Source organism: Miscanthus floridulus, chromosome 1 (genome assembly GCF_019320115.1).
Source record: "Miscanthus floridulus cultivar M001 chromosome 1, ASM1932011v1, whole genome shotgun sequence".
Classification (NCBI taxonomy): domain Eukaryota; kingdom Viridiplantae; phylum Streptophyta; class Magnoliopsida; order Poales; family Poaceae; genus Miscanthus; species Miscanthus floridulus.
Genome location: NC_089580.1, coordinates 112,937,080 through 113,049,799, shown reverse-complemented (window position 1 = coordinate 113,049,799; position 112,720 = coordinate 112,937,080). Strand labels below are relative to the sequence as shown.

At 43.0% G+C, this 112,720-nt stretch overlaps 1 protein-coding gene across 1 annotated transcript; it reads left to right on the top strand.

Moving 5' to 3' along the window:
- The first annotated feature begins 4,925 nt into the window (after positions 1 to 4,925).
- LOC136461596 (protein gar2-like) lies at positions 4,926 to 99,843 on the top strand. The gene is made up of 3 exons (XM_066460881.1): positions 4,926 to 5,430; positions 6,013 to 6,192; positions 99,716 to 99,843. Exons 1-3 carry the CDS (start codon positions 4,926 to 4,928, stop codon positions 99,841 to 99,843), a joined length of 813 nt encoding a protein of 270 aa, XP_066316978.1.
- Positions 99,844 to 112,720: the final 12,877 nt, after the last annotated feature.

Below are 112,720 nucleotides of genomic sequence, written 5' to 3'. Positions count from 1 at the left end.
CTTTGTTAATTTGGTAGCGAATGGAAATAGAAGGTGAGTTTAGGCGAATCACATCAGAGGAAAGCTCTGATTCTTCTAGCCATTCATTGCTTATAATGGACACTAGCTCTTTCGTAGTCGTTTTAAGGAAAGCTTCCTCAGAAGGGTCAAGAGTTTCTTCATGGAGTGATGATTTCCTAGGCTTCTAGGGTCTCCTCATCGTATGATAATTTGAGGTATTTCCATATTTAGCAAAAAGTTAATCCTTGAATTTGATCATAAAATCCAAAATTAGAGTTTCCTCCTTTTCCGGTTGTTCGGGATTTGGGATAGCTGAAGTTTGTAATGGGTTGTACAGAGATTCTGGTTCAACTATCTAGGATTCCTCTTCTAGTGGCTTCTCCTCTACTTCTTCAGGGCTGTTCTCTAAGATTTTAGTAAGAATGCTTCTCCCCAAGTTGGTAGAGACATAAAAGAATGAGCCTCCTGATGCTGTGTCAAGGAACTTGAGGTTTCCCTATTAAGACCCATATAAAAGTGTTGAAGAAGAATAAGGTCTTGAATGGCAAGGTCAGGGCTAGTATTAATGGGAGCATTAAAGCGATCCCATGCCATGCTTAGAGATTCTTTTTCTTCTTGTTTAAAAGATAGAATCTCGTTACAAAGGCTGACTACTCTAGAGATGGGAAAGAAATGCAAGCAAAAGCTAGAGAACAAAGCTTTCCAATCTCCTTGTCTACTTCCTATGGTTTGCTTATACCAATGTTTACCTTTTCTCGTCAAAGAGAACGGAAAAAGCTTCCATTGTAAGGTTTCATCTGACATGCCTATAATGTGCAAGCATGCATAGGTCTACTCAAACATATTTAGGTGGAAGTAAGGGTTCTCATCATCTTTGCCCGAAAAAGATTGATCCCAGACCATGTTGATTAAACATGGTCGCAGCTCATAGCCAGGTGTTAGGATAGGCTTTGAAGATTGTGGTGGCTCTAGGTGTGCGCTCGTAGGTGCAGTGTATTGATGGATAGGAGTGGATTCCAAATCCATAGTGAAAAGATTAAAAAGATAAAAGATAAAAGAATAATGATATAAGGTTATGCTAGGTTTGAAATTAACTCAGTAGTTGTTTCCCTAGCAACGGCGCTGTTGATGGTCGTTCACATCAATCACAAACCATTAATATAACCTGTGTATATACATAATTCCATCACCAAACATAGGTCTAGGGGTTTAAACTAATAAATTCCTTGAGTTTTGGTGAATCTATGTTTTCAGTAGGGTTTATCTAGAAAACCATCAAGGTGGATCTATTCGTCAAAGTAAATCGCACTTAACTATGGTGTAAACAACTCTAGAAGGTTCTAGAGGACACCACACCAAAGAAGACCGTGAGAGGCTTCCAGGTGGGGCCTACAGGCCAGCCGGCCTACTAGGTCCACCGGTCAGCCTCTCCTTCGTATGACGGTTCTCCACCACCTTAAAGATCGCATCTATGCCATTTATTCATGCCGGTTTGATCCGAGGGTCCAGAATTAATGCTACCCCCATATATATGGCCCTGTAACCCTATCACTGAGACCATCCTAATAAACCTAATTCATATCTCTCATTCAGATCAACACACACTAGGAGGATTAGGTCTAGAGCTCTCTAATGTAGTAGATTAGTAGCTCGGGAGTTAGGGTCAAGTTGGGCTTTTGCTCAGGTTCTGGATCCAGTCTCGAAGGCTCGGTAAAGCCATTGTATCTTCACTTATTTATCTTATGAGACTTTGTTATCATTATATCATTCTTATCTACATGGTTGTACTTACTTTGAATATGAATCTTGCTTAGTTAAGCTTATCTTTACTTTTGTGTGCGGGTTCATAGAGCGCTTAGCCTGCTATAGTTTATCGTTTGGGCTAAGTAGCCGAGCCTTGTGTAAGCATGGTGCTTATACGATGTTCTTCCTATGAGCACACCCTGTTCTCTAGTTATGTGGTAGCAGTGGGTGGTGGCAATCCCGTCTATCCTTTGTAGTCCACGCCGAATTGAACATGTTCTTAAATTGTATGACTGTAGTCACGTCAGTAGAGTTACCTATTCTGGATGCTTTACCATCTAAACAGCATCCCGAAGCGTACAAGAGTAGAGTTAGTTTTAGCTATAGTTGGATATATATATATATATATATATATATATATATATATATATATATATATATATATACTTTGACCATGTAATAAGAATAGCTTAGAAATCTACCTCAACCTTTGTTCTCCTAAGTTGACTAGTTTACATTATCTTAGTGATCTATCCCCTGAGTGTCTTTATATATAAATTTCTATCATTACATTTACCCCTTGCTCTAGCTATGATGGTATGTCGACTAATAGATATTCCTTTATTACATAATAAGTCTTTACTCCATTGTTTCCCTGTGGTAAAATATAAATAACAATACCTAGAATACTCCTGGTAAAATGCTACAACGGTATTCTGTGCGCTTGCAGAATCCTTTATATTCTATTTGCGTTAATAAATACCAACAAGCATTTTTGGCGCCATTATCGGGAAAACAATTGGCGTAAAGATTTAGATCATTAACATACTGAAAGCATCTTGCCCCTAGTTGGGTTTTGGTGATTAATGACGACACAAGATTACTTTGACTAACGTGTGTTTTGCAGAGGCAATTTGAGTTAGGTCATGGTAATGATGATTGATTGGGCAATTATGGTTTTCATGCCCTTGTCGATGAAAATTGTTTTGGTTTTCAAAGGATGGATGACAAGGTTAAGGACGGACTAGTTCTAAGTGTCGTTTGGCGTTGGAGAAACACTTAGAGTAGTTTAAGACTTTGTTTTTTTCCCTTTGGCCATAATATTACAGGGATATGAACTAGTAGCTTGACCTAGGTGAGTCTAATGGATTCCCTTTGTTTTTCCCTTTGGCTGTAATTTTTGGGCTTAGGGATAGCCCAAAAATTAGTTGGAGTCAACTTGATTCCCAAAGTTTTTTGAATTAGAAGTGAATGGAATTAAGACAAAGTGACCGGACACTGGTCCTTACGGGACCAGATGCGTAAGGTCAGTTGCTTGGCGCACATAGTAGGAACAGAGGAGCGACTGGATGCTGGCTCCTGGCTAGGACCGGATGCGCATGTGATGACCAACTATAGCAGCAGCGCTTCACTATTGACTAAGGACTGGACACAGTAAGGTAAGTGACCAGACTCACGGTTGACAGGGTCCGGTCAACATTAGAAAGGCACCAGAGAGCCTTTTTGGTGATCTGACATGTCAGGTCAGGGTGGATCAAACTCTACGCAGAGAGCGGTCACTCCAACAGCCTCTGTCTATGCTGGCTAGTCCAATACTAACCGGAAGCATCTAGTCACCCTGACAGGCACGTTCGGTCAGCTCATAGAGTGGCTATTTTGTTTCAAACGGCTAGTTGGGTTGGTGGGGGTTATTTATACTTCTCCAACTCATCCAACTCAACTCTCTTACCCATTTGTTTAGCTGAGAAACACCTTTGGAGTGCAAGAGCCTAGTGGGGTGATTGAAATTTGAGAATCCAAGATTAAGGACCTCATTAGTGCATAAGAAGTAGCAAGTGTGCATCCACCTTTCTCATTGGGCTTGTCATGGTCAAGTGAGAGTTTGTGCTTATTACTCTTGGTGATCACCATCACCTAGACGTCTCGGTGGTGATTGGAAGCATGGTGATCATTCGGTGAAGCTTGTGGATGACCCAAGTCGTCTTGTGAGTGGTTGTGAGCGATTCACCATGATTGAGCATCAAAGAATCAGCCTGTAGAGAGCACTTGACCCTTGCGTGGATCAAGGGGGAGCCACACTCTTGTGCGGGTGCTCCAACGAGGACTAGTGGGGAGTGGCAACTCTCTGATACCTCAGAAAAACATCGCCGTGTTACTCTCCCTCTCTTTACTTTGAGCATTTACATTTGACCAATTCAATTCATGTCTTTACATTTTTAGAATTGCCATGCTAGAGTAGGATTGGAACCTAGGGTGCAAAACTTTTGTGTGGTAGAACAATAGAAACACTTCTAGGCACAAGGGGGTGAAATGGGCTAAGTGTAGGGCTCGATTATTGCAAAAAAAATTAGAATTAGCCCAATTCACCCCCCTCTTGGGCATCTTGATCCTTCCAATTGGTATTGGAGCCTCGTGCTCCTTAAATTAGGCTTAACCACCTAGAGCAAGATGTCCCACGGGGATGGACCCCCTCCCATCTTTGAGGGATATGATTTTCCTTATTGGAAAATTCACATGGAGGTGTACCTAGAGGCTTTAGATGTTGGAGTGCTTAGAGCCACCTCACAAGGCTTCCCAAAACCTAAGGATCCCACCAACCCTCAAGGTCATGAGGTTCACTACGTGAAGTGGAATGCAAAGACTAGAAACACCCATTTTAGAGGCCTTTGCAAGGATGTCTTTAATCGTGTGCGGAACCACAAAGACACCCATTCACTATGGTCGGACATTTGTGCGCTCCATGAGGGAACCAAGAGTGAGCATGAGGAACGCTATCACCTTGTGATGAAGAAGCTTAATTCATTTGAAATGCTTCCTAGTGAAAGTGCTTATGAAATGTATTATTGCTTGAATGTTCTTATAGAGGAGGTCAATGGGCTTGGGCTCACTCAAATGCAACCATCCAATGTTGTGAGAAAGATCTTGAGTGTCCTCCCCATTGGCAAGTATGGGCATATTATGACCGTGCTTCATCAAGGTGATCTTCCACTACTATGCCAACTCAAATATTTGCAAAGATCAATGCACATGAGATGTACATGCACATCACTCCACAAGATGGCTCTTCTTCCACCAAGAAGAATGATTTGGCATTCAAGGCTAGCCAAGAAAAGAGGGGCAAAGCAAAAGTTGATCATGATAGCTCAAGTGGTGACGAGATTGATGATTCAAACCTTGCTCTCATGGTGAGAAAAATTGCCAAGATGCTCAAGAAGCTAAACAAGAATAGTGTCAAGTTTGATGGCAAGAAGAAGAAATTCTTCACTAGTAGTAGAAGGAAGCCCATCTCTAAAATGGATTGCTACAATTATGGAGATCTTAGTCATCATCAATGCCACAAACCCAAGAAGGACAAGTACAAGAAAGATGACCCAAGTGATGATGATGATGAGAAGAAGAAGAACAAGCCATACAAGAAGAAGGAATTTTATAATAAGAAGAAGAATGGCAAGGCTTATATTGTTGGTGGTTGGCTCATGGACATTGAATCATCAAGTGGCTCATCCGATGATGAAAGTGAAAATGAGAAGGAGAAGGTGGCCACTCTTGTGATTGGCTCTTCACTATCTCCACCGACACCATTGCCATCATCCTCTACACACCTATGCCTCATGGCCAAGGGTGAACAAAAGGTACAAAATGATGATGATAGTAGTGGTGATGACAATGCTAGTGATGATGAGAATGGTAGTAATAGTGATGAAGGATTTGAATCACCTTCTTATGACGATCTTATCAAATTGCTAAGCCAATACACTAAAATCATTAGAAAGACAAGTGCTAAAAATGAGAAGCTAGAACTTGAGAATGACTCACTCTTATCAAAGTATGACATAGCCGAAAAAGCTAGTGATGAGCTTAGAGAAGAGAATAAAATTGTGTCATCCAAACTCAAGGAGCTCAAAACCTCTAAAAGGGTGCTTAGAGAAAAACATGATAAACTTGAGGGGATACACAATGAGCTCACTACTAGTTACAACTTGCTAAAAGAAGAGTACACCAATCTCAAGATTAATCATGACAATCTTGTTCTTTCTCATGAGTTATTGTCGAATGAACCGCATGATGCTACTAACAATGTTGTTAAGATTGATATAGCCACATCATGTGATGACTTGATTGTTGAGAGCATTGAGCAAGGTTCTAGTAGCAAAGGCAAGAAAGTGGTTGAGTCTGACAACTATGGTGATTATGTCAAGCTCAAGAATGAGAATGAAAAGCTCAAGAAGGATCTTGAAAAGCTATCAACCACCAACACAATTGTGATAGAGAATCTTGACATTGATCATGATATGGCTCTTGAGAATGAGATGCTTAGAGAAGAGAACAAGAGACTTAAGATGGAGAAGAATAATGATGAACTTAGAGAAGAGAACAAGAAACTCAAGTTGGAGAAGGAACATCTCAAGATCGGTTTAAGCAAGTTCACAAGAGGCCAATATCTTCAAAGTGAGCTACTAATGAACATCGTGATGAAAATGGATAGAAGTTGTATTGGATTCTTGTCAAATCAAGAGAAGAAGGCTAAAGCTCAACATCAACAATACAAGTCAAAGCCGAAGCCAAATAGATGCTTTGAGTGTGGACAAGAAGGTCATTTTGCTCATGAGTGTGAAACTCCACAACTACAACCCTTGCCCAAGCATGCTAGACCCTTTGCTTTCAATGCTCACTACATGCTTAGAATGGATTCTAGAGGAAAGATGAAAGTCATGTTCTTAGGTCCACCAAACAAGAATAGGCTTAAGCAAATTTGGGTTGCTAAGTCACTAGTTGAGAAAGTCAAGGGCCCTCATCAAGTTTGGGTCCCTAAACAACAAGCTTGATCTCGTGTGTGTGTGTGTAGGTGAACTACAATACCGGTGAAAGTCATTGGGTTATTGATAGTGGTTGCACTCAACATATGACCAGTGATCCTCGTATGTTCACCTCACTAGATGAAGATGTGGATGGTCAAGAAAGAATTACATTTGGTGACAATTCAAAGGGCAAAGTACAAGGGTTGGGCAAGTTTCAATATCAAATGATCACTCAATATCAAATGTGCTATATGTTGCTTCATTGAGCTTCAACTTGCTATATGTTGGTCAATTGTGTGATCTTGGCTTTCAATGTTTGTTCACCGAGAAGGAAGTGGTTGTGTCAAAGAAAGATGATGATCAAGTTATATTCAAGGGCTTTAGATACAACAACCTATATCTAATGGATTTCACCTCTGAAGATGCAAACTTGAAGACATGCTTGTTCACCAAAACATCACTTGGGTGGCTTTGGCATAGAAGACTTGCACTTGTTGGGATGAGCTCACTCAAGAAGTTAATGAAGAATGAGTTGGTGAGAGATTTGAAGGATGCGAATTTTGAGAAGGACAAGCTTTGTAGTGTATGTCAAGCCGGCAAGCAAGTTGCAAACACTCATCCAACCAAAGCTTACATGTCAACAACAAGAGTGCTAGAGCTTCTCCATATGGATCTATTTGGACTAACAACTTACAAGAGTTTGGGAGGCAACCTCTATTGTCTTGTGATAGTTGATGACTACTCTAGATACACTTGGGTGTTCTTCCTTCATGACAAGACTGAAGTTGCGGCATGTTTCAAGAAGTTTCCCAAGAGAGCACAAAATGAATTTGAAGTGAAGCTCAAGAAGATAAAAAGTGACAATGGGAAAGAATTTGACAACACAAACATTGAAGCATATTGTGATGAAGTTGGGATCAAGCATGAGGTCTCCGCAACCTACACTCCTCAACAAAATGGTGTAGTAGAGAGAAAGAACCAGACATTAATCACTCTTGCAAGAACAATGCTTGATGAGTACAACACACCTCAATATATATGGGCGGAAGCTATCAACACCGCATGCTATGCATCCAACCGCCTATTTCTTCAAAAGTTTCTTGGCAAGACCCCTTATGAGTTGCTCAATGGGAAGAAGCTGGATGTCTCATTCTTCTAGGTGTTTGGTTGCAAATGCTACATCTATAGGAAGTGGCAACACCTAGGGAAGTTCCAAAGATGTTGTGATATTGGTTTTCCTATTGGTTACTCATTGAAGTCCAAAGCATATAGAGTATTCAACCATGCCAACATCTTGGTAGAATAAACATATGATGTTGAGTTTGATGAATCTAACGGCTCCCAAGGAGCACATGAGAATCTTGATGATGTAGGTGATGAACCATTGACGGAGGCCATGAAGAACATTCTGGTTGGAGACATCAAGCCTAAAGATGATGAAGATGAAGTACATGTGATTGATCCACCCTCTTCATCAAATGTGCCACAAGATTATGACAAAGATGGGAGAGTAGAAAATGAAGACACTCATGTCTCCCATGATCAAATGGTGGTGCAGGCAGAAGAGGTTGATGCTCCACAACCTCCTCCTCAAGTGGTTGATAGAAGAAATTCACCTCTACTTCAAGCACATCCTCAAGATCTCATCATAGGGAGTCCTTCAAAGGGTGTAATGACTCGCTCTCAAAAACTTGCTTTATTTGTTGAACATCACTCGTTTGTTTCTTGCATTCAACCTAAGAATGTAGAAGAAGCTCTTCAAGATCTAGATTGGATAAATGCCATGCATGAAGAATTGAACAACTTCACCTACAATGAAGTTTGGACACTTGAAGAGCAACCACAAGATGCAAGAGTCATAGGAACAAAGTGGGTGTTCTACAACAAGCAAGATGATCAAGGCATTGTTGTGAGGAACAAGGCAAGGCTAGTTGCAAAAGGATTCTCTCAAGTTGAAGGGTTGGATTTTGGAAAGACCTTTGCACCGGTTGCAAGACTTGAAGCTGTCACACCCAATTTTAAGGATAAAATGGAGTGCAAAATCTTATGTGCACCTAGAGATCAGTCACACACATAAGCCGACAAATTATAAATGGTATCATCACAATTGTTTATTACATCACAAATATTAAGACAGAGTCTTCACATAGATATAGCAAAAGTATAACGAAAAGATCTCTCGCGGAAGCTCCATTTCATAGGGACGTTGACTGGTTGACCACAAGTCTAGAAGTCCTCAGGAAAATCATCATACCCATAGCCATCTGTTACCCATCTAGGATTTTTATCCAAATAAAGAAAATAAATAGGCATAAGTACATGTCGTACTCAACAAGTGTAACATAGGGTTCATGAGGCTCAAAAGGCTTGACACAGGTTTAGCAGCATTCAGCTTTTAGTTGTCATAATTTTAGCTTAAGAGTAGCAACAAGTTGTTTCAATTCCCAAAGCAAAACACATGATCAATGTAAACATGAATAATGAATAGCATAAATAGATATTACTTACTATTCATCCATTTCGTAAATGTTCTAAGGCCGCTCGTGACCGTGAGCACGGCTGATATACCTGTTTTACACTCTATAGAGGTTATACACTTTCACTGTGAGTCATGATACCCATATGCCTAGGTTTATAACTCCCAAAACACTTCCAAGGTGAGCAGGCAGGGGTCACTATGAAGCCTTTCAAAGGTACGTCTAACAAGTTAGGGCCATTAGATTCACTCGGCAAACAGATAGCCCCCCTTCCCGATGGCACAATGACGCGCAGCCTATACTCAAGGGGACAGAGGCCGCACTATACCTGATTTGTCAAGCCATTCTTACGCCAATAAAGGTAACCACTAACAAGCTAGAAAAGTTCCTCATACTGAGCTAAAGCCAGAGCCATGTAGCCCTCACAGCTGTACTGTAAGTCCCAGATGATCACTTACAGATAAGTCCTTAGGGAGAGGAATCTGAAGCATTTAGAAAGTAGCTAAACACTCTAGCCCCTGTTTCCAAGTTGCTAAAAAGTCATATTTTAATGTTTATTGCATATACCATTAGTCAAGTTACAAGATCATGGTTTAATTGAGCACTAGCAGAGCTACCCAACACATATCATGTAGGTGACAAGGTACGAGTTCAATACTAGGGGTGCCCTATCAAGGTGACACATGCAACATGAATTTAATGAATTAACATGAATAGGAAACAAGGATGATCCCATGTTATACTTGCCTTGAGCACAATACTCCTGCTGATCCTGCTCTTCAAAGTAATACCCATGATCTCCCACGAATTGCTCACCGTCTATACTCGATAATCACAGCAACATACAAGCATCCAGGAGCAATCATGCATTGCAAACAAAAGCTATAGATTAGAATAGTACTCCAACAGCATAAAATCAAGATGAAAAGTTTGGAAAATGAATCTACGTCTCGCAATGAACACACGGAAGCGAAGATCACAAAAATCGAAGCTAAAACAAGGAAGTTATGAATAAAACAAGATTTCCTATAGTAAAATAATAGATTAAATCTAACCTCGAATTTTAAAAGTTGAAAACCTACTTAATAGTAGTATGAACATGTAGATTATGAAATTACAAACCTAACGCAACTTGAACAGATCAAATCGGAGTTAAAACGGAGATTTTATGGCTAAAACAAATCTAGTGGCAAAATTGTAAATAACTAAAAACGTATTTTCAATCTAACTGAACAAAAATACGCTTTTACAAAAAGAAAACAGAATTAGGAAACACGCTTTGGACTACGAGTTAAGTCACAAATAAATGTAAGGGTGTTTTTGAAAAACTGGCAGCGAAGGGGTATCTTCGGTCTTGGGCCATTGGATTAGATTTGAACGGCTGGGATTCATCCGGGCGAAAGAGAGAGGAAGCCTGGCCAGAACAGGACCTCCGGTGGGGTAACGGCGGCGGCGCCATGGATGGCTCGCCAGAGCTTTTAGTTTTTGGTCTACGATGCTCGGTTCGACGAAAGAAGAAGTCTGGGAGGGAGAGGAGGGAGTGGGGAACTCATTGGACCCAAGAGCAATGAGCGGGAAGCAACGCCGACGACACGACGTTCGACGAACGGTGGCTCTCACAGCGGCGCTAAGGCGAGGCACGGCTGTGGGCTTACGTGGGCGAAGACCTTGCCGTGAGATGAGGTAGAGAGGCGGCGCGGCTTGGGCTGCTATTTAAGGGCGCGGGGGGGGGGGGGGGCTTGGGTAGCACGGCAACGATGCTCTCGTAGCCAGCGCAGAATCGGATGGCGACAACGAGATGTGTCCGGCTTGGACACGATGCAAGGAAGAAGATGGAGCACCTAACTGGTGGGCCAGGACAGTCAGTGAGCAGAGAGGACACACGGGCACGGTGTCTGGTTGGGCCGAGAGCACGTTGATGGGCCTTGCGGAGCGGGCGCAGGCATGGCCGCAAGCGAGGCAGGCCGACATGCTAGGTTCGGCCTGAGCGGGGGGAAACCAAATGGCTAGCTAGGCCGATGGAGAAATAAGGCCACGCGGGAAAAGAAAGGCAGGCCGACTGGACCGAAAGGAGAGGGAGGAAGATAAATCCATTTTTCCTTTTTCTATTTTTCCAAAGCAAATTCAAAATGCAGATTCAAATTGATTTAGAATCCGACTTCAAACCAAGCAATACAAAATGATATGCAGTGGCATGAATGCACATGCATGATTGTGAACCTACATTTGATTTTAATTTAATCAAATTTATTATTTTCCCTAACTCAAATTCCCACAAAATGCATAATTACTCATTTTCTCCTATTTCAAAAATATGCAAATTTTAGGGTGTTACAATTCTACCCCGCTTAAAAGGAATCTCGTCCTCAAGATTCGGACAATGCTTACTCAAATAATTGTGGGTACATTTTCCTTAAATCCTCTTCTCTTTCCTAAGTAGCCTCATCTTCTGCATACCAATTCCACTAAACCTTACACATCTTTATAACTCGGCTCCTTGTAACTCTTTTTGCCGTCTCCAAAATCCTTACCGGGAACTCCTCATATGTGAGATCTTCTTTAACTGTAAGCTCTTCTAACGGTATCTGCTCCTCGGGTACAAGCAAACACTTCTTTAGTTGAGACACATGGAACACATCATGTACACCTAATAAACTCTCAGGCAATTTCAACTGATAAGCTACTTCACCATGTCTCTCTAAAATCTTGAAAGGCCCAATATACCTTGGTGCTAACTTTCCCTTCATGTTAAATCTTCTCACACTTCTCATAGGTGACACTTTTAGGTAAACATATTCACCTACTTTGAAAACCAATTCTCTTCTCCTAGTGTCTGCATAACTCTTCTATCAAGACTGAGCCACTCTCAAGTTATCTCTGATCATCCTTACTTGCTCTTCTGCATCTCTTAAAACATCTGGTCCGAACACTTGAGTTTCTCCCGTTTGATTCCAAAACAACGGGGTTCTACACTTTCGTCCATACAAAGCTTTGAAAGGTGCCATATTGAGACTCTTCTGATAACTGTTGTTATATGAGAACTCTGCATAAGACAAACTCTTTTCCCAACTTGCACCATACTGTAATGCACAAGCTCTCAACATATCCTCCAAAATTTGATTAATCCTTTCAGTTTGTCCATCCGTCTATGGATGATATGTTGTGCTAAAATTCAACTTGGTTCCCAACGAACTATGTACTTGCTGCCAAAAATGAGATGTAAATTGAGTACCTCGATCAGACACAACTTTCTTGGGAACTCCATGTAGACACACTCCTCTCCATATATAATGCAGCCAATTGGGGACCAGTATAGGTAGTCTTGACCAGTAAGAAGTGAGCAACTTTAGTTAACTAATCCACTATCACCCATATTGAATCATAACCTCTCTGAGTGTGTGGTAACCCAACAATAAAATCTATACCAACTTCTTCCCACTTCCACTCAGGTATCTTCATTGGTTGCAGCAATCCTATAGGTCTTTGATGTCTAGCTTTGACTCTTTGACATGTATAACATAAAGCAACCTATTCATCAACATCTCTCTTTAGTCCGTACCACCAATACTTTTCCTTCAAATCCAAATACATCTTGGTACTTCCAGGATGAATAGAATAAGCAGACTCATGTGCCTCATGAAGAATTGCCTCTCGTATAGCCTTATCCTGTGGCCCACATAGTCTTTTCCCAAACCACAGAGTTCCATTATCATCCATATGGAAACCTGGTGCCTTACCAATCACTATGTTCTCCGCTATGTCTTTCAACTTTGCATCCTATAACTGACCCTTATGTATTTTTTGCTCCAGTTTAGGCTCCAACACCAACTCCACTGAATTAATGACAAAGCCCAAATTTAGTCGCTTGAATTCAGCACACAACTCACTTGACATCGATGTCACTTGCACCTCATTGGCATAACTCTTCCTGCTAAGAGCATCAGCAACAACATTCGCCTTCCCAGGATGATAGTGTACCTCCAGATCATAATCTTTGATCAACTCTAACCATCGGCGCTATCTCATATTCAGATCCGTCTGAGTGAAAATGTACTTTAGACTCTTGTAATCAGTATAAATGTCACTCTAATGTCCGATAAGATAGTGCCTCCATATCTTCAGAGTATGAACCACTGCTGCTAACTCCAAGTCATGAGTAGGATAATTTAACTCATGCTTTCTCAACTGTCGGGAAGCATAAGCCACTACTCTGCCTTCTTGCATAAGAGCACATCCAAGACATTGACGAGATGCATCACAATAGATAGAAAAGCTCTTGTTCAAATCAGGCAAAACCAACACAGGAGCTATAGTCAACCTCTTCTTAAACTCTTCAAAGTTAGCCTGGCACTTCTCGGACTAGACAAACTTGGTTTTTTTCTCCAACAAAGCTATCATAGGCTTGGCAAGTTTAGAGAAAACTTCTATGAACCTTCTATAGTATCCAGCTAATCCTAAGAAACTTTAAATCTCTCCCACATCTGTTGGTGGTTTCCAATTCAATACATCCTTCACCTTGCTTCGATCTACTATGATTCCACCATTAGAGACAACATGGCCTAGGAAAGAAACTTCCTTCAACCAAAATTCACACTTGCTTCTCTTAGCATACAACTTGTGTTCTCTGAGCTTCTGCAAGACCAACCTTAGATGTTCAGCATGCTCTTCTTTTGTTTTGGAGAATACCAATATATCATCGATGAATACCACCACAAACTTATCCAGAAACTCCATGAACACCTTACTCATCAAGTACATAAAGTAGGCAGGTGCATTGGTCAAACCAAATGACATAACAATGTACTCGTACAAACCATACCTCATAGTAAAAGCTATCTTGGGTATGTCAGTTCCACGAATCTTCAACTGATGATAGCTAGAACGAAGATCAATCTTAGAGAAAACACAAGCACCTCTCAATTGATCAAACAAATCATCAATTCTAGGCAACGGATACTTGTTGTTGATAGTAACCTCATTGAGTGACCGATAATCAACACACATCCTCTGAGTCCCATCCTTCTTGTCAACAAATATAACCGGTGCTCCCCAAGGTGACGGACTAGGATGAATGAAACATTTCTCCTATAACTCCTTTATTTGTTTCTTAAGTTCCTCTAGTTCATTAACCCCCATTCTATAGGACGCTTAGCTATAGGTGCAGTTCTAGGTAATCATTCAATAATAAACTCAATGTCATGGTCAGGTAGCATACCTAGCAAGTCATCGGGGAACACATCCGAAAATTCATCAACCACTGGGTCCTCCTCGTTGCCGCTATCATCAAGCTGGTTCACTGTGGCTATCGGCTATGCTTGTACTACCACATCAACACTGATTCTCTCCTTATTCGGTGTAGTCACAACAACTACATTCTCCTTACACAGAATCACTGCTTGTTGTTGCATCATCCAATCCATACCTAGAATCACATCAATGACAGATGTTCTCAACACCATGGGGCTCACTTTGAACTCTACCCCCTTAAGGATAGACTAGTCAAAAGACAACGGTAGGAGACTTGCAAACTACCTCCTGGTGAGTTTACCAATATGGGATTTTGCATGGCACATAAAGGTATACTATTGTTTTTGACAAATGCTAGTGATATGAATGAATGTGAAGCTCCAAAATTGAAGAGAATAGTGGCAGGAGTTGAGTTGACATCGAACGTACCGAGCATGACTTCTAGTTCTGCAAGTGCTGTCTCTGTAGACACATGATTCACCTTTCCTGTGTTGGGTGCTGGCTTCTGATAACTATTCTTCCTTTGGGTGTTTTGCTGGTTAGGCTTCTTAGGGCAATTATAAGATAGGTGACCCTCTTTACCACAGCGGACACACTTGTTGGGAGTGCTAGGGGCACTAGTCTTCATAGGAGTATTGTTGGGTGTTCCCTATCGTGGTGTCTGCTAACCACTCTGCTGCTGGGGACATTGGTTGCCATTATGCTGCTGATATGGTGGACGTTGCTGGTTCTAGTTGCGATTCCATTGATTGGGTGGTCCCTGGTACCTCTGCTGGAAACCTTACTGAGGATTAGTACGTGGACGAGTATTGCTTCCAGAGGCCTGTCCCTGAAGCCTCCTCTTCTTGGCCTCCATCTCTTTGCACTTATTATCAATAACAATTGCGCGATTCACCAGTATCTAGAAATTGGGGTATGTATTGGACATAAGCTAGAGTTGCAGACCATCATACAAACCCTTGAAAAAATGGCATTGCTTATCAGCATCATCAGCCACCTCCTTCGCGGCGTAACGTGACAACGAAGCAAACTTGTCATGATACTCAACCACAGATATACATCCCTGTTTTAAAGCCCTGAATTCCTCCTGCTTGAGCTCTATCAATCCTTTAGGTATATGGTAGGATCTAAAATTCTCTCTGAATTATTGCCAGGTGATAGGAGGAGCATTGGTGGGACGTCCATACTCGAATGCCTCCCACTAGTCTTGTGCTTCTACCTGAAGTTGTCCTGACGCATACAACATCTTTTGCTGGTCATCGCACTGCGCTATATTGAGTTGCTTTTCCACTACATGAAGCCCATCATCTGCTTCCAATGGATCAGTGGCATGAGAAAACACCAGGGGACGGCCCTTCAAGAATTCACCGCGCTTGTCACGCGGTGCTCCACCAACCGGATGATTCTGCTGATTCTGCACCAGAGCTTGCATAATCTGTGTCTGTACTGCCAGAAGCTGCTCAATAGTAGGTGGCGGCGGTGGTGGTTGATGTGGGGGAACACCTCCATGACCTTGGCCTCTTCCTCTTCTAGACATCTGACATCCCACACAAATATCCAAAATTTAGAGACTTCCTAATTATAGACACTTATAGAGATATAGATTATGTTCTAAAAATTTTCTGGACAAGTTCCAACATTAGTAGCTCGGTAAAACAGTCATATATCGAGTTCCAGATATCCAAAAAAGGTGTACTTAATACGGTTGGAAAGATTAAGAAATTATCTATAACTTTTATTCAGACCACATTCCTAGATTCTATCGTTAGGTTACTCAAAAACAGGATACAACCGAAACTATTTCCAAATTCCAGACTGCTCAAAAACTTTATCTTGAAACAGCAATATCTCACAAACCAAATCGGATATAGAGGTGATTCCAGAGGCATTGGAAAGATACTTAAGTATAGTTATTCCCATAAAAATTTCATAATTTTTGGTTTAGTAGATTTTAATTGGCTTTGAGATAAGGGCAGACTGCTCCGAAAAACAGATTCCGAGAGAACAAGATGTACCAAACCCAACTATTTATTTATTGACTCAAACTTTAATATTCTTAACTATGGAAATTGCGGACATGCCCTCAAAGTTCCAGCACTCATTACAAAGATCCAACTCACACATAAACATAATAACAAATCAACTAGGCACACCATTGTTCACACCACACTTCCAGACTCAACTTGACCCGTGCTACTAACGTTTTTATCACATAAGGGACTCTAAACTCCAATGGTGATGAACTCTGGGTAGCTTCTCATAGATCTTGGGCATCTTGAGCTGGGTCCTAAACTCATCAAGCTGCCTTGCAACCCGTTTGCGAGCCTTCTTTTCCTTTTCCAATTCTTCCTTAAGGACATCATTCTTCTAGAGTATCTCCCTAGCAAAACGGACCATCACCTTTGTAGTCGTATCAAGACCTTGAGGCTCCATCATCTCCCATCCTTCTTTTTTAGGCTCACAACGAGGAAGGAACCTGAATGGATCTTCCTTCATTTTCTCAAATCATTGGGCACAGTATACCATACAAGCTTCATAGTCTGCATCCTCCATACTTTCCTCCATAGTGGCACGACTCACCAGGTGAGTGTGACTGGTTTCCATCCTATGAGCCTTCCTAGCTTCATCCCAACTAGTGACAAACAAGTCTGTCTTCCAATATGTAGCTTCATGAGGGTGCCGGTACACGGTGCAATGATATTGGACATAGGGACACAAGTTGGGGTAGTAGCATACAAGCACTATCATGAGCAGGGAATGGAAGTAGGACATGTCATCCCCATGCTTCAAATAGAACTCCTTGGTCCACCCCACACCTAGGGGATGATTTCCTTTAGTGAAGCATGGTCCTTTATAGCTAATGGGGGCGGTCTTGTTGGAACGAGGCATCTATAGAATTAGATTTAGTTAGAATAGAAGCAAAATTTTCATAACAGAGTGAGGCAAAAGAAGCATAAAACTTTAGCAAATAACAAGGGTGAGATGGAAAGCATGAAATGAGTAAAGCAAAAGAAGCTAAAACAACCATTGCTAACTAGGCTTGCGTCCTACAGTCAACACAGCTCTAATACCAATCTCTCACACCCAATTTTAAGGATAAAACGGAGTGCAAAATCTTATGTGCGCCCAGAGATCAGTCACACACATAAGTCAACAAATTATAAATGACATCATCACATGTGTTTATTACATCATGAATATTAAGACAGAGTCTTCACATAGATATAGCGGAAGTATAACGAAAAGATCTCTCATGAAAGCTCCATTTCATAGGGACGTCGACTAGTTGACCACAAGTCTAGAAGTCCTCTGGAAAATCATCATACCCATAGCCATCTATTACCCATCCAGGATTTTTATCCAAATAATGAAAATAAACAAGCATAAGTACATGTCATACTCAACAAGTGTAACATGGGGTTCATGAGGCTCAAAAGGCTTGACACAGGTTTAGCATCATTCAGCTTTTAGTTGTCACAATTTTAGCTTAAGAGTAGCAACAAGTTGTTTCAATTCCCAATGCAAAACACATGATCAATGTAAACATGAATAATGAATAGCATAAATAGATATTAGTTAGTGTCCATCTATTTCGTAAATGTTCCAAGGCCGCTCGTGACCATGAGCATGACATAAATACTAGTTTTACACTCTATAGAGGTTGTACACTTTCACTGTGAGTCGTGATACCCATATGCCTGGGTTTATAACTCCCAAAACACTTCTAAGGTGAGCAGGCAGGGGTCACTATGAAGCCTTTCAAAGGTTCGTCTAACAAGTTAGGGCCATTAGATTCACTCGGCAAACAGATATAGAGCCCCCTTCCCGATGGCACAATGACGTGCAGCCTATACTCAAGGGGACGAGGCCATACTATACCCGATTTGTCAAGCCATTCTTACACCAATAAAGGTAACCACTAACAACCTAGAAAAGTTCCTCATACTGAGCTAAAGCTAGAGCCATGTAGCCCTCATAGCTGTACTATAAGTCCCGGATGATCACTTACAAATAAGTCCTTAGGGAGAGGAATCTGAAGCATTTAGAAAGTAGCTAAACACTCTAGCCCCCTGTTTCCAAGTTGCTAAAAAGTCATATTTTAATGTTTATTGCATATACCATTAGTCAAGTTACAAGATCATGGTTTAATTGAGCACTAGCAGAGCTACCCAATGCATATTCTGTAGGCGACAAGGTATGAGTACAATACTAGGGGTGCCCTATCAAGGTGACACATGCAACATGAATTTAATGAATTAATGTGAATAGGAAACAAGGATGATCCCATGCTATACTTGCCTTGAGCACAATACTCTTGATGATCCTACTCGTCAAAGTAATACCCTTGATCTCCCATGAATTGCTCACCATCTATACTCGATAATCACAGCAACATGCAAGCATCCAAGAGCAATCATGCATTGCAAACAAAAGCTACAGATTAGAATAGTACTCCAACAGCATAAAATCAAAATGAAAAGTTTCGAAAATGAATCTACGTCTCGCTATGAACACATAGAAGCGAAGATCACAAAAATCGTAGCTAAAACGAAGTTATGAATTAAACAAGATTTCCTATAGTAAAATAATAGATTAAATCTAACCTCGAACTTTAAAAGTTGAAAACCTACTTAACAGTAGTATGAACATGTAGATTACAAAATTATGAACCTAACGCAACTTGAACGGATCAAATTGGAGTTAAAACAGAGATTTTATGGCTAAAACAAATCTAGTGGCAAAACTGTAAATAACTAAAAACGTATTTTCAATCTAACCGAACAAAAATACGCTTTCAGAAAAAGAAAATGGAATAAGGAAACATGCTTTGGACTACGGGTTAAGTCATAGATAATTGTAAGGGTGTTTTGAAAAAATGGCAGCGAAATGGTTTTTTTGGTCTTGGGCCATTGGATTAGATCTGAACGGCTAGGATTCATCCGGGCGAAAGAGAGAGGGAGCCTGGCCGGAATTGGACCTCCGACAGGGTAACGGCGTCAGCACCATGGATGGCTCATCGGAGCTTTTGGTTTTTGGTCTACAAGGTAGAGAGGCAGCGTGGCTCGAGCTGCTATTTAAGGGCACGGGGGGGCTTGGGCGGCACGACAATGATGCTCTCGTAGCCAGCGTGGAATCGGATGGCGATGACGGGATGTGTCTGGCTTGGACACGATGCAAGGAAGGAGACAGAGCGCCTGACTGGTGGGCCAAGATGGTTAGTGGCCGAAGAGGACACACAGGCGTGGTGTCTGGTTGGGCCAGGAGCGCGTTGATGGGCCTTGCGGAGTGGGCACGGGAACGGCCACGAGTGAGGCAAGCCAACATGCTAGGTTCGGCCCGAGCGGGAGAAAACCAAATGGCCAGCTGGGCCGATGGAGAAACAAGGCTACGTGGGAAAAGAAAGGCAGGCCGACTAGGCCGAAAGGAGGAGGAAGAGAAATCCATTTTTCCGTTTTCTAATTTTCCAAAGCAAATTCAAAATGGAAATTCAAATCGATTTAGAATCTGACTTCAAACCAAGCAATAAAAAATGATATGCAATGGCATGAATGCACATACATGATTGTGAACCTACATTTGATTTTAATTTAATCAAATTTATTATTTTTCCATAACTCAAATTCCCACAAAATGCATAATTAATCATTTTCTCCTATTTCAAAAATATGCAAATTTTAGGGTGTTACAGAAGCCATTCATATCCTCCTTGCATATGCATCACATCATGAAATGAAATTATATTAAATGGATGTTAAAAGTGCATTTTAAATGGCTTAATAAATGAACAAGTCTATGTTGATCAACCTCTCAGGTTTGAAGACCCTAGATATCCTAATCATGTTTATAGGTTGTCAAGGCATTATATGGGCGAAAGCAAGCCCCAAGAGCTTGGTATGAGCGTCTTTGAGATTTCCTCATTGAGAAGGCCTTCACCATTGGGAAGGTCGACACCATACTATTCACCAAGAAGCTTGATGGAGAGATCTTCATTTGTCAAGTTTATGTTGATGATATCATATTTGGCTCAACAAATGAAGACTATTGCAACGAGTTTGGTGAATTGATGTCGAAGGAGTTCGAGATGTCTATGATTGAAGAGCTTACATTCTTTCTTGGTTTTCAAATCAAGCAAATGAGAGAAGGGATTTTCATCTCTCAAGAAAAGTATACCAAGGATCTTCTCTAGAGGTTCAAAATGGATGAATGTAAGAAAATCAAGACACCAATGCCATCTAATGGACATCTCGACCTAGATGAGGGAGGTAAATCGATTGATCAAACTCTCTACCATTTTATGATTGGTAGCTTGTTATATTTGACCGCATCTAGGCCCGACATCATGTTTAGTGTGTGTATGTGTGCTAGATTTCAAGCTAGTCCTAAGGAAGCTCACTTAGTTGCCATTAAAAGAATCCTTAGGTACTTTAAGCACACACCAAACATTGGCCTTTGGTATCCCAAAGGAGCTAGATTCCAACTAGTTGACTATTCCGATTCGGATTATGCCGATTGAAAAATTGATAGAAAAAGCACATCCGGAGGGTGCCACTTGCTTGGTAGATCACTAGTGTCTTGGACCTCTAAGAAGCAAAATAATGTGGCTTTGTCCACCGCTGAGGCGGAGTACATTGCCACGGGTGCTTATTGTGCACAAATTCTTTACATGAAGCAAACTCTTCTAGACTATGGTGTAGTTCTAGAAAAGGTATCTCTTTTGTGTGACAATGAGAGCGCGGTAAAACTTGCTAATAACTCGGTTCAACACTCTCGCACCAAGCACATAGATATCCGTCATCACTTTCTTTGAGATCATGTTGCTAAAAATGATATATCACTAGAAGGTGTAAGGACCGAGGATCAATTGGTGGATATCTTGACAAACCGTTAGATGAGGCTACCTTTTGTCGGTTGAGGAATGAGCTCAATGTGCTTGACCTAAGTAACTTCACCAAAAAATGAGCTTGTGTTGTCCTTTGCATTGCATTGTAATATAGAACATGTTTAATTTTTAGTAATGCACTTAGGGCTTGTCTAACATGGTTAAGATAACTGCCGCAAAGTGTGTGAAAAAGCTTAACCTTGGATCAAACTTGACAAGCAACTAGATTTACTTTTCTTGTATTGCATTGCATATGCATGTGTGTTGCTTTGTTGGTTCTTTTCATTTAAGTTTTGAGCACCCGATGTGTTTGTCCACAAATAGGGAGAGCATTTGAACCTCCTAATGGTTGAAATCCCTATTGTGTGGCCACATGGTGCTCCTCGCTCCTTTTTATCGCTTATTTTCATAAAAAAGATACATAGCCTAAGGCAAAATATTTTAAAAATTTTGAGGGTTTGAGAGAGGTCTCTCATATCAGTTCCAATTGGTGGTTATTTGTGTCTTATTTTGAATTGGAACTTGATTGGGAGAAAGTGTCACGAAGGAAGAAGGAGGATATAGTGCTAGAAGAGGACTGGATGTAGCACTTGACTTAGGACTGAACACTCCATCTGCAGCATCAGGTTAGTGCTCTATGGATCTGATGCATGAATAGTGACCACGCCACGTCCGGTGTTAAGTCTATGCAACGTTCGATCATTACATGGTGTTTTAGAGAAGAAGACCGAACTCCAGGCCACATCCGATCATCATAAAATGGATGCATCAGGTCATGTTAGGAGCCTTTATGGTGCTCTCTATATGTGACCTGACTCTGAGGATGCAGCATTAGGTCATCTCCATGTGTGCATCTGGTCATAATAGTGGAAGCGCAATTGCTTTCAAAATTTGGCTGACACATGGGGTTCACACTTCCCTTTTCGGCAATCTCCTATGCTCACTCTCTTACTATCAAGTGGGGCCATGCTATCTCCCTTTCCTAAATAAGAACCACCACTATCTCTCTCTCCCACGCGCCGTCGCCCGTACCGCTCACGCAACCCTAGCTATTGCGCTCGCCAATCTAGCCACCGCACACCGTCACTAGCTCTGGTCGCCTCATCAGCATGCCTACGCGCTGCATTGCCACCACAGCCGCCTGTTCACCCTGTGCTCATGCCACCCTCATGCCCACATTTTGCCATGCCCCTACTCACTGCGACAAGGGCAGTCGCCACCACCACCAGGATCCACTACCATCGTCGGTCGCGCCATCTCCATACTCGACCACGGTAACTCAGTGCTTGTGTTCTTGGTGTCTAGAGCTCTATGTCTGGTGTTTCCTTGGTCTGTTGCCAATTCTTTCAGGCTGAGCACTCTGCCTGCCCCCTAAGTGCTTGATAGAATGCTTTACCAGTCTAGCACATGTTCCTGATTCTTTCCTCGGCTACTTTCACTTGTAGATCCCTTGCTGTGATTGTGTGGTGCCCTGATCTGCACAGTTCTCACCTTTTCATAGGTCCTGACTATGATCCAAGGTAGCAATCCATCTCCTCTTCTTCTCAACTAGTTGCTTGCTTCTTCTAAGGACCATCGCTCCTCTGGAATATAATGTTGCTTATGTATACTTCCTATTCTATCTTGTGCAGCGAGTTTGGGGGCAGCAAGTCAGTGCTTGGTCAGTATTTTAGTGGCAGATAGACTTGGGGCTAAGCCCGCAAGTATGGATTGAGTCCAAGCCTCAGTGAGTGTCAGCTGACAGTGATTCTCAGTGCTGAGTGGCAGTTGTTTTTCAGTGGATCTCTTAGATGATGGACAGTTGATTGTTTGTGGTAGTGGTTCTCTAAGTCAAGGGGAGTATTTGATTGATTCCTTGATCAGTGTCATTTGATCTCTTGCAGTGGTAGTATGGCTCAGTGCAAGAATGTTGGGGGTAGTCCTAGCTATGACAAGAAGCGTCCTCCTTGTCTAACAGCAAAAGAGAAGGACAAGGGGCTAAAGAAAGTGATTGCAAAGAAAAATGGAAGAGAGATGACATAGAGGCAGAGAGGGCAGCAGGAGTGGTAGTGGCAGCTGAGCATGCTGAGAGAGGTGGCAGAGGCAGTGGTGTTCATATTAGCGTTCGGTTGTCACCAACTCAAAGGGCCACAGTGGAGGAGTTTGAGACTTGGCGTGGTAGTCCACGTGGTACTATCATGCTTGGAGGTTAGCGTGTGTCTCTAGAGGATGCACCAGAGGGTACTCACATGGAGGAGATTGAGACCTAGGAGGAGACTGAGCAGCCCCAAGAGGGGGCAGAGTAGTAGTAGGAGTAGCCACTACAATGCTCTGGTCGTGTCCATACTCAGGTGACACCTATGTTAGAAACACAAAGGCGTGGTTCTCAGCCACCTCCTAGACCACGAGGTCTGCCACCAGTGGAGGCTATAGTGGCAGCTAGAGGAGAGCAAGTTCGTCCCCACATTACTTTCTTGCCTAACCTGGTAGACTTCTTGGGGTGGACTAATAGGTATGTTGCTAGTTGAGTCAGAGAGTTCTACGCCTCCTTGTGGATCAACCCCAATCATAGGTACATTCACTTTGCTTTTTGAGGATGTGACCGCAGGTTATACAGCAACAGGGTCAGAGAGATACTAAGGATTCTAGAGTCAGCCACTAGGATTCACTAGATTTGCTATGGATAGACTCAGCCACCGAGACATCCTCATGGTGGAGCAGTGCCACCCATAGACTTAGTTAGAGCTTGATTTCAAGAGCTATTCAGAGAGGGTTCAAGGCACACTCTAGGTGCCCTTACACCTACATCTCGCCTCCTAGACTACGTCATGAGGAGGACCTTGCTCCCGAGGGGTGGCTACCATGAGGGTTTGACTCGTATTTAGCTTTGGTTAGTCCACCACCTGATCTCTTAGACATCGTTTGATATTTGGGACTTGATACTTTCAGAGATGGAGGACACTCTTGTAGAGGGCTTCAAGGGCCACCATCAACTGCCATATGCCCATTTGATCTACTTTCTCATACTATAAGCCTGTTCACATAGACCTCTAGAGGTTGTGCCTGAGTTGACTGGTACTACTACTGAGTCCCCCGAGTACGACATGCGCCAGGTAATGGGTTCTAGTACTGGGAGTAGGACACCGAGACAGAGACGTCGCTAGAGGCCAAAGGTGCCAAAGATAGAGGGTGAGCAGGATGAGCCCATTAGGGCCCTTGCAAAGTCAAAGCTTATAGACTTAGAGGCACATTAGGATGACGAGGATGGGGATGACCTATCTGATAGCTTTGATGAGGACTACCATCCTATTCCACGGATGCCCCCATGGTGTCGGGAATCGATAGTAGGGATACCCAAAGCAAGGAAGTTAGCATCCATGCTGACTTCCCTAGATGAAGTAAGACGTATTAAAAGGTCTTGTCCGACCCCTTGGGTGTGGGCTCTATCTTGCTCGACCCTAAGGACGTGGTTTCTGTCTCGCCCGACCTCTTGGTCATGTGGGTCTCACCCAAGGCCACGACCTTTGTCTTGCCCGACCCCTTGGGTTCGTGCTCCATCTCACGCAACCCCAAGGATGTGGTTTCTGTCTTGCCCGACCCTTGGGTTTGTGCTTTGTCTCCCTTGACCCCAAGGTCGTAGGCTCTGTCTCGCCTAACCCCGAGGCTATGGGCTCCCTCTCACCTGATACCTTGGGTTCATGCTCTATCTCACCTGACCCCTTGGGTTCATGATCTGTCTCACCCAACCCCATGGCCACAAGCTCCGTCTCACCCAACGGGAACCAATACCGCTGCCAACCACTCTAGGTCCAAGCATATGGGCCTGGGTCAAAACTCTAACACCTAGGAAGAGACTAGCATGACTCGATGTAACCCATGGCCATGACGGGCCATACCTAAGGATTCACATCATGAACAACATCGGGCATGCCAGTGCTCTTCTGCCTAATCCTCGTACGAACACTAACAGGCATGTCAGTTCACCACGATGTCTGTCGAGACAGAATGGAACGCCATGACCGGTAGATGATGCATGCACATGGTGCTAGTGATGAATAGGGCCACAACATGGAGCCATCCCTTTTGACATCTTTAGGATTGGAGGCCCCCCATGAAGGAGAAGGACCCGACAATCCTGGGAGCCTTCTTCTCTCTCTCGTTCTTCTCCTTTCCTTCGTGTAACCTATGCTTTCCCTTTGCCTATAAAAGGGGAAGCAGAATTCCCCATGAAGGGGGATCTAGATCCACACAAGACCAAACCACAAGATAAAAACACAAGAGCACGACACGAGCAGATGGCTGAGTAGCGATCGAGCTCTCAGCACCCATTCACTCCTTTCACCAGAGACTTGGGATCCTTTCCCTCTCTCGCCTGTTTGTAACCCCTACTGCAAACCAAGTGCCTGTAACATGAGCAACAACAAACTAGATGTAGGGATGTTCTGACCAAACTAGTATAAACCCTTGTGTCCTCTAAGCACACCATCCGAGCCAGACGCGCAAATACAAATTTACTAATCGGTGGTCTAAAAACACCGACAGTTGGCGCACCAGGTAGAGGCTTTTTGCGCGTCTCAACATCCACATCAGGCCTCGGATGGCTAGTCATGGCGTCAGCTGGGTCTCAGGCACGCACGTGTGCTTTGGGAACCTAGACTTCATCATCATGATGGAGGGAGGATTGCTGTAGGCTCCCGTCGTCGTCCAGCCGCTTCACTCCGCCGGCGTCGACACGATCGCTGAGGCACTTGAGGAGCTATGGCTTCATGCACTGAAGGCCCACACACCTAGGAGGGACTAGCTCCTTAGCTTCGATTATAGGAGGCTAGAGCGCTAGCTCGGTGCCTTCCTAGGACCCCGACCGTCCTAGGAGGACCTACGCTGCCTCACCTTCTCGTTCTCCAACATCATGACCTAGCTTGCTAGAGGAGAGCCACTCTCCTCTAAATGCCTCATCCGGAGTACCCCAATAGCGCTCCCATTTGGTCTGTGCAACATCGCAGAAACTATTGGCCACCTCATGGCGTAGCGCACGCCCCCATCCCCCATGGACGACAAGTTCATGGGGATGACTGAATATGTCATGGAATCTTTCCATGACCTCCTCATGGGAGAATTAGAGTCACCCTCCAACTCTAACTCTAGCAGGGGGAGCCGTCACCCCTCTCATGAATGTTTCATGGTAGGTACTCCCAAGGGATACATCGAAAGCATCCATGAGGGAGAGGCTACCCCAACGAACAGCTTCGACAATGAGGTCAAGGGGGATGCAGTGGCACCACCTCACCTGTGGGTAGAGTAGCTGAAGGCCTGACACTAAGAGCTCGAGGAAGCACAACTCTAGCTCAAGCAGGAATGCACGGAGCTCGAGCGAGAGATCAAGCGCCATGGAGATGGTGGATGTGCATGCACCGTGGCCCACAATGTGAACTAGAGAATCATCAAGGATGATGAAGCCCTCCCACACTTCACCCATGCAAGCTAGAACATCACTGCTATGGTGGCCTTGCTTTGGGGGTTTTCAGGGCCTATGACACCCGAGGATCATTGGGCCCATCACAAGATTTGCACATGACTCGAGCGTGCGGTGACACAACAGGCCAAGAGCTCACTGTCTCAATGATGCAAGCTCAACGCCAGCCAACACGTGCCCTCAAAGCAACCCAATAGGGACGTGTCAGTCCACTAGGCGCGGCAAGGTGGTAGGCCACGGGCCGCGGTCCTAGTACCTAAGCGTCTCGGCCTCCACCATGATGCGTGCAACACCCATGATGCCCACAGGCATACCCATGGTGATGCAAGGGAGGAAGCTAGCAATGGCTACCACCCTCATCATGGCGGATGCTACGATAGTGGCAAGGACCGAAGCCTGAGCCCTGACTTGCTAGGACCTCAGGCCTTTGGCCGTCGCATCCTCAACGCCGTCTTTCCACCGTGGTACTGACCGCCGACCAACATCCCAAAATACTCTAGGGAAATGAACCTCAGACTATGGCTCAAGGATTATCAGCTTGCTTGACAAGTGATGGAGTGGAGAATGATGATTTCATTATCAGCAACCTTCCATTGTTCCTAGCTGATTCGGTGTGAACGTGGTTGGAACACCATCTGCCCAACCAAATCAAAAGTTGGGCGAACCTATGGGAAACTTCTAGGGCACATACATGCATCCTAGGAACCCATGGGATCTCAAAAACTGCTGATAGAAGTCTGGGGAAACTCTTCATGGGTACATCCGGTGCTTCTCCCGGTAGTGCAAAAACTGCCCAACATCACCGACGCCGACATCATAGGAGCTTTCCTATCTAGGACCACCTGCAAGTCCCTAGTTCACAAGCTGGGACATTAGGGCCCACGAACCACCAAGGAGCTCCTCGACATCCTCACCAGCCATGCCTCAGGCAAATAGGCGGTCGGGGCAATTTTTGATCGCCTCAAAGGCAAGGCAAAGTGGGATGAGGATGCCAGCAAAGGCGCCACCAACCGTCCCAATAAGAAGAAGAACAAGCAGCAGCATGAGGGCTCACTCATGGCCACCACCAACTGCAAGGGGGGTCGAAAGTGTACTGAGGGTACCCTAGACCACTTCGAGAAGCTACTCAAAGGGCCATGCCTAAACCATGCTTTCCCTGTCAAGCACCTATAAAAGGACTATGTCCTCATGAAGCTATTCCTGTCCGGAGGCTCCAATAAGGGGGAGCATAGGAAGGAGCCCAAGCTAGCCATAGACAATACTGAGGGGAAGGATGGTAGATTTTAGGCACTGGATGGCTACCTCATGATCTTTGGAGGGTCGATGGCCTATGACTCTAGGTGTCGCTAGAAGCTTACGCGCCGTGAGGTCTATATGGCTGAGCTAGCCATGCCTTCCTTCCTTCGATGGTCTGAGTCCACCATAACCTTTGATCAGACTGATTACCTAGAAAGCGTCCCATAGCCGAGAAGATATCCGCTCATGGTCGACCTAATTATCGGCATGAAGCATCTCACCAAGGTGTTGATGGATGGAGGCAGCGGCCTCAACATCATGTACACTAAAATGCTCGACGCCATGGACATCGACCGATCATGCATCCGACCGACCACGACTCCTTTCCATGGCATTGTATCTAGAAAGCAGGCCGTGCCACTTGGGTAGATTGATCTACCCATCACCTTTGGGAATCTAACCAATTATAGGATGGAGACCGTTACCTTCGAGGTGGTTGGGTTCCATGGTACCTACCACGCCTTCCTAGGATGTTCATGCTACATGAAGTTCATGGCCATCCCCAACTACACCTATGTGAAGTTGAAGATGCTAGGTCATCACTGTTGGCACCTCCTTCCAATGCGCCTATGAGTGTGAGGTCGAGTGCTGTGAACACGCCACACCAATTGTCGCCTCCAAAGAGCTTGAGGCCATTAGGGAGGAGGTCATCAAAGAAGCACCTAACCCCAAGCAGTCAGTTGGGTCTTTCAAACCTATAGAGGGCACCAAGGAGGTCCTCATAGACCCCAGCAGCTCTGACGGCAAAGTGGTGCGCATTGGCACCATGCTTTCCTCCAAATAGGAAAGCACGCTCGCCGACTTCCTCCACGCAAATAGAGAAATTTTTGTGTGGAACCCCTCGGACATGCTAGACATCCCGAGAGAAGTTGTCGAGCATGCCTTAAAGATCTGGCCATGCTCCAAGCCAGTGAAGTAGTGCCTGTGTCGCTTTGACGAGGAGAAACACAGGGCCATCGGCGAGGAGATTGCAAAGCTTTTGGTGGATGGTTTCATCAAGGAAGTATACCACCCCAAGTGGTTAGCCAATCCCGTTCTTGTATGAAAAAAGAATGGGAAATGGAGAATGTCTGTTGACTACATGGGTCTCAAGAAAGCATGTCCAAAGGATCTGTTTCCTTTGCCATGCATAGACCAAGTAGTCGACTCAACCTTAGGGTGTGAAACCCTTTGCTTCCTTGATGCGTACTCCGAGTACCATCAAATCATGATGAAAGAGTCCGACTAGTTCGCCACATCTTTCATCACCCCATTCGGATCATACTGCTATGTCACATTGTTGTTTGGCCTAAAGAACGTGGGGTCTATGTACCAATATTGCATGCTCAAGTGTTTTGGGGATCTCATTGGGTGGACCATTGAGGCCTACGTGGATGACATCGTAGTCAAGTCCAAATGGACTAACCAGGTCATAGTCGACCTAGAGCAGACCTTCGCGAAACTTTGAGCAAACGGCATCAAGCTCAACCCTGAGAAGTGCATTTTTGGGGTCCCAAGGCGTATGCTGCTGGGTTTTATCATCTCTGAGTGTGGCATCAAAGACAACCTGGAGAAGATCTCGTCCATCAGGAGGATGGGCCCAATTCAGAACATAAAGGGGTACAATGAGTTATAGGTGCCTCGTCGCGCTTAGCCCCTTTATCTCGCACCTCAACGAATGAGGTATCCCCATCTATCGGCTTTTGAAGCAGGCCGACCATTTCAAATGGACGCCCAAGGCCCAGGAGGCACTTGACAAGGTCAAGCAGCTCCTGACAAAGGCCCCGATCATGGTTCCTCCAATCGATGGGGAACCACTTTTGCTCTACACTATGGCCAACATGCAAGTGGTCAGCGCCGCCCTAGTGGTAGAGCGAGAAGGAGTGGGACACGCCCTCAAAGTGCAGTGTCCCATGTACTTCATTAGTGAGGTCTTGTTCAATTCTAAGACTCGCTACCCCCAAATCCAAAAACTCCTATACGCCGTCCCAATTGTCAAGAGGAAGTTGTGTCACTACTTCGAGTCGCATCTAGTGACGATCATGACGTCCTTCCCTCTCAGCATGGTCGTCCAAACCAGGATGCCACAGGAAGAATCACAAAGTGGGCACTAGAGCTAGTGGGTCAAGACATTTCATATGCCCCTTGGACGGCCATAAAGTCCCAAGTGCTAGCTGATTTCATTGCAGAGTGGACCAAGGTCCAAATGCCACCAGCAGTCATCGACCAAGAGTACTGGATGATGTACTTCAATGGATCACTGATGAAGAATGGCGCCGGTGCGGGGCTAGTCTTCATTTTGCCCCTCGTGGTACGCATGAGGTACATGGTTTGTATCCATTTCCCCTCCTCCAACAATGTGGCCGAGTATGAGGTGCTCATAAATGGCCTACGCATCGCCATCGAGTTGGGTATAAGATGGCTCGATGTCCGGGGTGACTCATAGCTGGTCATCGACCAAGTCATGAAAGAATCAAGCTACCACAACACCAAGATGGCTACATATTGCCAAGAAGTCCGGTAGCTAGAGGATAGGTTCAAGGGTCTTGAGATCAATCACATCCTGAGGCATCTCAACGAAGCGGCCGATGCGCTGGCGAAAACGGTGTCTGGCCGAGAGCCGGTTCTAATGGGTGTCTTCACTAGCAATCAGTACAAGCCCTCAGTTCACTATGAGGAGCAGGAACAGACCAGTGATGTCCACCTTCCCTAGGCTCGGGGCTAACCAGCTGACGGCTCCATCCGACCCCAAAGTCATGGAGCTTGATGAGGATCTAGCAATAGAGCCTAACCCTCTAGCAAACTAGAGGATGCCTTACCTTGACTACCTCCTCCATGAGGCACTACCGATGGACAAAACAGAGGCTCGATGGCTCACGCATTGTGCCAAGTCCTTTGTCACTATTAAGAGTGAGCTCTACAGTCAAAGCCACACCGGGATCGACATAGGGAAGTAGTTGTTGGGTGATATCTGTAGTAGGGTCTACGGACACCATGCCACACCTAGGACCCTAGTCAAAAACACGTTTAGACAAGGCTTCTACTAGCCAACCACGGTAGCCGATGCTGAATAGATTGTGCACACCTGTGATGGGTGTCAATACTAGGCTTGGTAGACCCACCTACTAGCCCAAGCACTCTAAATGATTCCCATCATGTGGCCATTCGCGGTCTAGGGGCTTGATTTGGTGGACCTCTTAAGAGGGCACCCGAGGGCTATACGCACTTGTTTTCACCATAAACAAGTTTACAAAGTGGATAGAGGTTCAACCGATGTCCATGATCAAGTCTAAGGAAGCCGTGCTATTCTTCCTTGACATCATCCATCGCTTTGGAGTCTCAAACTCCATTATCAAGGACAATAGCATGCAATTCACTAGAAAGAAGTTCCTCCGATTCTATGATGAATACCACATCCACGTCGACTGGTCCACCATGGCGCACCCCCACATGAATGGGCAAGTCGAGTGCATGAATGGCATGGTCCTATAAGGCCTCAAGCCCAGGATCTTCAACTGGTTGAACAAGTTTGGCAAACGATTGGTCGCGGAGCTTCCTGCGGTGCTCTAGAGCTAAAGGATGACCCCAACTGAGCCACCAGCTACACGCCATTCTTCATGGTCTATGGTTCCAAGGTTGTCCTCCCAACCGACCTCGACTATGGAGCACCATGGGTTAGGGCATACGACAAACAGGGAGCCAAGGCATCCCTAGAGGATGCCATGGACTAGCTAGATGAAGCACGCGATGTTGCCCTCCTCCGCTCAGCCAATTACCAGTAAGCGTTGCATTGGTACCACATCCATCGAGTGTGGGGTCGGGACTTCAACGTCGAGGAGCTGGTGCTCCGCCTCGTCCAAAGCAACAAGAACTGCCACAAGCTCTCTCCACTGTGGGAGGACCGTATGTCATCACGGAGGTGCTCCGACTAGGCACCTACAAGCTTAGGACCATCAATGGTGAAGTCTTCATCAATGCCTAGAACATCAAACAACTATATCACTTTTACCCTTAAATCTACATATGCTTTCTCTTATTAGTTTTGCTATTAACTCCTCGATCTTTAGTGACACCCAACCCTAGGAACAGTAGTGGGTCGGGCCTCACTCAAGGGCTAATAAGAGCATATCTATCTGGTAGACATTCTCTATGCTCGACCCTTTCTCACATTAAGACCTAGAAGCGAGGGTTGCGGAAACGAACAATGAGTAAAATTGGTGGGACTGCAAGAAACCTACACCCTAGTGGTTATGGCATTTTTGCTCACCAGCGTAATCAGAGTTTTTCCCCCAACCTACGCTTTTCAACCTTAACTACGGAAAGAGTTAGAACACATTTAATTGTATATCCACCTGACAAATATTTTCTATGCCCGACCCTTTCTCATGTTAACATCTAGAAGCAAGGATTGCAGAAATGAATGTTGAGTAAAACTCGTCGAACTGCAAGAAACCTACGCCCCAGCGGCTACGGCGTTTTTGCTCACGAACATGATTAGAGTTTTTTCATCCGCACCCTGAGCTTTATAGCCTTAATGATGGAAAGGGTCGGAACGCATTAACCTTTTTATACAAAAAGGGTAGAAGGGCTAAAAGTCTATTTGGCCATAACAAAATTTAAGAGCTTCCCTTATTACAAGTTCATTGCCTGACTTATCTGCCTAACTAATTCTTAGGGGGGATGATCTCATCATATATCTTCGTAGGTAAGTACTATGCTAGTAGGTCACCCAAGTCAATCGGATGGCTCAGGCCGCTGCCAAAAGATGGGTAAGGAGCAGTTAGATGCCCCATGCAGGTTATGCCGACTCTGTCATGAACGATGGACCCGGATTCCACTCGGACATATCCAATAAGAGCTCCCAAAACCCATCACTCGAGGCATCAAGGTAAGTCCTATGCCAGTAGGTCACCCAAGTCAATCGGATGGCTCAGGCCACTACCGAGAGACGGGTCACCCTTAATTTACGCATGTTTTCTTTTATTAGTTTCCCTATCGACTCCTCGATCTTTAGGTGATGCCCGACCCTAGCAACAGCAAGGGGTCAGGCCTCACTTAGGGGCTGATAAGAGTATATCTATTCGTTGGACATTCTCTATGCCTAACCCTTTATCATGTTAAAAATGTAAAGGCAAGGTTTGTGGAAACAAACATTGAGTAAAACTGGTCAGACCGCAAGAAACCTACACCCTAGCGGCTACGGCATTCTAGCTCACTAGTGTGATCAGAGTTTGTTGCCTGCACCCTGAGCTTGTTAGCCTTAACTATGAAAAGAGTCAAAACGCATTAAAGAGAATATCTATTCGGTAGACATTCTCTGTACGTGACCCTTTATCACGTTAAAAATGTAAAGGCAAGGTTTGCGGAAACAAACGCTTTGTAAAATTTCTCGGATCGCAAGAAACTTACGCCCTAGTGGCTATGGCATTTTTGCTCACCAGCATGATCAGAGTTTTTTTGCTCGCACCCTGAGCTTTAAGCTCTGCCTTCCTAGGAAGGGGTTTGGAGGGGCCCACCAGCGGAATCTCCATCGAGGAGAGGCCAGCGGGTCACCCAAGTCAATAAGATGGCTTAGGCTGCTGTCGAGAGACAGGTAAGGAGTAGTAGGATGCCCCATGTGGGTTATGCCAACTATGTCATGAATGACGGACCCGGATTCCATTCGGACATATCCGGTAAGAGCTCCCCGAACCCATCACTCGAGCCATTGAGTTAAATTTACCAACCCCCACTTTACTTTTCCAGCGCATGAGCATTCATTCATCCATTCTCATACATACAAGCATCGCATATGCAATTATTACATCACAACGCTTTGCGTCACATCATGAAGTGGAAGTCATCTCATTCAACATGAGAGGTGACCGACCGGGGTTTGAAGGCTAGCCAGAGAAGGGCTCGCGGCCACCTCATGTCAAACAGAGCTAGGGGAGAAAACGCATATGAGCCCCAGCGGCCTTTGCCCGACCCACTCAGAAGCGGATAGGGTCAGCTCAACCTTCTCATTCGATCCTAACCCCAAGCTATGCCCATAGAATCTCCATCAAGGGGAGGCTAGTGGGCCACCTAAGTTAGTATCTGGAATGACTCGGGCATCTACCAGGAGGTGGGTTAAGGAGCAGTGGAATGCCACATGAGGGCTATGCCGACCCCATTAAGAATGATGGACCCATATTCCACTTGGACATGCCCGTTAGTGAGCTCACCAAGTGTGACACTCGAGCCATCAAGGCAAGTGACGTTAGCTCAACCCCTCCAGTTGTGGAAACTGTGGACGGGGTGATGATCACAAAGACGAGCTGACCCCTCGTCCAAACCCCTCTAATGCGTGGGGGTGAGGGAAGTTGGACTCACAAGGAGACTAAATATGTCGTCATAGAACAATGGCTCAGATCCTAGGGAAGTACATACAAAAACTAAGAATAACGTTTCTAAAACAAAAAAGCTTTCTCCCACCAGTTTCGCTATCGTCTCCTCGATCTTTAGTGAAACCCGACTCTGACAATGGCAAGGGGTCAGGTCTCACTTAGGGGCTAATAAGGGTATATATATACTCTTTCTGAAACAATTGATGTGCATGACCCTTTCTCGCATTAAAAATCTGGTGGAAAGGTTTGTGGAAACGAACGTTGAGTAAAACTGGTTGGACTGCAAGAAACCTATGCCCCAGCGGCTACGGTACTCTTGCTTACTAGCGTGACTAGAGTTTTCTCGCCCACACCTTGAGCTCTGCAATCTTAACAAAAGGAAGGGTCAGAATGCATTAACCCCTTTTTTACACATAAAAGGGGAGAAATAACAAATTTGTTCAAACCAAAACAAAAGGACGGACTTGGTCAAGCGAAACAAAAGGGATGGAACTTGTCCACTTATTATAGATACGCCGCCTAACCTATCTGACTAAACTAACCTCTAGCAGAGATGATTTCATCTTCTATCTTGGTAGAAAGGTCATGTGCTAGGGGGGCACCTCCTCCTCGATGATGTCTAGCTCGACATCGGTATAGATGGGCATGAAGCCTTGGCTCATCATCGCTAGATCGATGTTCTCGTAATGAGAATGGGTGATCATGAATGATCGGTGAATGCTAAAGCGAAGTGTTCCCCTCATAATATCATGTGCTTGGTTCATAATCCAGGTGGTGCCAAGCGCGAGGGAGCTTGCCTCCTGCTCTGGGGCTAGCTTGAGCTCATCGCAGACCAGCTGGATGGCGATGTGCAGGTTGTCATGTTCATCGCTATCCTTCTAGAGGGTGTCCTTCACCTTGCTGAGCTCCTTCTCTAGGCCATGGCTCTTCACCAACTCTACCCCAAGCTTGTTGTTGAGACCTACCCAAGTCACATACCGATCATGTCAAAAGCCTTACCATAGATTCTAGGGAGAAAGACAACAAGGGAAACTAGGGACTTACCATCCATGTCTGCTCAAAGCCTGCGCACCTCATTGTGCTGCTAGGTCACCTCGGCCTCCAAGCGCTAGACCTCCTCTTGGCGCTGCCTGACCTCCATGATGAGCCCGATGGACATGCCATCAGCTACAACCTTTAGGCCCCTCTCCCTATGGAGCTCATTCTCAAGGTAGCTGATCTGCTGCTAAGCAATGACGCACTCCTACTGAGCCAGCTCAGTCCCCATATGGAGCTCCTCCATGGCCCAGAACAAATCATCCTGCTAATTCCATAGCCATTCGGCCTCCACGGCGTCCATGTGTGCCATCTCGATTAGGGCCACGAGCTTCTCCCTGGCCTAATGGGCAACAGCGAGCTGTGCGTCTAGCCCCTCATTCTATAGCGTCTCCTTAGCAAGGGACTGGGACTTCTCCTGGCTATGGACCATAAGGATCTACGAAGAAGGCTAGACTTAGAGGTGTGGAAGGAGAACATAAGGGTTGGAAGCATAGTCATATCATACCTGGCCAACCGGGGCAACAATGTTGCGCATCGAGCTCAACATGGTGGTCAAGGCACTAACCGCATCCCCAACCTCCATCTAGATGCTCCCTCATTCCCTCTCCTCTACCGCTTCATCAAGGGTAGCCACCTAGACCAGAGACCGGGACGTCCCCATGCCGACCTCAAGCGGCGCCGACCTCTCTGGCGGTGGTAGCTCCTCTAGAGTGGCTCCTCTGGACATGGAGGGGGCGGGTGACATGGACACAGATGCCTACCCTATCGCCACATTTGTGAAGGATGAGTCAGGTGCACCCCCTTCCATCCACCCCGCCATGAACACGGTCACCTATACGGACAATGGCTCCAGCCGGGCCACCTCCCCCGGACATGCCCTCCCCCAACGTAGCCATTAGCTATGCCTCCCCGATCATTGCCGTGGCCGCTCCAATGCCACTCGTGCTCACCACCGGCCCGATGCCAGCTGGCTCCTAGCATGTTTGTCGGAGGAGGATCTTTTTTGGAGTGAGCTGCAGGAGAGTCCCATGTCCTCTGATGCTGCAAGAGACATGGCGGTCAGTTCATGGCAAAAACTTGTTAGGACAAAAGGATGATAAAAACTCTTGACTCACCTTGACTAGCCCCGGCTGCTCCTCATTGGCACGTTGCTGCTTTGAGCCCTCCCTCAACTCAGAGCGCTCGGATGAATCAAAATGGTCATCTCTTGCTGCCTTAGGAGACATCGCCGAGGGCTCGGATGGAGCAGGGTGACCTATTTTCGCTAGCTCTAGGACCGTCGTTGAAGAACCGAATGAGGCAAGGTGGCCTAGCTCCACCAGATCTAAGGCCATCATCGAAGGTCTGGATGTGGTGGTGTGGCTCAATTCTGCCAGCTCCGGGGGTGAGCCCTCCCCCTCCTGCCTCATGACATGCCTCAGGAAGGGCCCCACATACGGTGAAGGTGGGTCCTCATTTCTAGTGGCTAGATGATCCCACGGGATGGGTGACATGGAGCCGTCATCCTCCTCCACCTCGTCTTCTTCTTCCTCCTCTTCTTTCGACGAGCCTTGACGCTGCTTCCCTCACTGTAGCTTTGCTCACTGCTTCAACCACCATTTCTCCTCCTTGTCATCCTTCTTCTTCTTCCATTGTTCATCCGTGGCATGATTAGCCGCCCTCATGGCCGTGTGCTCTAGAAGTGGCGCGATGGAGTCCCAAAAGACTAACCCCACCGATAGCTCGATGAAGCCCATGTCTGGTCGCGTCATGGGATGCCGCTAGATTGGGAACATGGTGTCAGCCTCCCCCATGGCCTCCTTGATGCGTTGCATGGCCTCGCTATCATAGAGCAACCCCTGGGCGAGCATCGTCCCGATGAGCTACGTGCCAGGCATCATCCCGTATAGCAGGAGGACGTGCGCCATCAGGGGCACCACCCTCCTCGTGTGATACCCCCCAATGATGCTGGCCCCGCGGAGGCCATGGGTCTTTAGGAACGTGATGGCCTCAAGGAGGTCGCGCATCCTCTTCTTCTCCTTGACAGGTGGCCCCCATGGCCATGATGGTGGAACCTCTTTGATCAAACATCTAGAGGAGACAAACAAGGGTGTGGCAGGGTCATCCTTTAGGTAGAAACAATGCGAATGCCACCCCATGTTGGATCTAAAGAGCTGGCAGGGCATGTAATCAACTACCCACTACCCTCGGAAGTGGATGCCCATGCATTCCATCATGTCAGCATGAAAATGTGTCAACACATAGCAAGCCAGAAGGGTCTGCTCGATGGAGCTAGAGATCCGCCTGGCTTCAATGCAAATATGATCGATCCTACGTATTCCTCCTAAGACGTGCCAGTCAATTTGACCCTACAATTGACAAGGATAGAAAGTTTATCATTAATTTAAGGTGGAACATGCCGTTCTGTACCTAGACAGTTCCAAGTATGCCGCTTCGGGAGCAGCCAGATGGGAAAAGCGACTAAATAGCCAATACGCACATAAATCGGCTATTACGAACTCTAAAGCTCATGGGTAGTGATTGATTTTATGTTGATAGGTACAGTACACGTATATGTAAATGAGATCATCAGTTAGGTAGATGTTGCTAGTGTAAAGCATTGAGCCGATGAATCTAATCAGGAAAAAGATATAGCATGCAAACAAATCGACTATCTAATATGAACAGATCTACAAATGCTCTGAATCAAATATGTTACCACCAATAGTGAGGTTTGACCGGATCGATGGCATCTATGACAATAGTAACAAACTAAAATCAAAGAATCCGTAAAAACATCCATACTTCGATAGGCTTTCTGAAAGACATGCTACACGTAAAGGCTCGGATGAATCGGTTAAAATAGTCGATTCAGGTGAAGAGAACTATAGCGTGTGAACAATCAACTATTTCACATGAACAAACCTATGGACTCCTTAGACTCAACCTGCTATCTCTAACAATAGGGTTTGACCAGATCGATGTAGCCGTGAAAAAGACAATGAATCAAACCCTTAAAGTAGACAGATCAATTCATGCTTAACAGAATCAAGGACACACACCGTAGGCATTAACACATAGGTGATTGGCTATTTAGCTAATGCAGGCATAGCAAACAGCTAAGATCACGCCTAACTAGGAACAAAATCTACTAACTAGCATACTCTAATCTATAGTGCCATCAGTGGGGATCGACCGAATTGTTACAGCCATAATGGTGAACTATAAACTAGATTTAACCAGCCAACAAACCTCTTCAAGATTATTAATGCCTTAATCGTGTACTATGCACAATCAAGATCGAAGTAAAAATAGCCGATGAAACATAAACCATCGCTCAAGGTAAACAATACCATGTTGTAACAAAATGAACGACGGACCCAAAGGATATGAGGCCGATCTAACTCAATCTTGACCGAGCAGATTGATGTTGCTGCAAACTAATGACAATGAAGACATCAGCAAGATTGATAACTTAATGAATCTACCTGAAGGACACCACTCTTAGGTAGAGCCGATAACTTGACCTTAATCTATTTTGAGCAGTGGAGGTGGACTAGATCGATGCAGCCATACTTGAACTAGATAAGAGTCGATAACTAGCTTATACTAGAGTCGCAGTGGAGGTTGACCGGATCGATGTAGCTGTACGAACAGAAGTATAAGCCGCGACGGTACCTATAGATAAGCCAGAGGTTGGCCAGACCGATGCAGCCCTGCTCGTTGAAGAACTCATCGAGATCTACTCTACTCCTACTCTTAAGGGTTGGCCGAAGCTGAAAAAAGTAAATGACTTGTATTTGATTGATTGTGTGTCCTTTACAACAGCCAGGGTCCAATATTTATACCTAAAATCTATGCATGAATCCTACTTAAGCATGACTCATTACAATCTTTGGCATGAGAGCAAACATTCCTAATTTAAGATAACTTGGACCCTAATCTTTCCCTTTTTGTAGAGTCCAACATATTTTTCCTAACGCCAACCGTAGGTTTTATCGCTATCTGCTAGCGTTATCTGAAGAGAGTCGATTCCAGTGCTGCATTCGAAGCAGCTGATACCGACCTTTATGCAATCAATTCCTTGATGACATGATCTTGGGAGCTTTTGAGTTCCTGTAATTCTTCTTCCCAAATTTTGGTGTAAACACATGCCCCCCAATTTTGGGATAAAAGTAATTTTATTCCAAAATTATCATGTCTGTACCCTCAATAGGTCCGTAGTCACAGGTAGAGAATCTTGATCTAGGGTTTACTGTCTATCACTGTCTTTGCCAGCTTATGAGCCCATGCTTCAAAACTTTTATGAGAGCATCATTGCTTCATAGGCGCTTGGATCCATCTTTCTAGGCCGACTATAAAAAGTCTATCCGACTCTAGCGAGAGCAACTCAATAACTCAGTTATGTTTCTCTTCTGCCTGCTTCCTCGAGTGCCTCTGGCTCCACCGGACCCTCCATGGTCTAATTCTTTGCCATGAAGATCTTGAGTGGTTAGAAGAATTCTTATGCATAGGGTGATTGTGACGCTCATCTTAGCGCCTTGTCGATCAAGAGGATTAGCTACTATGGTTAGAAGAATTCTTGTGATATCACCTGAGTCTTCTCTCCACGATTGTAGAGCTGTTCTAGTGTTTGCAAGGGCTAAAATGTGTGGACACCTTCCCCTTGTTTGCTTCATCAAATGCCCATCAGGAAAACCATAGACTTCTTTCCAACGGTTTCCCAGCCATTGAGAAATGGGCATCTTTTAGTAGGTGGCTTTCTTTCCCATTGTTTCCCAGTCACCAAGAAATCAATTGGGTATCTGTTAAGCAGGCGGCCTTTCACCTTCTCCGGATGCAATTTTATCAATGGGCCGATGTGACTCGGTTCATGATGACCTTTGGCCTTGTGGGGATCTGGACTCCCTTCAATCCAAAGAAGTCTTGGTGGGTTGATCGTTAGTCAATGTAAACCTTTCATATCTATCCCATGATATTTTGTGATTATGGGAAGCAATAAGTCTGAATCTGTTATCTCTTCGTGATCTGTCCCCTGAATTTCTAGAGTGTCAATCTATTTCCTTATCTGACTTTAATTCCATAACCCTGATGAAGACTATCCTCTCACCTTCCTAGGCTATATATACGGGCCATAGCTATGGATCGAAAAACAGCCTGCTTCATCCCAAACCTTTCATGTCTTTGGTGTGATTCCTGCTTTCCCATAGGTTTGAGGTCATGGAGAACAACAAGAGGTCTGCTGAGGAGGCCCTCAACGGATTTGTATCATCACGTCAGCGCCTTCATCATCAGGAGGGTGCAATCCGGGATGCCCCCACCATCCCGAAGCATAGAGTCGACTTCGCACAGCCTTTGGGGTCATCCTCATCAATAGCTCGCCGCCAGCTCCCCTGCTATCTGAGAAGGCGGATCGACAACGACGATCTTCTTGCCTCCATCGATCGGGCTGGCTAGAATCTCATCGACTACCTCTACCTCGTAGAATCAGCTTTTGCCATGGTTCAGGGTTAATCACCCCCCGAGGCTGACTTGGTGGGGGAGAGGTTGGCTAGGGCTGAAGCTAGAATCATAGCTGAGACATCTACCATAATTTTTTGTCTCTTCTTAACTTTTGTCTTCAAGAATTATGATTGTCCCTTCTCCAAATCTTTTAGATCTATCTGCTCAGCTGGAAAGCCTTTGATCAACTATGAATCACATAGCGGGATTTGTTAATGCTAGGGGTGCTGTGCCGGTGGTCCGCTTGTGCGACATCCCAAACCGTGTTAGAGAGGTTGCTCTCCATGGCGTTGGCTGCTGCATAAGCCCATTCTGGCCATGATCTTTGGCTTCTTCCCCATGGTTTTCTAGCCACCGAACACCCTAGGGATCATGAGCGCTTAGTCGAGGATTTCTTTGACGCTGCCAACTCCGTAGCCCTTACTACCTAGGACGGGGACATAGAGAATAAAGTGTTCCTCGGCCTTTAGTCTATAATAGGAGAAGCTGGTAAACAATTTCTTCGCTTTAATTGGTTTCTTGCACTTATATTCCATGTTCCAATCTGTGCTTGTTCTTGCTCCATAGGTGATACATATCATATCAGCTTTTACTCTTTTGAATTTATTTTTGAACTTGAGGTGATACCCTTCTGGTATCGGCTATTAGAGCGATGATCAAACAAATTGGCTGTTATGTATTAATCCAAACACTAGGATAATATTTCTTTAGATATTTTCCATTGATTGCTCTATCAAACTTTTCTTCTCCTTCTAGTGTTTCCAAAATATAAGCATCGCTAGGCGCACAATGTTTAATCCGATAAGGTCCTTCCCAATTAGGTGACCTTTTGCTGAACTTGTTGTCTTTTGATCGGATCGGCAATTTTACTTTCTAGATTAAGACTCCTTCAGAAAATTGCTTGCTCTTGACCTTTTTATTGTAATACTTTGCAATCCTCAGTTTATTGGCTTCGATATTCTCAAGAGCACGCAGCCGATGGCAACTCAGTCCTCTAAGTCGTCTATCATAAGATTCTTGTAGACTTTGGCTGACAAATCATTTTGCAACATGACATGCCTTGATCCAGTTTGAACTTCCCAATGAAGGTCTGCATTATGGCCATACACAAGTTCATAAGATGACGTTTTAATCGATCCTTGATAGGCCATCCTATATGCCCATAGTGCCTCATTAAGCGTTAAATGCCACTTCCTTGGCTGTTCCTCAATCTTTTTCTTGATTATCTTAATCATAATTTGATTGGATGCTTCTACCTAGCCATTAGCCTAAGCATAGTAAGGAGAAGAATTTACCAACTTAATTCCCATACTAGCAGCAAAGTCTCCAAACTCTTTTGATGTGAACATCGTCCCTTGATCGGTAGTGATAGTTTGAGGAAACCCAAAACGATACACAATATGCTCCTTGACAAAATCAACCATGTTCTTTGAGGTTACTATCTTCAAAGGAATTGCCTCAACCCACTTAGTGAAGTAATCCATCGCTACCAATATGAACTTATGTCCTTTACTTGAGGGTGGAAAAATCTGACCAATTAAATTAATTCCCCAACCTTGAAATGGCCATGGCTTGATTATTGGATTCATAGCCAATGCAGGCAATTTTTGGACATTACCAAAACATTGACAGTCCTCGCACCCCTTATAATATTCAAAACAACCTTCCAATATTGTTGGCTAGAAATATCTAGTTCTACGAATAATCCATTTCATCTTATAAGCCGATTGATGAGCTCCACATATCCCTTCATGCACTTCGCCCATCAACACCTTAGCTTCCTCTTGATTTAAGCATTTGAGCAACACCCCATCGATTGTTTTGTAATATAGCTGATCATCTAGTAAAACATACTTAGTTGATTTATACCTTACCTTTCTGATAACTTTTTGTGACGTATTCCTAAGGTAATCGGCTATTTCAACTCTCCAATCATTATTCGAGGTTTCACTATTCAAGACTTCTTGAAACACTCAATAACCTGACGCACTTTAAGCTAAATGATTGTCCTTTAGATTTTGTGCTCTCAGAATATGTTGAAAAGAGACATGAGGAAATTCCTTGAGCAAACTTTGGCATTCATCATAATATCCCCTTAGAGTATCTTTTTGCACTCATATAGGCCGATCAAGTGATTAATAATTAACTATGAATCTCCAAATACTTAAATTGCTTTGGCCTTTACTTCATGAAGAAGTTGAAGCCCCTTAAGAATAGCTTCATATTCTGCTTGGTTGTTGGTAATCATTGGTTCAGTCAAAAAAGCAAACTCAAAACTTGCCCCCCGAGGCAAAATAATAACAATACCAATGCCATCACCTTGCTTGCATGATGATCCATTAAAGAATAATGTCCAAGGTACTGGCTCTACATAATCAATGCTCGGCTTATGATGTTGGGAGAAAAAATCGGCCATTACTTGTCTTTTGACTGCTTTAGCCGATTTGTACCTCAAGTCAAATTCCGATAGCGCGAGAATCCACTTTCCCACTCTCCCATTTAGTATTGGCATTGATAATATGTGCTTGATCACATTAGCCTTAGAAACAACCATACACTCGGCCAATAACAAGTAGTGTCACAACTTAGTACAAGAGAAATATAAGCACAAACATTACTTTTTGGTGGGAGAATATCTTTTTTCTAGATTCAGAAGTCTTCTACCCAGATAGAAAACAACTCGCACTTTTCCTTCGAGCTCTTGCATTAAGGCCGATCTAATTGTTTTGTCATTGGCCGATATGTACAACTTGAAAGGCTTACCTTGCTGAGGAGGGACCAGCATAGGTGGACATTTCATATATTCTTTTATCTTCTCAAATGCCTTTTGTTGCACGTCACCCCACTTAAATTCTTAATCATTTTTCAACTTCAACAAGGGAGAAAATGACAGAACTCTCTTCGACAAATTTGAAATAAACCTCCTGATAAAATTAATCTTACCAAGCAAAGATTGTAACTCTATTTTAGTAGTCGGGGGTACTGCTTCATCAATTGCTTTCATGTTTTTCTGACCGACTTCAATTCCTCTCTCATGGACCATAAAACCTAAAAATTATCCAGCTGATACTCCAAAGGCACACTTATTGGGATTCATCTTTAGACCATGCTTTTGTGTGCACTCCAAAGTCTCCCGCAAATTAGCTAGGTGTTCTTTGTACCCTTAGATTTTACCATCACATCATCAATGTAGATTTCAACAATCCTGCCGATCAACTTATGAGAAATATAATTCATCGCACTCTGATAAGTTGCACCAGCATTTTTCAAACCAAAGGTCATCACAACCCATTCAAATAAACCAATTGCGCTAGGGCACCTAAAAGTCATCTTTGCTATATCTTCCTTAGCCATGAAAATTTGATTATACCCTGCATTGCCATCCATGAAACTAATGACCTTGTGCCCAGCTACTGCGTCTACCAACATATCGGCTATCGGCAATGGATAACCATCCATGGGTGTAGCCTTGTTCAAATCCCTAAAATCGATGCAAACTCTTAACTTCTCATTCTTCTTATACACGGGAACAACATTCGATATCCACTCTGCATATCGGCAAGGTCGGATAAATTTCGCTTCTAGTAACCTTTCAGTCTCCTTTTTGATATCATCGAGAACATTTGGGTTGAACCTCCTCGGAGCTTGTTTAAGCAGCCGATATCCAAGTTTGATTGGCAGTCGATGCTCAACAATCAATCGATCTAGACCAAGCATTTCATAGTACTCCCAAGCAAAACAATCTTTAAATTCCTTTAATAAACTTACTAACTCTTGCTTATACTCAGGATCCAACTTGGCACTTACATACGTTGGCCTAGGCCTATCTCTGGAACCAATATTCATTTCCTCTAATTCATAGGCCAACGTAAAGCCATGTCCTAGTTTGCCATCTATACCATCTATTGGATTATCCATTAAAACAAATTTTCAAAGCTGGCTACCTAGATCGGCTGTTGGCTTTCATTACTAATCTTAATGAAGCCTCCTTCCCATAGCTTGCTAGAAAAACACTCAAAGTCTTCTAGCTCCCAAAATACTAAATCGGCCATTATGATACTTACAGATTCATCAGCGTGAACCAGCTCGACATCATCTCCATGCCATTGAATCAAACATTGATGCATGGTTGATGGCACACAATAGTTTACATGAATCCAATCGTGACCAAGGAGTAAACTGTATGACCCTTTTCCATCAATGACAAAGAATGTGGTGAGCAGAGTCTTACTCCCGATTGTTAGTTCGACGTTTATTGCCCCCCGAGTCTTAGATGCATTACCCCCAAAGTCCTTAAGCATCATGTCGGTCTCAATCAGATCTCCTAGTCCCTTGCCAAGTTTACAAAAAGTGGTGTAAGGCATAAGATTGACAGAAGCACCTCCATCCACTAACATCTTGTTCATTGATTTCCCATTGATAAAACCTTTTACATATAAAGCCTTTAAGTGCTGATGTTTGACTGGCTTATCGAATATAGCTTGTTGTATAACTGTAAACATGGCAACTATCTCTTCATACTCCGATTCATCAAAATCTAAGTAAACTTCTTGATCCGCTGGAGCTCTGAATTCTTATGGCAACAGAAAAGCCATTTGAATATTAGCTGATGGCTGCCCTCTATCGGTTGTTTGTTTAGCACGCCATACTTGAGGTTTAACAGATGCCTAAGCCTATTCCAACTCTCTATTCCTTAGGTGTTGCACTCTTCTCTTCTAGCTTCTTGTCAAACCTCCTGGACACCATTGGCCTTCCTGCCAAACATATCCTTCTTCATTACTTTCTTTTTCATAATTAGCCTAGTTTTGATCAACAACTCATTTTCCAAGCTGATCATGAACACTTCTATTTTTTAAGTGTCGATCCATGTTATTATGATGATACCCATCTTGACCATGGATAGACCGGTAGTTGGCTTGAGATTGCCTAAACTTCCAATATTGCTCGCTGCATTCCGGACAGTTATTTCTAGTATGCAACTTCAAACCTTCGTTCCAGCAATGTCTGAAGAAAGGACAATTCTAATGGGATTTAGCTTGCTTTCTTTCATACCTCTCTTTTTCCTGTTGACGCTGGTATTCTTGTTCTTCTAACCAATGCTGATAATCCTTTTTCTTCTGCCACTACCATTTATTCAACAAAATTCGAGACGTCACACGTGGCTTTGTTGTCCCATCCTTTGACGTTTCTCCCTGCTCATATCGGCTCTTTTGTTGGTCACGACGCCTTCTAATCTCTCTGTATTCATTAGTCGATATTTACATCTCAGGATCAACTGTTCTAGTTTCTCTTGATCTGGGTGATGTTAGGACCTTAGTCTTTCCTTTGAGCAGCCTGGCATCGACCATGTTCTAATCTCTTGGGAAAGGATTATCGTCAACTTTCTTCTTTCGAGGTGTATCAAATTTGAGCCTTCCTTACTGAATAGCCCTCTGTATATGATGCTGGAAAACTCTGCATTCATTAGTAGAATGAGATGTAGCATTATGAAACTTATAGAACTTCTTATTCTTCAACTGATCAGGGGGCAACATAACATGATTATTGGGCAACTTGATCTATCCCTTCTCAAGCAAGAAATAGAAGAGTTTGTCTAACTTTGTAACGTCGAAATCGTAGCTCTCTTCGACTCCTCTTCCCCAAGGATTTGGCATCATTACCATCTTCTTACCCCAATTCCATTCGGCCATGGCAACCTCTTCTTCTTCATTGTCTTCATAGCCATCATTGACTGAATATGGATTATAGGCTTTGGCCATTGTGGTACTTTTCTAGAATCGGGTATCTCTACGCATATTCTAGAACTATCTATTGAGTGCTGCCACTCGTTGAGCCAATTGACCCAAGTTATCAAACTCTTATCCCAACAACTTCTCTCTCTATGTTGGTAGCATTCCTTGAACAGCCAAAGTAGCTAGCTGATCATCAGAGAAGTTTAATGAGAAGCACAAATTTCTAGTCTCTCGGAACCTCTGAAGAAACTCGGTGCTTGATTCATTAGTTTTCTGTCTTATAGTTGTCAAATCGGTAATCTTCTTTTCCCCTGTCCCAGTGTAAAAATATGTATGAAACTTCTTCTCTAGGTTAGCCCAATTGGCGATGGAGTTAACTGGTAGTGATGAAAACCATGTGAAGGCTGGCTCTGACAGTGACAAAGAGAAGAAACGAACTTGATGGGCCTCTTCAATGGATGCTTCGCCTAATTGTGTAAGATACTGACCGACATGTTCTATTGTGCTTGGTTAAAGACATTAGGATCTATATCTCTATAGATCCTTTGATTTGATGGTGCTATTTTTTGAGCCGATGACGGTATGTGGCTTGATGTGCCAAAATTAACCATCTAGTTCTAACCTTGCCCCACCTATTGTTGCACATGCTGCACTAACGATCCAAGATTATACTATATCTGACTCATAGTAGCACCTTGAACTTGCTCAGATGAACTCTGAACTACCTAGACATCATCATTACCAGCTAGGGCTGCTTCTTGATGGCTAATACCAGCTTGATTAATCCCCTGAGTCAATGGATGTGGAATGTTGTAATAAGTTGACCCAACCTGATCAACTAGAAACCCGTGAAACACCTCTTTCATGGTGTTGTGGAATGTGTTCAAGAAAACTTCATTATGGTTCGATATGGCATCATGAATAGATTTGTTCACAGCTTCCATGAAGAAACACCTATCTTTAGCTTCATCCACATCTGTCTGCCCATGCAACAGAACTCTCAGTAGTGGATATTTCTGAACAATCGTATTGTCATGTGTCTTGGTGTAGGACAACAAACACATGTTCTAAAATTCTTCTATAGCTTTGCTGATGACATCTTTATCTCTATCAGGTAGGTCTTCATAAGGTAGCATAAGGATGTCATTGTTGTTGTAGGCCACCATGACGATTGTGGTGTCCCACTAGGCATGCCAAAACATGTGTTGGCATGAAAATGTGTCAACACAGAGTAAGACGGAAGGGTCTACTCAATGGAGCTAGAGATCCGCCTGGCTTCAACGTAGGGATGATCGATCCTGTGTATTCCTCCCGACACGTGCCAGTCAATTTGACCTTGCAATTGTCGAGGAGAGAAAGTTTATCAGTAATTTAAGGTGGAACATATCGGTCTATGCCCAGACAGTTCCAAGTATGCCACTTCAGGAGCAGCCAGATGGGAAAAGCGACTAAATAGCTGATACGCATAGAAATTGGCTGTTATGGAATGTAAAGCTCATGGGTAGCGATTGATTTTATGTTGATAGGTACAGTACACGTATATGTAAATGAGATCATCAGCTAGGTAGATGTTCTAGTGTAAAGCATTGAGCTAATGAATCTAATTGGGAAAAAGATATAGCATGTGAACAAATTGACTATCTGATGTGAACGGATCTACAAATGCTCTGAATCTAATCTATTACCACCAACAGTGAGGTTCAACTGGATCGATGGTAGCTATGATGATAGTAACAAACTAAAACCGTAGAATCCGTAAAAATATCCATACATCGATAGGCTTTTCGAAAGACATGCTATACGTGAAGGCTCGAATGAATCGGCTAAAATAGCCAATTCAGGTGAAGAGAACTACAGCATGTGAACAATCGACTATTTCATATGAACAAACCTATAGACTCCTTAGACTCAACCTGCTATCTATAATAGTGGGGTTCGACCGGATCGATGCAGCAGTGAAAAAGACAATGAATCAAACCCTTAAAGTACACAGATCTATTCACGCTTAATAGAATCATGGATGTACACTATACGCATTAACGCATAGGCGATCAGCTATTTAGCTAATGCAGGCATAGCAAACAACTAAGGTCATGCCTAACCAGGAACAAATCTACTAACTAGCATCCTCCAATCTATAGTGCTATCAGTGGTGATCGACCGGATCGTTACAACCATAATGGTGAGCTATAAACTAGATTTAACCAGCTAGCAAACCTCTTTAAGATTATTCATGCCTTAACCGCATACTATGCACGATCAAAAACAAAGTAAAAATAGCCGATGAAACATAAACCGTCAGTCAAGGTAAACAATATCATGTTGTAACAAAACGAACGACAGACCCAAAGGATATGAGGCCAATCTAACTCAATCTTGACGAGGTAGATTGATGTTGCTGCAAACTAATGACAATGAAGACATCAGCAAGATTGGTAACTTAATGAATCTACCTGAAGGACACCACTCTTAGGTAGAGCCGATAACTTGACCTTAATTTAGTTTGAGCAGTGAAGGTCAACTGGATCGATGCAGCCATATAAGAGTTGATAACTAGCTTATACTAGAGTCACAGTGGAGGTCGACCGGATCAATGCAGCCATACGAACAGAAGTATAAGCCATGACGGTACTTACAGACAAGCTGGAGGTCGGCCGAACTGATGTAGCCCTGCTCGCTGAAGAACTCGCTGAGATCTACTCTACTCCTACCTCTAAGGGTTGGCCGGAGCCAAAAAAACTAAATGACTTGTATTTGATTGATTGTGTGTCCTTTACAATAGCCGGGGTCCAATATTTATACCCAGAATCTACATATGAATCCTACTTAAGCACGACTCATTACAATCTTTGGCATGAGAGAAAACATTCCTAATTTAAGATAACTTGGACCCTAATCTTTCCCTTTTTGTAGAGTCGAACATGTTTTTCCTAACGCCAATCATAGCTTTTATCGTTATCTGCTGGCGTTATCTAAAGAGAGCCTATTCTAGTGCTGCATTCGAAATAGCTAATACTGACCTTTATGCAATCAATTCCTTGATGACATGATGTTGGGAGATTTCGAGTTCCTGCAATTCTTCTTCCCAAATTTTGGTGTAAACACATCGGCACCGGGGTCTCTTGGCCTCTCTCCTTCTTCATCAAGGAGATGCAGAAGAAATATCTCTAGAGCTCAAAGTGGAGCTCGATCCTAGGTACCCCTCACACATCGGGATGAAGGCCATGATATGCTGGATCGCTTTGGGGTTCAAGTGTTGTAGCTCAATCTGATAATGGTGCAGTAGACCCCAGAAATATGGGTGATGAGGAACCATGAGTCCGCGCTCATGGAAGAGCGCGAAGGAGATGACGTAGCCATCGGGTGGTGCCGGTGCCTCCTCATGGCTGGGCATAAGCCACTCCACCACATCGGTTCTCCTGTAGAGAAGACCACGCTTTATGAGGCCCTCCATGCCCATAGGTAACATCGAAGCGATGCCACGAATCCATGGAGGATAGAGGTGGCTATGGAGAAGCAAAGTCGGCAATAGAGGAGCAGAGGCTATAGATCTAGGGCTCTAGAGGTGGACAAGCAAGCATGATAGATCTAAATAGCGGCGGTGGAGAAACAAAGAAGGTAAGGCTGCATTTTTAGTGTGCAAAAACATGAAGGGGCAGGCCGCTATTTATAAGGCGAAGTAGGGCGAGAAGGTGAACCATCTGCCTAGATTCACGCTCCCACAGCGCCGTGTCATGACACCTCCCTCCAAAGATCATGCGCACACAATCTCTGTCCGCACCCTCAAAGGACACGCCGGATGATGGTTCACCCTATCGATGGACAAAGAACCGTCATAGGTAAGGAGGGATACAGAACTGAAAATGCTCCTACAGCCCATTCAGGCCCAAGAGTTTGAAGGTTAGCCCACCAATAGGTTCATAGCTGCTTCGAGGCACCCTAAGAGTGAGGGGTGGAAAGGGATGGGCCCACTAGCAGCTAGTACCTGGGCGCATGAGTGCCACGGGCATCCCATCCCATGTTTGAGTCTTGGTTGGTTCCTAGTCCATGGTCTTTCCTTAAAGAAAGGCAACGAGCCCTTGGGACCGATCGAACGGACCTAAGAACTATATGGATTAGCCACTAAGAATCTAGAGTTGGTCACCAGCTGACCCATGCTAGACCCCCATGAACGGGAAGCCAGGGCCCCACTCGGACAAGCCCGTTAATAGCTCATTGAGCACCATGTTTCATCCATCGAGAAAAAATGTGACACGGCTCAACCCCTCCATTTTATAGAAAAAATGCTTGAGGGACGATGATCACAAAGATGAGCTGACCCTCAACCAGGCCCCTGCTATGTGTGGGGGCTCAAGGAAAGTTGGACTCATAAGGAGACCATATGCATGGTTATAGTACGACGGTGAACCGATCGGATCCTAGGGGACCAGAATCAAGAAAAATCTTTTCGACCTCCTGAATCCTATGGTTACATGCCCCCAAGAAGACTAATCATGACAAAAGGGAACAACCATCCCACCAGGACACACCATAGGCTACAAAAATAAGGCCAAGGCCCTTAGAGTCCTCCCATCCAGAAAAGCCTCCAAAGGAGAATTCTACTCCACCACAGGCACAGGGGCTACTATCGGGATCGATAGTAGGAATACCTAAAGCAAGGAAGTTAGCACCCACACTAACTTCCTAGGATAGAGCAAGATGTATTAAAAGGTCTCGCTTGACCCCTTGGGTATGGGCTCCATCTCGCCTGACCCCAAGGACACGGTTTCTGTCTCACCCGACCTCTTGGCCATGCAGGTCCCGCCCAAGGCCGTAGGCTTTGTCTCGCCCAACCCCTTGGGTTCATGCTCCATCTCGCCTGACCCCAAGGATGTGGTTTCTATCTTGCCTGACCCCTTGGGTTCATGCTCCATCTCGCACGACCCCTTGGGTTCATGCCCCATCTTGCCTAACCCCAAGGGGCTCCGTCTCACCCGACCCCGAGGCCGTGGGCTCCATTTCGCTCGACCCCCTTGGTTCATGCTCCATCTCGCCTAACCCATGGGTTCATGCTCCTTCTCGCTTGACCCCAAGGCCATAGGCTTCATCTCGCCCGACGAGGACCCATACTACCGCCAACCACTCCAAGTCTAAGCATATGGGCCTGGGTCAAAACTCTAAAACTAGGGAAGAGACTGGCATGACTCAATGCAACCCATGGCTATGATGGGCCATACCTAAGGATTCACATCAAGAATAGCATCGGGCGTGCCGGTGCTGTTCTACCTAACCCTTGTATGAACGCTGATAGGCGCATCAATTCACCACGATGTCTGCCCGAACAGAATGGAATGCCATGATTGGTAGATGACGCCTACGCATGGCCCCAGTGATGAATAGGGCCATGATGTGGAGCTATCCCTATTGACATCTATAGGATTGGAGGGGCCCCCATGAAGGAGAAGAAGGACCCGATAATCCTAGAAGCCTTCTTCTCTCTCTCTCTCGTTCTTCTCCTTTTCCTCAGCTATAACCCATGCTTTCCCTTTGCCTATAAAAGGAGAAGTAGGGTGCCCCATGAAGTGGGATCTAGATCCACACAAGACTGAACCACAAGATAAAAACATGAGAGCACGACATGAGCACACGACTGAGCAACGATCGAGCTCTCAGCACTAGTTCACTCCTTTCACCAGAGACTTGGCATCCTTTCCCTCTCTCACCTATTTGTAACCCCTACTGCAAACCAAGTGCCAGTAACACGAGTAGTAGCAAACTAGACGTAGGAACATTCTGCCTGAACCAGTACAAACCCTTGTGTCCTCCAAGCCAGACATGCCAGATGCTCAAATACAAATTTACTCATCGGTGGTCCAAAAACACCGACACATGGGCTCACGACAGAAAGGATAGTGTTGCTACCTCAGGTCCACCTCAGCCACCACAGATAGACGCTACTCTAATAGCGATACTTGATAGGACGTAGCAGGAGTAGACACGTTAGGCACATGCCATAGCTACAGCTCTCGCTCAGATGCAAACATGGTAGGACTAGTTCCAGCAGTAGCAGTAGGCCATTTAGCAGCAAGAGCTTCTAGGTTTCATGCAACATGTTCTTATAGCTATAGGGATTGTTCTTTACTGGCCCACATTGTAGCTTGGTTTGACTATTACTAGTACCCCAGTGACTCTAGTTGTATAGCCAAGTGGGCTTCAAAGTCAAGGATAGACAGCTACATAGTTTGCCTTGCCCACCGAGCAGGTTTCGTAGTGGTTTGCTACACTAGGGACATAGACTCAGGGTTTCACTCCGATTATCACCGAATTCACCCCTACTTAGTCTAAGTCAGCGTTAGTGAAAGACACACCAGTCTCTAGGGCTTGGCTACCACTTTTAGTGATATCACTGGTCCCCCCACACCTCTAGAGCTTTAGGTGCCTATTACTACAACAATAGCTCTAGTCATAGACACTACTGAGATGATCTTGTCTTCGGTTGGTTCATCTAAGCCACCTCCAATAGTCACTTCTACCCTTGAGGCCTCAGTGATAGAGACAACAATAGTCATGGCTACTACAAAGATAGCTTTAGAGCCATAGGGTCTGGCCACTACCATATCTTTAGAGTCTTGGCTGGCTGACCCAGTTACCGAGTCCACCGAGTAGACCCAGACCACTTCACCTCCACTTCTAGTTACTTAGGGTCAGCGTGAGTCTGCTCTAGAGGGTCTGATAGCTCAGAGTTCATAGTCTCCACATGTCTCCGCACCCGACTTGTCTGCTCCCATTCAGCCGCCCGACCCTTAGGTTTTGGTGCTTACCGCCAAAGGGGGAGAGGGAGCAATTATGTAGACTTAGGGGGAGAATGTGACATGGACTCATTCTTTTGTGTGTGATACTTATTGCATTCTCGTCTACCTTTATGCATTGTATTATATGTGTGTTTGCATGATGTGTTGGATTATGTGACATGTGTGCTCTCTACTTTGATATGTATATATATCATGTCATTTGGTTATGCTCATTTGCTTTGCTTTTGTGTTATACTCCGATTCAAATGAGCTCTCTATTTCATACTCGTGCTTACTTCATATCCATTGAGTACATGTTGTTGGCTTGCTTTGTATAAGCATGACTAACTTCTTTTGTTCTTATTGTCTAAGTGCTTATATGAACCAAGCATGTTGAAAACCTCACCCATCTCTTTTACACATACTCAATGTGGTGTTGTCATCAATCACCGAAAAGGGGGAGATTGAAAGCATCTAGGCCCCTAGTTGGGTTTTGGTGATTAATGATGACATGAAATTACTGTGACTAACATGTGTTTTGCAAAGGAAATTTGAGTTAGGTCATGGTAATGATGTTTGATTGGGCAATTATGGTTTTCATGCCCCTATCGATGAAAATCGTTTTAGTTTTCAAAGGATGGATGACAAGGTTAAGGATGGACTAGTTCTAAGTGTCATTTGGTGTTGGAGAGACACTTAGAGTAGTTTAGGACTTTGTTTTTCCCTTTGGCTATACTATTAAGGGGTCTATGAACTAGTAGCATGACCTAGGTGAGTCTAATGGTTTAGGTGTGGTGCACACTTGTCAAACATAGCACTAGGTAGCTTAGGGATAGCCCAAAAATTAGTTGGAGTCAACTTCATTCATAATGTTTTTTGAATTGGAAGTGAATGGAATTAAGACAAAGTGATTGGACGCTGGTCCTTACAAGACTGGCTGCATCAGGTTAGTTGCTTGGCTTGTGCAGTAGGAACAGAGGAACGACCGAACACTGGCTCCTGGCTAGGACCATATGCCAGGTGATGACCAACTATAGCAGTAGCACTTCATTGTTAACTAAGGACCGGTCGCAGTAAGGTAAGTGACTGGACTCATGGTTGACAATGTCCGGTCAACATCAGAAAGGCACCAGAGAGCCTTTTTGATGATCTAACATGTTAGGTTAGGGTGGATTAGACTCTACGTGGAGTCCGATCACTCCAACGGCCTCTATCTATGCTGACTAGTCCAATACTGACCGGACACATCCAGTCACCCTAACGAGCACGTCCGATTAGCTAGCATAGTGGCTGTTTTGTTTCAAACGACTAGTTGAGTTGGTGGGGGTATTTATACTTCTCCAACTCGTCCAACTTAACTCTCTTGCCCATTTGTTCAACTGAGAAACACCTTTGGAGTTTAAGGGAGTGCAAGATCCTAGTGGGGTGATTGAGATTTGAGAATCCAAGATTAAGGACATCATTAGTGCATAAGAAGTAGCAAGTGTGCATCCACCTTTCTCATTAGGCTTGTCATGGTCAAGTGAGAGTTTGTGCTTGTTACTCTTGGTGATCGCCATCACCTAGATGGCTCGATGATGATTGGAAGCTTGGTGATCATCCAGCGGAGCTTGTGGATGACCCAAGTCATCTTGTCAGCGGTTGTGGGTGATTCACCATGACAAAGTGTTAATGAATCAGTCCATAGAGAGCACTTGATCCTTGCGTGGATCATAGGGGAGCCACACCCTTGCATGGGTACTCCAACGAGGACTAGTGGGGAGTGGCGACTCTCTAATACCTTGGAAAAACATCGCCACATTCCTCTCCCTCTCTTTACTTTGAGAATTTACATTTGAGCAATTCAATTCATGTCTACATTCTTAGAATTGACATGCTAGAGTAGGATTGGAACCTAGGGTGCAAAACTTTTATGTGGTAGAATAATAGAAACACTTCTAGGCACAAGGGGTTGAAATGAGCTAAGTGTAGGGCTCGATTATTGCAAGAAATTTAGAATTAGCCCAATTCACATCCCCCTCTTGGGCATCTTAATCCTTTCACATACCACTAGCTTTAGTTGGATTACCCCTGTTCTGTTGAATTGTGGAATAAGACAGGACAATAGATGTTGTTTTGACCATCCAGTAGGCTTCCACAAGAAAAGAAGAAACATTGAAGAACCCCAGGGTGACTGAGCATTCAAGATCCATCAACACTGGAATGCTGCCATCTCACAGGTTTGTATAGACATATATAAATTCTCTAACCAAGTGTAGATTGGAGAAAAAGGTCGTTGTCACAAGAATTCAAATCGCATCTCAAGTGACAAATATAGATGCTACACTACTCACAAATTCCATCATGTGAGCCATGGTAAGTATGACCAAGAAAGGTGAGATAGTCTTGCTCATGGACTTAAAATTTAATGAGTAGTTATCTTTTAAACTTTTTGTGTTCCATTGTATGTTTACTTTGAATAATCCTTGCATCCACTCTGATTAGATTAAATTTTCCCATATCAAATTCACAACATGTTTAGTTCCATTCATATATCCATCCCACTTGCATCCTTATTAAATAAAGAAAAAATTATATGGACACATGAAGGTCAAAGTATAAAAAAAGAAAAAAATGTGAGCACATGAAGGCTCATGCTTGGTAAAAAAATCTCTCACCATGATCATGCTCTTTCATCTCTATTCGAATGAATCTCTATAAAGCTTTCATGCTACCTTTGTTTGCCATAGTATGCTTAAGGTTTTCATGTATCCACATACACCTTTTAAATTAGGCAAGGTGCTTAGTTTAAACTATTTTCTTAAATAAAATTAGACGAGGTGTTTAGTTTGATTTTCGAACCAAGAGGTGTGTTGATCTTACTTCCAAAGGCTTTTTAAATTAAGCATAGTGCTTAGGTTAAAATGCCTTCCTAAATCAAATTAGACGTGGTGTCTAGGTTGATTTTTGAGCCGATAGTATGCTTTAGTAGATATTGGATATTTTGTTGGACAGACCCCTGCAGGGAACTTTCAAAATCAATCTAGGTAAGTCCTAAGATAAATTCACGTCAAAGATGAATCAAGGCATGTGATGAACTCCAATAACTCTATGCAAAGAAGACCCAGCTCATTCTTCTTGGAAGGAAGAACTGTAAGTATCAAGGTTTATTCACTTATCCTTTGTTGCAAGTTATCTTAGCCTCGAACCATGCTAGAATGCAGCAAACACATAAAAATTGCTATAAGACATGATAAACAAAACCTATGCTAAAGTAATCCTAAAACCATCTTTTCATTAGCATAGATGAAAATCACACAAATTATGGATAACAACCCATCTTTCAAATTTATTGTATTCCCTCGGTTATGTGTCCATTAACATTTTGCAAGAAAGAATGAATATAAGCCGTGCCTATCCATGGTTTGGTATGAACCTGCGAACCCAAACCAAACCACCACTTTAGCTATGGAACAAAGAGAAATAAGACGAGTGCCACAAAAAGGATGTACAATAGAAGCACTCACTCATAGGAAGTGGACAAACAAATCAACAAGCCACAAGTAACATCAAAGGCAACCTAGCAACTCACCTTTTTAGGACTCAAGCTAGGAGGCTGATGAGAAGCAGGGTGCAACTCACCTCATATTAGCCAAATTGATGCCTGCTTTCATCATATTCGAAAACACCAACTCGCATGTCAGCAGCAAGGACCAAGACAACGAGATGCCATGACATGCATCCTCATATCAACCAACATCATCAACCGATGGTGGATTGCTGACGCTGTCTCATAAGGTCCAAAAACAGCCATGGTCACACATGACACCCCCTAAGTCATTGGAGATGAAGCTTTCATGCAAATTCCAAACAATCTCCTTCCCTGACCATTAAGACGGCTAGTGTATCGCTAACAAACAAAGAAAAACAACTCTCTGCCATGTCGCTAGAAGATAAAGACAATCAAGGAGAAACTTGAGTTTACATATCCAATGAACCCCAACTCATCAACCAAGGATCAACAAAAATCAAGAAAGGTTGATGGAAGAAGAGCATGCAATTGTCCATATTCACATCTCCAAGATTGAATGGTGCAAAGAAAAGCTAAAGGCAAGAAGAGGTCCTGCTCAATGGACCTAAAGCCATAAAGCTCTCGCCAATAGGTAAATTGGATAAGCTTCCTTCAGGTATGTTTTGTCACTAATCATTTCAACAAAACAAAGGAAAATGTAACACCCTAGTTGTTAAGCTTGCATAATTTGACTTGCATTGCATGAGCATGAGCATCAAGCATTCATATTTAAGCTTTTACATTTGAAACATATGATTGAAACATATGAAACATGCCTTGCTATTTCATGTTTTCTTTGTGTATGCTTATGATCATGAGTGAATAAGTGTAAGTGGTTGATGTTAGTTACTAAAACATCTTAGCTACACTTAGGATGACTAATGGAACATGGTTCTTGTAGACCACTTTGTCTAATTAAGCTTCTAAGTGATGCTATGCATGTTGACATGGAAAGTGAAATGTGTAACCAATGTATGAAATGTGTGTGTGACCTTATGAATAGCTTAAACATGTTTAGAATGTCATTATGAACAACTTTGATATTCATAACTAAGGCTAGTTTGGTCATTAAGACATAGATATAGTGTAAGTCATCATTTGAATGTAGTAGGTTTGACCTAGTTTGAACTATGTCATAGAGACATTGCATGGATGTGGTCACTAAAGCAAAGTTGTAGTGTTTGATGAGAGGAACAACTTTTATTTTTGGGTCATAGGCTAGTTCAGCTCCTAACATGCTTGAAACTTGCTCACAAAAATCAGTTTTTTCCTATTTTTAGCACTTAGGAAAAATTTGCTAAGTGTTTAACACCGATAGTGTGACGAGCTCAACTTTGGGCTGATTTTACTCCCTAACCATTGCAAATTAGGAGAAGGTTTCTTAAGCATTTTTGTAGCTGGTGCATAGGTCTACAAGTTTTATTCAAATTGTTTGCACTAACAAGATACGGATTAGGAGTTTTATCGCCTTCAAATCGTGTCGTTAGGCCGGGTTTCGCGGTCTGAAGAACACCGCGCCGCACGCTATCATGGCCGACCATGGACAGAGCATGGCTACTGCATGGCCGCCACTGGCCAACACTTGGCCCTCGATGCCGTGCGCTGGCGCCCGTTATCTGCACGCCCCGCACCACATTCCCACTCACGCGCACTCCCTCACTCACTCTCCATCGCCTGTTTTCGCTCTCGCTGTGGAACTAGAGCTGTGCCACATCTCCCTCCACATCCTTGATGTGATTGCAGCACCGGAAGAGCTTCGGTGAGGGCATATTCATCATTTTTGTCCTCATCGGACTCACGGCGTCCATGGCCGCCTCCACAGTGAGCTCGACGTTGCACTACTTGCTTGGCCATTTTCATTGATTTCTCATGTTAGGGCTTGTACAGGGTGTGTTCTTTCTTGTGGCATGATGTTACTGTGAGTCGTTGCTTCGCCAGTGTAGAACACGACGACCCATGCTGCCACGCTCGCACCTCTACGCCACCGTGCACGTGGCCGGAGCTCGTCGGAGCACCTAGAGTCACCTAGTCGCCTAGATAGATCCGCATGGTCACCATGACGCTTGTGCACTACTTTCCTGGCCTCGTCATGGCCCACAATGGCTAGTGTACCACAGTGCCGCACCGCCGTGCCGCCATGATAGGTGACGAGGTGTCTCATGTGCACCCACACCCCCACTACCTAGGTCACCCGATGCGCTTTGATGTGTAGAGCACAATGATGGGATTGGGTTGGTCGGATAGCTCTCTGGTAATGAGCTAGGTCCGGTCTACGCCGATCCCCTACTTCCTGTGTCACTGACCAGTGGGCCCGACTGGCCTCTGGGTCCCGGCTGTCAGTGGCTTAGAGTGAAGAGGATAGCTCATTTATTTTAGATTTACATTCTAGCTTTGGAAAATCATAAGTTGAGTTCTAGAGATCCAAATCTTGTGAACCAAATTTTTTAGTGTTCCTTAGGAAGTGTAGTATTTTATAAAAATATGGTATGCACAGTTTCTGATATTTTTATTGGGGATTGAAATGTGTTTAGATAAATGCTTTTTGAATGTTTACAATCTTGTAAATTAGATATCTTGAGCTAGGAAAATGATAAAATTGTGATTCCAATTTTGTTAGTCTTGTGTTGACATGCTCTAGCTAGGAAAAATAATAAGCTCACTATAAACTTGATTGAAATATGATCTTTTTATTTATCTATTAATAAATAGCATTTTCTGAGGAAATTTTTAGGGATAAAAATATGTAACATATTGCTATGAAAATTTTTGTACAGTAGTATGGCACTAATATGAAGCTAGGAAAAATATATAATCTATTGCTTGACACTTTTCTATAGGGTTTACTAGTTTTACTAAAATAACCCTAGCTAGTTGTCATTTTTGCATAGGATGTTTTACATGAGCAAATGTTATGAAATTTTCACAGTAACCTATTGTAATCACTAGGAAGCTACTGTAATTTTATGAGAATTTATTGTACACATTTGGTGTATGTTTGTTATTTACCCTAATTATCTAATTAAATTAATAAAGGCATTTAAGTAATTATATTGTGATTAACCATGATGTTTTCTATGGTTCTTATGATGCATAGTAACTGTTGATGTCAATAGTAAAGCTTAGATGCAATTAATTGTTTGCAACTAACTATTTATCACTTTATAATTAAAATAAAGGGCTGCATGTATAGTTTTGATTGTGTGGATGATTTCATGTGGATAATGATCTTTGCTGTAAAACTTGTTAATAACAATGTTGTAGATAACTTACTAATCTAACTTGTGTTAAAGTTTCATGGTCATATGACTTAGGTTTTTAGAGTTCTAGCTATTACAAGTTTGCTATCCGAAATGTTTACTTTCTGGACAGATTTGATTGACTGATTTGTTTGACCTAGATAACTATTGAATAACCTAAAGAGTATTTAAAGGAAGTTGTAGACAATTTCATAAGATTTCTAGAATATCCACAATCATGTGATTATGATGTATATAACTCCAGTTATGGTTAAAACAAGTTGTTGTTGTTTTGTAGTTCGGTAAATGAGTCCCATGAGTGTTTGCTTAGGTAATAGAGAAGAGATATGCACCTACTCAGTAAAATATGATGCACTTGTTATTACCTTCACACCATGAAATTACTTACAAGGATGCATTCATCATGTTTTATCATACTATACTTGTCGACATCTATGCATTCATAATATCTTATGTCATATGCATGCATATAGGATCGATCGAGGATATAACATTGCTGGAATTCAACGAAGAAGATGAAGGGGTTCAGTAGGAGATTCCTCAAGCCACAGCTCCCGAAGAAGAGGAGCAGAATCCAGAAGATCTCCCGAAGTGCCTTGATCACCGCCCCACTTCCTTTCTGAAAGGCAAACCCCGGAGCATTCTAAGTCTCCCATTGTTTTACAAAATAATACTTGAGTCCTTTATGTTTGATGCATTAGGTTATAAGAGTTGATTGGAACCACTTGATGCATATAATTTCCTTATCTAGAATGTAGCACTTGGTTTTAAGAACAAAACTAGATACACACCATATGTGAGCCTAGGAAGTCAAATCTCATATATAGCTACAAATAAGGGTAATATCAATAGACAATGCTCAATATATAACGTAGTTAGTATAGAGAATATAACCTTAGATAGCAAATAGCGGAAAGACATCTTTGATCTTCGGGTGAAGACTCCAATTCCACAGGGACAACTCACTGGTTGATCACAAGCCTAAATCCTCCAAACTCTAGCAATCTAGTACCCATCCATGATTTTCATCCAAATATTTGAAAAGTAAAGCAAGCGTAAGTACATGTCATACTCAACAAATACAATATGGGGTTCATGAGGCTCAAAAGGCTGACACTGGTTTAACTACGTTTAGCTTTTAATGAGTCATCATTTAGAAATTGAGTAGCAACAAGTTTATCACAAGCCCATAAACACATGATTAGATAAATGTAACACCTTAGGTGTTAGCCTTGCATAATTTGACTCGCATTACATGAGCATGAGCATCGAGCATTCATATATAAGCTTTTACAATTGAAACATGTGATTGAAACATATGCAACATTGCTTGTTATTTTATGTTTCCTTGTATATATGCATATGATTATGAGTGAATACATGTAAATGATGGATGTGAGTCACTAAAACATATTAACTACACTTATGATGACTAGTGGAACAATGTTCATGAAGATCATTTTGTCTAATCAAGAACTTAAGTGATGCTATGTGTGTTGAACTAGGAAGCTTTATGTGCAACTAATGTATGAAATGATTGTGTGACCTTATAAATAGCTTAAACATGTTTAGAATATCATTATGAACAACTTTGGTATTCATGGTTAGGGCTAAATTGCTCACTAAGTCACAGTTCATGTATAAGCCATCTTTTGAATGTAATGTGTTTGACCAAGTTTGAACCATATGATAGAGACCCTACATGGATGTGGTCACTAAAGCAAAGTTGTAGTATTTGATAAGGGGAACAACTTTTATGTTTGGGTCATAGACTAGTTTAGCTTCTAACATGATTGAAATGGACTCACAAAAATCATCAATTCACTTTTCAACACTTAGCAAAAATTTTCTAAGTCAGATACACTGACAGTTTGACAACCTTGATTTTGGGATGATATTACTCGAGATTGGTTGAGAATTGAGACTAGAGTTCTAAACAAGAATTTGAGATGGTACTTAGGGCTACGATTTTTGTTTTAGAGTCATTTGCTGAATCGCTTTGTATCAGGAGTAAATTCACCTTGAAATCACGCTGCCAGGCAGTCTTCCGGGCGCTAATGACTAAATTAGCCTAACCATCGTGGCCGACCAGCAATAGGCGCTGCCCATCGTGTGGTGACCAGCCATGGCCGCGCGCCCCATCTGGCGGCCGTATGCTGGCATCGGGCCCGCTCGTCAGGCATCGACGGCTAGCAAGCCACCAGCGACGTGTTTAAGTCACCACCGAGCTGGCCGTTCGCTCTCACTCACCTCCTCGCACTCCTTTGCTCACTGCGCTCGCCATCATCGTCGCAGCTGCTCTGCCGAGTTTGCCCACGCTCACCGCCGCCCCATTCTCCAATCAATTGCGCTCAGAGCTCTGCCTCACTCTACTCTACCTTTCCCGCACTGCAGCGTCCATAGCCACGTCGTTGGTAAGCCATGTTTCACCTTGTGCCACCATGGGTACGTCCTTGCCGGAGCTCCACCATGGCCACTGCCATGGCCATGCTTCGTCGGAGCACCTCAAGCCGCCTAGGTCATCTAGATATGTTCGCTCGGTCACCGTGATGCTGTAGCGCACCTCGCTTGACTTCATCGTGGCCGGTGATGATCAGCGCACCGTAGAGTAGTGCCGTCATGCCGCCATGGCCGGCGACGAGCATGCTCTGCCACACCTTCACTGCCACCACCTAGGTCTTTCGACGTGTGTTGCTGTGTAGAACACGTAGGTCCACTTTGTCGTCGCCGGTGAAGCTCGCCGTCGGCGAGCTCTGGCTGTGCAAGCGTTGAGCAGCGCCGCTGCCCTGTTTTGTTTCACTGACGCATGGGGCCGACTAACAGCGGGTCCCAGTTGTCACTGACTGTACTGCAGTAGGATAGTTCATTCATTTCCTATTTAGATGCAATCTTTGAAAATGGATAAGTTGAGCTGTAGAGATCCAAATATTGTGAACCAAATTTTGTAGTGTTCCTTAGGAAGTGTAGTATCTATGAAAAATATAATATTAGCATTTGTAGTAGAGTTTTTGGAAGAATTTAAATGAAACTTGAAATGTGTTTTTACATGTATGTAAAATTGTTTAATTTATATCTAGAGTTCCTATGATCCAAAAATTATGAAATTTATATGGTGAGTTGTTCTTGATAAGTATAAGCTCTGGTAAAAATTTGAGGGCCAGAGCATGAACAGATTTTTAGTTATAGATTTTCCTTTTATAATTAGGAGATCCTTGTGTGAATTTTTATAAATTATTTATGACTCCAATACTCATGAAATTTATTGGAGGTTGTCCTAGTACCATATGGATGCTAAGAAAAATATAAGATCTATTGCTTGACACGTTTCACTAGGGTTTCCTATTTATGCTATTTTAAGACTTTATGCCTTGTCATTTTTGCATAGGATGTTTTACTTGGTAAAATAGCATGACACTTTTACAGTAGTCTATTGGTGGTACTAGTAAGCCACTATAAATTTCTAAGAATTTACGATGTACATTTGGTATATGTTTATTATTTAACCTAAGTATTTTAGTAAATTGATAAAGGCATTTAAATAATTAGGTTGTGATTAAGCATGATGTTTTCTATGGTTCTTAGGATGCATAGTAACTGTTGGTGTCAATGGTAAGGCTTAAAATCCATTGATTGTATACAAATAACTAATTATCGCTTTATCATTCCAATACAAGACTACATGTATAGTTTTGATGGTGTGGATGATTTCATATGGATAATGGTCTCTGCTGTAAAACTTGTTAATAACAAAGTTGTAGATAACTGACTAATCTACATTGTGTTAAATTTTCACAGTCATAGGACTTAGGGTTTTTGAGTTCTAGCTGTTACAAGTTTGCTGTCTGAAAGGTTTATTTTCTGGACAGATTTGATTGAATGATTTGTTTGCCCTATATAACTCTTGAATCATAGTAAGAGTATTAAAAGAAAGTTGTAGATAATTTTATAACCTTTCCAGAAAGTCCAAGATCACAGCATTTAGATAAGTAGAACTTCAGTTATGAGTAAAACAAGTAGCTGCTGTTTTGTGGTGTAGTAAAGGAATTGTTGAAGTGTTTGATTAAGTGATCAAGAAGAGATATGCACATACTCAGTAAAACGTGATGCACTTGTTATTTCTTTAACACCACGCTATTAAGAATGCTTACAAGAATCCATTCATCATGTATCATTGTCGACGAAATATGGTCGGCAGTCTACCTAGGAGTTTGCCCAAGGCAGTAGATTGTCGGTAGATAGATGCGCAAGCCACAAACAAGATGGTGACGCAAGACAGACACGAGGTTTTATACAGGTTCGGCCGCCAAGAAGGCGTAATACCTACGTCCTGCGTCTGATTTGTATTGTTGTATGTCAATGAGAGATGTTTTTTAGAGGGGTCCCCTGCCCGCCTTATATAGTCCGGAAGGTAGGGTTACAGATCTGGAAACTAATCCTAGCTAGTTACAATTGCCATACATGGCCGGATAAGGATTCCTATTCTAACCGACCAGAATCTTGCTTGGTCGCCAAATCTGTTTTGACTCCTTACGCAAGACTCCGAACAGGTTGGCTGGGCCGCGCGTCGTCTTTTGGTGGACCGAACCCACTGATCCGGGCTGGCCCAAGCCTAGCCGTAAGGGTATAGGGGTTAATACCCCCACAGCTAGTCCCCGAGCACCATGTATTATGCTACGACACGCCATTTTAAGCCTCTCCGACAAGTAAGGCTCAAGTCCTTGACATCTCCGACCACCGTCGTCGCCGGAGAAATAGGTTGTCTGAAGAATATATGGTGCTCTCAAGAAAAAAGAAAAAGATTTCCGTCCTGGGAAGTGTGCCCACTTGTATTTCTGATAAGAAATGTAAGTGGACTTGAAGCGTAGTGTCCTTGAACATCAGAGGCATAGGGGTCGAAAAACAAACACATTCACCGCAAGGTGAAGTGTGCCTTTTAGTCCCCGAGCCTGGTAGGAGGTGATGTAGTCACGTGGTGCTAGGGTCTAAATAGGATTCCCAGTTAAGTTGAAAACCCAATTGCTGTACAGACAATACGAGATGCACCGGTAGGTGCATCGTACCGATGTAGTCCCCGAGCTTGCTAGAAGGTGAAGTATGAGCCTTGTAGCAAGGTCTAAATAAATGTCTCTCAACTATATGTGAGTACAAACCACATGTAGCCGAGAAGAACCATTCTCCGAGCAGTGGTCGGGATAGTCCCCGAGCACTTTAGTAATCCTTACAATCATTCAAAGCATAGGGGTCGATTAAATAAACACATTCACCACAAGGTGAAGTGTGCCCACTTAGTCCCCGAGCCTGGTAGTAGGTGACGTAGTCACGTGTTGCCAGGGTCTAAAAAAGAATTGATACTTTAATTAAGGATCCAATCGTCGTGCAAGCAAAACGAGATGCACCGGCAGGTGCATCGTACCGACGTAGTCCCCAAGCTTGCTGGAAGGCGAAGTAGGAGCCTTGTAGCAAGGTCTAAATAAATGTCTCTCAACTATATGTGAGTACAAATCACATGTAGCCGAGGAGAACCATTCTCCGAGCAGTGGTTGGGACAGTCCCCGAGCACATTAGTAGTCGGAGCAGTCCCCAAGCACGGCAGTGGTCGGATCAATCCCCAAGCACGGCAGTGGTCTGGGCAGTCCCCGAACACGGCAGTGGTCTAGGCTGTCCCCGAGCACAGCAGTGGTCTGATCCATCCTTGAGCACAAGACATGTAGCAAAAATACAAACGCTGCTTGTATTATTATTTGGTGTATTTTATTTATCTCCTTTCTCTGTCAAGTCAAGTCTAACACGTCTGGTCAAAAAAGCAGACGGGTATAGTGCGACACTCTGTCTTCTTGCTCTTTTCTAGCAAACAGTCACCTGGCACCTGTATGGAGGTGCGTCAGTGTGGGCCCTCTTACACTATCAACGAAGAGGCGCGTACACTGGTAATGAAGGGGCGCGTTTATTGGCGTAGATCTCGAGGTTGTGTGAACAACTGTCTACGGTGCGTGCGCATGTCTCCCAAGAATCTCGGGTGGATGAAATGACGGAGCTCTTTGTTATTTATAATATAGACCTGGTAAGTTATTTGTACCGATCCCCTTCGTCATTCGCCGCTGCAACCTTCTTCTTCTCCTCACCAAAACCCTATTCCTCCAAAAATCATCACCAATCCCCCCGCCACCACATCCACCCCTTAGTAAGGATAGATTAATGGTGAAGAGAGATGCCTAGAAGAAAGGCGGAGTCATGGCGAAGGAGTGGTGGAAGTCGTGGAGCAATGAGTAGACCATCGAAGACCTCGTCACCATGGGAGTGCTCCACAACAAGGCAATCGCGGGATGGTGTGCGCCAGAAGGAGAAAGCTTCCCCGATCCACAACCAGGTGAGATTGTGGTTTTCGAGGACTTCTTCAAATAGGGTTTTGGGGTTCTAGTGCACCCTTTCCTTCAGGGTCTCTGCTTGTATTACGAGATTGGGATTTGCAATCTGCATCCCAACTCGATTCTTCTTGTCTCCACCTTCATCCATCTCTGCGAGGCCTATGGTGGCTTCTGGCCCCATTTCGACCTCTTTCACCACCTGTTCTGTCTGCGGAAGAAAGGGAGCGGTGGCTCAAAGATAGCTAGAGGCATCTACCTCAATCTGTGTGATGGCATGAAAGCCCAATACTTGCACTGTCCCTAGAACACCTCACTAGATGAGTGGTACAAGAAGTGGTTCTACATCCGCAAAGAACCGAACACAATCACCCTATGCGACATGGGGCTGATTCTAGAGAAGAAGAACAGCTGGTCGGAGAAGCCCGAGAACTTGGAGCAGATAGCAGAACTGCTTGGGATGATCCCATGGGGAAGGCTAGATGGTCCTAGCATGGTCGGGAACTTCATCAGTCGAAGGATCCAGCCCTGCCAGAAGAGGGTACATCCTAGCTTCGAGTACCAGGGAAGCGCTGATCCAACAAGGACCAGGAAAGAGGCGCTCAACAAGATAGAAATCAAGGCCAGGATTGGGGAGCTATTCAACCTGGCCGATCCCAATTACGTCAGGTTAAACGACATCGAGCACACCTTCAAGCTGGCCCGACCTCCCCCAAAGGTAAATGATACTTCCTTGTACCTATAGAATCATGTTGTAACAAGAAATTGACTACTGTCTCCTTTTTGTTTCTCAAAGTAATGGTCGTGACCGGGCAACAGTTTTTGTGTCTCCGCCCCCTGGTGTGGATTGGCCGCAAGTTGCTGGCCCAGCCGCCTAGACCAGTGCTAGGACCGAAGATGTCCACTGGGTGGCACTCGAGGCTGTGGAGGATGCATCGACCAAAGCTGCTGGCAAACGGCCAGCTGCCAACAAATGGCACCAAGCCATCTTCCCCCTTTCAGACGATGAAGCAGAGGATGCAGACATCTTCTAGCTCGTCCCTCAAAAGAGGAGGAGACAAATGGGGTCGATAGAATAGGGTGGCTCCTCTGTGCTAGCAGTGATCACATCACCGACCACTACAACATAGAGGACTAGCGAGGGAAGTGTCGAGCATCAAACCCCAGCACCAGTACTGGTCATCGGAAAAGACCCGATGGAAACCACCGAGCACATGGAGCAGGCGCGATCGAAGAGATGCTCCTTCGCCATGTCATTCCATGCTTCCAAGCTATAAGTATCTGTAAGTATCTATAAGTATCTACGACAAACAAGACGGTTACTTTGATGTAATCTTATAAGTTGTATTGAATATTATTGTCTTCTAAACTTTTCCCTGGTGTATCAGGTCGGCCTCCACCAAAAATCCTGACCAACTAGCCAGATGCAGCATAGCTTTGCCAGTACTGGTGGATAGAGCTGCTTAGTGGCCAGCTGTGGAGGAACCTAAAGAAGAAATCCCATCGGAACCTTAGCAGACGGGAGACCAGACGTTAGTCCCCGAGCAGTTGGTCGGGAAGACAGCCGAGCAAAGTACAAGTGCTCCAAGCACAAACGCTGCTACAGCAGGTACCTTGGCACCAAGGGAACCAGTCTAAGCCGAGGAGCAGCAACCGGGGTTGGCACAGAGCACGCTAGCCGATGCTACGACTCGTGGGAAAGCCATGGTGGTCATGGAGACTACAGACTCCAGACCAGCACCGCCCCCTGAACAAGAGGTTAAAGAGGACGAAGTTGAAGAAATCCTGGGCCATCCCCAAGATAAGAGACAACATGTATACGTGTCGCGCTGGCAGAACGACGAGTGGGTTATGCATGAAGAAATCCCAGAGGTCGAAGAGACCCTAAAAGTTGAACGGGTGGCAAAGCGTCTGGTGATAGAAGTCCATGTATGTTTGGCTCGACCACTTGACCCTGTTATGTAGTCGAACTATCTGACTTAGCTTTTTTATATGTAGGACTTGATGAAGACCGTGAAGTACCGAAAGAGGTGCTTCGACCAGATTGAGGGAATCACGGTGAACAATAAAGAACTGGCGACCAAAGTGGAACACTTGCGCCGCCAACTTGAAGCCACCGACCAGGAGAGGACAGAACAAGAGGCACAAAACCAAAACCTGGTCGGCCAGCTCAATAACAAAGAGCAGGAGAAAACAAGTAAGTTTTCATCTTATCATAGCAAGTGCAGGACTTGTGTTGTTGCATTGTTGGCAGTAACAGCTGTAATGCAGGTTTAGAAGCTGAAGTGACCCGCCTCTAAGAGGAGAATAGCCGTGTGACCACAGAGTGTGGTTGCCTGAAGGAGGACAACGAGAAACTGGCGCACGACCAGTCTGAACTCCGGGACCGCACAACCAAGATGAAGGAGGAACTGAAAAGTAAGTATTCCAGACCACCTTTCTCATTCTGTTGCCCACCTTATCTTGTCGTGCCATTACATTTGATGTCTTGTACGGTGTTCAGTTTTAAAAGTAAATGCCAAGAGGCATCTAGAGGCCATGATCAAAGAGCATGATGGCTGGAAAGCATGATGTCTTGAGGCCACCGAGGAGCGGGACACATGGAAGAACCGGTGCCAAGAAGTGGCAACTGGCATTGTGCCCGTCCTCGACCTTATCAACTCGGTGCTCATAGAGGAAGAGCCAAGGATGCCCTAGCTCGGACTGGTCGAGAGATGCAGACAAGCGTGGGGATGGTTCCAAGAGTTCGTGAAGGAGGCGGGTGAGTACATGGGTGCCCATGTGCTAAGCATGGTGCGTGCCCACTACCCCCTGATCGATCTCAAGCGCCTGGAAGCTAGATACCCGAAGGAGGTAGACCTAGACAAGGTGGAGGAGCTTCGGATGGCCCAGCTAGACCTATCGTCAAAGATAATTGGCGACATTAACCTATGTGGAGGTGGGACAGCACCTGTATAGGGGACGCCATCGACAAGTCAGCTGGAAACGCTATCAATTGCAAGCCAACCGATGAAGCCTGCGGTCTCGACCAGCCAGGCATCGGTGGGGCCATCCCCTTTAGCTCAACCAGCATAAGAGTCCTCAAGACCCAAGTAGGGTATCAAAAGCAGCGATCAGCAGGTGCCGCACGCCCCGACCAGTCAATGTAATAGGCTTAGAGCTGTAGAAGGAGGGAATAGTTGTGTTATTGTAAACTTGGGCCTCTTCAGGCAAGCTTGTAATAACGTAACTGTATATCATTATGAGCTCGTTTGTTTTGTATAAAACATCTTTAAGCTTGAAACTTATGTTGGTGTAACTAAGTGAGAACATGGTAACATTCTGTTTAGTTGTACCATTTTGCTCGACACATCATCCCAACAAGTTTGTGCGGCCCTAGTTTGCCATGTGGTCGGAGTGTGAGGTTCGTGACCTGTGCACACGTAGACACGGACAAGTCAAACCAAGGGGGATCTGCCGATCACCCGTAACATAGAGAGTGGATCCCATGCACATGTTGGGAGGAACCGGAGATAGGGCCTGCTCTGAAAACCGTAGAAGGAGTGGTGGTCGACTTTTACTAGCTAAGTTAGAATAACCATAAAATTCAAAGTGACACATTAGAGTGGTCAGAGAAATCATAATAGCTTTATTGAAGTAAATCAAGAGTACAAGAGGGGTACATATCTCAGTAGCTAAGCATAGAAACGTCTAAGCTTGTCGATGTGCCACGAGTTTTGTATGTCAGTACCGTCCAGGTGAGCTAACCTATAAGACATTGGTCGTGTGACCTCCTTGATCATGAAAGGACCCTCCCATGGGGTTGCGAGTTTATGGACACTAGCCTGGTTTGTCTTTGACTTTAGGACCAGGTCCCCGACCATGAAGAACCGCTCTTTAACGTTCTTGTTGTAATACCTACGCAAAATGGCAAGGTATTTGGCCATACGTACACAAGAATCGAGCCGTTTCTCTTCTGCGCTATTCACTTCAAGTTCCCATACTTCATTGACCCTTCCTTCATCAAAGTTCTCTACCCATGCTGATCTAGAAGCTATATCTGCTAGAAGGACTGCCTCAGCGCCATAAACCACAAAGTACGGTGAGACGCCGGTGTTACGACTAGGCTAAGTTCTGAGGCCCCAGACCATGGCTGGTAACTCTTTGAGCCATCTTCCGGGAGCTTTGTCATTTTCTCTATACATCCTCTTCTTCAATGCATCCAAGATCATGCCATTTGCCCACTCGACTTGTCCATTAGCTCTAGGGTGCGCCATCGAGACGTATTTTACTACTATGCTCCTTTCATCGCAGAAGTCCCAAAAAGCGTTCTCGGTGAACTAAGTACCGAGATCAGTGATGATGCTGTTGGGTATGCCGAAATGGTGGATGACCTGGTCGAGGAACGTGATAGCCTTCTCTGAGGATGCCTATACCAAAGGCATGTATTCTATCCACTTAGAAAATTTGTCGATCAGCACAAAGACGCATGTAAATTTCCCAGGAGCCGACTTGAAGGGCCTGATCATATCCAGTCCCTAGCATGTGAAGGGCTAGGAGGCTGGTATTGTCTAGATCTCATGTGCTGGTACGTGGATTCTCTTGGCGAAGAACTGACAACCCTCATAGTGGTGGACTAGCTTTTCTACATCGGCTACTGCTGACGGCCAATAGAACCCTGCTCGGAAAGCCTTGTTGACCAGTGTTCTTGAGGCCACGTGGTTGCCATAGGAGCTAGAGTGGATTTGGTCCAGGAGATGTTCGCCTTCTTCCTGGGTTATACACTTCATCAAGATTTCCTCCTTTACGTTTTTGCACCATAACTTGCCATCGACGAGCAGATACTGCTTACTACGACGTATTAGGCGCTCGTTTTCTATCTGATCAGTATAACCGCTGCCATCTGTTAAGTACTTGATGAAAGGTATTCTCCAGCCGGGCTCATGAGTGGTCGGAGGTGGCTCGATGGTGCTCGACACCGGAACCGTAGCCACCAATTGCTAGTCTAGAGGCTTGTCTGCCGTGGAATCTTCTTCCTTGATGGAAGGCGTGAGCAGGTCTTGGACAAATACGCCATGTGGGATTTTGGCTCGGGATGACCCTAACTTTGACAGTGCATCCGCTGCTTGATTCTTGTCCCGGACCACGTGTATGTACTCAATGCCATAGAACCTGCCTTCCAGCTTTCTGATCAATTTGCAGTATGCGTCCATCTTCTCGCTGGTTGTGTCCCAGTCCTTGTTGAGTTGGTTGATGACCAGAGCAGAATCTCCGTAGACATAGAGACGTTTAACGCCAAGCTCAACCGTAATGCGCAAACCATGTAGGCATGCTTCGTACTGTGCGGCAATATTAGATGCTGGGAAATAAATCCTAAGGATGTAATGGAGCTGCTCCTTGGACGGTGACATGAAAAAGACTCCTACTCCCGCACCGTCGATGTTGAGAGAGCCATCGAAGTACATTGTCCAATACTCATCGGTTCCGGTAGAGGCAGGCATGCTTAAGTCTGTCCACTCGACGATGAAATCGACAAGTGCCTGAGACTTGATTGTAGTGCGGCTTGCAAACTCTAAGGAAAAGGGGCATAGCTCCATTGCCCATTTGACGATGCGCCCGTTCGCATCCTTGTTGCTAATGATGTCTCGCAGAGGGTACTCAGTCATGACCACCACACGATATCTATCGAAGTAGTGTTTCAACTTTTGGGATGTTATCAGTATGGCGTAGATCAATTTCTAAATCTGCGGGTACCTAGTCTTGGACTCATTGAGTACCTCACTAATGAAATAGATTGGTCAATGTACCTTGTAGACGTGACTAGGCTCATCTCGCTTGACCACCATGGCCATGGAGACTACTCGATTAGTAGCCACAATGTAAAGCAGCAATGTTTCGTCTTCTCTTGGAGCAGTGAGGACCGGAGGCGACGTAAGGTATTGTTTCAGCTGTGTGAAGGCAGCGTCTGCTTCCTCCAACCACTCAATTTTTTCGAATGCTTTGAGTAGTTTGAAGAACGGTAATCCTTTTTCACCTAATCTCAATATGAAACGGCTGAGGGCGGCCATGCACCCGGTGAGCTTCTGAACATCCTTCACCTTCTTGGGCGGCTTCATGTCTAAGACAGCTTTGACTTTCTCCGGGTTAGGGCGTATGCCGTCGTGACTGACGATGTTGCCAAGTAGTATGCCAGAGGGAACACCAAAGATGCACTTCTTTGGGTTTAATTTCCACTAGAATGTGTTAAGGGCTGCAAAGGTGCGTTCTAGGTTGTCAACAAGGGTATGTGCTTCCTTGGTTTTGACGACTATATCATCAACATAAGCCTCGATGAGGTCGTCCTTTATCTCGTCTTTGAGGCAGGCTTGTATAGCGCGTTGGTAGGTAGCCCCAGCATTCTTAAGCCCGAACGACATGGTCGTGTAGTAGTAGGCGCCGAAAGGTGTGAAAAAGATGTCTTGATCTGGTCATCCTTTTTGAGAGCGATCTGGTGATAACCAGAGTAGCAATCGAGAAAGGAAAGGAGCTCACAACCGGTGGTTGAATCTACGACCTTGTCTATGTGAGGTAAGCTGAAGGGGTCCTTGGGGCAGTGTTTGTTGAGATCAGTGTAATCAACGCACATTCTCCATTCATTATTCTTTTTGCGTACAAGAACCGGGTTGGCTAACCACTCCAGATGATACACTTCTTTGATAAATCTGGCTACCAAAAGCCATGTAACTTCTACCCTAATCGCCTCCTTTTTGTCGCGAGCGAACCATCGTAGCTTCTACTTGATAGGTTTGGCCTTGCCATTGACATTCAAGGAGTGCTTGATCAAATTCTGAGGTACACCAGGCATGTTAGCAGGTTTCCATGCGAACACATCCATGTTGCTCCTCAGGAACCTGACGAGCGCGTCTTCCTATTTGGGATCCAAGTTGGCCCCGATAAGGGCCGTTCTACTGGGATCGCCGTCGACCAGCTAGATGTTCTTGTGTGGAGCCTTGAGCTCTGGGATCTCTAGGTGGTCGGCTGAGGTCTTCTTAGCATCAAGCATGGTTTCGGCCATGCGAATAGAGAGGTCGTGAGCCTCTGCTACTTTGAAATTGTCATCCTCGCATGTATAAGCTGTGTACACGTTGCCTCGGAGGGTTAGAACTCCTTTCTCGGTAGGCATCTTGAGCACCAGATACCTGTAATGAGGTATGGCCATAAACTTGGTGAGCGATGGTCGACCAAGAATAGCATGGTAGGTGCTGTCGAAGTCAGCGACCACAAAGTTGACATAGTTGGTGCGGAAGTGGTCTGGGGTCCCAAACTGCACGGGTAGCATGATCTGCCCGAGAGGAGTAGAGCTCTGTTCGGGGAGAACACCCTAGAACTGTGCCTCGTATGGCTTGAGATCCGCCTGAGCTATCTTTAGGGTGGGCAGACTGTTCTTGAACAGTGTATCGATGGAGCTACCGCCGTCGATCAGTACTCTATCAAACTGGACCTTGTTGATACAAGGATCGAGGACCAGGGGAAAACATCCTGGCTCAGGTATTGCGGCCCATTGGTCCTTTCTGCTGAAAGAGATTTCGCGGTGAGACCACGGAGGGAGCCGTGGGTCGGCGATGAGGTTGTCGGTGTTGGCCACGTTCAAACAAGCATGGGCGAGCAGCTTGTGTTCCCGCTTGGTCTCGATGGACACTCTACCTCCGATGATGGTGTGCACGCGATCGGTTGGCTTGATGTACTTGTGATGAGGGTCTGCATCGTCGTCGTCGTTATCCTTGTTGCGCTGTTCCCCTGCGTCGTTAGGCTTGTCGGATGTATCCGGAGCCTATTGATGCGTATAGATAGACTTGAGAACGTGGCAATTCTCCATGGTATGGTTTGACTTAGGATGGAGCTGGTAGGGCCCTTTCAATGCTTTGGCATAGTCGTCTTCATAATTACGACGTCCGCCACCCTTTTTAACAGTATTGACCTCACCGTCGTCTTCCCGAGCATGCTTGCTCCTGTAATCATCACGGCGGTTACGCCGCTGATTACATTGGTCGCGATGGTTGTAGGAGTCGTTGCGCTGGTTGTGGCGGTCAAAATTTTCGTTCCGACCACGGTTGCCGCGGTAGTTGTCACGATGTGGGGGGTGGTCGGAGCGCGGAACCCTTGCTGCTTCTTTAATAATTATCTTCTTAGCGTCGTCGGCGTCCGCATATTTCTTAGCGGTGGCTAGGAGCGCTATGATCGATTCAGGCCTCTTCCAGAGGAGCTTGTCTCTTAGGGCATCGTGGAAGCAGAGGCCAGTGATGAAAGCCTCGATTGCCTCATTGTCGGAGATTGATGGGACCTTGATGCGCATCTCCGAGAAACACCGGACATACTCGCACAGTGGCTCATCTTTCTGATCTCAGATCCATTGTAGATCGTACTTGTTGCCCGATTGTTCACAAGTAGCGATGAAATTGTCGATGAAGGCCTGCTTAAGCTCCTACCAAGAATCAAAGTAGTTCGTCAGTAAGCTGACCAGCCATTGGTGAACTACATGGCCAACAACGACTAGGAAGTAGTTAGACATGACGTGCTTGTCAGCCATGGCTGATCTGCATGTAGTTTCGTAGAGCATGACCCATAATTTGGGGTTTTCCTTGCTATCGTACTTCTAAAGTTTCTCGAGCTTGAAATTCTTGGGCCATATGACTTGGCGAAGGTGTGGAGTAAACTACTTCAAACCGGGCGGACCGTGGGCAGTGTCATACTCCATACGGCGATAGCTTTCGTAGGATGCTCGATCGTTGGCTCTCTAGTTGATGCGAGCGCGCAGATCACGTCCACCGAGGTAATGGCAGAGATCGTTATTGCCATCGCGGTGATCTCGATTGCCATCTGGATTAGCCCTGTGATCATGGTTATCGCGGCGATTGTCGCAGTTGTCTCGATGATTATCATCCCGGACGTCGCGACGGTTGTCCTCCCGACGGTGATTGTCATCCTGACCACCATCATGGCCACTGTTTCCGTCTTGATAGTTGTCTGATGGGTCGTTGTTGCATGAGCCACATGGGTTGAGTGGCTGTGAGCGACTTGGGTGCTGGCGGCTGTGGCTTGACTCGACTAAGACAGATGGAGCCCAGACTTGATTTACGATCTCTGCGGTCTAGGCCATGGCAGCCATCAGATAGGCTTGTATTTCATCGCGAACCACTTGGGTTTCCGGGGTGTTGGGTAGCCGTTGCATTGTCGCCATGGCGACGGCTACGTTGGCACTTGGAGTCCTAAAGACCTATTTGTCCCCCACCCTGTTGAAAGCATCATTGAGGTCACATGGCTAGACCCTTATGCGTCGCGCCTCTTGGTCTGCTTCGGCTTCGATTTGTCGATGATTAAACCGGTCGATATTGCGTGCTTCGCGCGCAGTCCTTTCTTGTTCTATTTCGCCAACTGCTGGCGGTTCATCATTGCTGACAGCATGGATCAAATCCCCTCATCTTGGCGGGAAAGACGGGAATTGTGAAAACCCTGGGGCGTGGTCTGGCAGATCCAGATCGTACTTGGCGCCGTCGTCTTCGTGATGCTGAAGCTCGGTGTGGACAGATGCATTAGATGCGATGCCAAACGAGGAGCTAGAGTCGCCCTCTTGGACTGTGTGGACGGATCCTTCTTGACAATCTTCAGTCCAGATCATGTTGACGAAGTTGCGCGGCTTCGGCCGAGGTCGGTGCATAAAACATAGATCCAAGCGATGTTGTAGGTTAAACGCGTAGCTAGAGGTAGCATTTCATAGGCCGTAGGGCTGGACCTGGTGGTTCTTCGTTGAGGCTTCATACTCGAAGAGCCAGAGACCCATCGTGGAGGCTGGTCGGCGACGAGCGAGCGCCCTTCAGGAGTAGATATGACCACGAGATCTGTACCAAGTCATGCAGGATGACTGGTCCGAGCTGGTCGGGTAGATCTATTGTGGGGAGCGGTTACCTGCTCGTTAGGTTGACTTTGAATCGTACTTACCAGAGCTAGGGTTTCAGCGAGTTTGGTGCCGACCCGATTGATGGAGTCAAGCAGGTCGGTGTTGTCGATCTGCTTCCCTTTGTAGCGGGGAAGCAGACGACGAGTTGTCGGCATGGCTGAAGATGATGCAAGCATGGTCAGAGCTAGATGTACCATGGTCGGAGCTAGATCCATCATGGTCGGAGCCATACCCATCGTGGTTGGAGCCATAGCCGATGCAGGTGAAGTCATGGTCGGCGCAGACTGAACCCATGCCTCCTCTATGGTCATGGCGATGAAGTCGTCGGAGCCGGTGGTCCAGGTGATGTGGCCGATGATGAACGTGAGGCCGTTTGGTGTAGCCATGGAGCTAGAGATGATGACCATCTTGTTTGCTTGGAGAGCAGTACGCACACCCCCTACCTGGCGCGCCACTATCGACGAAATATGGTCGGCAGTCTACCTAGGGGTATGCCCAATGTAGTAGATTGTCGACAGACAGATGCGTAAGCCACAAACAAGACGGTGACGCAAGATAGACACGAGGTTTTATCCAGGTTCGGCCGCCAAGAAGGCGTAATACCTACGTCCTGTGTCTGATTTGTATTGTTGTATGTTAATGAGAGATGTTTTTTAGAGGGTCCCCTGCCCGCCTTATATAGTCCAGAAGGCAGGGTTACAGATCTGGAAACTAATCCTAGCCAGTTACAATTGCCATACATGGCCGGATAAGGATTCCTATTCTAACCGACCAGAATCTTGCTTGGTCACCAAATCTATTTTGACTCCTTACGCGGGACTCCGAACAGGTTGGCTGGGCCACGCGTCGTCTTTTGGTGGACCGAACCCACTGATCCAGGCCGGCCCAAGCCTAGCCGTAAGGGTATAGGGGTTAATACCCCCACAATCATCATACTATCCTTGTCAACATGTATGCATTCACAATATCTTATGCCATACTCATGCATCTAGGATCGACAGAGGAGATAACGTTGCTGGAGTTCAATAAAGGAGAGGAATGGGACCAGTAGGATATTCCTCAAGCTGTAGCTCCCGAAGGCACGGAGCAGACCCTAGAAGAGCTTCTGGAGTGCCTAGACCACCGCTCCACTTCCTTTCTGAAAGGTAAGCCCCGGAGCATTCTAAGTCTCCCAGTATTTTATAAAATATTACTCACGTCCTTATGATTGATGCATTAGGTTATAAGAGTTGATTGGGACCACTTGATGCATATAAATTCCTTGTCTAGAAATATACCTTTAACCCTGTATAGGTCCAGGATCAAATATATGCTTAGCCATGCATAGACTGGTAGAAGTCGGGTGATTTCCTGTTACCTGCGAGATATAGGTGGATACCGAATCACAGTTGGCTATATTTGCTATCGTGGAAAAGAACCATGGGGTAAAAGTAAATCATGGCCGGACGGAGTCTATGTGTAGGTTGACTCATGTGATTCCGTCTGTGCCGGTTAAGGACCGTACCGTTGTTGGCGCTTCTAACAAGATTGAACGCATGCCTATCACTTAGCTGGCCAGATAACTCATTCCAACCACAAAGCTGAGTAGCTCAACTCAGGCCGGGCCCCGCTCTGTAAGAGTGCGCACTCTAGATGGTAGTAAGGATGTGTGGGGAGCCAGGCTAAGCCCAAGGGCAGGCTGGGCCTAAACGTCCTGGCATTTGGTTGTCCCTGATTGTGTGGCGCTGGGCGAACCCGTGAAATGTGTACTTGAGTTGTACCAAAGGTGACCTAAGGTGACTATTGATCTAGTGTGCCTGGGTTTGTGTTAGGAATAAATTCCTAGCTGGTTGAAATCAATTCGAATCATCGTCTCTCCCGGATAGTGAGAAACTTGGCTAGTCCCAACATCGTAGTAATTGTATTATGGAATATGATGGTTCGGATAAACATGGAATTACAATACCTGCTATGTTTACTATTGTACGCTCTTAAAATGATATACCACATGTTTGGCATGGGATAGTTGCTAATTTAGAGATGGATAGTCATAATTAACTTGATAACAGAATTATAATTGTATAACTGAGTAATCGCGTTTTATGCAAATGTTGTCAAGCTATCTCCACTTATACAGCCTTGCATAATCCTTGGAGTCAATTTATTTCTAGTTTATGATGGGTAAGTCTAGCTGAGTACCATCTCATACTCAGGGTGTTATTTCCCATTGTTACAGATGGCACTGTGTATCATGGTTATTGCAAGAGTTGCTTCTATCCCGCTATGGATAAGGAGTAAGCCTTGGGCAGGCTTCTTTATAAATCCTTCTACATGCTTTTGTGGACTGTGATCGTAGGTTGGCACTGTATTAAACTATGTTGGCAAATGCTACTTTCAAACTTAATTTGCTTCCGCTATTATCTATCAAACTTGATTTGTAATAACTTTATTTCATGCTCTGATGATGAAAATGTATCTGTGAACCTTATGTAATATGTGACATGTATGTTGAATCATGTACGATCTTGGTTGTTGTAAATCATTTATCGAGACCCATCGTGGTACTCGATGGACTATCGGGTTTATATGGGTTCAAGTATGACTGTGCGACCGCTTGCGGGCTGCCATTGTACTTGTACTCTTATAAATTGGTCGGTTCTATGATAGTAAACATGAATAATGAATAGCATAAACAGTAACAATTAGTGAGCATCTTCATCATCCATAACATTAGTGTTCATCATCTATTCTGTAAATGTTCCAAGGCCGCTCGTGACTGTGAGCACGGCTGATATACCAGTTTTACACTCTACAGAGGTTGTACACTTTCACTGTGAGTCGTGATACCCATATGCCCGGGTTTGCAACTCCCAAAACACTTCTAAGGTGAGCAGGCAGGGGTCATAATGAAGCCTTTCAAAGGTTCGTCTAACAAGTTAGGGCCGCTAGGTTTCTGTGGCCTACGAATGTAGGGCTCCCCTTCCAATAGGCACAATGACACGCAGCCTATACACTAATGGACAGAGGTTGCACTATATCCAACCTGGAACACACCCCTCTTGCACCATAAAAGTAACCTCTAACAAGCTAGAAAAGGTCCTCATACTAAGCTAAAGCTAGAGCCATGTAGCCCTCACAGATGTACTGTAAGTCCCGGATTATCACCTATGGATAAGTCCTTAGGGAGAGGAAACCGAAGCATTTAGAAAGTAGCTAAACACTCCAGCCCCCTGTTTCCATGTTGCTAAAAAGTCATGTTTTAAAGTTTATTGCATATACCATTAGTCAAGTTACAAGATCATGGTTTAATTGAGCACTAGCAAAGCTACCCAAATGCATAGCCCATAGGTGACAAGGTAAAAGTTCAATTCTAGGGAATCCCTATTAAGGTGACACATGCACATGAATTTTAATGAATTAAAGTGAATAGGAAACAAGGATGATCCCATGCTATACTTGCCTTAAACACCGATCCTTCGGTAAGCCTTAATCTTCAATGTTCTTCTTCTTCTTTTTGATCACTACGTATATCTCACCGACTGGACATAATCATAAAGCACCACACAAGCATCCATACAATCATACACGAAGCAAACAATAGATCTAAATTAGAATAGTACACCAATCATAGAAAAATAAGTAAAAGAGTTTGAAACTCGATTCTACGCATCGCTACGAACACACAGACGCTAGAGGCACACTAATTGGAGCTACGGTTAAAAAGATACACCTACCGAGAGATCTACTCATAAAACTATTAGCTTCATGTGTTTTATTTATATAAAACATATATAAGATATTTTATAGTGATTATAATTTAAGTCAAATTTAGATTTGATTTATAAAACTAAAGTGAAACAAATCATATTCTATTTATAAACCCTAGTTGCATAATTGTTATTTAAGATATGATTCAAACCATGAAATTCTAGTATTAGTGACATGACAAACACTATTACTAACGTGTAGATCTCGTCGCTATGAATCTAACGCGCCTTGAATGGACTAAAACGGAGTTAAAACCAAGAAGATATGGAATAAACAGGATTTCCTTTATTAAAATAATAGATTAATTCTAACATCGAATTTTAAAAGTTAAAAACATACTTAACAGTAGTATTAACATGTAGATTATGAAATTACGAACCTAACGCAATTTAAACGGATCAAATCAGAGTTAAAATGGAGAAGTTACGGCTAAAACAAAATCAGTGGCAAATCTGTAAATAGCTGAAAACATATTTTAGACTTAACCGAAACAAAATACGCTTTCAAATGAAGAAAACAAAATCTGTAAACATGTTTTGGACTGCAGGTTTATTTCTGAAAATACAGGGTCTCTTTAGCAAAAAGAACAGCGAAAGGGTATGTTTTAATCTAGACCATTGATCTAAAAACGGACGGCTCAGGATGATTGTGTATTTCTATTGTATTTCTGGAGTTGTTTTCTTAAAGAAAAATGGCCACAAAACTCAAGCATGACATCATCAAGCTAGCTAGCAGATTGGAACAGCGCAACGCATGCAGGCCCACGGCCGGTGATGACCGGAGCTCGCCAGAACAGCTAGAGAAAAAGGCCTAGGGCCCTGGTTGACCAAAAGGAGAGCAGGGATACCAAGAGAGCAACAACGAGCTCACCTGGACACTAAACAGAGATGGACCCGAGGCGGCACCAGGCTTGGCGGAGCAGTAGTGACTTCCATAGGGTAAAGCTCATTGGCTAGCTCGAGTTGACGAAGAAACAACAAGATGCCACAATGGCTTTGGCGGACAGGCTCGACTCCTCGACGAGATTCAACTGGGCAGCAGTGCGAGCTCGGGCATGGACGGTGGTGAAACAGCAGGCGATGTCAAGGGCGACTCGGCGGTGCTAGATTGCAGCGTGCGGCTAGGGCGCTCGTGCGTTGCAGCAGCTAGAAATCGGGTTCAAGGAAAACGGCGTGGGCTCGGCTTTGGTATTTATGAGGCCAGGCTACTTGAGTCACAAGGCACGGTGGTGACAGGATGGACATGGACACTCGACGCGGCGGCGGAGGAGTCTGGTTCGGTGATGGCACGAGGAAGAAGAAAACCGACTAACATGGGGGCCTAGGGTGTAGCGAAGTATGGTGGGGTCGAGCTATCAGAGAGTGAGCGCAGGCACGAGGAAATGGCACATCGGTGCGGCAGCAGACTCCTTCAGTGGAGCAGAGTCTATTGCGAGAACAACTCAATGTGGGAGACGGTCCTGATAGGGCAGACCCACCTGTCGACGCAAGAGAGAGGGAGGGGACGCGTGGTGCGGCAGGCTGCTGAGCTGGGCTACGGAGCTGGGCCACTGCGGAATGACTTGCTGGGCCACGCGGGAGAGTGGGAGCGGGCCAAGAAGGGAGGCACGGGGAACAAAGCAAATAGGCCACCCTACTGGGCTGCCTGTGGCCACGGGCCAGAAGAGAGAGGAAGAGTCTTTTTCCAAATTTTCTTTTCTATTTTCTTTTTTCATTTTCAAACCAAATTCAATTAGAATTTTGAATATACTTTTCAACTTAACTAAAAGTGACAAAAATTTTAGTAAGTCCTCAAAAATAAATTTTACAACCTTTTTAAATTCCTTTGTCTTCAAATTTTCTTTTTCCCTCTTTTCTTTTACTTCAAAGCCATTTCTAATTTTTTTTTCCAAAAGCATTTTGAATGTTTTCAATTTGAATCAAATCCACACAATTCAAAGAAACAAATGCACCGGCATGTATGCACAAACATGTTGCTAAACCTTATGATGAATTTTAATTTATTGAAAAAAATTATTTTCCTATATTTTTTTGGCACAAAATTCACGAATAACTCATTTTAAACCTATTTTCAAAAGAGGCAAATTTTAGGGTGTTATAATTCTATCCCCCTTAAGATGAATCTTGTCCTCGAGATTTGGAAGACGTCGACTAGGAGATAGGGATACTCTGTCTTTGAATTCTTCTTTACTTCCTCATGTAGTTCCATCGTCTGCTCAAACTTGGAATACAATTCTTAGTCCTTGGTGTCACCCGAACCTTCTTAGCACAACTTTCCATTGCTAAGGTCATCGGCTGTGACTTCTACTTCTCCAGGTGATAGCACTTTTCCAAGTCATAATCAATTTCATTCCAACGAGAATATCACAAGCTCAAGACCAACTTAGTGAAGATGTCCTTTAGATTCTTGTGATCCTTCTAGATGTCACTTTTACTTCTAAGAAGATATTACTTACTTGCTCCATAGTGGATAACTCCAGATGCATGTTAGGTAGTTCAACTCACGCTTCCTTAGTTGACTTAATGAACATGGTACTACATTTTTCTTCTTTCATAAGGACACATCCCACACCTTGACAAGGTGCATCCTTGTAGATATGAAGCTCTCGTCTGGATCTGACAAAGCTAATACTTAGGTTTTACTTTCAACCTCTTCTTGGACTCCTTCAAACACTTAGCTAAAGTTTCTTTATCCAAACTAACTTGAAAACTTCTCCAGTAGCTCTATCAAAATCTTGATGATCTTGGATAAACTTTCGTTGAACCTTTAATCAAACCTCATTGAGACTCTGAGTTTCTCTCATATCTTTGGGTACCACCACGCTTTCGTTGCGCAAACTAGAACGTAGGACACTTCAGCTTACAAATTCTTCAACTTGGCTACCCCCTTAAGAAAAATAAACTAGGGGACACCAAGCATAGCTTGCACATTCTTTTAGAAGAGCTAACTAGTATCAAGATGTTCTGACATCCCAATGATACTCTTGTGTATGGGTAAGAACAAAAAACCTGAAATTCCTCACGCGATGAAAAACAGCAGCACAGTAAAACAGTTGTACCTCCCATTCTTTTAATCCAATGATGTTGTAGCTTATACCGTTGGAAATCTTATAAAATTCTCCACAACTTATTTATTGAACACTTTTCCAGATTCCCCAGATAACTTGGTTGAAAATGGTACACAACAGAAACTGTTCTGGGTTCCAAACAGCACAGATGCATCGCCTTGTGATTTTCGTATCTCCATAACCAAAATAGCTATCAAGATGATTCTTGCGCTCAGAGAAAGATATTGAAGTCTACTATTGTCCAGAATTTCCTCATGATTTTTTGTTGTCCAAGAATAGAGATATAAGCCGAAGAGTGCAGGCTGCTCTAAAAAGATAGGATAGGGAGAACAGAAGAAAACCATAACCCAACTATTTGTTTCACTAATCCTTATACCTTAGGCCTATAAACTAAATGAAATTGTGGGAACATCCAACAAGATCATTGCAATCATTACAAAGATCCAAAACAAGCATAAACATAATAACAATTCAACAAAGCAATAAAGATGCACAACTCAATCATTGACTCAACTTGCGATACTATCGTTTTTATTACATAAAGGGTACAAACACCTATTCCTTAACTAAGGATCTTGGGTAGTCTAGCATGACTTCCTCATTCGTCACTCTCACCGAATGCTTCTTTTAGGTTGGGTATCACTAACACTTTCTAGGAGCAACTTTGTAGTGATCTAACTCTGGCCACCTCCTTGGTACAATTGTTGATTCTTCCATGGGCAAAATTTAGCATAATGTCCTTCTTGTTGGCAACGATAACACATGATCTTAGCCGTATCTTTTGTGGTGCAAGATTCCATAGAATTGTTGCTAGGTGTGTTGCCAGCTTGCTGACTCCGAAGGTTCATCTTTGTTAGACTTGACACTTTTTAGCTCGTTTGATCTTTTGGGGTTGAAACTCCTTGTAGGTGATCGTCCACCCATCTATGCATACCTCCGATGGAAAGAGTGGAGTAGTCTTAGCTTGAGAAACTTCTGACTCTTTAGAGTATGAGTTGATCTGACTAGGGATTGGAGCTGGATGTGATAATGTAGTAGAACTCAAATGTTGATTGCTTCCCAATTCTAGCTCTGGAGAGACTACCTTCCTCTTCTTATCCACATTGTCCTTAGGTACAAGCTGAATACCTTCATACTCAATTCTTTCTCCTACTGATGTTGTTAGAAGAACCAAACATTGGGCATGCTTAATCACTCCTTTACAGGCAGATAACCATCCCTGTCCTAAGATAACATCAATTTTCATTGACTCCAAAATGATAAGGTTTGCCATGAAGTTCACCCCCTTTATGTCAAGACTAACTTTTGGGCATATGTGGTCTACCTTCACTTCACCTCCTAGAGAGTTAATCATCACCGGTTTCCTTATCGGGAGCATAGTTATCTTATGATCTTCTACATATTGACTAGAGATAAACGAATGTGAAACTTTGGGATCAAACATCACTGTGGCGGGAGTTGAGTTTACTAGAATGAAGCCATACACAACCTCCTTAGCTCCATGAGTAGTAGTCATATCCACATTATTCAATCTTCCTTGGATGTAGTTTCTCTTTACTTTACTTCCTTGCTCCTGTTTCTTCTCGTTGAAGGCAGTTAAGGACAACATAGCTTGATCCCCCTAACCTTTGATACTAGTGGCCTCCTCATTATGACCCATCTATATAGATGAAGAGAGAAGGTTCAGAATAGAGGCAAGGTTTTCATAACAGAACAGAGGCTGGAGTGAGCATAACCTTTTAGAAAATAACAAGGTTGGAGGGAAAACAAGAAGTAAGCAAAGATAAAAGAATGCTAAAACGTCCAGTTCTATCTAGGCTTGCGTCGTACAGTCAGCATTGCTCTGATACCACTTGTAACACCTGGTTTTAAGAACAAAACCATATACACACCATATGTGAGCCCAGAAAGTCAAATCTCACATATAGCTACAAATAAGGGTAATATCAATAGACAATGCTTAATATATAACGTACTTAGTATAGAGAATATAACCTTAGATAGCAAATAGCGAAAAGACATCTCTGATCTTCGGGTGAAGACTCCAATTCCATAGGGACAACTGACTGGTTGATCACAAGCCTAAATCCTCCAAACTCTAGCAATCTAGTACCATCCGGGATTTTCATCCAAATATTTGAAAAGTAAAGCAAGCATAAGTACATGTCGTACTCAACAAATACAACATGGGGTTCTTGAGGCTCAAAAGGCTGACACTAGTTTAACTGCGTTTAGCTTTTAATGAGTCATGTTTTAGCAATTGAGTAGCAACAAGTTTATCACAAGCCCATAAATACATGATCAGGTAAACATGAATAATGAATAGCATAAACAGTAACAATTAGTGAGCATCTTCATCATCCATATCATTAGTGTTCATCATCTATTCCGTAAATATTCCAAGGCCGCTCGTGACCATGAGCACGGCTGACATACCAGTTTTACACTCTGTAGAGGTTGTACACTTTCACTATGAGTCATGATACCCATATGCCCAGGTTTGCAACTCCCAAAACACTTCCAAGGTGAGCTGGCAGGGGTCACTATGAAGCCTTTCAAAGGTTCGTCAAACAAGTTAGGGCCGCTAGGTTTCTATGGCCTATGAATGTAGGGCTCCCCTTCCGATAGGCAAAATGACGCGCAGCCTGTACACTAACGGACAGAGGCCACACTATATCCAACCCGAAACACACCCCTCTTGCACCATAAAAGTAACCTCTAACAAGCTAGAAAAGGTCCTCATACTGAGCTAAAGCCAGAGCCATGTAGCCCTCACAGCTGTACTTTAAGTCCCGGATGATCACTTATAGATAAGTCCTTAGAGAGAGGAATCTGAAGCATTAAGAAAGTAGCTAAACACTCCAGCCCCCTATTTCCATGTTGCTAAAAAGTTATGTTTTAATGTTTATTGCATATACCATTAGTCAAGTTACAAGATCATGGTTTAATTGAGCACTAGCAAAGCTACCCAAATGCATAGCCCATAGGTGACAAGGTAAAAGTTCAATTCTAGGGAATCCCTATTAAGGTGACACATGCACATGAATTTTAATGAATTAAAGTGAATAGGAAACAAGGATGATCCCATGCTATACTTGTCTTAGACACCGATCCTTCGGTAAGCTTTAATCTTCAACGTTCTTCTTCTTCTTTTTGATCACCACGTAAATCTCACCGATTGGACGTAATCATAAAGCACCACACAAGCATCCATACAATCGTACATGAAGCAAATAATAGATCTAAATTAGAATAGTACACCAATCATAGAAAAATAAGTAAAAGAGTTTGAAACATGATTCTACGCATCGCTACGAACACATAGACGTGAGAGGCACACTAATTGGAGCTACGGTTAAAAAGGTACACCTACCGAGAGATCTGCTCATAAAACTATTAGCTTCATGTGTTTTATTTATATAAAAACATATATAAGATATTTTATAGAGATTATAATTTAAGTCAAATTTAGATTTGATTTATAATACTAAAGTGTAACAAATCATATTCTATTTATAAACCCTAGTTGCATAATTATTATTTAAGATATGATTCAAACCATGAAATTCCAGTATTAGTGACATGATAAACACTGTTACTAACACGTAGATCTCGTCGCTATGAATCTAACGCACCTTGAATGGACAAAAACGGAGTTAAAACGTAGAAGATATGAAATAAACAAGATTTCATTTATTAAAATAATATATTAATTCTAACATTGAATTTTAAAAGTTAAAAACATACTTAACAGTAGTATTAACATGTAGATTATGAAATTACGAACCTAACGCAATTTAAACATATCAAATCGGAGTTAAAACGGAGAAGTTATGGCTAAAACAAAATCAGTGGTAAATCTGTAAATAGCTGAAAACGTATTTTAGACTTAACCAAAACAAAATACGCTTTCAAATGAAGAAAACAAAATCTATAAACATGTTTTGGACTACAGGTTTCTTTTCTGAAAATACAGGGTCCCTTAAAAAAAGAACAGCGAAGGGGTATGTTTTAATCTGGACCATTGATCTAAAAATGGATGGCTCAGGATGATTGTGTATTTCTATTGTATTTCTGAAGTTGTTTTCTTAAAGAAAAATGGCCACAAAACTCAAGCATGATGTCATCAAGCTAGCTAGCAGATTGGAACAGCGCAACGCATGCAGGCTCACGACCGGTGGTGCCATGGCCGGTGACAACCGGAGCTCGCTAGAACAGCTAGAGAAAAAGGCCTAGGGCCCCGGTTGACCAAAAGGAGAGCAGGGATACCGAGAGAGCAACGACGAGCTCACCTGGACATTGAACAGAGATGGACTAGAGGCGGCACCATGCTTGGCGGAGCAGCAGTGACCTCCACAGGGTAAAGCTCGTCGGCTAGCTCGAGTTGACGGAAAAACAACAAGATGCTGCGACGGCTTCGGCGGACAGGCTCGGCTCCTCGGCGAGATTCAACTGGGCAGCAACGCGAGATTGGGCATGGATGGTAGTGAAACAGCAAGCGACATCAACGGCGACTCGGCGGCACTAGATTGCGGCATGCAGCTAGGGCGCTCGGGCGATGCAGCAGCTAGAAATCGGGTTCGAGGAAAACAGCGTGGGCTCGGCTTCGGTATTTATGAGGCCAGGCTACTTGAGTCACAAGGCACGGCGGTGATAGGATGGACACAGACACTCAGTGCGGTGGTGGAGGAGTTCAGTTTGGTGACGGCACGAGGAAGAAGAAAACTGACTAACATGGGGGCCTAGGGTGTAGTGCGGCAGTGGACTCCTTCAGTGGTGCAGAGTATATTGCAGGAATGGCTCAAGGTGGGAGACGGTCCTGATGGGGCAGACCCACCTATCGATGAAATAGAGAGGGAGGGGACGCGCGGCGCGGCAGGTTGCTGAGCCGGGCTGCGGAGCTAGGCCGCTGCGGAACGACTTGCTTGGCCACGCAGGAGAGTGGGAGTGGGCCGAGAAGGGAGGCACGGGGAACAAAGCAAATAGGCCGCCCTGCTGGGCTGCCTGTGGCCACGGGCCAGAAGAGAGAGGAAGAGTCTTTTTCCAATTTTTCTTTTCTATTTTCTTTTTTCATTTTCAAACCAAATTCAATTAGAATTTCGAATATACTTTTCAACTTAACTAAAAGTGAGAAATTTTAGTAAGTCCTCAAAAATAAATTTTACAACCTTTTTAAATTCTTTTGTCTTCAAATTTTCTTTTTCCCTCTTTTCTTTTACTTCAAAGCCATTTCTAATTTTTTTTCCAAAAGCATTTGAATGTTTTCAATTTGAATCAAATCCACACAATTCAAAGAAACAAATGCACCGGCATGTATGCACAAACATGTTGCTAAACCTTATGATGAATTTTAATTTATTGAAAATTTTTATTTTCCTATATTTTATGAGCACAAAATTCATGAATAACACATTTTAAACCTATTTTCAAAAGAGGCAAATTTTAGGGTGTTACATAGAAATATACCTTTAACCCTATGTAGGTCCAGGAATGAATATATGCTTAGCCATGCTTAGACTAGTAGAAGTCAGGTGATTTCCTATCACCTATGAGATATAGGTGGATACCAAAGCATGGTTGACTATATTTGCTATCGTGAAAAAGAACCATGGGGTAAAAGTAAATGAAGGCCAGACGGAGTCTATGGTAGGTTGACTCATGTGATTCTGTGTGTGCCAATTAAGAACCATACTGTTGTTGCTGCTTCTGACAAGATTGAACGCATGCCTATGACCTAGCTGGTCAGATAACTCATTCCGACCGCGAAGCCAAGTAGCTTAACTCAAGCCGGGCCCCACTCTATAAGAGTGCGCACTCTGGATGGTAGTAAGGATGTGTGGGGAGCCAGACATGAGCCCAAGGGCAGGCTAGGCCTGAACGTCCTGGCAGTTGGTTGTCCCTAATTGTGCGGCGCTGGGCAAACCCGCAAAATATGCACTTGAGTTGTACCAAAGGTGACCTAAGGCGACTAATGACCTAAGGTGACCCTCAAAATGTTGTCAAGCTACCTTCACTTATAAAGCCTTGCATGATCCTTGGAGTTAATTTATTTCTGGTTTATGATGGGTAAGTATAGTTGAGTACCTTCTCGTACTCAGGGTTTTATTCCCATTGTTGCAGATGGCACAGTCTATCATGGATCTTGCAAGAATTGCTTCTATCCCGCTATGGATGAGGAGTAAGCCTCAGGCAGGCCTCTTTATTAATCCTTCTATTATGCTTTTGTGGATTGTGATCCCATGCTAGCACTGTATTTGAACTATGTGACAAATGCTAGTTTCGAAACTTAATTTGCTTCCGCTATTACTACTCTATTGAACTTGGTTTGTAATAACTTTATTTCATACTCTGATGATGGAAATGTATCTATGAACTCTATGTAATATGTGACATGTATGTTGAATCATGTACGATATTGGTTGTTTGTGGATCGTTTATTGAGACCCATCATGGTACTCGATGGACTACCGGGTTTATATGGGCTCAAGTATGATAGTGCGACCGATTGCGGGCTGCCATTGTACTTGTGCTCTTATAAATTGGATGGTTTTGCGACATAAAACACAAGGTAGGTTCAACCAAGCATTATGCAACATGGAATCACATTCATAGGAGAATTCTATCAACCAAACTTGATTCTGCATTCTGGAAAATTCAAGTGTGGGGGATAGAGTTCTCTAATACATCTCATGTCATGTTGCTAGTTTGTCTTGGTCATCCCTACCTTTGTGATGTGATCAACTTGCTAAATCTCTAATAGGTAACAATTTAAAAATCATCCTCCTTTGAGTCACCATACATATTCTTGTTTCTACTCGAATGAATCTCTTTAGTCTTTAAAACTTCCTTATTCTATTGTAAGTACGCTTTGGCATATTATTCAAACATAATTATTAAATCAAAACATACTTGTATAGAGTTTGGTTGTATATGTGGATTAACCCTTGCAATAAAATATTCAAATTTTGTTGGGAATGTTAGAATATCATTCGAAGAAAACAATCAAGGTTTGAGGTATTTTTCTAAACAATTTTGCACATTTTTGCCTGAACCTTGTTGAAAATTTGAAGTAGAGGTGAATAATAAAGCCACATTATTTAATACATGGGATACAAATGACCTTTAGCTCTATGACAACACTATCCTTATTTTCAATCATTTGTATACTTCTTTGGGTATGTATTGTCCACTAATCCTTTGTAGAGAAGAAACAATGAGTGGAGCAAAAGGTCCAAACAGAATGACAAGATCCACAAAAGAAAGAACACAAAGATGGCATGACAAAAGAATGAGAAAGGAGTGCGACATAGGAGACAAGATGCTCATGAACAGCTCAAGCAAGGAAAGCTTCAAGTAGGAAGACAAGACCACCATAAGTCATCTACCCTTCATCACATGGTGTCATTCTGCTCCAATAATGAAGGTAACATCTTAAGGTAAGAGGTCATCATTTTCCTCTTGATCTTGGTATACACATAAATGAAGACGCAAACACATTTGAGTTATAACTTTGCTTGATTCAACATGATCAACTCAACAGGTTTTGTTCCTTAAGTTTGTTCATAGCACCACTTTCTTGATCTCATAGTCTTAACCAAATGACCTAAAATGTTGCATATCTTATCTTTGCAGATGATAGTCATAATCATGTAAAGTTTGATACATTATAAAGATAGACAATCCTTTTATAGGTTAAGCAACTCCACTCTTTTTGTCATCCTTCTGATCTTATCACCCATGTTATAAGAATAAATAATGCACATAACATTCACTCTATCATTATTCAATGTGCCTAAGGCTAGAGAAGAGTAAATAAAGTTTTGGTTCTATTGGTGTTTTTCCACCAACAGAGCCCATGCACTTGATCTCTACCTTGTCTTTATGAGTAGAACACACTTCTTGTAAAGTGTGGGGGAGTCGATCCTCCAAATTATACAAGTGGAAGTTCTGAATTCGACAATAGGCTCATAACCATTGAAGAAAGGACAACTGCCATCCAAGGTATATTACATAATCATACACAATGCTAGGCTACTATGGGACATGTGGTGGCCAGCCTCCAGCAACAACAGCAACAGCAAAACCAGAACTGGGAGGCTCTATTCTAGCATCTCCACATCTGGCCATCGCATTGAGAACTATGACAACAACTAGCTTTGGGGAGAGGCACCCCATTGTATCGAGCTAAGTATTTTTTCCTTTTTATTTTATTATTTTTAGGTTTCCTTTATAAAAAAGATGAATAACTAAAAACAAAATAAATAGTTATCCTTATAATAAGTATATATAGTCATAATAATAATGTGTAATCTAAAAAATGAAAACAAATAAAGAGAGTGTATACAATTTGCTTTAATTTGTTTTTAAGAGCTGAATAAAATAAAAAGGACTCTGAAGATGATCTTTTAAAATGGAAATATTGAATAGTTGCTCTGTTATAATTTCTTTCAAGTAACTAGTTTTCAGCCTTGAATTCTCCCAAGTTTTGGATAAGATTGTTTTGATATAAGGATTTACTCTAAAGTTGAAACTCGTGGGTAGCGTATGCATGATCTAAGTCTAGGTAATTGACGGATATGATATGAGAAGGTCTGAGCTATTATTTATCTTGTTCCAAGTGACAATAAAGTTCAAGAGATTTATCTTTTGAAAAACACAAAAATGCTGTGATGAGTTCTTGTATGACAAAGCTTGAATTCCCACCAGAGCCATACATGTTATTTAGGCTAAGAAAAACTTCCACATATATGCTACTTGTTTTACATTGAGTTTTATCAAGCTTTGTTGACCCTTATGAGAAGTTTGTCATGCTCTTAAAATCAAGATCACATACACTCCACCCACATATGCACTACTCCTACACTAGGGGTAGGCGCAAAAACATGCCTTCCATCTAGATCCACCCAAAAATGTTCTACTCCTACATTGGGGGTGAACACAAAAACATGCTTGTTAGGTTTCCACTCAAAATAAATGCTCCAAGTTCTTGTTGATACATCTCTCAAAAATTTTGTTGCAGAAAAGAGACATGCGGCTATGCAAAAGTTATTCATAAAAAAAGGACACAAAAGTGTCTAAGATATTAAAAACAATGGGTACTTAGATGCCCTCCTGAAAAAAAAAGAGATGAATAAGATAGACCCTGTTCTCTAGCAAAAGTTTCTAAGTTCCAAGAGAGAGATATGTTTTCAAGGAGCAAAGTAGAATTAGGTTAGCCACCATATATATCCACCATACTTCCACACACATGCATATCTTGATTTGATTGTATGATTTAACTCTCTTTGGATCCAAGGTTTGACTTTATAATATATGTATTGCAAGTATGGTCTAACTTTCCCGCTACCTATGAACTCCACATAAGCCTTAGTGGTAGGAAGAAAAAGGCATAACATCTTTATTGCCTTGGTAAGGGTCCACAAATACCACATTAAGAGACTTGAGAGTGTCATACAATGGAATCTCTGAGTTTTATTTTGGAAAACTAATAAAAACTCTAGAACAATAGTGGAACAAAGAACATGAGACAAAGTGCTAGACTCGTTTGTTCTATCTTTCAATTGCTCAAGACCCAAGTGAAGGCTAAGAAGCCCCTTGGTTGAAGGTAATATGGGTAAGTTTGGAAGTCAGAACAGTTTGTTCTAATCTGAAGGAGAATTTTTTATTGAACACATGAGTACTTTTGAGGAGTGAAATCATTGTAGCAACTCCTAATCCATTGCTGAGTTTAGCTTTGCTCAGGGACAATCCAAGGTTAAGTGTGGGGGGGCTTGTTGATGGTCATTAACGTCAATCATAAACTATTAGTATAACCAACATATATACTTAATTCCATCACCAAACATAGGTCTAAGGGTTTAAACTAACAAATTATATGAGTTTTGATGAATCTGTGTTTTCAGCAGGGTTTATCTAGAAAACCATCAAACTGAACCCATTCATCAAAGTAAATTGCGCTTAACCATGGCATAAACAACTCTAGAAGGTTTTAGAGGACACTGCACTGAAGAAGACCGTGAGAGGCTTCTAGCTAGGGCCGGCCGTGCCCACTTGTAGGCTGGCCGACCTACTAGGTCCACCAGTCAGCCTCTCCTTCGTATGCCATTTATTCAAGTCAGTTTGATCTGAGGATCCAAAATTGATGCTACCCCTATATATACGGCCCTATATCCCCCTCCCTGAGACCATTCTGAAAACCCAAATTCATATATCTCATTCAGATCAACACACACTAGGAGGGTTAGGTCTAGAGCTCTTCAATGTAGTAGATTAGTAGCTCAGGAGTGTGGGTCGAGTTAGGCTCTAGCTTGTAACACCCTAGGTGTTAGGCTTGCATAATTTGATTTGCATTGCATGAGCATACTCATCAAGCATTCATATATAAGCTTTTACATGTGAAGCATATGATTGAAACATATGAAACATGCCTTATTATTTTATGTTTCTATAGGTGTATGCTTATTATCATGTGTGAATAATTGTAAGTGGTTGATGTTGGTCACTAAAGCACCTTAGCTACACTTAGGATGACTAATGGAACAATGTTCATGTAGATCACTTTGTCCAATTAAGCTCCTAAGAGATGATATGCTTGTTGACCTGGGGAGTATTATGTGTAACCAATGTATGAAATGCTTGTGTGACCTTAGGAATACATTAAACATGCTTAGAATGCCACTATGAACAACTTTGGTATTCATAACTAGGGCTAGTTTGGTCACTAAGTCATAGCTCTAGTGTAAGCCATCATTTGAAAGTAGTATGTTTGACTAGAGTTGAACTACATTTTAGAAACTTTTCATGGATGTCTTCACTAAATCAAAGTTGTAGTATTTGTGTAGGGCAACAACTTTTATTTTTGGGTCATAGGCTAGTTCAGCTCCTAACCTGCTTGAAATTGGCTCACAAGAATCAACCTTTCACTATTTTTAGCACTTAGAAATTGGCTCACAAGAATCAAAGTTGTAGTATTTGAGTAGGGCAACAACTTTTATTTTTGGGTCATAGGCTAGTTCAGCTCCTAACCTGCTTAAAATTGGCTCACAAGAATCAACCTTTCACAAAAACAAGTCTTTTTGCACCGATAGTGCTGACATACCCAACTTTGTGATGATTTTTTTACTTATTCTTTGAGAATTAGGCCTTGATCCTTTAAGAGAAGTTGGAGATGGTGTATAGGGCTACAACTTTTGTCAAGGAATATTTTGCTAATGAGCCACAGTTTAGAAGATTAAGGATGTCGAAATGGTGCTATAAGTCTTCTTCACGCAGCTCTGATGACCATCGCGTCCACGCCGTCGTGGCCGACTACCGTCAGGCCGGCCATGCCAAGTGGAAGAAGGATGTTGGCACTACCCCCACTTGTTAGGCCATCATAGACATGATGACACCACACACCCCCTACCTCATCTACTGCCTTCGCCCACACCCATTTACTTTGTCCGAGCACGTGAGAGCCAAGCGCCGCAACCTGCCATTAATGCCGAGCTAGTCACGGATGCGTAGCTCCCCTGTCGGCCAACCATCACGCAAGTGCTCGCGCCCGTAGATGCGTCATGCTTCGCCCTACCTCCTTGACCCTTTCAAAATCCCGTTCGAGCCAAGGTGAGGGCCTATTGGCCATTTCCGTTGCCGCCGCCATGACTGGCACCTCGCCGGACCGAGAGGTCACCGTGGCCCATGCTCACCACCACTCCTCCATGCTTTCTTTCCTGTGCATTGTTCTTATCATGTCTCATAAACGCTTATGCCCTATCTAGCCTAACCGCTGCACCGTTGACATCTCCAGCGTATGAACATCACCGGAGTGAGCTCCGCCGCCGCACGGACATGCCCATGCCCAGGCATCCCGAGCGCATCCCCTAACCCTAGAGTAGCCCTAATAGCTTTGCCTGATCACCATGGTACCGTAGCCTCTCTCGCTGAGCCTTGCCGTGGCTGGAGATGGCCGGCGCACCACCGTGCAGCGCTGCCATGCCGCCATGGCCGGTGACGAGCCACCTTCAGTGCACCTTTCATGCTAACCACCTACATGGATCGATGCGGGAGACGGTGAGGAACATCACTGTAGGGATGGTTTCGCTAGAGGATTCACCGTCGGTCGACCACCATCCCCTGCTCTAGTTTGACTGACCTTTGGGGTCCACTGACAGCTGGGTCCCCCTATCAGTGTCTGTAGTTCTAGATTTTGATATTTCTTTTCCTGATTTTTGTACTAGTTTGGAAAAATCATAAGTTGAGATGTAGATGTCCATTTTTGGTGAACCATTTTTTTGTGTTCCTTACGAAGTGTAGTATTTTATAAAAATATGAAATGTACAGTTTCTAGTATTTTTATTGGTGATTAAAATGTATTTAGATAAATGCTTTTGAATGTTTACAATTTTGTAAATTATATATCTTGAGCTAGAAATATGGTAAAAAGGTGATTCTAATTTTGCTAGTCTTGTGTTGAGATGCTCTAGCTAGGAAAAATATTAAGCTTGCAGTAAACTTGATTGAAATATGATTTTTCTATTTATCTATTAATAAATGGCATTTTCTAAGGAAAATTGTAGGGATAAAAATATGAAACATATTGATATGCAAATTTTTGAACAGTATCATGGCACTAGTATGAAGCTAGGAAAAATATATAATCTATTGTTTGACACCTATCTATAGGGTTTACTATTTTTACTAAAATAGGCCTTGCTAGCTTGTCATTTTTGTAAAGGATGTTATACATGTCCAAATGGTATGAAATTTTTACAGTAGTCTATTGGGAGCACTTCTTGGAAGCCACTATACTTTATGAGAATTTATTGTGCATATTTGGTATATGTTTGTTATTTTCCCTAATTATCTAATTAAATTAATAAAGGCATTTAAATAAATAAATTGTGATTGACCATGATGTTTTGTATAGTTCTTGAGATACATATGAACTGTTGAAGTTAGTTGTAAGGCTTAGAAGCAATTGGTTATATGCAACTAATTAATTATTGCTTTATAATTCAAATAAATGGTTGCATGTATAGTTTCAGTTGAGTGGATGATTTCATGTTGATAATGGCCTTTTCTGAAAACCTTGTTAATAACAAAGTTGTATATGACTTACTAATCTACCTTGTGTTAAATTTTCACAGTCATAGGCTTTAGGGTTTAAGAGTTTTGGCTATTAGAAGATTGTTGCCCTAATTGTTTGTTCTCTAGACAGATTTGATTGACTGAATTGTTTGACCTAGATAACTATTGAATCACCTAAAGAGTATTAAAAGAAAGTTGTAGACAATTTCATAAGATTTCAAGAATGTCCACAATCATATTATTTTGATGTATATAACTCTAGTTATGATTAAAACAAGTAGCTGTTGTTTTGTAGTTCGGTAAATAAATTGCAGAAGTGTTTGCTTAAGTAATAGAGAAGAGATATGCACCTACTCGGTAGAATATGATGCACTTGTTATTACTTTAATACCATGCTATGGAAAATACTTGTGAGGATGCATTCATCATGTTTTATCATACTATACGTGTCAGCATATATGCATTCACGACACCTTATTCCATGATCATGCATATAGGATCGACCAAGGAGATAACGTTGCTAGAATTCATCACATTGTTTGTGGATCGTTTATCGAGACCCGTCGTGGTACTCGATAGACTACCGGGTTTATATGGGCTCAAGTATGACAGTGCGACCACTTCTGGGCTGCCATTATACTTGTGCTCTTATAAATTGGACGGTTCTGCGACAGCTGGCATTAGAGCAAGATTCAACGTTAATAGTCACATGTATATTTAAAACAAAGGTTTTGGTTTTCCAAAACCATTTTCTAGCAACTAATAGCTATATAAATAGGTATTTGAAACCTAGAGTTGAAACCTAAAGTGTGCTAGTGATCACTTTCCATATGCCCAATTAAGGACTCTTAGGTGGCTATTTAAGTACTAACTTGGGGGTTTTCATTTTCGTCGTCCATACGGCGTGCTATTGTATGGATGCCATTCACTTGAATGGTAATGTATGGATCAAATGCCTCTACGCCAAGGTAAGAAGGTAAGTTGATGAGTGGCATGACCATAAGATGTGAGCGTGTGGTCAGGGAGAGCTAGCTTTGGTACAACTATGTAAGCATGATTGCATGTGTGTATGGTGTGTATTTAATTGTGGGTATAAACTATCATTGGGTAGCTCTGATACGGAAGTATATGTATGGGTATACATATATGGAAGTATTTAGATCACAACTTAGAGCCTAGATTTACATTCTACATATTTAATTATGGGGTTGGGCTGAAATGAAACTCTTGTGCAGGTACACTAACAACAAAACGTGTAGCACGACTAGTTATGCTATATATGAGAGAACGTATGTATGCCACCGTGTATGTCATTTGAAATAATTTTTCCTAAGTTTGTGAGGACGTACGGAACGTGCATGCATCATGATAAATAATTATTCAATACTTGCATTGTTCCTCCCCTTATAAATTTCTTACTTGGTTATGTAACTCTTATCCATTATGACTCTATCTCATGGAGTTGCATATGTTGTTGGCACAGATGGCAGCACCAGCTGGATGTGAGAATTTCCTGATGATGTTCGAAACTCCTGCTTTGCTTTGGAGAGTTTTGCACTTTGCGGGGTATCATGAGCCACCCCTCTTTTATTGGAATGAAGAGTACCAAGAGGGACAACCATGGTATGAAGTGAGGCTAACCATACTAGTCCGCACACAAGCACCCTTCTAGTAGGAGTGGAAGGCAGAATCTAAAGGGAGAACTCCTTGGGAGGCTGCCCAAGTAGTAGCCTTTGAGGTATTGAGTTAGATCTATCCGCAGCATGGGGACACACTTACCGGTAATGCTGCTGGTATGTTTCCTTGGGTGGATCCGTCCACTGCAATATGGGAACAACGCAACCACAATGCATTGATCCAGGATCGGGATGAGTGGGGCAATAGCTCTAGTCCCGCTATGAGTGCTATGTTTGCAGTGATGAAGATGTTCTATACACGCCAGGACACCAGAGACTTCTGGCAGGAATCATACACCACTTGCATGGGCAAGCTCATGAGAGCTAAAGCTGCACAGCGTAAGCTCAAGAAGTGTGTGCACAAGCATTAGAAGGCAGCAAGTGAGGCTCGATGGGAAACTGATCAAGCCTATGTAGCTTTGGGCAATCTCCATACCCAGATGGAGCAAGTGGATCAACAGAGAGCTATAGCCCAAGAAGCTAGAGCTGATGATCAAGCTATGTTAGCAGAACTATGGGAGTAGCTAGAGGTCACTTGTGCTGAGGCATCCATAGCTATGTGCCAGCGGGACATAGCAAATAGCCATGCCGCTGCAGCAAAAGTAGAATGAGATAGGCACCGCGCCATAAGCACCATGCAGGGCCATGCTGAAAGGGACTTGTGTTAGCAGCTTGCACAGGCCCAGCTTCAAGTGATGGACCTTCAGCATGAGGTGCATTATCTGAACAACCAGTTGAACCCAATCCTTGATTGGGAAGAAGATGGTCCAGAAATGCAAGAAGAAGATGATGGCTAGGACGAGGAAGAAGTGGAGCCAGAGGAGGGAGATGATCCGATCTCTGACCTTGATAGTGATCATAATGCGGATTAGATTGCTTAGTGACTAGTGGAAATGCTAGATGTATCCTCGCTATTTATGTAATGGACCTGTAGTTTAAGTTTGGTATTTGTGATGGAACTATCATGTAATATTGGTACTTGCATGTTATCTCACATTTGGATGAACGTTATTGCAATTCCAGTTCATTTTATTGGTGATTATGACTTGAATGTTAACGCGCTGCGAGCTCGATAAGTGGTCAAATTGGTAATGTTATGTTGTGAGAATAAATTATTGTGCCTCTGTTTTTTGTATGAATTTAAGATTCTATCCCATAATTTTAGTTTGGCATGATTATACAATTCGTCTGAAATCTCTTGACATCATCCAATAATCACTTATTGTTGCAACTTTGTAGATGACTTGCACTTGTGCAGGAGCAAGCAGTAGCCATGAGGGTAATGATGGTGACTTACCACCACCGCCACTACCATCTGCTCAGGAGTTCTTTGCCCAATTCTTGGGAAGTCAAAGGACTATGGAGGAAGCCCTATGCCTCATTGCGCACAACATGACCCGTGCCCACCCACAGCAATAGGGGCTTGAGCCAAACCAGTACAACACCTTTAAGGATTTTCTGGATACAAAGCCTCCTATCTTCAAGGTGGCAGAGGAACTGCTCCAGGTGGACGAATGGCTCAACACTATTGAGCAAAAGTTTTGTTTGCTAAGGGTCACCGAGCACCAGAAGGCTGAGTATGCATCCCATCAGCTACAGGGACCGGCTAGGATTTGGTGGACACATTTCTTGTCCTCTCTACCTACCAATGCACAGGTCACATGGGAGCAGTTCAAGTTGGCCTTTCGGGGAAATCACATTCCCCTAGGGCTAATGCGCATGAAGGCGGCTGAATTTATGAGGCTCACACAAGGGACTAAGACCCTTATAGAGTATATGCATGCTTTCAACAATTTGTCTCGCTATGCTTTAGGTTTCATTGATACTGAAGAAAAGAAGATAGAGAGCTTCAAGCGTGGTCTTGGCATGAAGCTGATGAAGACTATGGCCAATTCCAAGTGCGCTACTTACAATGAGTTCATTAGTGATGCTTTGACTTAGGAAAAGAACAACAATTAGAACCAAGGGAATTAGAGGCAGGTGAACTAAAAGGCATGTCCTGGATATGTGCACTACACCGCTGTAGAAGGGGTGCCCGCTGGAGAAGTTGTCACCACTGGTATGTTTCTTATCAACAAGCATCCCGCCATTGTTTTATTTAATTCAGGAGCTTCACATTCATTTATGAGCCAAGCATTTGCATCTACACATGAGCAAAAAGTAGTTGAAGTAAGCAAGGGTGGTTATAGTATAAGTTTAGCTGGGGCTACTATCTCCACAAATAAGATGGTTAGAAATGTGCTCATCTCTATACAAGAGAGGGAGTATACAACGGATCTAATAGTATTGCCTGGATTATCCATAAGTGTAATCTTAGGCATGAATTATATGAAAGATCCTAGTGTGCTCATTGACACTAGCACTCGTACTATTATGTTGAGAGAACCAAAGGGAGGTAATGCTTTTCTAGAACCACTTTCCTGAAATTTTGAACTCCAACACTTAGCTTGTGCTATCCAAACCACTACCCTTTGTGATATTCCAGTGGTTTGTGAGTTTCCTGATGTATTCCCAGATGAGTTACTAGGCTTGCCACCGGATAGGGATGTGGAATTTAAGATTGAGTTAGTGCCAGGTATGACACCTATCTCAAGAAGGCCTTATAGGATGCCACCGAATGAGCTAGCGGAACTTAAAATTCAATTGCAAGATCTATTGGACAAAGGTCTCATTCAACCTAGTTCATCTCCATGGGGATGTCCAGCTTTGTTTGTGAAGAAGAAGGACAAGTCCTTGAGAATGTGTGTGGATTACAGGCCACTTAATGTTGTGACCTTCAAAAACAAGTATCCTTTGCCTCGCTTCGACATCTTGTTTGATCAGTTGGAAAAAGCAAAGGTATTCTCCAAGATTGACTTGAGACCAGGATATCATCAGATAAAGATTAGGCCAGAGGACATACCTAAAACTGCTTTCTCCACTAGGTAGGGCTTATGTGAGTATTTCGTCATGTCTTTCGGACTAACGAATGCTCCTACCTACTTCATGTACCTAATGAATTCAGTATTCATGCTCGAGCTTGACAAGTTCATGATCATGTTTATCAATGATATATTAATTTATTCAGAGAATGAGGCAGATCATACAGAGCATCTGAGGATTGTTCTATCTAGATTGAGGGAGCATAAGTTATATGCCAAGTTTAGCAAGTGTGAATTTTGGTTGAGTAAGGTACCTTTCTTAGGGCACATCTTATCAAGAGATGGAATTTTTGTAGACCCATCTAAAGTAAAAGAGGTCATGGATTGGAAGGCCCTGACTTCGGTTCATGAAGTTTAGAGTTTTCTGGGGTTAGTAGGTTACTACCGTCGTTTCATTCCAGATTTCTCCAAGATAGCTAATCCCATTACTAGACTACTTCAAAAAGATGAAAAGTTCAGATGGACACCAGAGTGTGAAGCAGCTTTTCACACCCTCAGGACTCTGTTAACTACAGCTCTTGTTTTAGCACAACCTGACATTGAAAAGCCTTTCGATGTGTTCTGTGATGCATTGGGTATAGGTTTGGGGTGTGTGCTTATGCAAGAAGGAAGAGTTATTTCATATGCTTCTCGGCAATTGAGAAAACATGAAGTCAACTACCCTACACATGACTTAGAACTTGCAGCAGTTGTTCATGCATTAAAGATATGGAGACATTATTTGTTGGGCAATATATGTCACATATATACTGACCACAAAAGTCTCAAATATATCTTTACCCAACCTGAGCTGAACATGAGACAACGAAGATGGCTAGAGCTGATTAAGGACTACAATTTGGAAGTGCACTACCATCTAGGGAAAGCCAATGTTCTGGCCGATGCACTTAGTCGGAAATCTCATTGCAACACTATTGAAGCATTGTTAGAAGATGGATTTAATTTGTTACATCCTGTTGTACTGCACAATATCACCATCAGTTGTTCACTTGAGAGCAAAATCATAGAGCTATAGAAGATAGATGTAGGTATATTTCACATCAAGAGAAAGATGCAAGAACAAGAGACCAAGCATTTTAGTTTAGATGAAAGAGGTGTGCTATGGTTTGATGAGTGACTTGTGGTACCAAAAGACCGTGAGCTTAGAAATCAAATTTTAGATGAAGCACATTCATCCAAGTTGTCTATCCATCCGGGTAGTAGTAAGATGTATCAAGATTTGAAAACCCATTTTTGGTGGACTAAGATGAAGAAAGAGATCACAACCTATGTTGCTAGGTGCGATAATTGCAGTAGAGTAAAGGCTATTCATTTGAAATCTACTGGGTTACTTCAGCCATTGCCTATTCCAGGTTGGAAATGGGAAGAAATTAGTATGGACTTTATCACAGGCCTTCCGTTGACACAGCAAGGTCATGATTCCATAGGGGTCATTGTAGATCGTCTCACCAAGTTAGCACATTTTATACCGGTGAACACAAGGTATCTAGCTGGGAAATACGCTGAGTTGTATGTTTCTCAGATTGTGAGACTACATGGAGTACCCAGGACCATAATCTCATATCGAGGACCATAGTTTATAGCTCGTTTTTGGGAACACTTGCACCAGGCTTTGGGGACTAAGCTAATTAGAAGTTTGGCATACCATCCACAAACTTTTGGACAGACTGAGTGAGTGAACCAGATCTTAGAAGATTTGTTGAGAGCTTGTGTTATATCTTCTAAGGGTTCATGGGAGAAATGGCTACCTTTAGCTGAGTTCTCCTACAACAACAGTTATCAAGCAAGCATCAAGATGGCTCCTTTTGAAGCCTTGTATGGCAGAAAATATAGAACTCCATTGAATTGGATCGAGCCCGACGAAAGAAGATACTTTGGCATTGACTTTCTCACTAAAGCAAAAGAGCAAGTGCGCATTATCCAATAGCATATGAAGGCAACTCAATCAAGACAAAAGAGTTATGCTGATAGAATAAGAAGACCATTGATTTTTGGAGTGGGAGACTATGTATACTTGAAAGTGACACCCATGAAAGAAGTGCAGAGATTTGGAGTGAAAAGAAAGCTTGCACCTAGATATGTAGGGCCATACAAGATTACTGAATGTAAAGGGAATGTCGCTTATAAGTTACAACTTCCACTAGAGATGAGTGCAATATTCGATGTCTTCCATGTTTCTCAGTTGAAGAGATGTCTTCGTATACCTGAAGAAGCCATTGCACCCACCAACATTAAGCTCCAATTGGATTTGACCTATGAGGAGAAACCAATCCAAGTATTAGAAGAGATGGAAAGAGTAACATGGAGTAAGATCATTAAATTCTATAAGGTGGTGTGGAATAATCACAGTGAACAAGATGCCACATGGGAATGAGAGGATTACTTACGTGAGGTTTATCCTGCCTTTTTCCAAGAATGGTAGGTCTTATAAATCTTGGGACAAGATTTTTATAAGGGGGAGGGGCTGTAACACCCTAGGTGTTAAGCCTGCATAATTTGACTTGCATTGCATCAGCATGAGCATCAAGCATTCATATTTAAGCTTTTACATTTGAAACATATGATTGAAACATATGAAACATGCCTTGCTATTTCATGTTTTCTTTGTGTATGCTTATGATCATGAGTGAATAAGTGTAAGTGGTTGATGTTAGTTACTGAAACATCTTAGCTACACTTAGGATGACTAATGGAACATGGTTCATGTAGACCACTTTGTCTAATTAAGCTTCTAAGTGATGTTATGCATGTTGACCTAGAAAGTGAAATGTGTAACCAATGAATGAAATGTGTGTGTAACCTTATAAATAGCTTAAACATGTTTATAATGTCATTATGAACAACTTTGGTATTCATGAATAAGGCTAGTTTGGTCATTAAGACATAGATATAGTATAAGTCATCATTTGAATGTAGTAGGTTTGACCTAGTTTGAACTATATCATAGAGACTTTGCATGGATGTGGTCACTAAAGCAAAGTTGTAGTGTCTGATGAGAGGAACAACTTTTATTTTTGGGTCATAGGCTAGTTTAGCTCCTAACATGCTTGAAATTTGCTCACAAAAATCAGCTTTTTCCTGTTTTTAGCACTTAGGAAAAATTTGCTAAGTGTTTAACGCCGACAGTGTGACGAGCTCAACTTTGGGCTGATTTTACTCCCTAACCATTATGAATTAGGAGAAGGTTTCTTAAGCATTTTTGTAGTGGTGCATAGGTCTACAAGTTTTGTTCAGATTATTTGCACTAACAAGATACAGATTAGGAGTTTTATCGCCTTCAAATCGCGTCGTCAGGCCGAGTTTCGCGTTCTAAAAAACACCGCGCGCGCGTGCTGTCATGGCCAACCATGGATAAAGCATGGCCACTGCATGGCTGCCACTGGCTGATGCTTGGCCCTCGATGTTGTGTGCTGGCGCCCGTTATCTGCATGCCCCGCGCCTCATTCCCACTCATGCGCACTCCCTCACTCACTCTCCATCGCCTGTTTTTGCTCTCACCGCGGAACCAGAGCAGCGCTACCGAACACCGCACTAGCTCCACCATCACCTAGCACCCATGCCACCACACCGTCATCGTCTCCATCTCAACCATAGCTTTGCCACATCCCCCTCCACCTCCTCGATGTGATTGCAGCACCAGAACAACTTCGGTGAGGGCGTATTCGCCATTTTCATCCTCACCAGACTCACGACGTCCATGGCCGCCTCCACGGTGAGCTCGATGCCGCATTTCTTGCTTATGCATTTTCATTGATTTCTTGTGTTAGGGCTTGTACAGGGTGTGTTCTTGCTTGTGGCATGATGAAACTGTGAGTCATTGCTTCACCGGTGCGGAACACGACGACTTGCGCTGCCGCGCTCGTACCTCCGCGCCACCGTGCACGTGGTTGGAGCTCGTCAGAGCACCTAGAGTCGCCTAGGTCACCTAGATAGATCCGTATGGTCACCATGATGCTTGTGCGCTACTTGCCTAGACTTGTCGTGGCCCGTAATGGCCAGTGTACCATAGCGCCGCGCCGCCGTGCTGCCATGGCCAGCGACGAGGTGTCTCGTGTGCACCCACACCTCCACTACCTAGGTCACCCGATGCGCTTTGATGTGTACAGCACGATGATGATATTGGTTTGGCCAGAGAGCTCACCGGCGATGAGCTAGGGCCGGTCCGCGCTGCTCCCCTGCTTCCTGTGTCATTGACCAGTGGGCTCGACTGACCTCTGGGTCCCGGCTGTCAGTGGCTTAGAGTGAAGAGGATAGCTCATTTATTTCAGATTTACATGCTAGCTTTAGAAAATCATAAGTTGAGTTCTAGAGATCCAAATCTTGTGAACCAAAATTTGTAGTGTTCCTTAGGAAGTGTAGTATTTTATAAAAATATGATATGCATAGTTTCTGATATTTTTATTGGGGATTTAAATGTGTTTAGATAAATGCTTTTTTAATGTTTACAATCTTGTAAATTAGATATCTTGAGCTAGGAAAATGATAAAACTATGATTCTAATTTTGTTAGTCTTGTGTTAACATGCTCTAGCTAGGAAAAATAATAAGCTTGCTATAAATTTGATTGAAATATGATCTTTCTATTTATCTATTAATAAATAGCATTTTCTGAGGAAAATTTTAGGGATAAAAATATGTAACATATTACTATGCAAATTTTTGTACAGTAGTATAGCACTAATATGAAGCTAGGAAAAATATATAATCTATTGCTCGACACTTTTCTATAGGGTTTACTATTTTCACTAAAATAACCCTTGCAAGCTTGTCATTTTTGCATAGGATGTTTTACATGACCAAATGTTATGAAATTTTCATAGTAGCCTATTGTAAGCACTAGGAAGCTACTGTAATTTTATGAGAATTTATTGTGCAAATTTGTTGTATGTTTGTTATTTACCCTAATTATCTAATTAAATTAATAAAGGCATTTAAGTAATTACATTGTGATTAACCATGATGTTTTCTATGGTTCTTATGATGCATAGTAACTGTTGATGTCAATAGTAACACTTAGAAGCAATTGATTGTATGCAACTAACTATTTATCACTTTATAATTCAAATAAAGGGCTGCATGTATAGTTTTGATTGTGTGGATGATTTCATGTGGATAATGATCTTTGCTGTAAAACTTGTTAATAACAATGTTGTATATAACTTACTAATCTACCTTGAGTTAAATTTGCATGGTCATAGGACTTAGGGTTCTACAGTTCTAGCTGTTACAAGTTTGCTATCCGAAATGTTTACTTTCTGGACAGACTTGATTGACCGATTTATTTGACCTAGATAACTATTGAATGACCTTACGAGTATTAAAAGGAAGTTGTAGACAATTTCATAAGCTTTCCAGAATGTCCACAACCATGTGATTTCGATATATATAACTCTAGTTATGGTTAAAACAAGTAGCTGCTGTTTTGTAGTTCGGTAAATGAGTCGCGTGAGTGTTTGCTTAGGTAATAGAGAAGAGATGCACCTACTTAGTAAAATATGATGCACTTGTTATTACTTTCACACCATACTGTTGAAATTACTTACAAGGATGCATTCATCATGTTTTATCATACTATACTTGTCGACATCTATGCGTTCGTAATATCTTATGTCATATGCATGCATATAGGACCGACCGAGGAGATAACATTGATGGAATTCAACGAAGAAGATGAAGGGGTCCAGCAGGAGATTCCTCAAGCCACAGCTCCCAAAGAAGAGGAGCAGAATCTAGAAGAGCTCCCAGAGTGCCCTGATCACCGTCCCACTTCCTTTCTGAAAGGCAAGCCCCAAAGCATTCTAAGTCTCCCATTGTTTTACAAAATAATACTTGAGTCCTTTATGTTTGATGTATTAGGTTATAAGAGTTGATTGGAACCACTTGATGCATATAATTTCCTTGTCCAGAAATATACCTTTAACCCTATATAGGTCCAGGATCGAATATATGCTTAGCCATGCTTAGACCGGTAGAAGTCGGGTGATTTCCTGTCACCTGCAAGATGTAGGTGGATACCAAAGCACGGTTGGCTATATTTGCTATCGTGAAAAAGAACCATGGGGTAAAAGTAAATGGAGGCCGGACAGAGTCTATGGTAGGTTGACTCATGTGATTCCATCTGTGCCGATTAAGGACTGTACCATTGTTGGCGCTTCTGACAAGATTGAACGCATGCCTATCACCTAGTTGGTCGGATAACTCATTTCGACCATGAAGCTGAGTAGCTCAACTCAAGCCAGGCCCCACTCTGTAAGAGTGTGCACTCTAGATGGTAGTAAGGATGTGCAGGGAGCTAGACATGAGCCCAAGGGCAGGCTGGGCCTAAACATTCTGGCAGTTGGTTGTCCCTGATTGTGCGGCGCTAGGCAAACCCATGAAATGTGCACTTGAGTTGTACCAAAGGTGACCTAAGGCGACTAATGATCTGGTCTGCCTAGGTTTGTGTTAGGAATAAATTCCCAGCTGGTTGAAATCGAATCGAATTGCCGTCTCTCCTAGATAGTGAGAAACTTGGCTAGTCCCAACATCGTAGTAATTGTATTATGGAATATGATGGTTCGAATAAACATGGAATTACTATACCTGCTATGGTTACTATTGTATGCTCTTAAAATGATATACCACATGTTTGGCATAGGATAGTTGCTAATCTAGACATGGATAGTTATAATTAACTTGATGACAGAACTATAATTATATAACTGAGTTAATTGCTTTTTATGCAAGATGTTGTCAAGCTACCTCCACTTATAAAGCCTTGCATGATCCTTAGAGTCAATTTATTTCTGGTTTATGATGGGTAAGTCTAGCTGAGTACCTTCTTGTACTTAGGGTTTTATTCCCATTGTTGCAGATGGCACAGTATATCATGGATATTGCAAGAATTGCTTCTATCCCGTTGTGGATGAGGAGTAAGCCTCGGGCAGGCCTCTTTATTAATCCTTCTATTATGCTTTTGTGGATTGTGATCCCATTCTGGCACTGTATTTGAACTATGTGACAAATGCTAGTTTCCAAACTTAATTTGCTTCTGCTATTACTACTCTATCGACTTGGTTTGTAATAACTTTATTTCGTACTCTGATGATGGAGATGTATCTGAGACTCTATGTAATATGTGACTTGTATGTTGAATCATGTATGATCTTGGTTGTTTGTGGATCATTTATCGAGACCCGTCGTGGTACTCGACAGACTACCGGGTTTATATGGGCTCAAGTATGATAGTGCGACCGCTTGTGGGCTACCATTGTACTTGTGCTCTTATAAATTGGATGGTTCTGCGATAGAACACACAAGGTAGATTCAACAAAGCATTATGCAACATGGAATCACATTCACAGGAGAATTCTATCAACCAAACTTGATTCTGCATTCTGCAAAATTCAAGTGTGGGGGATAGAGTTCTCTAAACCATCTCATGTCATGTTGCTAGTTTGTCTTGGTCATCCCTACCTTTGTGATGTGCTCAACTTGCTAAATCTCTAACAGGTAACAATTTAAAAATCATCCTCCTTTGAGTCACCATACATATTCTTGTTTCTACTCGGATGAATCTCTTTAGTCTTTCAAACTTCCTTATTCTATTATAAGTATGCTTTGACATATTATTCAAACATAATTATTAAATTAAAACATACTTGTATAGAGTTTGGTTGTATATATGGACTAACTCTTGCAATAAAATATTCAAATTTTGTTGGGAATCTTAGGAGATCATTCGAAGAAAACTGTCAAGGTTTGAGGTATTTTTCTAAACAATTTTGCACATTTTTGCCTAAACCTTGTTGAAAATTTGAAGTAGTGATGAATAATAAAGGCACATTATTTAATACATGGGATACAAATGACCTTTAGCTCTTTAACAACACTATCCTTATTTTCAATCAGTTGTATACTTCTTTAGGTATGTATTATCCACTAATCCTTTGTAGAGAAGAAACAATGAGTGGAGCAGAAGGTCCAAACAGAATGACAAGATCCACAAAAGAAAGAACAAAAATATGGCATGACAAAAGAATGAGAAAGGAGTGCGACATAGGAGACAAGATGCTCATGAACAGCTCAAGCAAGGAAAGCTTCGAAATAGGAAGAGAAGACCACCACAAGTCATCTACCCTTCATCACATGGTGTCATTTTGCTCCAATAATGAAGGTAACATCTTAAGGTAAGAGGTCTTCATTTTCCTCTTGATCTTGGTATACACATAAATGAAGACACAAACACATTTGAGTTATAACTTTGCTTAATTCAATCTGATTAACTCAATAGGTTTTGTTCCTTAAGTTTGTTCATAGCACCACTTTCTTGATCTCATAGTCTTAACCAAATGAGCTAAAATGTTTCATATCTTATCTTTGTAAGATGATAGTCATAATCATGTAAAGTTTGATACATTATAAAGATAGACAATCCTTTCATAGGTTAAGCAACTCCACTCTTTTTGCCATCCTTCTGATCTTATCACCCATGTTATAAGAATAAATAATGTACATAACATTCACTCTATCATGATTCAATGTGCCTAAGGCTAGAGAAGAGTAAATAAAGTTTTGATTATGTTGGTGTTTTTCCACCAATAGAGCCCATGCACTTGATCTCTACCTTGTCTTTATGAATAGAACACACTTCTAGTAAAGTGTGGGGGAGTCGATCCTATAAATTCTACAAGTGGAAGTTCTAAATTAAAGAACAGGCTCATAACCATTGATGAGAGGACAGCTACCATCCAAGGTATGTCACATAATCATACACAATGGTAGGATACTATGGGACACGAGGTGGCTAGCCTCCAGTAACAACAATAGCAAAACCAGAACTGGGGGGCTCTGTTCTAGCATCTCCACATCTGGCCATCGCATTGAGAACCACGACAACAACCAGCTTTGGGGAGAGGCACCCCATTGTATCGAGCTAAGTATTTTTTTCCTTTTTATTTTATTATTTTTAGGTTTCCTTTATAAAAAAAAGATGAATAACTAAAAACAAAATAAATAGTTATCCTTATAATATGTATATATAGTCATAATAATAATGTGTAATCTAAAAAATGAAAACAAATAAAGAGAGTGTATACAGTTTGCTTTAATTTGTTTTTAAGAGCTGAATAAAATAAAAAGGACTCTGAAGATAATCTTTTAAAATGGAAATGATGAATAGTTGCTCTGTTATAATTTCTTTCAAGTAACTAGTTTTCAGCCATGAATTCTCCCAAGTTTTGGATAAGATTGTTTTGATATAAGGATTTACTCTGAACTTGAAACTCGTGGGTAGCGTATGCTTGATCTAAGTCTAGGTAATTGACGGATATGATATGAGAAGGTCTGAGCTATTGTTTATCTTGTTCCAAGTGACACTAAAGTTCAAGAGATTTATCTTTTAAAAAACACAAAAATGCTTTGATGAGTTCTTGTATGACAAAGCTTGAATTCCCACCAGAGCCATACATGTTATTTAGGCTAAGGAAAATTTCCACATATATGCTACTTGTTTTGCATTGAGTTTTATCAAGCTTTGTTGACCCTTATGAGAAGTTTGTCATGCTCTTAAAATCAAGATCACATACACTCCACCCACATATGCACTACTCCTACACTGGGGGTAGGCGCAAAAACATGTCTTCCATCTAGATCCACCCAAAAATGTTCTACCCCTATACTAGGGGTGAACACAAAAACATGCTTGTTAGGTTTCCACTCAAAATAAATGCTCCAAGTTCTTATTGATACATCTCTCAAAAAAAATTTTGCAGAAAAGAGACATGGAGCTATGCAAAAGTTATTCATAAAAAAAGGACACAAAAGTGTCTAAGATATTAAAAACAATGGGTACTTAGATGCCCTCCTGAAAAAAAAGAGATGAATAAGATAGACCCTGTTCTCTAGCAAAAGTTTCAAAATTCCAAGAGAGAGATATGTTTTCAAGGAGCAAAGTAGAATTAGGTTAGCCACCATATATATCCACCATACTTCCACACACATGCATATCTTGATTTGATTGTATGATTTAACTCTCTTTGGATCCGAGGTTTGACTTTATAATAATGTATTGCAAGTATGCTCTAACTTTCTTGCTACCTATGAACTCCACATAAGCCTTAGTGGTAGGAAGAAAAATGCATAACATCTTTATTGCATTGGTAAGGGTCCACAAATACCACATATATTAAGAGACTTAAGAGTGTCATACAATGGAATCTCTGAGTTTTATTTTGGAAAACTAATAAAAACTCTAGAACAATAGTGGAACAAAGAACATGAGACATAGTGCTAGACTAGTTCATTCTATCTTTCAATTGCTCAAGACCCAAGTGAAGGCTAAGAAGCCCCATGGTTGAAGGTAATATGGGTAAGTTTGGAAGTCAGAACAGTTTGTTCTAATCTGAAGGAGAATTTTTTATTGAACACATGAGTACTTTTGAGGAGTGAAATCATTGTACCAACTTCTGATCCATTGCTGAGTTTAGCTTTGCTCTGGGACAATCCAAGGTTAAGTGTGGGAGAGCTTGTTGACGGTCATTAACGTCAATCATAAACTATTAATATAACCTATGTATATACTTAATTCCATCACCAAACATAGGTGTAAGGGTTTAAACTAATAAATTACATGAGTTTTGATGAATCTATGTTTTCAGCATGGTTTATCTAGAAAACCATCAAGGTGGACTCATTCATCAAAGTAAATCATGCTTAACCATGGCGTAAACAACTCTAGAAGGTTCCAGAGGACACCGCACTGAAGAAGACCATGAGAGGCTTCTAGCTAGGGCTGGCCGGCCACACTTGCAGGCCGGCCAGCCTACTGGGTCCTCTGGTCAGCCTCTCTTTCATATGACAGTTCTCCACCACCTTAAAGATCACATCTATGCCATTTATTCAAGTCAGTTTGATCCTTGGATCTAGAATTGATGCTGCCCCCTATATATACGGTGTTGTACCCCCCCTCCTTTAGACCATCCTAAAAACCCTAATTCATATCTCTCATTCAGATCAACACGCACCAGGAGGGTTAGGTCTAGAGCTCTTCAATGTAGTAGATTAGTAGCTCGGGAGTGAGGGTCGAGTTGGGCTCTTGCTTGTAACACCCTAGGTGTTAGGCTTGCATAATTTCACTTGCATTGCATAAGCATACTCATCAAGCATTCATATATAAGCTTTTACATGTGAAGCATATGATTGAAACATATGAAACATGCCTTGTTATTTTATGTTTCTATAGGTGTATCCTTATGATGATGTGTGAATAAGTGTAAGTGGTTGATGTTGGTCACTAAAGCACCTTAGCTACACTTAGGATGACTAATGGAACAATGTTCATGTAGATCACTTTGTCTAATTAAGCTCCTAAGTGATGATATGCTTGTTGACCTAGGGAGTATTATGTGTAACCAATGTATGAAATGCTTGTGTGACCTTAGGAGTACATTAAACATGTTTAGAATGCCACTATGAACAACTTTGGTATTCATAACTAGGGCTAGTTTGGTCACTAAGTCATAGCTCTAGTGTAAGCCATCATTTGAAAGTGGTATGTTTGACTAGAGTTGAACTACATTTTAGAAACTTTTCATGGATGTGTTCACTAAATCTAAGTTGTAGTATTTGAGTAGGGCAACAATTTTTATTTTTGGGTCATAGGCTAGTTCAGCTCCTAACCTGCTTGAAATTGGCTCACAAGAATCAACCTTTCACTATTTTTAGCACTTAGAAATTGGCTCACAAGAATCAAAGTTGTATTATTTGAGTAGGGCAACAACTTTTATTTTTGGGTCATAGGCTAGTTCAGCTCCTAACCTGCTTGAAATTGGCTCACAAGAATCAACCTTTCACTAAATCAAGTCTTTTTGCGCCGATAGTGCTGACGTACCCAACTTTGTGACATTTTTTCTACTTATT

Coding starts and splice junctions, on each gene's coding strand:
- LOC136461596 (XM_066460881.1), top strand. CDS start 4,926: ATGGTGAGAAAAATTGCCAAGATGCTCAAGAAGCTAAACAAGAATAGT. Junction 5,431..6,012: donor TGCTAGTGATGATGAGAATG/GTAGTAATAGTG, acceptor CAATTGTGATAG/AGAATCTTGACATTGATCAT. Junction 6,193..99,715: donor AAGAGGCCAATATCTTCAAA/GTGAGCTACTAA, acceptor GCTATGCTTTAG/GTTTCATTGATACTGAAGAA.